Raw genomic sequence first — 127,535 nt, 5'->3', positions numbered from 1 at the left:
AATTTTACTTATTTTGGCTGCATCGAGTCTTCGTTGCTGCGCGCGGGTTTTCTCTAGTTGTGGCGAGCAGGGGCTACTCTCTTCGTTGCGGTGCACAGGCTTCTCATTCAGTGGCTTCTCTTGTTGCGGAGTATGGCCTCTAGGCGCACGGGCTCAGTAGTTACGGCTCGCGGGCTCTCGAGTGCCGGCTCAGTAGTTATGGCGCACGAGCTTAGTGGCTCCACGGCTTGTGGGATCTTCCCGGATCAGGGCTCGAACCCGTGTGCCCTGCATTGGCAGGCGGTTTCTTAACCACTGCACCACCAGGGAAGTCCTTTTCTTCAGGTTTTAACTTGGGCCCTATGGAATTGGAATGGAAGTAAGAGAAAGAAAGCCAAAAGGAAACGGTAAAATAGAAAAAGGTGATGTTAGAAATGTTTGAATTTTCAGGCTTAAATTGCAATAAACTCTAAAATCAATGTAACAGACATATTAAGTGTATTTCGTTGTCACTTCTGGGAATTTCATGAGTGTTTAGAGAATTTGGCAAAGTTTAATTTATTGCAAATCAGAGAACTTCGTGTGTTTTTTTTTCCAAACCAAAAAAAAAAAAAAAAAAAAATAGGAGTCATAATTAGCCCTATGATGTTGCCAAGCTATAATTCAAAACCGACAAGTTGAGAGGTGTTGTCTAATTCATATGTAGTGCTGTACTATAAGGAGCTCACAGTGCTTCACACTTTCCTTTGAGATACATACAAGAAATTCCCTTTTTAATAAAAGCGGTGTCGAGTTCAGGTCATGTGTCAAACCACTTTGCTGATCAGTGGCAGAACAGGGGTTAGAACAAAATGCATCTGACCCCCAATCAGTGGAGTTTCCATTCTTCATTTTCTCACTCTGCTTGGTATTCATTCAAATGAGCTTTACGAACTGATTCAAATTAGCCAAAAAAGAGCAAGTATTGAAACTTACAGAGTAGGTAGCATTGTACCAATTATTATGGCAAATTTATCACAACCCACAATAATACCTGTACCATGTGCAGTGCTCTCTAATATTTTATTCTGCTCTGATCTGTTTCTTTGTATTTTAATTGGCTACTAATGCATCCCAACCTACAGTTTAAGAAACAATGTGTTAAAGAATAATAATCAGTGTTAACATTTACATAGTGTTTACTATTGCTAGGCTCTGTTCTATTATATTTTACATATGATAACTCATTTAATCTTCACAAGCCAGTGAGGTAGTGGCTATTATTATCCCATTTTATAGATGAGGAAACTGGCGCAGTGTTGTGCTCAAGATCACACAGCTAGGTAAATCCTTCCCCTCAGATTATGAAAAAGATTATACTTGAGTATAAGTATAATCTGAGTTCTATGCAGGATCAATCTGGATGTAAAAAAATAGAATTAAAGTTTACATTATATGACCTCAGGTTCACTAAAGTTTTTATCTCCCCCACTGCCTTTCTGACACAGTGTTTGAAATTCCCATAAGATATTTTATTTCCATTAATATCCAGGTTAAACTGAAAATGTATTACTTTGAAGGGAATAGGATTATTATTATTAATATTATTATTATTACACTCTAAACCTCAAAACAATACCTTAAGCTAGACAAAATAATCCTCATTTATCAGATGAGAAAACTGATATTCTAGGTTTATCTGAATCTTTGCTACAGTTTGCTGTCAATATCAGAATAATCGGCCTTCTAGCAGAATCCTATTATAATGGTACACAAGATAAAGAAACTTTGCTTAGAGGAGGATGTAGAAATAGAGTGTATTCATGGTACAGTTCAGGGAGGGAAATAGTTCAGGGAGGGTATAGTTCAGGTAAATGACTAAAGAGGGGAGTCCTGGGCCACCAAATGATACAGTGAGAATTGCCGTGGCCTCCCATGGGGTTGGCTGCCAAGCTCTGTGTCTTTTCCTGGCTGTGTCTTTTCCTGGCTCCTGTCGCACTCTCTAAACCACATGGTAATGGCAGTGAGGCTTCATGCAGCTATGGTTGACCTTGCCCCCAATCACAAGCATTGGACCAGGAATAGTCACCTGAGCTGAGCTAAGCCAATGAACACCTTCCCAGAGATGACTGGAAAGAGCACTGAAAGAGTCTAGCCTCAGCCTAGCTGACATAGTGAATGGAGGTAATATAATCTCGGGAGCTATTGGTGGTCATACTTGCTGTATCATGGAGTAGAAAAGCAGTGTAAGCTGGTCTGCAGAGAGAAACCAAAATGAGGCAGGTGCAGAGAGGAGCAGATAGAGTGCTGATAAGACCTAAGTCTTAGGTTCCAGTTTGGTTCCAGGCTGAGCTGTACTCCTGTCCTTGGATGATCCTGCAGCTTTGAACTGAATCCCCTTTTTTTGCTTTAGCTAGTCAGAGTGCGTTTCTGTTACTTTCAAACAAGAGAGCCTGAAGAAGAAGTGGAAGGATGGAATAGTGGCAGAAAGACCCACACACTTCAATTTTATGTATCACTGGACTTAGTTATAAACTGCCAAATCTCATTAGCAATAGAGTCCTCAACCAAAAAAAAAAACCTAAAATTGTTTTTAATCATTTTTTCTTGCCTTTGGCATATGAGATATTTAAGGATCTTCTCACTTCTTTTAAATGTAGGAGTCTGTGGACCAGTGCTGTTCAATAGAACTTTCTGCAATGATGGGCATGTTCTGTATCTGTGCTGCCCAGTAGGGAACACTACCTACATGTTGAACACTTGCAATGTGTCTGGTACAACTAAGAAACCAAATTTTTTTTGGCCACGCCATGAGACTTGCGGGATCTTTGTTCCCCAACCAGGGATTGAGACTGTGCCCTCGGCAGTGAAAGCACAGAGTCCTAACCACTGGACTGCCAGGGAGTTCCCCAAATTTTGTTTAAAATATATCTAAATAGCCACCATATGTGGCTAGTGGCTACCATATTGAACAGCACAGCTCTCTAATCATTGAAAATAGGTTTTCTTCTGTAACAAGATACAAATAGTAAAGTTGGCTTGCAGTGTCAAGATAAGAATCAAAAGAAAACTGGGAGCAGTGCAGAAACACTAGGGCACAACTATGAAGTGCCTGACCCAGTAATTGTAAACTGCATTTCTACCTCCTACTCCACACAATAACTTGGGGAAAGGATATTAAAAGGGATAAAGGATAATAAGAACTACCTGTAAAATAAACAAAAAGAAAGAAAGGAGGGAAGCAGAGAGAGGCAAAGTCACTTTGAAGAGAAAAGATAGTTCTCTGGTCAGAGTAAAATTTAACTGGTAGCATGAACAAATCTACAAAATAAATGTATCCCTCAGAAGGCTATCTGGTCAGCAAGATTAGCAAGGCTATCTCAGTTGTGGCAATGAATGCATCAGCCTCAAGGTATCAGAAAGCAAATTATGTATTGAACCTCCCTTATTCTGATTTCTTACCCAGGAAGCAAACTTCTGATTGTGATTGGACTTCCCAAAGCACTTGAATGGTGGACATGTTCCAGTTCCTTTCTGACTGTAAACAAATGCGTGGCAGGCTGGTCACGTGCACCAGGTGCTGTGAGTTTGGTTGAAGTGAACCTGCTCACAGACCAGATCCAGTCCTGTTTGTTGACAAAATCAAGTATCTGAACCGTCAAGGTGAAGAGCCAGGTTCTAATTAACCCAGATAACATCAGCCTGGTCCTGTCCTGGCAGACAGCCAAATGACCTCCCCACATACTCCCTGACCTGTCCAAGGGACTAGTCTTCAAAATACTAATTCCTAAAGTAGGATCAGGAGAAACTGTGGAGCTCCTCAATGGATTCTGGCATGGTCCAAAAAGAACAGGAGAACCAGAGGATTTAGGAATGGAAGACTGTGAACACATAAGTCAATTAAACAGGATGGATAGTAGGAAAAAGCAAGAGCCAATAGCATTCTTGTTTGTGAAGTACTGGGGAGACAGATTTCAATATTCTCTTTAAGAGAGTTGTTGAACCCAGAACTGACTTACCAAAACAAAGAGTAGAATAACCAATTTTTTTATAGAACAAACTTTTTTTCAACAGAAAACATTTTTTTATGCATCAGTTATCTTTTTTTTTTAAATTAATTAATTAATTAATTTTTGGCTGCTTTGGGTCTTTGTTGCTGCACGAGGGCTTTCTCTAGTTGAGCGGAGGCTACTCTTCATTACAGTGCCCGGGCTTCTTACTGTTGTGACTTCTGTTGCTGGAGAGGGTGTGGAGGAAAGGGAACACTCTTGCACTGTTGGTGGGAATGTAAATTGATACAGCCACTATGGAGAACAGTATGGAGGTTCCTTAAAAAACTACAAATAGAACTACCATACGACCCAGCAATCCCACTACTGGGCATATACCCTGAGAAAACCATAGGTCAAAAAGTGTCATGTACCACAATGTTCATTGCAGCTCTATTTACAATAGCCAGGACCTGGAAGCAACCTAAATGTCCATCGACAGATAAATGGATAAAGAAGATGTGGCACATATATACAATGGAATATTACTCAGCCATAAAAAGAAATGAAATGGAGGTATTTGTAATGAGGTGGATGGAGTTAGAGTCTGTCATACAGAGTGAAGTAAGTCAGAAAGAGAAAAACAAATACAGTATGCTAACACATATATACGGAACCTAAGGAAAAAAAAAAAAAAAAGGCCATGAAGAACCTAGTGGCAAGACGGGAATAAAGACACAGACCTACTAGAGAATGGACTTGAGGATATGGGGAGGGGGAGGGGTGAGATGTGACAGGGTAAGAGAGTGTCATGGACATATATACACTACCAAATGTAAAATAGATAGCTAGTGGGAAGCAGCCGCATAGCACAGGGAGATCAGCTCGGTGCTTTGTGACCACCTAGAGGGGTGGGATGGGGAGGGTGGGAGGGAGGGAGATGCAAGAGGGAAGAGAAATGGGAACATATTGTATATGTATAACTGATTCACTTTGTTATAAAGAAGCTAATACACTATTGTAAGGCAATTATACTTCAATAAAGATGTTTAAAAAAAAAAAAAAGAAAACTTTTTTTATGCATCAGTTATCTTTTTTTTTAAAATTAATTAATTAATTAATTTTTGGCTGCTTTGGGTCTTTGTTGCTGCGCGAGGGCTTTCTCTAGTTGAGCGGAGGCTACTCTTCATTACAGTGCCCGGGCTTCTTACTGTTGTGACTTCTGTTGTTGCGGAGCACAGGCTCTAAGCTCGCAGGCTTCAGTAGTTGTGGCTCGTGGGCTCTAGAGCACAGACTCAGTAGTTGTGGCGCACGGGCTTAGTTGCTCTGTGGCATGTGGGATCTTCCCAGACCAGGGCTCAAACCCATGTCCCCTGTATTGGCAGGCGGATTCTTAACCACTGTGCCACCAGGGAAGTCCCTAAATAGAAAACTTAATTTTCATTTCCTCTCACCCCAAAAGTACCCATTAAGTCCCTGAAGCAATTTTTCTCAAAGTGCGGTTTATCAAACACCTGTGCCAGTTATCTGAGGAACTTGTTAAACATATAGATTCTTGGGCCCCAGAACTACCAAGTTAGAAAATCTCAGGGGTTGGAGCACAGGAATCTGCAGTTTGCATAAATTCCCAGGTGCTTCTCTGCCCTCTCAATTTGAGAAGCTCTACACCAAAGGAAGTATAAAGAAAAGCACGGGGAAGAATTCTCCTCCCTGAAGTGTCACTAGGAACACCCATGGAAGCAGGATAACTCATACCAGCCACTCGGGCAGGCAGGGCAGAGTGCAAATGCAAACTTTCCTGAGAGAACAGCCAGGCCCGACTTGCCAAACTTTGTCAGCTCTTCCACCACCCTGAGAGCGGTTTGGGGTTTTTGAAATTAATCTTTTACAAAATTTGCAAAATGAAGTGAAAAAAAGAGCACCTGGAATTTTATCTTTTCCTCTTTCTTGGATTGTAGCCTCACTAGCAGCAGTCAAGCCACCCTAACCTTCTCTTGAAGTAAAAAAACATTCTAGAGATAGGAATATTTCCCAAAATAACATTAAAAATCTTTCATAAGCAGTTTCACAGAAAAAAAAAAAAAAAAAAAAGGAAGAGAACAAGGTTGTGAGACTCAACCATGTTTGTGAGCTGATTACAGAAGCGAAACTTTTCTTTCTTACATGTTTACACACATGAAAAGAGGGAGTATTATATTCTTGGTGTTTAGTAAGTGAAATATTAAGAGACCGAGAGAAATATAATGGTAAAAATTTAGCAAGATAGGTAGCAAAATTAAAATTTTTTATACCGTTTGACCCTTGACAGTTACTCTTCTGGAAATTCATCCTGACAAGTTTAGTGGACAAATGCAAAAAGATGTATATCAAGGTCGTGTATCAGTGTTGTTAACGATGCAGAAAGACTGGAAAATTCTAATGTGAAATACATCAATCATGATGCCTGCAACTCCTCCATCCTCTTATGCCAGAACCTACCCTGCTCACAATCCCTTGCTGTGGGCTTAGACTTTTCCTTGAACAAAGGGTGATCACTGAGTGGGTCAGGAGTGGGGATCCGAACCATAGGCTGGCCAACAACCTAGACTTAGCCTGACCCAAAAAGCCCAGCCCAGAGGAGTTCATACTAATTAATTAGGCCAATTAGACTTTCTCCTTGTACAATTTAACAGAAAAATATAGAATTAGCCAATTGGAATTGACATATACATTTTTCTTTATAAATAAATTATAAAGTTATATTTTAAAACCTCAGGCAGTAAAATGATTATTTGCAAATATGCCTAATATAAGTATAAAAGTTATTTTCCTAAGAAAAATATTAACAACTCTATTGTTTTATCCGTTAATATCGCAATCATTTACTAGTTAAATTAGTTACAGTAGGTGGTCAACATGTTACTTCAACTGACAGCATGGGAAACGTGTTGATAATAAAGTCTTATATTCATAAAGTTAAATATCTTGAATGTTAAAGCTCACTAGAATTGGCCTCTGTGGGATATGAATATTGGCTCTGTTACCAAAATCAGGGACTGGATTTCTAATGAATAGGTTTTCTTTACACAGATAATATAGATTTTAAAGAAACCACATGGGCTCATTAAAGCTTAATATAAATGTGAAATTACTACCCCAAAGTTCCATTAGCCACTTTGTTGATTTTTAAATAAATCAGCATGTCAAAAAAGCTCTCTATAATATTTTTCTCATGTGCTTTAGTCACTTTCTCCTGGATGGACAAGTGCCAAGTATTCAGTATGTTTTACACATTTAAAAATAGATAAGACATTGCATTAGCATAATTGTAAGAAAATGGAGAACAACTTGCCAATAAATGTTACCGAATTATTTAGTTGTAAACAATCATCCACACTGATGTAGACTCCTAAGGCCCTCCATAAAGTATACACTGCAGAGATCATGGTCGGCCAAAAAGGAAATGAGTCCAGTCTCCCACAGGCCTCTATGTCCCCACCAGCAGCCCCCACACCTGTTCAGACATTCAATTGAGACTTCTACCTAAACTGGAAGATCTTCTGGTTTCTCCTCTCCAAGTTTGGCCCCTTGCTTCCAGAAAATGATGCCTACTATGACACCTGCGCCGTTGATTGTCCACATATCAAAATGTCAGAAATAGGCATCTGGTGTCATCAGCTGTATCCAATTTCTTCCCTTCAGGATATAACCTCTCTGCCCTTTAATTCTTACCAAAACACAGTTGTGAGGAATGCTGTTCATCAAAGATTACCTAGAGGACTGGAAGGCCATCCACTCTTCTTAGGCATGTTATGTTTTCTCCCCCTTGGATTTTTTTTCCTTGGATCAAATCAACCACCCGAAATGTTCATACTTGAAACAAGGAGCGTTCCCCTCCTTTGTAGGATTTTTCTAAGAGCCACCTGTCATCTGTTGGTTGAGAATGCGTATTCCCTATATGAGGACCCATGAGAGAAACTTCTGTTGAGCCTCAACTGTTTTGCTTCTATCTCGCAAATACTAAAAATGTTGTTATTAACCATGACACCCCCAGGTCCTTAGAAACTCAGAAGCAAATTTCTAGACTGCATCCAGCTACAGTTCTGTGTTCACTCTACACTTGATTTGATTTTATTTCCCCCCTTTAATTTCTCATTGCTCTCATTTCATCCATGAGACAAGAAATGAAGGAGGGTGGGACAGAAGTTGGAGGTAAAACAAAGAGAAACCGGAAGTTCTGGGTAACATGCCATTTGTCAAATCCTCTTGCATACAAATGTAAGGTCAATGTCCACCTTATAATTACTAAGATGACTTTCAGGGTATTTGTACCAAGACAGTCTCATAGCTAAGAGAGAAAAAAAAAACCCTGTTACTATTTCCATTCATCTTGCCCATAGATTTTAATCAGATAATTTGTTTAAGGAACAGTTTTCCATTCCATTTACTTCAAGTCACTTAGAGGTGGAGGATTATAAGGAGACCTGTTATTGGAACCAGAAAGCCCTCGGCTCCAAGGGAGCCTGGTACCACCTTCTTTCCTTCATAACTTTGACTTACACATGGCATCCTTTCACATGAGCTCTTTCATGTTTCTACATTTAAATTATCAAAAAGAAGACTCTCATGGGCTCAGAATGTCCTTCTACGCCAGGCTGTACTAGTCGGGTCACACCTGGGAGTGACAGTCCTGGGTCAGGAAACCACCTCTTGCCTAACCTGCTAGAATAGTGGGCTGTGGGCATTAAAGCACGACTGCCTGCAAGAGCCTTTGGGCAAGGCAGTATCTTTGGAGGGAATGCAGACATTCAGGCCCTGGCAACATCTAGTATACCATGACAGAATTAGATGGGATTAAAGCTCTCTCTCCCTTTAACACCTACTGAAATTCAGGCCACCCTTCAAAGCTTTCAGTCCCCATATATTTTGTGAAGCTTTGCATGTCCATCTCTGCCTTTCCTAATTTCATAGTCATTTACATTTACCACATTATGTCTTATAGTGTAATTTTTTTTTTTTTTTTAGTGTAATTTTATGATCTCAGATTTTCAACTGTAGCGTAAGATCTGGCAGGGCAGGAACTGTGTCTTACTCATGCCTATATCCACCACAGGGTTTGGTATGGTTCCTTTTCATTGTATTCTCAAGAAGTGTTTGTTCTTGACAGTGCAGCAGTTGATACAGTCAGCCTTCCTGCTAACCCACCAAATAAATGAATAATCCTTTCAGCAAGATCCTGAAACACACCAAAAAAATTCCATTTTTTAATAAATAATTTCTACCGCATTCTGATATTTCTCTAGTATCTAGGAAGAATCTCAGAATTATTTTTAAATTGAATAAAAATCAGTCGATCACAGGGAGAAAAGAAGAAGTAGATTTCCTGCCTCTTTCTTAGGGCCCTCAATCCCTTTCCCTATACTCCCTTTCAGTGCCCCAGGAAAGTCTCTGGTGACCTGACCGCAAAGTCTAGATAAGCCCTTTGCCTGTGCGTATAACATGCCCTTTGGAGCCAATCAATGTGGCCACAGCCTGTCAGTCCAACTGGGGCACTTCTGACTCTCCACCAGGATGGATTTCCTGTCTGGCTGACACCCTTGGTGCACAGATTCTTATCATTAAATCAACACAGACAGGTTCCTCAAGGGACTGCCTTTTTCCTGGTAGCACATTTCCTACCAGTTCTTGCTTTGTCAGTTTGATAAGCATAACATTCTCTAATCCACTGTGAGTAGACAGTAGAGTTCTGTACTGACTGTCAACGAGATGGATATGGCCAAGAGGTGTACTTCCAAAAAAGTCTAGATTCAGCTCAAGTATAGGTTTAGGTCTGCTGCAGGGATCACTAATTTGGCTAAAGATTAGAGCCTGGATCCACGTTCTTTGGCCTCCAGTGTTGGTTCATCCTCTCTCTCTCTCTCTCTCCCTCCCTCCTTCTAGCATTGCATTTGAATGTCTTCAGATAGAGAGTGTGCTCTCCAACTTACCACAGCCCTCACCACTCCTTAGCGCTGGTCCCACAACACATTCTCAGCAATTACTGAGCAATTACAATTACTCAGCAATTACTACCACTCACAGTGGCCATCTCCCTTGGCTCTTCTTTGAAGACCTAGGCTGACGCCAAGGGCTCACACAGAGCAAGCTCTGTGACAAGCCAGAGAGGGCCTGGGCATCTACACTAGCCTTTCTGACTGTTGTCAAGAGAACCAACCCGATGGGATAAGAGTTTGTGGGACAAGGAAGGCAGGCAATAGGAGACTCTCTTGACATTGGTGTGTATCTCTAAATGACAAGAAGTTTTAAAAAAATAATCACAATACCAGAGTCATATCTTAAATGATTAACAATGATCCCTTAATATCATCAAATATCCAGTCAGAGTTCACATGTCCCTGGTTGTCTCATAAAGTTTTGCTTGTTTGATTGTTTTTATGGTTGGTATGTTTGAAACAAGAGCCACATACCATGCTTGGTATGGGTTCCTTGAGTCTCTGAATCCACAGGTACTCCTTTTTCCTTGCCATTTATTTGTGGAAGAAACTGTGCCATTTGTCCTATAGGAGTTTCCTATATTCTGATTTTTGATGATTTTGTTGACTTCCTCCTTATAATGTCAATTTATCATCTTCCTGCTCCCTCTGTTTTCTGTTACAGTGGTAGTAAAATCTAGAGACAATCAGATTGTGTGTAATTTGTTGGCAAGAATATATTATTGGCAGTGCTGTGTACTTCCCGTTTACATCGCATGAGGCACATACTGTCTCCTTGTCTCTCTTTTTTGTAATATTAAGATTGATCAGTGTTTCCAGATATTGTCAGCCTGATCCATCTATTACAAAGTTCTCCATCGGGGAATTCCCTGCCGGTCCAGTGGTTAGGACTCTGCGCTTCCACTGCAGGGGGCACGGGTTCGATCCCTGATCAGGGAACTAAGATCCTGCATGACGCACAATGTGGCATAAATAGATCGATCGATCGATAGATAGATAGATAGATAGATAGATAGATAAAGTTCCCCATCAGTTTTCAGCAAATGGTTTCAGTAACCATTGATGATCATTGCCTGGATCCATGATTTCAATAGGGGTTGCACTTATTTACTCCTTCCTCATTTATTAGCTGGAGTTTTTTGTTGTTTTTTTTAAAGAAGAGCTCTCTGTTGTCATCTATTTGTTAACCTGAAGTACAGTTTTTTGGGTTTTTTTTTTTCAGGAAAGGCAGGATGTTTGATTCTTTCCTTTTATTTACCAGTTGTCAGAATAATGAGCATCCTCGAAAGATGACCAAGGAGTCTTTTGGGTTTTAATTTCTTGTGTCCTTATGAACTCATGGATTTTAGCACATTTTAGGTATCTCAATGCATTACACTTTAGTTTTGCTCAAAGTGTCCCACTTTTGGCCATAGGAGCTGTTTTGGTTCTGAGAGATAAATGACCCACAGTCATTGAAGCATTTATTTTCCCATATGACTAAGAGCTACTTTCCAGAACTTACAGAATGATGCTATGAGTTATACAATGTGGTTTTTGGAGCCCCTATTAGTGAGTTACTAGAGTTTAAGAGGGCTCTACACTTGACTCTGCAGTCTGTCATGCAGATGGTTGGAGTCAGCTCCAGCTGGAGAAGGAGCTTCTCTTCACTGTGTCACTGGTGCTGCCCCAATGCATGGACTTGGTTTGCAGGTGCTGCTGTTTCTGTGAGGCTGCTATGACGTTTACGCTACAAGACTGAGACTGGAAAATGTCACATTCCTACTACTACCTGATAAGCAGCACTCCTGAAAAAAAATAACATCTGCAACTTCTTGAACCCTCATAAAAAGTAAAGTAAATGGGGACTTCCCAGGTGGCGCAGTGGTTAAGAATCTGCCTGCTAATGCAGGGGACACGGGTTTGAGCCCTGGTCCGTGGAAGATCCCACATGCCACGGAGCAACTAAGCCTGTGTGCCACAACTACTGAGCCCACGTGCCACAACTACTGAAGCTTGCGCGCCTAGAGCCCATGCTCCGCAACAAGAGAAGCCACCGCAAATGAGAAGCCCACGCAACGCAACGAAGTGTAGCCCCTGCTCGTCACAACTAGAGAAAGCCCGCACACAGCAACGAAGACCCAACGCAGCCAAAAAATTTTTAAAAAAATTTTTTAAGTGAAGTAAATGAATAAAGTAAGCATAAACCCACAAGAACAACAACAACAAAAAAATTCAAGAAATGAGGGCAAAGGGAAATGTGAGACTGATGGTGAAAGGAAGCCCCAGGATGACAAGCATGTTCCAGTCCAGATTAATACAGGAAAGTGAGAAATGACAGAAAAATGACACACTTCCTAATGTTTGAACACATCGAGAGAGCCTTACTGTGTAGTGAGAAAATTCGAGAACGAATGAGTGGTCCATAGGTTCATAAAAAACCAAAAAAATTTTTAAGGTACTTATTAACTGTAGAAAAAACAAAAATTTTTCAAGAAAGGAAATTACAATACATTACCTGGCTCTGCTGTGAATAAAACTGGCATAGTCATAGTAATGTAAATACTCTATTAATAACCAAAATTACAAAATTGTGATATAACTATATTGAGAGGACAGAGGGGAGGCAAAGTGTGTGTGTGTGTGTGTGTGTGTGTGTGTGTGTGTGTGTGTGTATGAACCTTCATCTTCTATAGTGAGAAGTTCTTAGGCAATATATAAAACTCAAAAACTTCAGAAATAGTAAGAATACCTTATTTAGAATTATGGAGGTAAGCGTGAGAAGAAATAGCTCAAAAAGTTGAAGGTGGCTCTTCCCAGGAAGTGGGAATCTGGAGTGTGGAGTTAGGACAAGGGACTTTTCATTTCATTTCTATTTCACATTAAAAAAATTTTTTTTATTGGAGTATAGTTGATTTATAATGTGTTAGTTTCAGGGCTACAGCAAAGTGAATCAGGTATACATATACTCTATTTCACATTTTAAACTATGTAACTATGTACATTTAATAATTATGATATTTTTCATTAAAAATGTGTCACATTTCTATGTATCTCTAATTCAAATAATTCTGCTGCCAGGAAATTAATCTCAGTCATGATTTGGGCTTCTTCCCATCCCTAAGGTCATCCAGGAGTCCCAGATGGTCTCATGTATTGTAGACTATGTGGGGCAGGTCCTCTGGTCTCTAGCACACATAAGGCCTCATGCCTCACCCAAGCCCATAATCTCTTTGGTTCTTGGGCCAAACTTGGGCACAGGAGTCTTTCTCTGCTGCCCTCAAATCTTAGCATCTCCCAACGCTTCTCATCAGAAAGTTCTTGTCACTTTGTGGGGTCCTACATGGAGTGGGATTCCACACCTCCACACCTCTGCTCATGGGACCGGAAAACATAGGCACCGGCTCCTTCTCCACTCCCTTCCTCCCTGGCACTTTCCTTTCCCCCTCTTCCTAGTGAATTTTTAAAACCCAGGATCTGCCCCTCTTTTCCGTATGAGAGTGGTGAGAGAAGAAGCTACCAAGCAACACCTAGGGTATGCCTTAGTCCCTCCTCCATAACTTTGATTCAGACAGTTGACATCTTCCAATCTTCTGTAAAGATCTACATAGAGGGAGCTTCGGCTAGATCTCATGGGCTCTCACTTGGCCACCCCCCCCTCAACAATACTGCAGCCGCAACTGAGGGGAGCCTACTGTTTGCATTTTTTTCTTACTCATGTTGTTACATTTATAATATTTCACTTTGGTTGTACTTGTGCAATCTGTGTATTGTTACAATTTCATTGTAATTTTGTTTCTCTCCAATTATAATCACCCATTTCCCCTACTCCCTGAAGGAGTGTGGGAGTCCTTTGCCTCATCAAGGGCCCTTTCTAAGGTAGCAATTTCCAAAGGGCCTGTGCACACCCTAGGGGTATACTTGTGATCATCAGGGTGTGAGAAGAAGATACCAAGACTTCTATCCATCTGTTTGCTTTCTGCTTTTGTATGTCTCTAATGTTTATAAAGTATACTTATAAATTAAAAATTTATATATTTCGGGATGCATTTTCAAAAATTTTTTTCACTGATGAAGTACGTGATCTAAGATATTTGAGAGTTATGTTCCAAGTCCGAGACAATACTGCCTAATAGAAACGTAATGTGAAGGGACTTCCCTGGCAGTGGAAGCACGAGTTCCATCCCTGTAACTGTCTTCCTCAGCCACAATTTTTAAAAGTGAAAAGAGGTAGAGTTAATTTTCATATATTTTATTTAACCCAATATGTCCAAAATATTCTCATTTCAACATGTAATAAATACTAAAATTATGAATAGAATATTTTACATTCTTTTTCTTTTACTAGGTCTTCGAAATCTGGCTTGTAGTCTACAGTGAGAGCTCATCTCTTGGACTAGCCACATTGCAGGTGCTCGGTAGCACGTGTGGTGCATGTTAAACACGGGCCCTCGGGGGTTCTAGAGGGCATCTGAGATGGGTCCTGACTCTATAACTGCTTCCACTGATGGCAGATCTCCTGAGGTTGAGACAGAACTGTACCTGCCTCATAGCCGCAGTTCACCAAAGACAGTAAGGAGAAGAGAACTACAGTTCATTGAGCATCTACTCTTGCTCTTAAGCACTTTCACGTCCATTTCATTTCATTTTCCAGCACCTCTTTGAGAGAGATTATTAAACCATATAAAGATGAAGAGGAATTCAGTGTTTAAGACTCCCCGCTTCCACTGCAGAGGACGCAGGTTTCATCCCTGGTCCGGGAACTGAGATCCCACATGCCGGTCGGCCAAATAAATAAATAAATAAGAAACAGAGACTCGGGTTACAGCACTAGTTAGGATCCCAGTCTTCTTCATCCAAAGCCCTAAACTGAATGACAGTCCATTCTGTTCTCTAAAAGCTACTGAACTTATTCCACTCACCATTGTGTAATGTTGTTACCTGTTGAGACTGCTTTCATAGAACAGGGGAGGGAAGTCTGCAGTCAGACCCCAGGACAGTCACGATGCCCTCCCACACCTCCTGAAAGAATGAAAAATGCAGATTATACCCTAGGCCATTTTGCTGCCCTCTTAGACTCTCCAACTGTGCACTGTCAGATTTCCTAGCATGATACTTCCCTGGTTGGGTTTCCTTTATGTGAAGTCAATCTGCAGTAGATTAATTAAATACTGTATTGATTTCCTATTCTCTTGGGTACTTCTAAATGGATTATATTCTTGAAGCCCCTTCTCTGAGCTAGTAGAACAATTCCTTTTGCAAATGTGATATTTAGAATTTTATCACAGCCCTCCCACCCAGACATCACCCCACCGCCACCATCACCTGGCATAAAATCTAAAAGACCGTCGTGGCAAGAAAGGGGGAGGGAGTCTTGCTGGTTTCCAGGTCATGTTGATTTAACACTTCATGATTTATGCATCCTGGCTGTCTTTCTTGTAAATTTTCATTTTTGCATCCTGCTAAATACCTTGCAGGGGTGTTGTTCCTCTTATTTAGTCAATGTTTGTAAAGCATGTTACACATGAAAGCGCTGTGTCAGTGCTAAATATGAACACTTGGGTATCCTTGAGCTGTGCTTTGTCTGTACAGAGGTTCTCAGTGTAGCACAAATCGTGAGAGATCTGCCTTTGGGAAAAGACTTGGGTATTCTCCCCTGAACTGTAGATTATTAAAATATACATACTTGGGAATTAAGAGTGGCAATAAACATAGAGCATTTTGCATTCGCACGGTTTTCTGATCCTGATGTAATGGTGTTTTCCCCGCTTAGTCAAAGTGCTATGATGATGGGGAGTGAGAACAGAACCTTTCCTGTGAATTGTGCTGCCTTAGTGGTATACCCTTCACCTTCCTGATATGTAGCAAGTAATGTCTTTTGTTGTTGCTGTTGTTCAGTGAGTTGGTGACCGAAACAATTTAGCAGCATTTCCAATGTGTCTGAGTAGGAAAAAAGAGTCATTTAAAATTACAGCCTATTGGGGCTTCCCTGGTGGTGCAGTGGTTAAGAATCCGCCTGCCAATGCAGGGGACACGGGTTCGGTCCCTGGTCCGGGAAGATCCCACATGCCACGGAGCAACTAAGCCCGTGCGCCACTACTACTGAGCCTGTGCTCTAGAGCCTGCACCATAACTACTGAGCCTGTGTGCCGTAACTACTGAAGCCCGTGTACTCTAGTGCCCGTGTGCCGCAACTACTGAGCCCACGTGCTGCAACTACTGAAGCCCGTGCACCTAGAGCCTGTGCTCTGCAACAAGAGAAGCCCCTGATCGCCACAACTAGAGAAAGCCCGCACACAGCAACAAAGACCCAACACAGCCAAAAATAAATAAATAAATAAATAAAATTACAGCATATTAAATTGTGTTGAGTAATATTTCACTAATAAAAATTTTTAAATACCAGTTTCACTTACTTTTGTTAACATATTCACTAAGCCTGAGTTTATCAAATTTCTAAATGTGTATAGAACAATGTTAAGCATCTTTATTAAGGTATAAGTTTCAATGGCTCATCTATGAACACAAACAAAAATGTTTTGTTTTAGAAGATTGAGTGGCTTACCATTCTTGATTGTTTTCTAATCCTCAGCTTTTTTTTTTTTTTTTTTTTTTTAAATTTATTTATTTATGGCTGTGTTGTGGGTCTTCGTTTCCGTGCAAGGGCTTTCTCTAGTTGCGGCGAGCGGGGGCCACTCTTCATCGCGGTGCGCAGGCCTCTCACTGTCGCGGCCTCTCTTATTGCAGAGCACAGGCTCCAGACGCGCAGGCTCAGTAGTTGTGGCTCACGGGCCTAGTTGCTCCGCGGCATGTGGGATCTTCCCAGACCAGGGCTCGAACGCGTGTCCCCTGCATTAGCAGGCAGATTCTCAACCACTGCGCCACCAGGGAAGCCCTAATCCTCAGCTTTTAAGCTAGGTTTATATTTTAGAATAAGAGAACTGGTTGAAATGGAGCAGAGAAAGTTGCAGTCTTCTCTTTTAATAGCATGGGTTTATGAAAAACATGACTTTTTTTTGGTACCTTTCATTATTTTTCATAAACAAAAAATAAAAATATAAACATGCAGCCTAAAACACACCTTATACTTCCTCTCCAATCCACAAAATGGCTGTTACCAGCAAGTAATTTACAGTAATAAATGATACACATGCAATGATGTGTAATTATATGTAATACAATGAATAAGCAGTAAGAAATAAAAACATGTTAATAAATGTTGTTCCTTTGCTATTCTAAGACTATAGCAAATTATCCTTCATCTTTTAATTGCTTTTCAATGTAAGAAAATCCTAGGTTTGTTTTTATTAATCAAAATTCCTAAAGGCTCCAACAGGATCCTCAGTGATTATAAATTTACATAATTCATCTTCTTCCACTCAACTTGTTTTCTATAATTAGTGCAGCTGTCACCAGGGAATCACGTTCTGGTGGGCAGGTAGCTATGGGTACAGCAGGCAGGCTTCAGTCAAACATTTCCTTTTAAACCATCCATCAGTTTTCTCCCTCATTTCAAATGAGTTGGATTCTATAAAGAAGAATTTGTTTCTGACCTAACAGACCTCCCTTTTCAAATCTGGACTACCATTCCATAACTTACAACTCCTTCTCCAGGTCCGCTGAACCAAACGATGTAAATGAATCTCTAAAGAATTTCTTGGGCAAGCCAACTTTTAGGCTGCATACATGATATTTCTCTTTATAGCTTCCATATTTTTATCAAGACAGGTCCTCATTTCAAAATGTAGTTATAATGCGTTAAAAACACAGCTAGACCACACTATAAGTACAATGACAAAGCACACTTCAGAATGGTATAGTAAATATCTAGCTTTACTTCTTTCTAGTCTTTAAATGACCTTTCTCTTTAGTTTTTTAATATACTCTTCCTCAGTAGAGCTATATGTTCAGCCTTTTCTATGATTCCTTCATTTGTAATACTTATTTTGAGGGCTGAGTAGCAATGTTTTAAATCATCTAACTCTGCACTATAATAAGAATTTCCCTTAAAATAATAAATGGATGAAGGAAAAGCTAGTATTAATAGTATTTAGTGAGTGCTTAGTATATGCTAAGTGCTGTGGAGTAAACAAAGTATATATGTGCCACAATACTTAGGACATAACAAGAAATTCATTAAATATAAACCAAGGGTTTCCAGCTTAGATGGGGAAGGAGGTGGCAGATCACGTACATAAAAACTCCACCATTGCAAAGCTGTTGACATCTGCTAAGTGACAAGTGAAGGATTCTTACTGAGTTTTTTTTTTAATGTCTATACGTCTTCTGAACTGCCTGGGTCACAGATGATTTCCAGCAAGGGAGCTCCAGGCAGGAGAAGGTGCCTAACACAGATGCAGTCTGGAGTCTGGGGGGAGAAAAAGCTGAGTGTCTTCAAGTGTGAAAGGCACAGCTTCTCAAACCAGCAGTCAGCCAGGAGGCGGGTCTGGAGGAGGTGAGGGAAACAAAAGAGGAGACCGAATGTGCCAAAGCCAAGGGGAGGCCATAAAGGGCAGTAGTCTGGGATGGGGCATCAGTACGAGAGCTCAGAGCCCCGGTGCCGTTGTCCACTTTAGGAGGAACAGTAGGGGACTTACAGGACGTTTGAGCTGAAAGCCAGGGAGTCCAGTGAATAAGGGACCAGGAAACTCCTTGGTGGATCCCAGTAGCAAGGAGAGACTGTGAGCCTGAGGCCACACTGACTGGGAGCAGGCCCAGGAGGAGAGCAAAGGAAGGAGGTGGAAGTCCAGCTGCGCCAGGAATTGAAGCAGGAAGTCAAAGTGGGACACAGCAGCTGCAGCCACGAGAAACAGGGCTGTGCTGGTGGCCCTCTGAGTATCAGTGCAGGACTTCCCACCCCTTCCTTCTCAGTCTGAATCATATGCTGATGCCCCTCCAAGGGTCAGTTCAGGGTCTCTCATCTGAGGCAGTTCAGCCTGGAACTCAGCCTCAGCACAGAGAAGACAGCTGGCAGGCCTTCTAAATCTATCCACCTCTTCTTCCTGGGTGCACAGCTGGCTGACATTCCTCAGCCTCCCTTGCTTTAGCAAAGGCCATATGACTGAGTTCTGGCCAAAGCCATGTGAGCCTACGTGAGGCAAGTTGCTTCCAAGCCAGGGCTGTAACACTTCCCACGAATGTGCCTCCTAGCTCTTTCCTTCCCTAAGGCACCTGAGACCGGGTGCCCTGCGTGTCAATGGGAAACAGCCGCATCTTCCCAGCTCCAGACCCAGAGCATCTGCCCCAGACTGTTAGGAGAGGAAGAAATGAACTTCCATTACCTTATGGGTCTATTTGTTAGAGCAGTGTAGCTTACCCTAAGTAATACTCAGTGAGGCCAGGGATTCCCCAAGGTCCCAAAATGACTGTCATAGAGAGAATGCCCCAGGGCACTGCCTTTATGTGTGTTATGTGTATGACCACCCATACATACACGGAGGGACTGTTTCCATGGTAATACTAGGTCCACTAGTTTGTCTGTTCTTTGTTGGGAACATGGAAGGTCTTTTCCCATACAGGTGGTGTTAGAAATGGCACTTAGATCCTCACTCCTACCCCTGCCCAACCTACAATACCAAAAGCAGTAGTTCAGTACAGTCCACCATCATTTATAACATCTCTTTGCCTGATGTCAGAGAGTGAAAGAGATAGGAAATTGGGAAGGGGAAGTCAGACATGGTATCTGTCAGTCAGACATGCTTTCTGTCAAGTCAGCATTCATAGAAGGGAACTTTGTAAGGTTACTCCAGGTTTTAAAAGGAGACAGATACTCTTCTAAGCCCCAAAGGCCCAAGAGTCGTGCTGGCAGGGAGAGTATGAATCTTAAACCTAGACCTGGAGAAGTAGCCATAGGATATTAATCCTCACAATACAAGATGTCTGATTTTTTTAAAGAAATTTAGAAGTGATCAAGTTAAAACCAAATCAACAAACAAACAGAAAACAGAAGCAAGGCAATTGCAGTTCTTCCCTCCTCTCCTCTAACCCCTGTGTTTCCCCTACCCATCTTAGCAGTAGAGATGGGCGTGGGTTACTCTGTGGTAAAGGAGGTGGATGGGGGAGGGTGGGGAGAGGAAAGGGGATTCCAGGTGGGACATTCTCTGCTATCTTTAGAGGACACCCACGTGAGGACTCCCACGGCCTGTGGTTGAGACCCTGTAGTTGTGTGAGCTTCTAGGGATAGGATTCTAAACGAGAGGTGCAGTCTCTCTTTTCATCCTCATCCCCGCCTCATCCCCCAAGAAATCCCATCACAAGGAGCCTGGAGTACAGAACTAATTGAATATTCTTCTGGTTCTGTGAACACTGACTTGGAAGAGCTTCTGAACTAGATCCTCTGCTCCCCTGGCCCAGGGCAAGCACCTGAGATACATCCAGGGAGCTCAACAAAGAGACAGAAGCCACAGCTTTGGGGAATCATTGCGCTGGGAAAAAAAACTTCTCTGGGTCATCATTTCTTCTCTCCTGAGAAGAACTGAAGTTCCTCTGTGGCCAAAGAGAAGAGATAATATGTCCTGTTTACCTCTAGAAATCATCTTCAGAGTATGAAACATGCTGCCATTGAGGAGTTTCAATAGGATTATTCACCTGGTTAAGGCAACGAAGGAAATCTATAAACTGAAATTCTCCTCTCCAAAATTCCTCATACAAAACAGAAAACTTATTACAAACTAAAATTAGTCTACACCTTTCAGTCTCTACTATCTTTCAGGAGTCCCTTTTCCCTTGATTTCCATTTATTACCTGAGTAATTGAGGGCCTTCTCTAAATGCTTCTGTTTACATCAGTGTTGGGGAATCCCACAAAAGCCCAGAATGACTCACCTTCCCGACTATAGCAAGAAGTTCTCTAGCCTAGGTCAGCATTTAGTGTGTGGGTGAAGGCCCTTCCTTGGTTCTGTTTTCCAGACTTTATTAAAGCATAAAAATGATCTGCGTGGTCTATAAAAAATACTGGTTCCTTAGTCCCAACTCTGCTGGATCAATGAAAGTTTCCCTGCCAACCTCTATTCATGGTGAAACCACAAGCCAGTGGGAGCTCTCTCTTTCCAAAGTACAGGGCTAACGTTTGTTCATTCACTCATTTATTTATTCATTTAATAAATGTTTCTGGAGGGTCTATGTGCCAAGCATTGTTCTAGGTGCTGGGACTGCAATAGTAAATGAAATTGACGTGACCCCTGCCCTCATGGAACATACAGATTGGTGGAGGTGACAGATGATGGTAAAACAAATCAGCATCATATAATTACACACTGTGAGGGATGCTGTCAAGAAAACAAAGTGCAATGAGAGAGAATAGTGGAGGGGGTTAAGTAAGGTGGCCCTAGGTTGTCCTCTCGGGGGAAGAGACACATGCCTGAAGGATATAAGGTGCCCACCTGAGAAAGGGCAAAAGGAGAGGAGGCACTGGGACAGCATGTGTTAAGATCCTTAGGTGGAAACACGTGTGGTAGGAAAAAGACTGATAAGAAACAAAGGATGGGTCCTCTCTGGTGGCGCAGTGGTTAAGAATCCGCCTGCCAGTGCAGGGGACACGGGTTCGAGCCCTGGTCTGGGAAGATCCCACATGCCGTGGAGCAGCTAAGCCCGTGCGCCACAACTACTGAGCTTGCGCTCTAGAGCCCGCGCTCTAGAGCCCGCGAGCCACAACTACTGAGCCCGCGAGCCACAACTACTGAGCCCGCGTGCCTAGAGCCCATGCTCCGTAACAAGAGAAGCCACCGCAATGAGAAGCCTGCACACCGCAACGAAGAGTAGCCCCCACTTGGCGCAACTAGAGAAAGCCTGTACGCAGCAACAAAGACCCAACACAGCCAAAAAAAAAAAAAAGTTAGAAAAAAAAAAAAGAAAGAAAGGATGGGATTTGGTGTTTGATTGGATGTTGGATCCCTGGTCCATTGAGACACTGGTTGCTACAGATGGCTGGCCTTAGAGTAGAGCAGTGAGCCAGGTACCACATCTTCCTCAAATGAAATGGAATGAGCAGGAGGATGTTGTATGGTAAAGGGGCTGGGCCACATAGCACAGAGCCTGAAGAAGCAGGGTTTTCACACAAAGGTGGAGGAGTGCTAGTATGCAGTAGCTTTAAGGGAGCAGGAGAAGGCTGAATCCTGGGAACCATTAGAATGAGCAGCCGCCACTTGAGAGGGCGGCAGGAAAAGCAACGTTCTCACTCAGAAGGGGAAGGAGAGTGCAACGAATGGGCTGAGAACCTTGATGTCAATTTATCCAGGAAGGAGGGTCCCAGTGGGCACAGAGAACAGCTAGGAGGGAAAGGAGGAAGGAAGGTTGAGTTTGGGAAGGGCGAGAACAGAGAAGAATTGGGATGAGAGTACAGGGCAGGCTATCTTGCTGGAGTCACATCCTGAAGCATCACCACAAATAACAAGCATATGGGTATAACTAACTCCAAGATGTCCAAAAGAACAAACCTTCGCAGTCACCTAGTGGATTAGAGGTGTGTGTGTGTGTTTCAGGGGGTACCCTGGTTTCCCAGAAATCAGCAGCGTCCTGGACGTCTTGATCTGAGGAAGTCGTGGTTGGGCGAGGCAAGCCACAGGATTATTTCACCGGGCAGGCTCACACCAAATGTTGGATGTAGGAACAGTTTCTGATGGGCTACCACACAGTTCTGAGTGCTTGAAAGAAAGGAGTCCTGGGCCAGTCAAGAAAGTGTCCTTCATGTATCTATGAAGTGGGAGGCTCAGAGCATGGAAAGACGGAGTGCAGCATCGCTGGAAAAGGCTGGCAGGGTTGAACCAGCACGGAGGGCTGCAGAGAAGGGGCCAGACCCACAGAGATGGCCATCAACGAGTTAGCCAGAGAGAGTTTGAAGAACAGGGCGTGAATTAGCTGTGTGTAATTTCTCAGGACACAGAATTTGGAGCAAATGTTATGTAACTGTCTTGAGAGGCAACAGGCACTGGAATCATATGGACCTTGATTGAGCAAGTTACTTAACCTCCCTTAAACTCCATTTTTTCCCCACCAGTTGAATGGTGATAATAGTACCTATTAATAAGGCTAGTGGATTCAATTCTCTGAATTTAACTTGAGACCACCTGAGGTGCTAGTCTCAGGTCCTGCCTACACAGACTTCAGTTTAGTAGCTCTGGGATGGGAGACAGTCACGGGATTGTTAGGATTAAATGAGACGTCCGTGAAACGTTTAGCACATGCCTGGCCCATGTCAGCTATTAAAATCCATAAATCCATACTATTTCTATTTGGGTGGACCCAACAGTGAGGAGCAACTTTCTTTGGGAAACTTAACTTCCTTTGGCATCACTGAAAATCAGATAGAAATAAAAATCGTGAGGCCTCATCATAAGTACAATCTTTCACCTCTATTTTGAAATACAAAAGGGAATTTTCTTTCTCTTTCCTTTATTTCTATCACTATAGAAATTTGTAAAAATATATTTACCTATTCCCCATTTTTTGGTAAAATGTTCTAAAATCTTTATTGAAGTATAGTTGTACAATATAAGTTATAGATGTACAATATAGTGATTCACAATTTTTAAAGGTTATAGTCTACTTATAGTTATTATAAAATATTGGCTATATTCCCCACGTTGTACAATATATCCTTGTAGCTTATTTTGTACCTAATAGTTTGTATCTCTTAATCTCCTACCTTGATATTGCCCCTTCCCCCTTCCCTCTTCCCACCGGTAACCACTAGTTTGTTCACATTATACTGCATGATATCACTTGTATTTGGAATCTAAAAAGTACAACAAACTAGTGAATATAACAAAAAAGAAGCAGGCTCGCAAAAAGGAATTCTTATACTTTTAAGAATACTTTGTAAGTGGACAGATTTCATACTTCCTAGTTGCTCTTACTATCAAGTTACAATGTGCAGATTATAAAATGGTGTCAATAACACAACAAATCAGGCTTCCCTGGTGGCACAGTGGTTAAGAATCCGCCTGCCAATGCAGGGGACAGAGGTTCGAGTGCTGGCCCAGGAAGATCCCACATGCCGCGGAGCAACTAAGCCCGTGCGCCACAACTACTGAGCCTGCGCTCTAGAGCCCACGAGCCACAACTACTGAAGCCCATGCTTCTAGAGCCCATGCTCCACAACAAGAGAAGCCACTGCAACGAGAAGCCCCTGCACCACAACGAAGAGTAGCCCCCGCTCGCTGGAACTAGAGAAAAGCCCACGCGCAGCAACGAAGACCCAATGCAGCCAAAAATTAATTAATTAATTAATTAAAATTAAAAAAGAATAACACAACAAATCTAAAAAAGTTGTTGATGAAAAACCTGTGAAGGAGAAGGTGTGAGGTTGTTTAGTGCAACGCACAGCACACTGTAGAGTTATTTTGGGCAATGAAGTAAATAACTGCCTGGAACTGAAGCACGCTGGAAATTAATGTTCAACGGAATTAGCAGGAAAATGTCTTTCCTTGGCAAACTGATTCTTTCAACTATTTACTTCCAATACAAAAGTGTTTAGTGTTTGTGAAATAGCAACATAGTCAAAACTTTCCTGAAATCATGTTTTTAATGGATACTCTGAGGGTCTACAAACATTCATGGGTTAAACCTGTGATGCCATGCAATAATTGATATAGAAATTTCCACAACTAAAGAATGTGGGCAATTTCTTGCATTTTGTTTTAATTGAATTCTTCTATATTTAAATGACCAAAATCCGCCCTGGTTTTATTTTCAGCTAAAGGTATCCTTCACAGATGGAAAACTGCCCAGACTGCATGAAATATGACATGACTAGACTCTTGCTTGATACATCCCCAGTGCCCGGCACATAGTAGGTCCTAATTTGTGTTGAAAGAATATGGAAGGTCTAACACCCTGAAGAGTTAACGAAGGCAAAGCAGTTCTATGACAATTTGCCAGACTCCCAGATAACTGTAAATTCAAAACACACATGATAAGCACTGATGAGATCCTGGAACCTCTTGGTAACCGGCTTGTAGAGAATATACTGCCTTCTCCGGAGGGCGAAAGTGCTGGTAACTCTGACCTTCATTACAGCAAGAGACTGGCCCCTGGTGGTGAGGAAGTGGATGGAATCACCATTCGGAGACAGAACCATATATGCTGCTATCTCCCATTTTCACATTTTTCAGACCTCACTACTTGGGGGAGAATGTTAATTTTTATTTTAATCATAGGAAATATCCCCTACCTCAAAGGATAACATACACACCGACTTTTTTTCTTTTAAACCTAAGCCAACTTTTCTGGAATGAATTTATTCCTTGTATCATAAAAAAACTCCTTACAATAAAACTTTTCCAAATCCTGTAGGATCAGCATAGTACTAGACACATTACATAGCCTTCAATAAACGTATGAAATAAAAATTTAAACTTAAAGAAGGGAATAATAATGTAGCAAAGTATCCTCATTAACATAGATTCAGATTTCATCATCAAAATATTGTTTCAAATTGAGTAAACTTTCAAATGATGCACAAGTGCACATACTTTCATGATCTTTAAATTTAAAAATCTAACTTTTAAATAAAAATCAAGAGTGCCTAGAAAAAAATTTTACTTAGAAATTTACCTTAGAAAAAAATTTTACTTGAAAAATATTTTTCTGGTAAAAGACCATAAAATGTGAGTTAGAATTAGGTTTCTGTACTTAACTATCTTTACATGATATTTTCCCCTAAATATACTATGAATAACGTAAAAAGTCACGAAGTATAACCACCCACGTTGCAGACAGTTTACATCATGGAAGGTTTAAATCTGGTTACGTGGCACTACTTCTAGAAAATTTTACTTAGAAATTTACCTTAGAAAAAAATTTGCTTGAAAAAAATTTTTCTGGTAAAAGAGCCCCGCCTCTACCCGCAAAGGGTCCTTTCTTACACAATGCGAATTTGCTTCTGACCTGTTGTCAATAAAAACTTGAGCTAAAGCTCTCTCAAGTCTAGTGAACACATCTGGAATGGAGTTTAACTTTCAGATAGCCTGTAAAAGATCACACGAAACAGCCACTTAATCCTTAGAAGAATTGTAATTCCATTTTCTTCAGTAAAAATGTTGAAAATAGAAATTGGAGTAAAAATACAGTGTTAATGCTAGTAAGGCACAAATTGCTACATAAAGGTGAACTGCACTGCCACATTTCAAGCCAAAAATCACTCTCAAATTCTGAGCTGGGTTCCTCTTAATTATAAATTTCAGAGATGAACTGTACAAAATCTAATCTAAGCAGGAGCATCTGATAATTTTCTCTCCCATGTCCATGTAAATTCCAGTTCATATTTCTGAGCAGAAAAGCCAAAAACAATCTTATGTATTAATCTTATATATAGTATATCTAGTATAGTATATGTTGTGTGTGTATGTCTGTGTGTGTATATAGAGAGAAATATCTAAGATTTTATTATGTATATATGAATTCTTAAAGCTTTTTGCAATCTACCATAAATCTAAAAAAAAGTATAGCATGGATCAATTATATATGAATATCAAGTAAAATTCATACAAGTTTCACTGGTAAACCTGTAACCTAACATGGCCACATAACATATATTTTTCTGCATTTATTTGGCTCTTATCACTGGACTATTTCCTGTGGAGACAATCATCTTTCTGAGTATGTCTGTTCTCTATCTTGAAGGGCAGAGATTCTGTCTTTTTATTAGCCTTATTTAGCACCATGAACATTCTGGGACAATAAACTTTGGATACAAACTACTCAGACTATCTGGGTCTTAACTGCTTCCTTAAGTCCTAGTGGAGAGGAGGGTAAATCCATGAAGGGAGACCATCATATATACCAAATGACTTGCTGTTGGGTGTTATCCAGAAACGAACCTGTTGGATTTTAAAGATTGGAGATTGACTTTATCTCTCAGGGAGAAACTGGTTGCCCTATTGAATGCAAAATTTCCCAAAAGCTTCAAACTCCTCTTTGGATTCTGTTTCGGGATTTTATTAACACAAAGAAAACAACCAAATTTATGATTTGGTACAGGGGATATTAGGATAAAATAATAGAGAAGACATAGGAGATCAGTCTTTGGTGGTTTTAATATACAGACTCTAGCTCTCTGACAAGTCAATTAAGAAAAAATAAAAGCACTTAAGATTTCGTTCTCCTTGGAAAGGAAAGGCTTAAGTAATGGTAAAGAGGTTTGTTAAGTGTGGGATACCAGGCTCCTGCTTGTTTATATATGGACACTAGCTACAATTGAGAAAGGAGAAGTTCTGGAACTCTAAAATAGATCACTGTAGAACATACTGTTCTGAATCTGTTTAAATTTGGTTCAGTTTTAAAACTAGTTAAAATGCTCTCTCTTCAGCTGATTTTTTACTAATTTGTTTTCCAACATAAGAGATATAGAGGGGTGAGTTTAAAAATACACTGAACAGGGGCTTCCCTGGTGGCGCAGTGGTTGAGAATCTGCCTGCTAATGCAGGGGACACGGGTTCGAGCTCTGATCTGGGAAGATCCCACATGCCGCGGAGCAACTAGGCCCGTGAGCCACAACTACTGAGCCTGCGCTCTGCAACAAGAGAGGCCGCAATAGTGAGAGGCCCGCGCATCGCGATGAAGAGTGGCCCCCGCTCACCACAACTAGAGAAAGCCCTCGCACAGAAATGAAGACCCAACACAGCCAAAAATAAAGAAATAAATAAATTAAAGAGCTGATGAGTTGTTTAAAAAAAAAAAAAAACACTGAACTATATTTTATGAGTAGATGTCTACAATATGGCATCAGAACTACCAATGCTGCTTTAAGTACAGCAAAATTCCAAACTCTAAAATTTTCATTTCTCTTCTTGAACAAATTTTGATACGCCTTTGTTCTTTCACAAAACTCTGGTATGCTACATATTAAACATGTTCCAATCTTGATGAGTATTAAACATTTTATTTAAAGATTTGAAAGTAAAAAAAAAGGTACACAAATACAGATCACATTATACCAAGGCAGTATTCTACATGACAAAAATCAAAACAAAACAAAATTTAAAAGTAAATGTACAGGTACTAAACAAGCATAATACCTGATATGCATTTCAGGCTGCATACACGTAAAATGATCTGACCACATACATGCTTATACAAAATAAATTTTTTCTTAGAATACCAAAATTCCAACCATTCTGTCAATTGCCTTAGTCCCCTGGTGAGTAATCTGAAACAACTTCTATGTAATATAAAAAGAATTGGCATGGCACATAAGGACTACAAAAACCAGAATACAATTTAAAACATATTTGTAATTCAATTCTGTATAAAATATACACAGTAAATATTAGATTTTTTAAAAAAAATATTAAAAAAAAGGGCCACCCTGAATAATGGTTAAAACCTCATCACAGAAAAATATTTCATCATTTGTAACATTGATAGAAAACTGATGGATTTTTTTTTTAGAAGATATCTAACTTGAAGAAGTCATTTACTCAAAACTCATTTAAAATTGTAGATAAGACAGTAACTGTCCACCCCTTCTCAAAATGTTTTATCATGAATACTCTCTCTAATATGTAACTAAGGACAAACTAAAAGAAAAACTCAAAAAAATGTTTCTCAAAATGAGGTCCAAAGACCCAACAGAACTCTAAGGCAGGCCCAGTAATGTGCATATTAAACACACTGACTGCGTGATTATTCCACATTCTAAAACTTGAGAACGAATGCCCTAAGGGAAACAGTACCACTTAAAAGCAAGATGATAAACATATTTCTGATATGTCAAAAACTTCTATAAATTTATGATTTGAAGTGAATATTGCTTTTTGTTTTAAAACAAGTTTCAGGTCTTAAGAGAAACATACATACCTCTTAAATAAACATGTAAATTATATAAACATTTCCTTGGAGGTTTTCATTGCTTTCAGACATAGCTATTCAAAGAAAAGAGAGTACATGGCCAGAAACTTTGGAAAAATTACATTTCAAATGAAATGCAGCATCCCCGTGCCCCCAAAAAAGAGATAATTTATTAAATGCCTACATATTCTAAATCATTCTAAATTTAAGGCTAGATAGCTTTCCTAAAAGTTACATTTTACTAACATTGGACAATTGTAAGTAATTTAAACGATCATGGTTATTTTTTACGTCCCTTTTCATAAAAAAAAATTTTAAATAAACAACAGAAGGATGCTATCATTGGTATCACTTTAAATAATAAATTGTTAAACACTAATATTAATAAAAAATAATCTGAAGAACTCTGCCCCTGAAATGTATTCTACTCTGATTACATGTGTTACCTACTTAACAAAAACTCACTTAAGGAGCTGGAACTGTGATGAATGTGAGTGTATGTGCATATCCTGAAGATTTATTCATGTTTATTATTGTTTCTTGAGTTTCATTGAAGACTCCACAAACAGGATCTGAAAGTATGGATAATGTGGTTTGGGGAAGAAACAAGCATGGTTCAGACACTATTTGGAAGATAAATTATTTTCCTGTATACTGAATTATAAGGAAAAAATAGTATACATTCTGTGTCCACTGGATAATGGAATGCTTTTACATTTGGTAGCAAGTGAGTGCTTCCTTATTATTTAAGTCAAATCACAAAAAGCGACTGTGAGATTTACTGTCCAATAAGAAATAAATATTACCATTGCACTTTTCTGTATCTATTTTAAGTTTCTATTTTTTCCTCTTTATATACTGAGAAGCGTTCCATTTAACTGCATCCTGGGTTCTTTGAACTACATTTATTAACACTCCAGTTAAAGTTCCCGCTACAGGGACAAGCTCAGACACTAACCCCTTAACATACTAAAGAAATCACTTGAATCAGTTTTTCAAAAACAGCTAACGATTTGGAATCTGATTCTTAATAAAATGTGCCTATTTTCTTCCTCAAGGAGAATCTGTATTCCCTCATTCTAAGCAAGCAACATCTTTTATTACCAATTTATAATTGTTGCCTTAAAAATCAATAATTTAATTTGCTAAGGCAATGATAAAATTTACAGCTGAATTTTTAAACACACAGAACTCAGAAAGTAATAGGTAATATAACAAGTTGTATTTTGCATTACTCTTTTATTCCAAAATTAGACACTTAAATGACTTCATGAGTATGACAAAAATCAGGGGAGGCTTATGATGTAATCCCACCATGTGCCTTAATGCAACAGATACTCTTTTTAGTCAGTACTTCCTTTAAACAAAAAAGACAACTTTATTATTCATCAGTAGGTTGCTGGATTACCAGTGTAACTAAATTTTGACATGATTGTCTGCAAACTAGTTTCATTTTTTTTCCATAGTTAAACTTAGATGTAATAACTGACTCTTACAGCCAACAATAGAATATACTGAGTGCTTTTTTTGCAGGTGAAAAATATAAAATGGTTCTTTGTATCCAGGCTGGTAACAAGTTTATCCATGCACTAAATGGCAACACAAGCAAAATGCATAGTTGAGAAAGGAGGATCAGACACATTCTTCTGCAGACATCAAAAGAGGATTAATGTACTCAAAACCTTCAAATTCAGACTGATCGATCTTCCTCACAATGTCACTGTTGAAAGAAAAATAATTTTCATCATCAAGATTTCTTTGATTTTTTACTTAAATGGAAAAATAAGATTAAAAAATTAAAAATAAGGCTAATTTATATAAGTTACGGGGGGAAAATCTACAAGTTTTTAGATTAACCCTAAAACATTTTCTAGAAGAATCACGAATGTTGAAAATCAAAAAAGACTAATAATCCCACGAGCAAGTTTAGAACCAAAAAGTAGTCCAAAACTGAAGACTGCGAATAAAAAAGGTACAAATTGTCATAATCCTAGGTAATCTTAACTTTTGACCTGAACGACATTCATAATGTAACATCCAGGTCTGTATTAGTGTGCAATTTAGTAGTCACCCCAACAGCCAGATGGAAGATGGTGAAGAGAAGGCCCAGAAGAAGTTAACCAAAATGAAAAGACAACAGGAAGAAGAACACTGAAAGACCTGGAGTGAGGAAGGGTCACCACAGGGAGGCAGTGGGTCACAGGGAGCAGAGAGGTTGGCATTCTGCTACACTGGGCTCCTAGTTTAATTCACAAGAGTATTTCCATCAAATATTTTACTACTTAAATGTTCGTACCATACTGCAGAGCACCACGTTACACAGGACATAGTCTCTTCCTTCAAGAAGAGAAGGAAGGTAGGTACTTCACATAACAGAAAGCAGTACCTGCTAAGTTTCCTACACAACAAGCTAAGTTCTACTCTAACCACAGTTCTAAAGAAAAAGGTGACTTCTACTTGGAGAAATTAAGAAAGGCAGCATCATTCCACAAACACTTACTGAATGGAATTATGAAAGATTATGGTAGGTCTGGGGAATGCCAGTAATTTATTAGAGTTGGAGCACAGGAATAGAAGGGTGTTAAGTGGCAGAGGATGTTGGAAGGTAATGGCTAGCTCAAAGAAGCCAGTGACGTTTACACTAAGTAGGTCCACCTTGATCCATCAAAGGTCTCGTTACATCTGAGGTATCTCTGAAAGATGGGGAAGATTTCAATAGGTGAAAAGGAAGGAGGAATAGAGAGGAAATGTTAACAGCATGCTATCAGGGAATGGTGAGTAACTGAGCCTGATGAGAATGCAGCGTTTGTGTTAGAGTATAGTGAGAGATATGGCTACAAAGTCAGGCTGAAGCAGATGGCGGGAGGCCTTAATTACTAACCAAGGGGATAGACTTTTTCTGCTAGGCAATGTAGGAGTTACTGAAGGTTTCTGATGAAAGGAGTTAAAGAACTGGAGTGGTACTTCCTGAGTGTACCGAATAGGCTGCAAAGTAAAGAAGGAGTCATTTAGGATGGCATGATAGTCTACGTATGATCTGAGAGACCTGAGCTGGGCTTATGGCAGTGGGAATGGAAACGACACAAGTGATGAAGTAAAGCAAAAAGAGACGAGGCCTTGGCTGCTGAAGGTATTATGTAGTTTGGAAAGGAAAAGTTAGAGTCAACAACCACTGACTCAGCTCTTGAATCCGAATGCAGGACTGCATGGTGGTACAACAAGCAGAAAAGGGTAAATAAAAACAAGGACCCGAGTGAGAACAATTTAGACTTCATAGGTTTGAGGTGCGTATCTGACAAACTAGGAGAGATGTTTAAACTAGTAGAGGGAAATGCAGCTCAGGAGAGATATCAGGGCAGGGGCTAGGAGCTTTAGAAACCACCGCTCATTTATTCTTCACAGCACCTTGGGAGGTAGGCAATACGAGAAGACACAGGCTCAGAGAAGTTATGCAATTCACACCCAGGGTACCCAGCTGGTAAGAGGTGGTGTCAGGATTCAAATTCCTATCTTTTGGTTCAATCCAGTGCTCTTTCTAATACACAATGCTGCCAGAAATAATGATTTGGGTACACCTCTCCCTCCTCTAGTAGCCAGTAAGCTTTCTAAGAGATTGGCCTATGCCTTGATCGTCTTTGAATGTGCAGTACTTAGCATAGTGCCTTTTGCTCAAGAATTGTTTGCCAATTTAGCTGGGAGTCATTTAATAGCTGGTATCCATGCTATGGGGTTGGCTGAAATCTCCAAGGTACCAACTGCATATAGCAAAGAGAAGGCAGTCATGAATAGAACCACAGAGCATCCTAGTCTCAAGGGGACAGGGAAAATAAGATGACAAGTGGTTAAAGAGATGACGCAGAATGAGGGTAGGCAGTGCCAACTAAAGCAGGCCATGAGTGCCAGACGCTTTACTGACATCGGAGGAGATGGGGGCAGATCAAAAAATGCTTTAAAATTTAGAAATTAAGAAGTCAATTCAACCTTCAACAGGTGAAAAAGCAGGTTAAATTGTAAGAGGGTAAAGTGTTGGCAGCAAGAAAGTGTAAGATAATCAATGTTGACTACTCTGAAGGAATTTAATAGAGATAGTGCTTATTTATTTTTCTTTTAGCATAAGCATCTATTAACTATTTTTGAAAAAGCTCGAAGATGAAAGGAAAATGAGAAAAAAATGTGGTGGTTCAAAGAAGTGGAAAAAATTAGGATAGTTGAACATGTCTATAAGTAGAGGGAAAGAAGCTGGAAAAGAGAAGTTAAGGAAGGTAGCGTAGTGGAGATAACTGACAAAATGAACCCTGGAGGAAAAGGGGAGAGGACCCCTTGCCTTCCAAGAACTGGGAAGAAGCAAAAGTTTGGGAAGAGTTAGAGAGCAATTCTGAGATGCAAGGTGGTCTGGTGACAGCTGGAAAGGGAGCAAGCTCACAGCAGAGAGGTCGCAATCCTGGCAGTCAACTCAAGGCAAGGTTAATCCATTTAGAGTGATGAAGGCAGGGGTAGGCTTCTAAAATGTAGAGATAGTTTAGAACAGCTGCGGTGAGGAACGTGATAAGAACTAACAAGATGTAAAAGTAAAATGACTGCCAAGCAGAAAGGGCTTTATGAGATGAGAGAATGAATCTGTAATGACAGGTGAAGGATCAAATATCCCCAAGTTATTCTAAACTTTAAAAGATACACCATAAACACAAAGAGTATGTCAGATCACTGCTGCCTGGACTTGATATGTTGATGTAATCTTTTTAAAAAGTAATTTGAAAAAAAAAAAAAAAAAGTAATTTGGCAATACATATCAAGAGCTTTAAAAATTTCGCCCCCTTTGACCTAATTCCCTGTCTAGGAATCTATCTTAAGGTGATACTCAGGAACTCAGACAAAGATGGTCATCATCAGAATGGGAAACAGCGCAGTGGAGTGGAAAGAGCACAGGCCTTAGTCAGACTTGGGTTTGAATCCTGGCTCTGCCACCTGATAGCTGCATAACTTTGCTTAACCTCTCTGAGCCTTGGTTTCCTCATCTGTAAAACGAAGATGATGACAACTAAGTTTACAAGGTTGTTGTGAGAATTAGAGATAATACACGTAAAGCAAAGAAGAAAATGACAATTACCGTTTTTATAATTGTATAATTCAAACATCCCATAACTGAATGATTAGATAAAATACAGCATAATCTGATAATGAAACACTGTGTAGCCATTAAAAATGGGACTTTCAAAGAACTTGAAAAATATTTCAGTCTACAGAATTACTTACTCATCATCTGGAGTGAGCTGGACAGGTTCATTAGTAAACTGAGAATCAAAGTTGTCCAAACCAAATTCCCCAGAAATATTTGGTTTAAAGGGAGGTACCACCTGCTTTTGCTCCATCTAGAAAAGACATAGTGGATGACAGCTCAAGCCTGCATTCTTAGAAATATTCCACCTCTACATTTCTCCTCTGTCCTCAGATATTTCCCAGTCTTATTAAAATGAGTCCCTAGGCATTGGTCTACAATATTCACAATGATGGAAATAATTTACAAATCTGAACATTGATGCAGGCCTCAATAATATTACAACCTGCTCCATTAAATTAATGTTCTAAGCTTTTACTGTTTCAAAAGCTTTTTTAAAAGCACTGAAGAGAGTGGTTTTAAATTATTTAAGCTGTGATATACTAGTTTTTCAATATTCTTTTAAGTTAATAAATTTTGGCCCAAGAAAATAATGAAACCTAATATATAAAACAGTCCAATTTACATACCATATCCCAATCAACATTTCGGAAGAATGGGTGTCCCTGAATATCAGCAAATCCTGTTTGAGGATGACAACCCAATCGTTCCTTTGGGTCCTATGGTGGAAAGAAATGTTTCAAGAACTGGGTGAATATCCTGCTTTAGAATAAATCATCTTTGTGACCTGTGTTTTGTGTCTATTATATGATACCTTTATGTCTGAACTCAGAATGGTCTACCTTTCTTTTCTAGAAAGTGCAACACTAGATACTCAAATGAGTATCTGAAGCTTGCGACAAGTAAGATTTCCTCATGGCTCTCTCTCCAGCTATCCTTGTAATGCGAGTGGAGAGATGTGGCCACACCTTGCCTAAGAAAAATGGGAGGAAAAAGAGCAGCAGAATCAACTGGGCAGCATCCAGCTCTTTCTTTGACATGGGTTAGAGCGATAGTCAAAATATGCAAACCCCCAAACTTTACAAGTTTGTTTTTAGCTCAATTTAAAAGCCCTATGCCCAATTACAACAACCATAATCTTTGTATAGCGCAACGATACAACCATTATCTGAATCACTGGACTGAGAAGGGGCCTGCAACTTATAAAATTATCATGAATGAGAACATGTTCCCATTTTTCTTTGCAGTAAAAGGCATTTTGTTTTGCATATTGACACTTCTCACCTTCACTTTTCACTTAGGTTTCCAGTTTAAATCTTTCCTCACATAAAATACTCATTTAAAACAAGCTTGAATTTCTTATTTTATTAAAATTCATCATTATCTTATCTGTTTATCTTAGAAAATAAATGCAGGGCTTCCCTGGTGGTGCAGTGGTTAAGAATCTGCCTGCCAATGCAGGGGACACAGGTTTGAGCCCTGGTCTGGGAAGATCCCACATGCCGCGGAGCAACTAAGCCCGTGCGCCACAACTACTGAGCCTGCGCTCTAGAGCCCGCGTGCCACAACTACTGAGCCCGCGTGCCACAACTACTGAAGCCCGCACACCTAGAGCCCATGCTCTGCAACAAGAGAAGCCACCACAATGAGAAGCCCACGCACCGCAACAAAGAGTAGCCCCCGTTCGCGGCAACCAGGGAAAAGCCCATGCAGCAATGAAGACCCAACACAGCCAAAAATTAAAAAATAAATAAAATTTATTAAAAAAAAATGAAGAAGTAGTAGATTGGTGTTAGAGAGAGGGCTCTTTAAATAAATAAATAAATAAATGCACATCAACCTACTTTCTAACCTACCATTTATTTAAAATAAGATTTTTAACGTAAGAATTGGAAAATTGGTTGGTGTGGAAGAAACCTACATATTTGGTGTTAGAAGTGTTATGAGTAAAGATAGTTCAGAATCGTAATCTTAGATCCTAAAACTCTTCTAGCCTACCAACTGCAACAAACAACGACAGAATTTTCAGATGTTCAGATTTTTTAAAGCGTCAATGGTAGCATTTCATTTCTTCTGAATATTATCTAATTATAGGGTTGTGATATGAGAATCTGTAGGGAACACTACTGCACTAAGTGCTCAATAAGTTAAGACATTCTATGAATAATAATCTAAAGAAAACTGAAAAACAGAGCTGAAAGTACAATAAGTACTATCCCCAGGATGCAATTTTTCCCTGAGTACATGGTATTTTTCACTTACATTAAAAACACCATATGTAATATAAAGCTGGGGGTAAATTATATTGGCAAAATGGAAAGAACAACTCACCTCAGGATCTAATTCTGTCAACCTACTCTTTGCTGAAGAGACAAGTTCCAGATCTAACTGAAAAATTACATACTCTGATGTTTTGGAATTTTACGTTGCCTGAACCTCTCCTTACCAGCTTCATTTGTATAGAGATAAATCACTAAAGATTTTATACACAATTTATACCTTGTTGAGGAAGCTCTTCAGGACACTTGCAGCTTTTACAGACAAAGAACGTGGTATGCGAATTTGTTTTTCCAAAATAACTAGAAAGATAAAATTTACGGCATTATATTTAACTTTTACAGGGCTTTAATCTTTATATTTTTATTATGAGGTATTTAAGGCATTCTAGCAGAAAAAACCAAAGACATTACATACACTACCTAAGCGTCTTGGGTACTTTCCCAGTCCCATTCCTCTCCTTCCTTCTCAGAGACAGCCTCTATCTACTCTGAACAGTTTTTATCATTATATGCATATGTTTTATTCTTTGACTACCTTACCTTAGTTTCCTCATCTGTAAAATTGGAATAAAAATAATACCTGATTCATCGGGGTGTTATGAGGTTTAAATGAGTTAGTATCTGTAAAATGTATGGCACATATTACTATATTCGATTTTATTAGACGTTGCCAAATTATTTTCCAAAGCTGTTGTGTCCATTTTCACTCCTGCCACCAGAGTTCCAGTTGCTCCATATCCTCACCAGCACTAGTATTATCAGACTTTAAAATTTTTGCCAAATGTGTAGGTATAAAATGGTAGCTCATTAATGTTTTAATGTGCACACCCCTAATTAGTAGTGAGGTTGAACGTCTTTCCATATATTCCACAGCCAGCTGGATTTCCTATTACATGAAATATCCATTCATTTCCTGTGATGGCCTTAATTATGAAATGTAGAATTTTATGGCAGTCTTCACACTTCTTTGGACTGTGTGTTGGTGGGGGAGGGGTCCTTGTGCTTGTCTGCTTGTTTCCGTTCTGTTCAATTCTTTGTATTTCCGATTGTGGGGCTTTTTTCTTCATCTTTTGATCCCTCTTATCTTCTTGGTACTCTACTTTTTCCTCATATTGCTCTTGGACTTATGCATTCAGCCTCATGGTCCAGGTGAAAAGACAGTCCTCTCCAGCTACACAATTCTTTCCTCCAATCTCTGTGATGTACAATCTGAAGGAAACTCTTTGTTACGTTTTTGAGTATGAGAAGGTAGCTGGCAAATGTGAACAGACTAAGAGGTAGGAAGGATAGATCAAAACAACAACCACAACAAAAACGAACTCAAAGCCTCACGTGTTAAGGACTATATTGTCCAGATTATTCTCCTCTTTCTTACTCAGAGTAATAACTTGAGCCATCCTCATTCATGCTCTAGAATAGATTATTCACAGTGAATCTCTGTAAAACACTGCAAATTACCTTGAAAAAGATAATCCTCTGTGTTTTGATCAGGGTTATCGGAGCTCCCAACAATATCAAATGGAGACCTTCCTGCCATCATCTCAAACATTAGTACTCCAAGAGCCCACCAGTCGACGCTGAAACCTTCAAAAAGAAATTTTAAAGCAACAAATTATCCATCCTGAATTCTAAAAAGTCAGTAATTTGAGATTCATTTTATTACATAATAAAAAAAATAAACATAATGAAAAAGTAAACTCGAAATGCATTACAACTATCATGGTAGGCATCGAGGATTATAGGAATATTTCACTTATCAAAAAGGGGAGGTGCCTAAAAGATAACTTTAAAAATAAAATATTGAAAATGGAACATAAGGTTCGCTTCCCAATTATGTCTATAATTTCAGACTCATACACTGTATCTAATATTTTGTTTTGAGGATATAATGAAATTGTATTTGAGAATAACCTTCCTTGATCTGAAACGTGATTTTCTGCTAGCTGATTAAAAATCTTGAAGGACTTTGGAACCATATTATGAGCAGCTATCAGAAATACCCAGCCTCCTTTACAACTGCTGGAATCAAAGGGCCAGAACCCAAAGGGTCAAATGTTTTCTTAAGATAAACATATCCTCTGGTTCGTGACAAGCAGGCAATCTTTCCTCCATCTTTCAGATTCCTGGGGGAAATACCCCAGGAAATCTGAACAATCTTCCAGAGGTTTATGACTCTGGAGTCACATGGCTGATTAAATCCCAACTCTGCCAGTTTCTAGCTACATGACCTTGGGCAAGTTATTTAACCTTTCTGTACATCAGTTTCCTTGTTTGTAAAATGTGAATTAACAGTGCTTACCTCATAGGATTATTAAGAGGATTAACTTAGTTAACATATGCAAACTGCTTAGAATAGTGCCTAGTACTCTTAAGTGCTTGCTACTAATAAAATATTATTCAAATTTGCACCCCCAAATACTGCCAAGGTCCCCACCGTCTCTGATTTCAGGATTTGGGGGTTTTATGTAGGTTTTAAGAAGATCAAGAAAGTTTATGTTAATAAGCTCAGTATTGAAATACTATAGTGTACTATAATGCAATTGGTACCACATTTAACCACCCTTCTAGCACATAGCCAAAATACCACCAATTTATTACCATAATCTTCTCCTCTTAAAATTTCAGGAGCAATGTAATTAGGAGTACCACAGAAAGTGCTGGTTGTATCTCCTGGCCGTAATCCTTCCTTTTATTAAAAAAAAAGAAAAAAAATAATAAGATGCAAAATCTGTTTCAAATTCACCTCTTTTATTTCATCTATCATATAAGGTCAGCATCTATAGGTAATATATTGAGCTTAAATAAAATATCACTAGCACAGTTGCCTTTATTATTAAAATCATTGGTTGCTACTAAATACCTTAAAAAAAACCTGTCCTCATTAGATGTAGGTAAAGAGTCAGTTCAATTAAGATAAAAATGGCACTTAAAATAATTTATACTCAAGTAAAATTAGAAAAACTTAAATTACATGAGTAAAAGGAATCATATTTTATGAAGAAAAGAAGCTCTTTAAATCCCACCTCCTAACACAACCACTGCTGGCATTAAGATGTTTCCCTTCTGGTCATTTCTCCTAAGGCACACGTTTTTTGGTTTTGTATTTTAATAGCTACAGGATGGAGGAAATTAAGGTAAAACACACTAATATGTATAAATAGAGAAACTACGCAATAACAAATGGAACAATCACCAAGAAGTTAAAACAAACTGGTATGTAGCTAACAACACAGCCTCAAAATACAACTAGTAAAAATGGACAAAATTATTAAGAGGACTTCACAATCCCTGCTATTGTCTGAATGTTTACATGCCCCTAATATTCTTATGCTGAAGCCCTAATGTGATAGCATTGGGAGGGGGGGCCTTTGGGGAGGTAATTAGATCATGAGGTTTGAGCCCCATGATGGGATTCATGTTCTTATAAGAAGAGAAAGAGAGCTATCCCTTTTCTCTCTCCCCACTATTTGAGGATACAACGGGAAGACAGCCATCTGCAAACCACGAAGAATGCCTTTACCCTTCTGCAAACCAGGAGGGGTGCCTTCAGACACCAAATCTGCCAGCACCTTCATCTTGGACTTCCCAGTCTCCAGAACCATGAGAAATAAGTGTTTGTTGCTTAAGCCACCTAATCTGTAGTACCTTGTTATAGCAGCCTGGACTGATAGTACAATCCCCAATCATGACAGGTAATTTTAACACATCTATATCAAAAAATGGTAGGTCATACCAACAAAAAAATTAGTAAGCAGAGAAAGATTTGGACAAAAGCTAGAGTTAAAAATATGTATAGTTTACACACATATAGAATATATATATCTACGTGTATGTGTGGAGAAACGGAAAAGGAGGGAGAGACTCCTTGAATGCAAAATAGAGATTACATACCCTTTTTAAAGTACATTTGGGATACTGACCAAATACTAAGGCATAAAAGAAACCTCAATATATTTTAAAGGACTAATATCATTCAGACCATTCTTGGGCCACAGGCAATTAAATAAGAAAGAGCCAAAACAATCTTGAGAAAGAAAAGAGTTGGAGGAATCAAGCTCCCTGACTTCAGACTATACTACAAAGCTACAGTAATGAAAACAGTGTGGTACTGGCACAAAAACAGACACATAGATCAATGGAACAGAAATAGAGAGTCCAGAAATAAATCCATTCACTTGTGGTTAATTAGTCTATGACAAAGGAAGCAAGAGTATACAATGGAGAAAAGACAGTCTCTTCAATTAGTGGTGCTGGAAAAACAGGACAGCTACATGTAAAAGAATGAAATTAGAATATTTTCACACACCATACACAAAAATAAACTCAAAATGGATTGAAGACCTAAATATAAGACCAGAAACCACAAAACTCCTAAAAGAAAACATAGGCAGAATAGTCTTTGATATATATTGTACCAATATATATATTTTTTGATCTATCTTCTAAGGCAAAGGAAACAAAAGCAAAAATAAACAAATGGGACCTAATTAAACTTAAAAGTTTTTGCACATTAAAGGAAACCACTGACAAAATACTACTGGAATACTACTCAGCCACAAAAACGAATGAGATTTTGCCATTAACAACAACATAAATAGACTTGGAGGGTTATTATGCTATTGAAATAAGTCAGACAGAGAAAGACAAATACTGTATGCTATCACTTATATGTGGAATTTAAAAAATAAAACAAACAAGTGAATATAGTAACAACAACAAAAACAGACTCACAGATATAGAGAATAAACTAGTGGCTACCAGTGGGGAGAGGGAGAGGGAGAAGGAAGGGACAAAATAGAGGTAGGAGATTAAGAGGCACAAACTACTATGTATAAAATAAATAAGCCACAAGGGTATATTGTACAGCACAGGGAATATAGTCCAATTTTATAATAACTATAAATGGACTACAATCTTTAAAAACCATAAATCACTATGTTGTACATCTGAAACTTATATAATACTATAAATCAACCATACCTCAATTAAAACTAAAAATAATAAAAAGATAGTCTAAATACAAGCTGAATAATATTAAATATACAATTAAGCATCTGCTTTTTTTACTTTATAGCTATGTAATTTCCCATGTAATTACAGACTTCCTATTATTAATAACTACAAATCCAATTCAACATATGTACCTAGAATCTAACCATTACCCTATTGTTAAATTACATGGTATGAAATTCCAAACAAAAAGGTTGGGGGGGAAGATATACACTAAAAATCAAGCCTTCCTCCCATTCTGGTCCCTGACGCATCCAGTTCCAGCTCCCTAGGGACAACCACTGTCATGAGGTTCTTATGTGTTCCTACAGAGATATTCTGGGCGTGATGCATGTATTTGTCTTCAAATTTTACACTATTATATATAACACTAACACACACATCTAGAAGAATTATTTAGTAATATATGTTGGGACTCCAAGGATTTTTTAAAGATCTCTAACAGGGATATATATGTTATTTTTGTATACAGGCATACATGGAGATACTGTAGTTTGCTTTCAGACCCCCATTTATGACATCACAATAAATTGAGTCACATGAATATTTTTGGTTTCCCAGTGCATATAAAAATTATGTTTACACTACACTGTAATCTATTAAGTGTGCAAAAGCATTATGTCTAAAAAACAAAATGAATACCTTAAATAAAAAATACTTTAAAAACAACATTGTAAATCAACTATATTTCAATAAAAATTAAAAAAAAACTTTATTGCTAAAAAATGCTAACAAGGACTTCCCCTGGTGGTCCAGTGGTTAAGAATCTGCCTTCCAACGCAGGGGATGCGGGTTCGATCCCTGGTCAGGGAACTAAGATCCCATATGCCGCAGGGCAACTAAGCCTGCACACTGCAACTACTGAGCCCGCATGCTCTGGAGCCCATGCGCCACAACTAGAGAGAAGCCTGCGCACTGCAGCAAAAGATTCTGGGACTCAATGCAGCCAAAAATAAAAAAATAATAAATAAATAAATATTTAAAAAAAATGCTAACCATCATCTGACAACACAGGGTTGCCACAAAACATCAACTTGTAGAAAACGCAATATCTGTGAAGCACAGTAAAACGAGATATGCCTGTACAAAGAAATATGAATGTGATTTAAGTTGTTTTGTATTATGGGCAATGGCTTGACATACAGTCTCATGGTGAGTGACATGCACTTTCAGGGTAAGACTCAGAGGCAAGGGATGCAGTCTGTTAACTTGTAAAAGAACTATACTAAATCATTCACCTTTTGACTGGATATCTGAACATATCAGCTAAATTATTTACAGCATAACATAGATATTATTATAACACCCCCTGCTGATAAAAAATAGTTAAAGGCACATCAATTCACAAAATAGCTGGTTTTTCAGTCAATAAAAAAAAACAATGTTCATAAAATACTCCAAACATAACTCTGAAGATGTTAATTGCAGTTTTCATATGCCTCCAGTCATTACTATTCTCTGCATTCTTTTTAAACTTTTTAATACATTTTTAAAAGTCTTTATTGAATTTGTTACAATATTGCTTCTGTTTTATGTTTTGGTATTTTGGCCACAAGGCATGTGGGACCTTAGCTCCCCGATCAGGGATCAAACCTGCACCCCCTGCATTGGAAGGCGAAGTCTTAACCACTGGAACGCCAGGGAAATCCCTCTTTTTTTTTTTTTTTTTTAATATTTATTTATTTAGGCGACACAGGATCTTCATTGCCGAGTACGTGATCTTCAGTTGTGGCATGCGGGACCTAGTTCCCTGACCAGGGATCAAACCCGGACGCCCTCCACTGGGAGAGCAGAGTCTTAACCGCTGGACCACCAGGGAAGTCCCTGCATTCTTTATATAAAAGTATCTAGTGAGAAACTGAAGAAATTAAATTAATTAAACCTAAAGAAAATATTTCTGGAGAAACTATGAAAAAAAATTTGAATGATTTATATTTACCAAAGAATAATTATAAGGAAAAGAAATTTATCCAATATATGCCGAAGGTCAGACATTAGGTAAGTTTAAATACTGATGTTAAGTCATAAGATAAGAACATTCAGATTTCCAGGGGATTTATTTCCCATAAGGTTTAACATCAGGCGTAAATATGTTAGTTGGAAAAGAGACAAAGTACTGTTGGTTAAGTCTCTGAACACAAGTTCCAATCCTGGTGTCATTTCCTACTAATAACACCAAATAGCTCCTGGAGAAGGAGGCAGAAAAGGAGGTAAGCAAGACAACCAATTTAAAGAACTACTGAATAATACCTCTCAGATTTATCAAAGATCATGATTAACTTGATTGAGGATCTCTGGAAAGAATGGGAATATATAACAAACCACTATTATTTTTCATTAAGAGTAACAAAAAGATCAAGTGATTTTTCTCCAATAATATCTTCCAGGCAAAACAGGATGCCCAAATTTCTTTCAATAAAAAGAACCAGGCTCTGGAGGCACTTCCCTCAGGTGAATGGGGAAAGGCAATTAACACATTCACATGCTTGTTGCCGAATTCACTGTGTGAAGATAATTTGGTCCCAGCTATTTTGACAAGGAGAGTAGCCCCCTACATATTTCCTGGAAAAAGATTGGACCCGTAAATGAAACATTGTTACAAAAAGAATAAAACACCAAGAAATAAAGGACATGTCCTGAGAGTAACTAAAATTCTTATTTTGCTTTACTGAATTTTATGTCAGATATTTAAATTTAAATATATATAGAAAATGTTAGATTTCCTAGGAAAATCTTGAGTGCATCATTAAGAGTCACAATTAAATGGCAAAAACTGGAAGGTGATATGCAAGCAGTTGTTTTAAAGTTGTGGGTTTGTAGACAGTTTTTACCTCCAAATTTTCTTCAATAGTGTCACAACTTTCAAGACAAAAAATTACAGACAATAAAAAGAACTTAACTCTTATAGCACATATAATGCTCACAGAAAATATGGAATTTTGTAAATGGCTAGGAAATCAGTACATTTGTCTTTGTTTAGGATACTTTTTGGAATTCTAGCACAAAGTAGCACTTATTTCCCCATCATGAAATGTAATTTGACTGAAACAATTTCCTGAGCTGCTGAGATCTTCTGAATAACTAGAAATTTCCCCTCACCTTACACATGCCATAGTCAGTGAGTTTAATGTGTCCTTCAGAGTCCAGCAACACGTTGTCCAATTTCAAATCTCTATAAATTATCCCCCGTTCATGAAGATAATTTAATGCTAGACTGATTTCTGCAGAGTAAAATCTAAAATAAAATGAAAAATTACTCATTTGATTCAAATTTTTAAACTGTGGTAAGTGCCTACAGAAAGGTATTTAAATCCTACTCCCATCTGCAAACCAGAACATCAAAATCATGTCAAAAGATTTTTTTCTCTCAATGTTTTTAGGAACAAAACCAAAACACAAACTGAAGTGCCACTTTAAGATAGCTGAGCCCTAAACACAATAATAAAGTTCCAGTCTAAATTAAACCCATGCTTTTCATAAGGTTTAATTTGAAAGTCTCAAGCAGGGGTTCTTAACCTGGGCCCTTGGATGGACTTCAGAAAGTCCACACTCCTACAATTGGATGCAAAGTTGTATGTACAGAGACACCTTCTATAGAGTTTCCATAGCTTTCATCACTTCTCTAAGGGATCAGTGACCTCCCAAAATGCTAAGAACCACTGATTGGTCTAAAATAGAAAGAATACTGAAAGTTGACCACCCAAACCATAAAATCCATACCAAAATTCTAGAAAAGGAATTAAAAGAAATTATTCTACAACAGAAAGAACTTTTCAAAACTGCCACCAACTCATTGGTGGTAAGCAGAATTTTTGACCTCAATAATGAAAATGAAACGCCCTAGCTGGTTTTTGGCTGCTTTGGTGAATGTTATCATGATCATGTTTGGAGGTACATAATACACACCTTCCAGATACTTAATTCTAGGAATAGGGAACTTGAGCTCTTATCCTATACTCTGGTTCCTAGAAAAGCAAAGATGATATGAAACCAGAACAGGCACTTTAATACAATAAAAACAAGACTATTTTCCCCAAGTCAAGCTGAACAAACAAGGAACAAATACCAGCTATATTCACAATTCAAAATATCATCTGTGGCTTTGCCATGAAGGGTGACCATTTGCTAAAGCCTAAATAAATAATGAACATACAGTAAATTAAACAACAACAACAACAGCAGTTTGGCCCCGAGACAGATTAATATACTTTATACCTTCTTATAAAATTGAAAGCTATTATCTCTTTTTGACAAGAAATATCAATGAATAGCAAGATTTCCACTAAATAAGTTTTCTTTTAAAATGAATCTCTAATCTTTGTTACATACATATACAAACTCACATGCTTCATTTTGGCATTACTCTTGTGAAGTGCAAAAGGGTAGAATTACTGCTAATTATGTGTAAAAAACAAAACAAAACATGGCACTCATGGATTAAACTTCTTATCCAAGGCCATGATCCTTCCCCACCTAAGTCCTCCAACAATTTACAATCCTGTATAAGAATATCAAATTAAGGGCACTAAACAAATAAATGATGGGATCAGAGGGGGGAAAGCAAAAGGCAGAACAATTAAGAAATTATAATTATGGAAGAACAGTCGATTACATAATAGGTTAAGAGGAATTGTTTTATTACTCTCAAGTATATATGAACAATAATCTTCTAATGAAAAACTGTCAGTGATCACTGCAAACTTGATAAGATTAATAAGTGTTTATAATTTCATTAATTATTTTAGTGGCTGATACTGAATAGATAAAATATTTGAAAATAATTGAGTTTCGTAGACTAAATGTATCCACTTTAACATTGTTTGTACTTCTCAATTGCTTATAATTATATTATTATATATGTAATATATATCACATTATAATATAATTTAACTTTTAGCTTAGCCTTTACATGACTTATAAAGAATTAGCTCGTATCAAAATAAATGATTTATCTACTGTTTTCAACCATTGGCATATAAAAAGTCCCATAGCTCCTCCCGCCAAACTTCAACACAAGCAAACAATAAACAAAAAACTTACCTGGCATGTTCTTCAGGAAGTTTTCTTTGTCGCTGCATATGAAACATTAGATCTCCTCCATTAACATACTCTATGACAAAGAACAATCTAAAAAACAGGAGAGAACACATGAAACCAAGATCCAAAATAAGGTGGTGTAACTTTGCATTTTAAAACTATAGAGACCAGTCACAGCATAGAGAGCATTCTACATGATTCACCCTTAACAAAAATTCCAGGAATTTGGTGGAAACAAAGGGTGATTGGGGTAGAAAGCTGTTTAATCACAGAAGGTACAAGAAAGTAAATCAGAAAGATAATTTGTAACCTGCTACTTCTATTCTAAAGTATTGGGTTGGCCAAAAAGTTCGTTTGGGTTTTTCCATAAGATCTTATAAAAAACCCGAATGAACTTTGTGGCCAAGCCAATAGTACCATTTGCAATCCAGAGCTCTCACTCCCACCCCAATTTTAGAATGTGCAATGTGTAAGTCATTTTCAACTGTCACTTAAGGCAAAAGAAGTTAGAATCTATCCCCCTAATTAAACTCTAGGAACATTTAAGTCCTAAAACTAGAATCTTGGTGATATTTAAAAGGTTGGATTTCTACTGCCATAATTATGACCTGGCTATTTTTTTTTTTTTTTTTTCGCCTAAAGCAGGTAATTTCCTAATGCTGATCCAATGTCAAATTGATATCACTGGTTGGAGTATGAGTAGCAGGAAATTACAAGCATAGTACTGTTGTGTCTGTCTCCATGTGACTTCCACTTTAGGAATTACTGTAGAAAGGGTTCTTATTGTGTAATATACCAAAATGTGTAACACCCAGGTATCATTCCATTATCTTTCAATCTTACCTGCTTTCTGTCTGGAAGCAAGAATGCAGCCCAACAAGAAAAGGGTGATTAGATGCCTGCTCAAAAACATGCTTCTCTGTCTGTACCCAGTCAATATCCTATTTTAAAATACAAAAGAAATCTATGTCAAACTGAAATGATATCATCAAAACTATGATAAATTTGTTCTTAGTAATTCTATTACCATAAATGCAGTTATTAACTAACTAGGTTAAATATCAAAAGCATTGATAATCATGAAATAGTAATTTATATACAAAGAGAAAATACTGCCAGTAAATCTTTCGATATTATGCAACAGTCTAGAAAATTTTACAAAGCTCAAGTACTTGACCTTGATAATAATATGGTTTGATTTTTATTTTTAAAAAATCTAATAATCATCAGATAACTTTATTTATTTATTTATCTGGCTGTGTTGGGTCTTCATTGCTGCACGCAGGCTTTCTAGAGTTGTGGTGGGCAGGGGCTACTCTTCGTTGTGGTGCATGGGCTTCTCATTGTCGTGGCTTCTCTTGTTGCGGAGCACGGGCTCTAGGCACGCAGGCTTCAGGAGTTGTGGCGTGTGGGCTCAGTAGTTGTGGCTCAGTAATAGTCCATTGTATATATGTACCACATCTTCCTTATCCATTCATCTGTTGATGGACAGTTAGGTTGTTTCCATGTCTTGGCTATTGTGAATAGTGCTGCTATGAATATAGAGGTGCATGTATCTTTATGAATTACAGTTTTGTCCAGATATATGGCCAGGAGTGGGATTGCTGGGTCATATGGTAATTCTATTTTTAGTTTTTTTAAGGAACCTCCATACTGTTCTCCATAGTGCCTGTGTCAATTTACATTCCCACCAACAGTGTAAGAGGATTCCCTTTTCTCCACATCCTCTCCAGCATTTGTTGTTTGTAGATTTTCTGATGATGCCCATTCTAACTGGTGTGAGGTGATATCTTATTGTAGTTTTGATTTGCGTTTCTCTAATAATTAGTGATGTTGAGCAGCTTTTCATGTGCCTCTTGGCCATTTGTATGTCTTCTTTGGAGAAATGTCTATTTAGGTTTTCTGCCCATTTTTGGATTAGTTGCTTGTTTTTTTAATATTGAGCTACATGAGCTGTATATATATTTTGGAGATTAATCCTTTGTCAGTTGCTTCGTTTGCAAATATTTTCTCCCATTCTGAGGGTTGACTTTTCGTCTTGTTTATAGTTTCCTTTGCTGTGCAAAAGCTTTTAAGTTTCATTAGGTCCCATTTGTTTATTTTTGTTTTTATTTCCATTACTCTAGGAGGTGGATCAAAAAAGATCTTGCTGTGATTTATGTCAAAGAGTGTTCTTCCTATGTTTTCCTCTCTGAAACAACCATTATTAACACTTCTACAAACTTACAATTAGTTATATTGAAAATAAGTGTGATAAATACTCAAAACTAATTATTTTATTACATGTAACCGTTATCTATGCTCTTGAGGTTATTTACAACTGTTACATCTGTATGTAGTTGTGGCTCACAGGCTCTAGAGTGCAGGCTCAGTAGTTGTGGTGCATGGGCTTAGTTGCTCCGCGGGATATGGGATCTTCTCAGACCAGGGATCGAACCCATGTCCCCTGCACTGGCAGGCGGATTCTTAACCACTGCGCCACCAGGGAAGTCCCCATCAGATAACTTTAAATATACCTTAAATAATCTGTTTGAAGCATGTATTTAGAAAAGTAGGCTGAAATAATAAGGCATAAACATTGAGGTCTTTTTCTGAAATAGTACACTTAAGCCAACTTAACAGTTTAGAGGTAATAAAACATCATTGTGCTTACCTCATCATCATTGACAAGCTCTTTTTTCACAACTTTCATTGCATAAATACGATCTGTTTTTTTTAATCGCACCAATAGTACTTTGGCATAACTTCCTCTTCCTATTACCCGTAGCAAATCAAAATCCTGAAGACCTAAACTGGATGAAGCTTTGCCACTTTCCCTGGTGTTCATTGCCTGTTGAGAACATTTATAGCAAACAGTTATACCTGAAGTATTTTGCATAACACAATATACTTCTAAAACCTAGTTATACCTATAAGATTTTAAAATATTTTCTGATTTAAGTTCTTAATTAGTTTTTTACATCATTCCAAATGATATAATCTAACTACTCAAGAGGTAGGATGAATTCATGAGTTGAGGTCAGAGGGGTGGTGTTAGGAAAGGAGAAGGAGTTGAAATCTGAGAAACATTAAAGGATGTCTTAGAATCTGATAACTTTGGGGTATGGAGGCAGTGGAGACACATGAATAAAAAAATGACACTAACTTTGGTGACTGGGAGACTGGAGGTGCCACTGATAGAAAAATAAAGTGTGAGCACATGGTACGATTGACAGAGTTGATGAGATAATGAGCTCGATTTTTCATACTGAAGTTAGAAGTTACAATGGGACATCAAGATGAAAGAGTCTGCCAGAAGCTAAATGTATGAAATCTGAGTTAAGCTACAGGCAGAAAACAAGCATGAGGCAGTTCAGCTAATGTAAAACATTCTTTTCTACACAATACCAAGACTCCTGTGGAATGACAAAGTCAGCCCTGTAATTCATTCACAAGTAGAAACTTAGGCTTCTGGAAATTTACAGAGAAGACTAAAGATAATCTTTTAGTAGACGCCTGCAAAATTCCCAGCATACAACCAACAGATATACCCATGAGAATTAAGTATGAATTTTCTGAAGTGAAGAGTATCAGCAAAAGCAAGGAGCAAATTTTCAGAAAGATAAACTAGTAAGCACAAAACAGGAAAAAAAAAAAGTATTATGAAAACTGAAGGAGGATGATTATCCAAAAGAAAATTTAGAAATAATAATCTGACTTGGTAACAAGAATAAATAAAAAGGAGTGAAAGAAACCAGATTAGGGCAGGTTAAGAAAGCAGAAAATGGTAAAAAGATAAAGCAATGTATAGACTTTAAATATGGTTAACTGGAAGCTATAAAAGAGAATCAAATGGAATGAAAGCACAGTTCCTTCACATAAACAATAATAAGGCTGAATGAAATGACAGAAGCCAGAAAACAGTGGAATGTCACCTTTTAAATGGCCTACCCCCTCCCCCCCTTGCTGATCTACAATCCTATAGCCTGTAAAAATAGCCTTCAAAATGAAAATGAAATAAATACATTTTCAGACAAACAAAAACTAAGGAAATCCGTCACTAGTTGGTTCTCACTCAAGGAAATATTGAGTTCTTCAAGAAGAAGAAAGATGATCTCATATGGAAGGCAGACACACAGGAACAAAAGCAGAACAAAAAATAAAATGTGGATAAACCTAAATAAGGATTGACTGTTTAAAAACACTAACACACACATACAGAATTTTAAAATATGACAAAAATATCAGTAAAGACAGGAAGGGAGCATGAGTGAATTTAAAGTGTTCTAAGGTCCTTGCATATCCTGGAAAATGGTAAAAAGTATTATTAATAATTTGTATTGAATTTAAATAAGTTAAGGGTATAAGATGCAATCTCTAGAACAACCAGTAATAAAAAAGCAAAAGAATGTGAAACAAGCTAAAAGAGGTGAGAAAAAATAAATAAATAACCCAAAGAAGGCTAGAAAAGTAACATAAATAGATGATACAGAAAACATAGTAAATTGGTAGATTTAAATACAAATAAGTTGTTAGTTTAAATATACTTACATTAAATGTAACAATACATAAATATTAGAACACACTAAATACTACAGCTAAGGACTATCAAACCACAGGGGGAAGTCCAATTCTATGATGTTAATAAGGTATATATGTGTACAGAAAGGTTCAAAGCAAAAGGGTAAGAAACTATATACCATGTAATCACTAACCAAAAGAGAGCTGTAGCTAAAGTAACATGAGACAAAGTAGCTGTAGCCAACTGTGGTAGGCTGACTTCTACGAGGACCCCAGTGATCCCCACCTCCTAGTATTCATGCCTTTGTGTAATCCCCTCGAGTATAGGCTGGACCTAATGATTTGCTTCTGATGAAAAAAATATGGCAAAAATGAAGGGATGGCACTTCTGAGACTAGGTTACAAAAGACTGTGAGGTCTGTTTTGCTGGCATTCAATATCTGGATCTTATTGCTTGCTTGCTCTGATGAAGCAAACTACCTTGCTGTGAGCTGCCCTATGGAGAGGCCACATGGCAAGGAACTGAATCCTGCCAACAATGAGGTGAGTAAGTATGGAAGCAGTTTCTTCCTCAGTTGAGCCTTGAGACGACAGCAGTCTTTGCCAGTACACTGATTGCAGCCTCTAAGGGACTCTGAGACAAGAACCTGGATTCCTGACCCACAGAAATTATGACATAATAAATTTTGTTGTTTTAAGCCACTAAATTTTAAGGTAATTTGTTACACAGCAATTACTTAACATAAGGACTTTAGGCAAGGAAGCATTACTACAAATAGAGAGGGGTATTTCTTTATGAAAAAGCATTAATCCAATGTAAGATATTATGATTCTAAATCTACATGTACTCAATAACATAGCCTCAAAATATGTAAAGCAAAAACTAACAAAACTAAAAGGGACAGGTAAATTCTAAATGAAACCTGTTTGTAGGGAAAGAACATGCAGTCAGTGAGGTAACAGAAGACTGAATAACATTGTTACTACTCTTGACTTAATTGATCTGTATAGAATACTGCACCCAACAACTACAGAATATATTATATTCAAAAATACATATGGAACATTCACCAATGCCTGTGTGCTTGGTCTTCAAGCAAGTTTCAAAAAAGTTCAAAAGACTGAAATCACACAGAATAGAATACATTCTCTGACCTGCAGCAGAATTAATCTATTCAATACAATAAAAAAAAAATTCCCACATATTTGAAAATTAATTAGTATATCAATACTTTAAAATAATACATGGATCAAAGAAGAAATCATAATACAGATTAAGATATATTTAAAAGTGAATGACACAGATGGCCAGTAGGCAAATGAAAAGATGCTCAACATCACTAATTATTAGAGAAATGCAATTCAAAACCACAATGAAATACCACCTCACACCAGTCAGAATGGCCATCATTAAAAAGTCTACAAACAACAAATGCTGGAGAGGGTGTGGAGAAAATGGAACTGTCCTACACTGTTGGTGGGAATGTAAGTTGGTACAGCCACTAGGAAAACTGTATGGAAGTTCCTCAGAAAACTAAAAATAGAATTACCATATAATCCAGCAGTCCCACTCCTAGGAATATACCAAACCTATAATTCAAAAAGACAAAACTGGACAAAACTATAATTCAAAAAGATACATGCACCACTATGTTCATAGCAGCACTGTTCACAATAGCCAAAACATGGAAACAACCTAAATGTCCATCAACAGGTGAATGAATAAAGAAGATGTGGTACATATATACCATAGAATACTACCCAGCCATAAAAAAAAAAGAGAATGAAATAATGCCATTTGCAGCAACATGGATGCAACTAGAGATTATCATACTAAGTAAGTCAGAAAGCGAAAGACAAATTCCATATGATATCACTTATATGTGGAATCTAAAATATGGCATAAATGAACCTATCTACAAAACAGAAACAGACTCATAGACATAGAGAACCGATTTGTGTTTGCTGGGGGTGGAAGGGGGGGTGAGGGAGGGATGGACTGGGAATTTGGGATTAGCAGATGCAAACTATTACACTTAGAATGGATAAACAACAAGGCCCTAATGTATAGCACAGGGAACTATATTCAATATCCTGTGATAAACCATAATGGAAAAAAAATATTAAAAAAAGAATGTATTAAAAACAGTGAATGATGGCTTCCCTGGTGGCGCAGTGGTTGAGAATCTGCCTGCCAACGCAGGGGACGCGGGTTCGAGCCCTGGTCTGGGAAGATCCCACATGCCACGGAGCGGCTAGGCCCGTGAGCCACAATTACTGAGCCTGCGCGTCTGGAGCCTGTGCTCCGCAACAAGAGAGGCCGCGATAATGAGTGGCCCGTGCACCGCGATGAAGAGTGGCCCCCGCTTGCCACAACTAGAGAAAGCCCTTGCACAGAAACGAAGACCCAACACAGCCATAAATAAGTAAATAAACAAAACAAACAAACAAAAAAACAGTGAATGACAAAAAAGCATAAGGAAATAATGAGAAGAGAAATCAATGCAATAGAATAGGATATAAGCATTCAACAAAGAAGAGTCAAAAGTTAGTTCTTCAAAAAGACTAATAAATTGACATCTCCTTGGCAAAACTGATGAAGAAAAAGGGAACGCACAGTAACTTTTTATCAGGAGTAAAAAAGGATATCATTTCATACTCTCAGCAATTAACAACTTTGTGTCAATAAATTTGAAAATTTAGGTTAGACAAATTCCAAGGAATAACACAAGAGGAAACAGAGAAGTTAAATTGCCCTAGATCTATTCAGAAATAGAACCTAGAATGAAATCCTTCCCACGAAACAAACAAACAAAAAAAACAAACCAAAAAAGCCCTCCAGGCCCAGAGTGCTTTTCTGGTGAATTCTTCCAAAAATGTAAGAAAGAAATAATGTCAATCTTATAAGAATTCTCCTTGGGAATAGGAAAAATTCCAAAATCATTTTATGAGCCCAGTATTATTTTGATACTAAAACTTCACAATCCAATACAAAAAGGGAAAATTACAGGTCAATGATTCTTGTTAATAATTTTTTCAAAAATCTAAAATAAATATTGGCGAATCAGATCTACCAATATACAAAGAGAATTATACATCATGACACAGGTAGTTTATTCCAGAAATGAAAAACAGGCTTGACATTTGAAATTTACTGAAATTGGGCTTCCCTGGTGGCGCAAGTGGTTAAGAATCCACCTGCCAATGCAGGAGATACAGGTTCGAGCCCTGGTCGGGGAAGATCCCACATGCCGCGGAGCAACTAAGGCCGTGCACCACAACTACTGAAGCCCACGCACCTAGAGCCCATGCTCCACAATAAGAGAAGCCACTGCAATGAGAAGCTCGCGCACAGCAACGAAGAGTAGCCCCCGCCTGCCGCAACCAGAGAAAGCCCGCGCGCAGCAACAAAGACCCAACACGGCCAAAATAAATAAATAAATAAATTTATTTAAAAAAAAAAAAAAAGAAAGAAATTTACTGAAATTTACACATGATCAACTCCACAAATGCCATAAAATGTTGTTGATAAAATTCAACATCTTTTCAAGATGAAAACAAAAATCTTAGCAAACTAGGAATAGAGACAAACTCCCTCATTCTGATACGGGTATCTACAGAATAAAAACCTATAGCAAGCATCAAACTTAATGATAAGATATTGGAAGATTTCCCTCTGAGATGCAGAACAAGACAATAATATCTGATTGTCACTTCTTTTCAACATCATTTTGGCCATTTATAGAGGTCCTTGCTAACTCAATAAGGTAAGAAAACTGAATAAAATCTATAAGATTGGAAAAGGAAGAAATGAAACTGTTATTCAAGATAAGATGATCATATATGTAGAAAATCTAAGAGTATCTTTAGATAGCTATTAGAATTAATAAGTGAATTTAGCAAGGTCTCAGGATACAAGGCAATTTAGGGAAAAAACCTTGTTTCCATATAACAATATTAAACAGACAATTAAATTTTAAAAGAATACCATTTACCTCCAATACCTCTAGTGCAAGAACTTTGAAAACTATAAAACACTGACAGAAATGAAAGAAGACCTAAGTCAATGGAAGAACAAGTCATGTTCATGGACCGAGGACTTAATATTGTAGATATCACTTTTCCTGAAATTGATCAACAGGTTTGGTTTATTTCCTTGATTCTATGGAAACTAGTGAGCTAATTCTAAAATTTACATGGAAATTCAAAAAGCTAATAAGAGTAGCCAAGATAATTCCCAGAACAAAGTAGAACTTTACTAGATATAAAAGACTTATTATAAACCTATAATAATAATGACAGCATGATATCAGCATAAGAATAAATAAATGATGGAAAATAAAAAAGAATCCAGAAATAGACCATGTAATGGGCATATAATTGATGAAAAGATACCTCTGCAGAATAATGGAGGAAAGTATAGTCTTTTCAATGTCTTCAATAATCTTGGAAAAGACAGAGATTTCTTAAACAGGCCCCAAAATCTCTACCCAAAAAAGAACAGACACATGTAGACAGCCCTCAGAATGGGAGAAAATATTTGCAAACGAAGCAACTGACAAAGGATTAATCTCCAAAATATACAAGCAGCTCATGCAGCTCAATATCAAAAAAACAAACAACCCAATCCAAAAATGGGCAGAAGACTTAAACAGACATTTCTCCAAAGAAAATATACAGATTGCCAACAAACACATGAAAGAATGCTCAACATCACTAATCATTAGAGAAATGCAAATCAAAACTACAATTAGGTATCACCTCACACCAGTCAGAATGGCCATCATCAAAAAATCTACAAACAATAAATGTTGGAGAGGGTGTGGAGAAAGGGAACCCTCTTGCACTGCTGGTGGGAATGTAAACTGATACAGCCACTATGGAGAACAGTGTGGAGGTTCCTTAAAAAACTAAAAATAGAACTACCATATGACCCAGCAATCCCACTACTGGGCATATACCCTGAGAAAACCATAATTCAAAAAAAGTCATGTTCCACAATGTTCATTGCAGCACTATTTACAATAGCCAGGTCATGGATGCAACCTAAGTGTCCATCGACAGATAAATGGATAAAGAAGATGTGGCACATATATACAATGGAATATTACTCAGCCATAAAAAGAAATGAAATTGAGTTATTTGTAGTGAGGTGGATGGACCTAGAGTCTGTCATACAGAGTAAAGTAAGTCAGAAAGAGAAAAACAAATACCATATGCTAACACATATATATGGAATCTAAAAAAAAATGGTTCTGATGAACCTAGGGGCAGGACAGGAATAAAGACGCAGACGTAGAGAATGGACTTGAGGACATGGGGAGGGGGAAGGGTAAGCTGGGACGAAGTGAGAGAGTGGCATTGACATATAGACACTACCAAACGTAAAATAGATAGCTAGTGGGAAGCAGCCGCATAGCACAGGGAGATCAGCTCGGTGCTTTGTGACCACCTAGAGGGGTGGGATAGGGAGGGTGGGAGGGAGGCTCAAGAGGGAGGGGATATGGGGACATATGTATGCATATAGCTGAATCACTTTGTTACACAGCAGAAACTAACACAACACTGTAAAGCAATTTTACTACAATAAAGATGTTAAAAAGAAAAAAATCAAGAACATCTGTTCATCAATGATACCATTAACAGAGTGAAAATACAAGCTATTGAGTGGCAGAATCTATTTGCAATATATAACTGATAAAAGCTTAATGTTGAGAACATACCAAAAACTCCTACAAATCGTTACAACAAAGGCAGACCACTCACTTTTTTTAAAGAGATATAAACAGACACTTAACTAAAAATTATATCCAAATGTTCAATAAATACATGAAAAGGTATGCAGCAGGGAAATGCACATAAAAACTACAACCTTCAACAGGTTGGCTAAAACTTAAAAGACACACTATACAACGTGTTGATAAGGATGTGGAACAAATCAAACTCTCACACATTGTTGGTGAAAGTATAAATTGCTACAAGTACTTTGGGAAACTGCTTGGCATTATTTACTAATGTACACAAGACTCAGGAATTCCACTCCTAGTTATGTACCTAACAGAAATGCTTAAATATGTGCACCAAACTACATTTACAAGAATGTTCATAGCAGCATATCATAATAATCCCAATCCAGGGGGGGAAGTCAACAGAATAGATAAATTGAAACAACAGTGAAAATAAATGATATACTGCTATATAAAACATGGCTGAACCTCACAAACACAATACTGAACAAAAGAAGCCAGACACAAAAGATACTGTGTGACTCCATTTATAAAAAGCTTGGGGAAAAGAGCAGAACTAATCTGTGGTGTTAAGACTGTGGTTACTTGAAGGGAGGAGGGAATGTCAGTGACTGGGAGAAGGCACAAGGTGGGCCCCTGGGATGTGTAGTAGGTCCTACTTATTCATCTGGGTGGTCATTATGTAGTGTCCACTCTGTGAAAATTGACCCAGATATATACTCATGATTTGTGCACTTTGCTGTATATTATTCTTCAATTTTTAAATGTATTAAAAGTCTTGAAAATAAAACCAAATGAGTCTTTGGTAAACAACCAAACCAATAAATAATATTTAAGGCAACGAGAAATTCCAAAAAAGAACAAAGAGCTATAAAATAACATCAAGGATCAAACAAAAGGAAACTTTACCAACTCATGGTGCCAGAAGAACAGAGAATTTGTTCCTTATTATTAAGAATTTCCTCCTTTGGATGACTCATTGTCAACCAATGAACAAAATATGAAAGATGTGGTTACACTTGCAGGACAGATTATGAATGTTAATAACCTTGGCAGCATAAAAGTAAGTATGTAGCTAAAAGAGGAAAGCTGGAAGAAAGAGAAAGGATGGGTAAAGGAGAGTCAAGGTATTGACTAAATCGATGGAATAAGAAACTGAGATAGGAGATTAAATAGGTAACCAACAGATGTGCTTCAAAACAGTACAGGAGTGAGGGAAGCTGGTAGACAAAACATGTACGGACAATTGTTTTAACTGGGTAATGGACACAGGAGCTTGGAATAGTATTCTGCTTACTTTTATTGATGTTTGAAATTTTCCATAATAAAAAGGTTACCCAGAGTAAAATATAATACACCTATCAAACATTGGAAAGAGAAGAGAAAAGGCCGGGGAAGGGGGGGGTAGTATACTAGTTTAAACCTTTCATGGATAGAAATATATAAAGTTGAAAAATTGAAAAAGAGAGGTATAAACATTGTGGACACAACTAGAAATGATTAAAAGGGGTTGCCTCTCAGAAGTCAAAGTGAGAGTGGAAGGTGTGAGGCATGATAAATCTTTTTTACTATAAGCTTTTTTCAAAAAATTGGTTATCGTTTTAATTAAACTGTTTTAAAAGCTGATAAAATGTTTAATAGTCAGAAAAAAATGGGCAGTTAAGATGCTTAATCATTTATATTTTAAATAAACAATTAGCCCATAAAATGGAAGGATCTATATTTTAAACAATACTACCAAGTATTCTAAATGCCATTCTTAAATACATTATAATTTTTAGATTATGCTATCTTAAAATGAATATAAGTTATCCCGCCAGATTATTTCTTAATTTAAATGATTTTAGCAATTTAATTATTGAATTAACTCAGAATAAAACTCTAGAATCACTAAAAATCATCCCTACAAAATTATGATCTAAAATTGAAGCAAGTCAATTTGTCATATTTTTAAACTGTCACATTAAAAAGTTGATGACATAATGTACCATAAGACTAATTAATTATCTTACCTCCTTTTCTTCACCAACTTGGTCCAAACTCTCATGACTTGAAGGATTATATGGAATTACTAAAAAACCAATCCCAAACATTAAAAAAAAAAAAGAGAAAAACATAGTATACATTAACTGAGTTACACTTAAAATTTTCTCTTGATTTGATTTTTCTTAGTTTTTATTTCTGAATAAGTGTTCATCATTTAAAATTGAGTATCTGTCCTACTAATAACAAATTATACATAAATACCAGTTAAATTCTAATCTTTAATGATGGTAAACAGAGGAGGAACCAATCAATAGCCAAGTACTGATTTTAACAAATACTTTTGCTATTTAAAAAAATATTTCTCTTCTTTACAAATTAATCAATTCCTTCCAAAAGGGTGACACTATAAACCCTATTTAATTATATTAGTATGACTGAGGCATAGAGATAGAGGGTCTCTAGTTTGGACTCGATTGGACCCCAGGCTTCTATTCCTTAAAGCTACTTGGGTCAAAAAAAAAAAAAAAAAGGCCTACATTTCATACAACCAGCTTCTTCCATGAACAAGATACTACATTCTCTCCTTCCAGAAAAACTCCCTTGTTTTCTTTTTCTTGATTCATCCCAGATCAGGCTGCTCTGTCCCATTTAACTGCTCTCCAAATTTCCCAGAGACATATTTAAGGTTTTGTATCTACTAGACATTTGGTTTTTTTTTTAGACATTTGAACTCACACGATCTTTTTTGAATTGTCTATACAGCATCTCTGTATCTTTATCATTTCTTCATCTCATAATAGAGTTTTTAATAAAAACAGGTCACTTGAATATAGTCAATACGGTCCACAAAATCAGTATATGTTTTCATTATTGAAAAAAAGTAGGTTTGCTGAATATAAAGGGGTCTCAAAAGAAATTTATCTGAATTAAAGAAAATAGCCATTTGTTGTAGTTTACATAGTTGTCTTTTTAAAATGCCAAACATATGTTAAATACTGCAACTGATGTTAACAAAATATGGTTACCTAGCTTTTATTTGGGAAGAATATAAATGTCTTTAAATTTAGGTATAAGATTCACATAAAGAAGTCTTTAAATGACACTTTGTTAATGAGCAATGGTTTGTGCCAGTGTCATTCTTACCTGTCTGTGCATGGTCTGAGTGCATGGATGACTGGTCCATGGGCATCATTGGTTCCTACAAATCATTTCCAAAGATACAGTAACTTAGTGCAATCTTTTTAAATCCCAATACCTCTATAAATCCAGAAACAACATCGTTTCGATGAGACACAGCATATTAAAATTTAAATTTGAAAGAATATAACTTAATAAGTGAGAATTACATTACTATATATAATTTATTTTAAATTTTATTATATGTGAAACCATACAACATTCCTACGAATGACATAACGTTATCACATTTTACAGATCACAGAAAAAACACAAAACTAATTTCAGACTATCAATTAGAAATCAAATTAAACTCCTATATACTCTGATTTATTTCTCCTCTATACCACCTATTCTTCCTTTGAGCTCCACATACTCACTTTAAGTCTTTGGCAAAAGGAGTCTTAGTATAGAGTTACTTAGCTGATGTCCAGAAATAGACTTCAAGATGTCTATAAACTTCTTGAAATTATATGTAAAATTTTATGGGTTTCCCATTTTTCTGAAGATTCTCAAAGGGGTCAGTGACCCAAAAAAGGAAAAGAAATACCTCCAAGAAACTAACTGCCAATAACCTCAGGAACAATGCTAATTCAAACCAAAATCTTACTTATTCATTAATTTTGGACCAAAGTTTAATGAATACCAGCAAGAAAGAGTAAACCTGAGAAGCAGCATTAGTTATAGAGTTATACTTTTAAGGCTGCCTTAAAAATAAGCTCATGGGTTTTTCAAGGTGTTTAGCACCATCCTAAAATATCAATATAATCACTAACACTGCCCTCTTTCCTTCTACATTTATGAACTCACACAAGTCATTCCATTGCCTAAGAATACTCAAGAATATCAACAGTAACCTGGATAAATTATGTTCACAATTTTTTGCCTTTTGCTGTTCCTTAAAATTGGCTTTTTACCTCCCTAACTATAAACCCATTTGTAAACTTACATGAACTGGCTAAATAATTCTACTACCAACAAGCCACCAGTAATAACCTACTTCCACAATGTCCAAAGAAGTTACTACGAATAAACATGGTATAATCATTCTAAAAGATAACTTAGAAAGACGAACCCAGATCTTTTTAAAAACACATATCCTTTAAACCAGTAATTCTACTTCTGAATCCTTAAGGAAATAAAAAGATTTATTTACCAGGAAATTCATTATAATTTTCCTCATAGGAAAATTTAGAAAACAACTAAAATGTTCAATCATGGGGAACAGATTAAATAAATTATGGTATAGACATATAAAATACTTTGCTAAAAATGATGAAGATATAGATATAGAAAGATGACCAAAATCTATTGTTCAGTGAGAAAAATGGGTTAGAAAATAGTACACATACGACCTCACTTTTGTTAAAAAGTATGTAAAAGAACGAGACATAACCAAACATTGTATGCCTTCTGATAGATAAACACACCACCTTCTATGAAATAGTCTCAAAACAACCCACAAAAAAACAAAAACCAGAATCTAATCAGACCTCTACATTCAACTATAATATACAGAAAATAAAGAGGACAGGGGAACATTTTAAACATAACCATGGAGAAGCAAAGAGAAAAATTCTGAATCACTTTAAATGACAACACAGTTTCTTCTATAATTAAATTGTAAGGGAAAAGAGAGAGAGAGATGAAGAATCAGTAAACTTAAAAATATCTAAGACATATCAATCAACTGTAAATATGATCAATCAATTGCAAATATGAACTTCATTTAGATCCTGATTCATCACAATGAAAATTATGAAAACAAAATTACAACATTTATGTGACAACTGAAATTTTGAACATTGCCTGGATGGATATTTGATATAAGGAATTTATTTTTTAGCTAGTTTTAAAAAAACATTCCTTATCTTTTAGAGGTACATACTGAAATACGTCTGGAACTTGTTTCAAAACAATATAGGATGAGGGCAGGTTAAATGGGTGGGGTATAGATGAAACGAGATTGGTCGTGAGGTGATAACTGTTGGAGCTGGATGACTGGTATATGGAAGTTCATTATACTTTATAGAAAAATTTTAAATGTTTATGCATATAAATTTGCATACTTCTGGAAGAATATACACTAAATGACAATTAGCTTTAGATGGTAGATTTCATGGGGGTTTTTGTTTAATTTTTCTTTATTCATTTTTATTCTCTATTTTTTCTATAATGAACTTGTTTTAATTTCATATTTAAAATAGAAAGTGAAAAATAAAAATTTTAAATGCAAAAACTCACCAGTAATCTCACACTTTACATAGCAAACATGACTGACTCTTCTCACCTGATCTCTGCCTAGTACAGATGCTAGAATAATGGGCGCTATAAACTAAAGAGTTTAGCTTAAAGAAGAGAAAAATATCTTTTAAATGGTTCTCCTTACATTTTCCTAATTTACACCAAATCATTTTGTAGCAGGTCAAACAAAGAAGTTAACCATGTCCTACAAACAAATTTGTAATAACAATTCCAAAATTCACATGTTAACTGGACTCCTAAAGTATTCCTACCCACATTCTGTAACAACACTGTTGAGCTGTGATTCCTTAACACCCCCCTATTTTAGCCTTCTGTTCTAGCAGTGTTATCAAAAATGCTCTATAAAAAAAAATTAGACAACAGTGTCTTACCGGTGGCAAAGAATGCCGCCCACATTCAATTGTTACAAGTTTGTGGCACTTCTTATGAACCAGGAGTTTGCAGTTGATGCACTTATATCCCTGACGTCCAAGCCCCCATATTCGGTCAGTGCAGATGGCACAATGAGCACGCTGGAGAAAGTAATTCAACAATATTTTATTAACAAAAAAAAGGTCATAATCATTTCCCAACAGTTTGCTCATGAAATAGTGAAAGTAAGTGGCTTTCTTCTCCAACTCAATTCCCTTCACCATACATAACTTTTCCAAAGCTATGATGGTCATGGGAAAATAAACAGAAAGGAGAGCTTGTTTTAAAGAGACTGAAATTTGCAACCATGTTGTTTCCTAAGTCCACGAATTTTCAGTCTTCACCTAATTAAGTTCAGAGTAAGGACAATAGGAAAAGTGAATTAAACTTGAAAAACACGTGGCAGAAAAAGCTGTGCAAGGACTCCCAAGCAAACATAAACCTATCAGTCTGTTCAGAGGTCAAACCGAAGCCCTGCTCTTTTTTTTTTTAATTAATTTTTATTGGAGTATAGTTGCTTTACAATGTTGTGTTAGTTTCTACTGTACAGCAAAATGAATCAGCTATGCATATACACATATCCTCTCTTTTTCGGATTTCCTTCCCATGTAGGTCACCACTGCTCTCTTAAAGAGCAACACCTAAAGTGACTTCTCACTTCAAAGCTTTTTAAATATCAGTGCTACTGGGAACAGGAATTTGGGAACCTCGGGCGGTGGCTTCTATTACATTAACGAATTGAGAACATAGCATGAGTTTTAGAATGGAAATGGATGACTGTAGTTATCAAGAGTAGTTAAAAACATGGACTTCTGGAGACAGACTGATCTCAAACGTTGGCTCTGCCACTTACTAGCCGTGTCATCTTGGGCAAGTTATCTAAGCATCCTGCACCTCAGTTTCTCCATCTATAAAATGGAAATATGTAGTACCTCTCTCACAAGGTTGTGGCAGGGATTAAATGAGTCACTATACGGCAAGCATTCAGCAAAGTGCCTGGTACATACTAAAAGCTAGATAAATGTCTGCAATTATCATTTTCTAAAACAGGGAAAACTAAAAAAAATTTACAACAGTAAATGGTTTGCAAAATAAACCTTGCTTATTTTCTGGCTGTCTTGAATTATATTAAAAAACATCCAACTTTCTTACAGCTAGGGTAACCATATAACTAATCATCCAAGCTGGAACATTTTTATGAGTCAAAGGAGATGATATTAAAAATTACCTGAAGATAACAGATGTACTATCCCAGGCAAACTGGGAATTTTAGGTCACCCTACTTACTCCTTTAGAAAGGAATAACAGTAGAGAGGAAAAACCCAGATTTCTCAAATTATCAATATTCAGCAAACTAAGGTTTACCCTGTTGAAACGTTTGGCTTGAAAAGTGTGGCCATTTGCACAATAAAGCTTTCTCCAGCGGCGAGCACCTCGGCGATAGATGGATTCTGAAGAGAGATTAAAAGTTTAAAAAAAAAAAGAAGAAAAAAAAAGGGCAAGTGTGAATATAAAGTCATTTTATAATTGTCTGTGATTTTTTTCATGATATTCATTTCAGGAAAAAAATACATATTGATAAAAATCTGAAAGTGAAAAAATAAAACAGTCATCAAGAGACTGGGCTTTTCTGTTTTTTAATTGACCCCTAACTTTTAATTTTGAAAAAATTTTAAGCCCACAGAAAAGTTGAAAGAATAGAACAATAAACATCTCCATCCTTCACCTACATTTATCTATTACTATAATTTTGCCACATTTGCTTTCTTCTCTATTTACACATACACTTTTTTTTCTGAATCATTTACAAATAAATTGCAGACATCATAACACTTCACCCTTAAATACCTAAGTAACCATTGCCTGAGATTAAGGACACTCCCCCTAATTCTATTTAACCACAATACCATTATTGTGTCTTAGAAAATTAACATTAATTAAATATCACCTAATATACACTTCATCTGCTAATTTCCCTATTTGCTTGAAAAGTGTCTTTCATAGTTTTCTTTTTCTCTCCAGGATCCAATCAAGATTCAGGCACTAAATTTCATTACTATACATTTTTTGTCTCTTTAATGTATGCTAAAACATTCACTCTATCTTATTTGTTGTTGTTTGCTTTTCATGATGTTGAAAGAGTCTAGGAAGATGTCTTATATCATGACCAACATTCTGGATTTGTCTGTTTCCTCATTAGACTCAAATCTATTATGGATTTGTAACACACTTCCCAGATAAAAAAAAGGATTCCCAGATAAAAAGTATTAAATAATTTGGCAAAAATAATACACAGGTGGGCTTCCCTGGTGGCGCAGTGGTTGAGAATCTGCCTGCTAATGCAGGGGACACGGGTTCGAGCCCTGGTCTGGGAAGATCCCACGTGCCGCGGAGCGGCTGGGCCCGTGAGCCACAACTGCTGAGCCTGCGCGTCTGGAGCCTGTGCCCCGCAACGGGAGGGGCCGCGATAGTGAGAGGCCCGCGCGCCGCGATGAAGAGCGGTCCCCGCACCGCGATGAAGAGTGGCCCCCACTTGCCGCAACTAGAGAAAGCCCTCGCACGAACCGAAGACCCAGCACAGCCAAAAATAAATAAATAAATAAAAATAAAAGTAGCTATAAAATTAAAAATAATAATAATAATAATAATACACAGGTGATGTATATTTCTTACTGCATCTCATCAAGAAATATACAAATGTGAGATTGTTGACTCCCACTACGTGTTCAATCACTCTGTTAAAGGCAGTGATGGCTAGTTTTCTTCTTTGTAAAGGTACATTTTTGTAAATACCGTATAAGGGACATTTTGTAACCACAAGAATATTCTCTTTGCAACAACCTTTTATGCAATGGTTTTTATATTGTTTTATATCTTTAACTATTCTAAATACACTCCCTAAACAAAGAGGTTTCATGAGATCAAATCAAGTCCACCGGTGTAATTTTGGGTAAGTCAATCACTATTATATAGATTGTCTATTAGTCATCCCACAGTAATAGTAATCACTGTGGAAATTCCATTAGGTTTCTAAACTCATTTTATTTTTTTGGCTGTGCCGCGTGGCTTGCGGGATCTTAGCTCCCTGACCAGGGATCGAACCCATGCCCCCTGCAGTGGAAGCACAGAGTCCTAACCACTGGACCACCAGGGAATTCCCTCTAAACTCATTCTAAAGCAAACGTAGCACTGGGTCTACTATTTAAAATTAAGATAGAAAGAAACAGGTGAAATACTCTGAATTAGAAATCCTGAGATAGCATAATACAGAACCTGAAATATATATGCTTTTATTTTTAATTATTTATTCTGCTAGGAGCAACCAAAGCAGAAAGTTTGTTAATATCTTAACCTAAAAGAACATCTTATTTCAGAAACTTTCATGAACTACAACTTGATATATCTTAAATTTAAACATGTTAATGTTGCCTAGGAATTAAAAGAGCCAAGAGATCACTTTAATGGTTATCAATTTTCCTCCATGCTCTAGTTTAGTAATATTAATTATTACTAAACTAGAGGAGAGGAGAGGAGTGTGTAAAACTCCCCACCAGCAAATTTTAAAGTGGGAAAGTGGGCATGAAATACAGTGAAAAGGTAGGAAAAGACATTTTATCTGGGAAGTGTGCTACAGACCCATAATAGATTTGCAGATAGGACTCTGCAACCAAGATTCGCTATAATGGCAAGTCTTTGAAAACTCTGGCCTGGACAAAGGAGAGCTGCTTCTCCAACACCTCTGTGAAGGCAGCCCGCACTGGCTGTAATCCATCTGCCACTGGAAACCCAATGAAATACTCCTAGCTGAATCGAAACCTAAATTTTTCACTATTGCTTCAGAGGCCTACCCACTCCTTATGTTTCCCCACCTTCCTCTAAAGCACATAGCCCTCACTCAACTCTATATACAAACACCCAGTTCTTTAATTTTTCCTTTTCACCAAGTTGCATGAAGAGTTACAGAATTAAAAGTTTAGAGCTATTTCACTTAATACAAAGCAAAACATTTACTACTATTTCTTCTAAAGTCATGGATATGTGCAGAAACCACAAATAAAAATGAGTTGCCTAATATCTACAACCTATAAATTATACCATACATCAAATTCAAATTTGGTATATATATGGTATATATCAAATATATATACATATACACATATGTATTTATATATATGAATATATACATATAAACTTTTTCAAATTCCATCAGACCAAATAGTTGCCTCTTTCAATTCATCTCATTAATGTTAACCACTAGCTTAGACATTCAAAAGAAAGTTTCATAACAATTCTTAAGGATGCGTGCTAAAGTATTCAGAGGTGAAGTGTCATGTCAGCTTACTCTCAAAGGGTACACAAAAAAATAAATAAAAATAAAACAAGTGTTTGTTATGTATATACATGTATGCATGTGTGTGCACAGATACAGAGATAAAGCAAACATAGAAAATGTTAATAATTGGTGAATCTTGGTAAAGATATATGGGTATCTTTGTTTTCAATGTTTCTATGTTTTTTCAACTTCTCCATAGGTTTGAAAATTTCCAAAATTAAAAAACAGGAAATGGGGACTTCTCTGGTGGCACAGTGGTTAAGAATCCGTCTGCCAATGCAGGGGACACGGGTTTGATCCCTGGTCCGGGAAGATCCCACATACCGCGGAGCAACTAAGCCCGTGCGCCACAACTACTGAAACTGTGCTCTAGAGCCCGTGAGCCACAAATACTGAGCCCACGTGCCACAACTACTGAAGCCCATGCGCCTAGAGCCCATGCTCTGCAACAAGAGAAGCCACCGCAATGAGAAGCCCACGCACCACAATGAAGAGTAGCCCCCGCTCGCTGCAACTAGAGAAAAGCCTGAGCACAGCAACAAAGACCCAACGCAGCCAAAAATAAATAAAATTAATTAAAAAAAACAAACAAACAGGAAAGGACTTAAAATCAACTTAATTTTCCTTTCAAATGCACAATAGACAATTATGTCAGTAAGTTGTAATTAAAAACTGCCTCATTTTGGGACTTCCCTGGTGGCACAGTGGTTAAGACTCTGCATTCCCGATGCAGGGGGCTCGGGTTCAATCCCTGGTCAGGGAACCAGATCCCACATGCATGCCGCAACTAAGAGTCTGCATGCCACAACTAAGTAGCCGGTGAGACGCAACTAAGGAGCCTGCCTGCCGCAACTAAGACCCAGCACAACCAACCAAATAAATAAATAAATATATGTTTTTTAAAAATTAAAAACAATTAAAACTGCCTCATCTCGATTTGGGAAAAGTAGAGACTTTAGGCAGTTTACTAATATACTCTAAATTAGACTGAAGAATGGAAAAGAAGTCAAATGAATTAAAAGTTCTATTTCTGATTTCTCTTGTGCCACTGTATCATAAATAACTCTATTCAAAGGTATGAAGTATATAAACACTCACTATCTTCTCCTGGACAGGGCATTCCAGGACGTTCTGGTACACAAGGGAATACTGAAAAACAACAAACTAAAATTAATACAGCATATTTAAAACATACAAATTACACAGAATTTTAAATTCAAATATCACATAAATTGATCTAAATTTAAACCTGACCCTCTCTTGACACAAGATACTTAACATATGGTCAGTACTATTTTTGGAAGGGACCCATTTTACCAACAAGGCTATAATAAAAGAAATTCTTATGAAAGCAAACATCCATAAACAATGCATTAGAAGCTCAAATTACTCATTCCAATCCTTATTACATCACTAATTGATTTTTTTTTTGGTCATTAGAGAAATCATTAACTATTTCCTTAAATCCTCATTGTAGTGACAAATTTGCTACGATGAAGAATTAAAATTACAAAGTGTATACAAATATAAACATAAGCCACTATAGTTTTTTAAAGATGTATACTAAACTTAGGACTAAATTAACATTAAAAACAGTACCCAAATCCAAAAATGTAAGTTTTGTCTTAGGACCTATAGATTTATAAAAATGCTAATTCAAAACATTTTTATAAAGAGATAGAATATAATGAAATCGTACATTTATGAACATCTAGTCAACTCTTTGTAGTCTGTGATGTACAAAAAAGGACATGGTTTTGAGCACAGAGTATGGGAAACACAGTTCCTGGAATATTTTTAAAAGTTGAAATATAAGCTAACTTCTGAAAACAGATCTCTGATATAGCATAAAAAGCAATAAAGCTTAAAACAAATAATTTCTTTAAACATTCACTGTAGTTTTATTCTAGACAGAGATGACCAAAGGAAGACTTCTAACATTCTTCCAGGATCTCAACAAATTAGAGTATGAATCCCATGGGAGTCACTATGTCAAATTCTGCAGGGAGACAAAAATCAAACTATTTTTTAAAAAAAATCACACTGTAAAGGAAAGTACAAAGGAATAATAACAAGGTATTGAAATAAGTCATTATATTGAGGGGAGATTTATGTTTGTTCCAAGTTGTAAAGAGTTCCCTAGGTCTAGTCTCCTAAGGCTCCCAAAAATGTTATGTGAAATACTGCCAATGTATTGCAATTATATTAAGCATATTAAGTGGATTCTACATGACTTAAAAAATTTGAGGGGTAGCATGGCAGAATGAGAAGAACACAGATTTGGAAAGAGAATACCTAGATTTACAACCCAGGTTTACAATGTACCAGTGACATGATGGCTGAGTTTAGGTCTCTCCTTCTATACAACTACCCACCTCTCAGGCTTGCTGACCTTTAACACACTAATGTCTATGATTACTACATAAATAGTTTCACAGTTAACCCTTAAACAAAAGAAAGGACATTTAAGATATCTTACCTTTGGAAATCATCATTTGCGTACATTACAAAACTGCAAGGGGATGATTTAGGTTCTACTGGGCTCTCAATTCTTAAATTCTATGCTAAAACTTTGCTGTAAAACACTGAGATGATCACAGTTTAATACCCAAGAAGGCATACACAAATAAGAAATTTCCTAAGATTATAAGAAGCTGATCGATTTTGTCTTCTCTAGCATTTGAGATACTACTGAACAAGGACAATTACATAGAAATGAGGGATACAGATTAAGAAAATGACATCAGGACCATGTTTTTAAATGGTTAAGGATACAGGGTTATGTTTTTAAAGAAGTGTAGTTCTAGAAGAGTAGGAAATGACTACTCCTTTACCATGAATCAAGAGTTCAGAATCCTTGTTTAGCTCATAAAGCCTAAAGGCTTCTTCTAACTCCAACTGAGACGATACTGTACATGGGTCTCCTAAAAAACATAAAAAGGAAAAGTAAAGCTCACTTTTAAAATCCTCTACATGTGACCAGTAAACAATTTCTACTACATAAAATCGTGAGGAAAAACAATTTCATACTTACAGAGAAATATTTGACAAGGACTAAACTTGAGATATTTATTTAGACAATTCTATTCTCTGAAGTAGGTAACATAACTTCCACTCCTATTTCTACAAAATATTACATGAGGTTCACAGATACCAAACTTTAAATGTATAAAAGCATTTAATTCTTGATGATGTTTACATTCAAAATATAGCAAACAGAATCTACCCTGACCACATTTTAGATTGTCAATGCAAAAAAAAGTTATAACAAAGTTATCCACTGACTATTTATAGAAACTCTGTGTCTGGGTTTCTTTTTCTTTCTTTCTTTTTTTTGATTGTCACTGCAACATGATTAACGGCCAGGGATAAGTTTTCTGTTACCTGTTTCTTCAAAAGAGGAAGTGAAAGTGGTTTAATCGCCACAATATGATCAGAGTAGGTCTCTATTTAATCATTTTGTCAAATTTTTCCTTCACCAGAGAGCCTGCTCAAGAGGCTCACAGAAAACAAGCATAGCTACTAAAGTACTCTGGACTAAAGAGCAGTCCTACTTGATTGCTTTTAAATGTAAATGCCTAATTTAGTAAACTCACACACAGAGGGCTTCCCTGGTGGCGCAGTGGTTAAGAATCTGCCTGCCAATGCAGGGGACACGGGTTCGAGCCCTGGTCCGGGAAGATCCCACATGCCTCGGAGCAACTAAGCCCGTGCGCCACAACTACTGAGACTGCGCTCTAGAGCCCGCGAGCCACAACTACTGAGCCCGCGTGCCACAACTACTGAAGCCTGTGTGCCTAGAGCCTGTGCTCTGCATGCAACAAGAGAAGCCACTGCAATGAGAAGCCCGCGCAACACAACGAAGAGTAGCCCCCGCTTGCCACAACTAGAGAAAGTTCCACGCACAGCAACGAAGACCCAGTGCAGCCAAAATAAATAAATTAATTAATTAAAAAAAAAAAAACCTTACACACAGAGAGGACAAGGAAGAAACATCTTCCTTAGTCAACCAGCCAGTGAACTGAGTCATCCTTGGAAATCAATGAGATGGCACGTCCCCCTGTACGATGGCATTCCTCAATGAAAAAGTCATTTCGGACACGGTTGGGCCTGAGCTGGGTCCTCAACGCTGACATTCTTTTGCTCATTCTTGTGGTTACTGGTTACACCAAGAGATGCCATCAACCCTATCCAAACTTCAATCACTCTCAGCAGGGAACTCGGTCTACTACTTCAGAGAGAAAAGTGAAGTCATTTCCTTTCCTGTTGACTCAAAGAAATTAGTGCCTCTGTTCTTTTCTCCAACTTGGCCACTGAGTCCCTCCTTCCCTTTATCTTCTCTGGGCTTTATTCCACTAGTCCTCCCCAGTTCCATCTTCATTTTTTCTTTCCTTCCACTAGCTCTTCTCAGGCAAAGGCATGTTTGAGTCTCCCTCTCACTAACCTCTCTCCTGCCCAGGGTGCCATTCATTCTGTAGCCACAAGTCTCAAGAGTAAACTACAGACTGAAACGAGGGGGTGAGTGAGAAGAAACGGAAGAAAAAGGGACAGGGCCTTTGAAATTTGACTTCATACTTTTCTTTTGTATTTTTTAAATCATAGATTTATAATCTTTTAGATTTATTAGAAATAGCTTTTCTTCCTATCAACAGTGAACACACCCTGCTTTCTCCATGTTCCTATCTTCCAAGCATTTCTCAAAATTTTGCTATCAGGTTTTAGTCCAAACACTATTAAAACTGCTGTATCTAACGTCAAGGAAGTAGCTGCTGAAATCAATGGCATGTTTTGTCTTTACTCTGGTTACCTCGCTATACCATCGAACAAAGTTATCCACTGGCTATTTACAGAAACTTTGTGTCTGGGTTTCTAAACACCATTCTCCTGGTCTACCAACTCTTTTTTTTAAAGATCTACCAACTCTTTTTTTTTTTTTTTTAATTTTATTTATTTTTGGCTGCGTTGGGTCTTCAGTTGCTGAGCGGGTTTTCTCTAGTTGCGGTGAGCAGGGGCTACTCTTCGTTGTGGTGCATGGGCTTCTCCTTGCGGTGGCTTCTCTCGTTGTGGAGCATGGGCTCTAGGCACACAGGCTTCAGCAGTCGTGGAGCGCGGGCTCGGTAGTTATGGCACATGGGCTCTAGAGTGCAGGCTCAGTAGTTGTGGAGCACAGGCTTAGTTGCTCTGTGGCATGTGGGATCTCCTGGACCAGGGATCGAACTTGTGTCCCCTGCATTGGCAGGTGGAAGCTTATCCACTGTGCCGCCAGGGAAGTCCCCAACTCTTCTTTTAACTTTTTATTTTGGAAATTTTGAAACATATTACAAAATCCTGTTTCACCTGTGGACTCACTCACTTATCCTCCTCCACCATGTCATTCTGAGCAAATCCCTATAATGCTAGATAAAAATTCCTTAATATAATCATAATACCATTATAAACCTATATAAACTAACAAAAATTCACTATAAAATATCCAAACATAACCATATACAAAAGAATAAAGTTGAACCTTTATCTTATATAATAAATAAAAATTAAATCAAAATGGATCAAAGACCTAAATGCAAGAGCTAAAACTACAAAACTATTCGGGGAAAACACAGGGAGAAAGCTTCATGACATTGGGTTTGGCAACAATTTCTTGGATGTGACACCAAAAGCACAAGTAAGAAAAAAAATAATACATTGGTCTACATCGAAATTAAAAACTTTTGTGTGTAAAAGGACACTATCAGCACAGTGAAAAGACAACCTATTGGAGGAAATATTTGCAAATTATACATCTGATAAGGGATTAATACTCAAAATATATAAAGAACTCCTACAACTCTACAATGACGAAAATAAATACATGAGCAAAGGATATTTCTCCAAAGAAGATATACAAATAGCCAATAAGCACATGAAAAGAGGTTCAACACCACTAATCATTAGGAAAATGCAAATCAATGAGATACCACTTCAAACCCATAAGGTTTTGTAAAACACACACAAACACTCACAGACAATAACAAGTGTTGGCAAGGATGTGGAGAAACTGGAACCCTTGTGCATTGATGGTGGGAATGTACAATGATGTAGCAACCTCAAAAAATAAAACATATAATTACCATATTATCCAGCAATTCCACTTCTGTGTATACTTCCAAAGAACTAAAAGCAAAGACTCCAAAAGATATTTGTACCCCCATGTTCATAGCAGCACTATTCACAACAGCCAAAAGGTAGAAGCAACCCAAGTGTCCAACAACAGATGAATGGATAAACAAAATGTGGTATATACAGTTGGCCTTCCATATCTATAGGTTCTGAATCTGTGGATTCAATCAACCTTGGATCAAAAATATTTGAAAAAAAAATTCCAGAAAGTTCAAAAAAAACTAAAACTAGAATTTGCCATGCACTGGCAACTATTTGCATAGCATTTACAATGCATTAGGTATTATAGGTAATCTATAGATGATTTAAAGGATATGGAAGAATGTGCGTAGGTTACATGCAAATACTACACCATTTTATTTAAGGGATTTGAGCATAACCAGATTTTGGTATCCCTGGGAGGCTCTAGAACCAATCTCCTGTGGACACCAAGGGATGACTGTATACAAAAGAAGTATTATTTAGTCTTAAAAAGGAAGTTGTATATAAACAGCTCATACAACTCAATATCAAAAAAACAAATAACCCAATCAAAAAATGGGCAGAAGGGACTTCCTTGGTGGCGCAGTGTTAAGAATCCATCTGCCAATGCAGGGGACACGGGTGCAAGCCCTGGTCTGGGAAGATCTCACATGCTGCACAGCAACTAAGCCCGTGTGCCACAACTACTGAGTCTGCACTCTAGACCCCATGGGCCACAACTACTGAGCCTGCGTGCCACACCTACTGAAGCCCACATGCCTAGAGCCCACGCTCAGCAATAAGAGAAGCCACCCCAATGAGATGCCTGCGCACCACAAAGAGTAGGCTCCACTTGCTGCAACTAGAGAAAGCCCGCACGCAGCAACGAAGACCCAACACAGCCAAAAATAAATAAATAAATAAATAAATAAATAAATAAATAAATAAATAAATAAATTTATGTATTAAAAAAAAGTGGGCAGAAGACCTAAACAGATGTTTCTCCAAAGAAGACATACTGCTGGCCAACAGGCGCATGAAAAGATGCTCAGCATTGCTAATTATCAGAGAATTGCAAATCAAAACTACAATGAGGTATCACCTCACACCAGTCAAAATGGCCATCATGAAAAAGTCTACAAACAATAAATGCTGGAGAGGGTGTGGAGAAAGGGGAACCCTCCTACACTGTTGGTAGGAATGTAAATTGGTGCAGCCACTATGGAAAACAGTATGGAGGTTCCTCAAAAAACTAAAAATAGAGTCATCATATGATCTAGCAATCCCACTCTTGGGCATATATCTAGAAAAGATGAAAACTCTAATTCAAAAAGATGTATGCACCCCAGTGCTCACTGCAGCACTATTTACAACACCCAAGATATGGAAGCAACCTATGTGTCCATCGACAGAAGAATGGATAAAGAAGATGTGGTATATGTATATACAAAGGAATATTACTCAGCCATAAAAAAGAATGAAATAATCTCATTTGCAGCAACATAGATGGACCTAGAGGTTATCACACTAAGTGAAGTCAGACAGAGAAAGACAAATATCATATGATATCACTTATTTATGGAATCTAAAAAAATGATACAAATGAACTTATTTACAAAACAGAGATAGACTCACAGACATAGAAAACAATCTTACGGGGCTTTCCTGGTGGCGCAGTGGTTAAGAATCCACCTGCCAATGCAGAGGACATGGGTTCGACCCCTGGTCCGGAGGATGCCACATGCCGCAAAGCAACCAAGCCCATGCGCCACAACTACTGAAGCCTGCACGCCTGGAGCCCATGTTCTGCAACAAGAGAAGCCACCAAAATGAGAAGCCCCCGCATGGCAACGATGAGCAGCCCCCCCTCGCCGCAACTAAGGAAAGCGTGCGTGGCAATGAAGACCCAACGCAGCCAAAAAAAAAAAAAAAGAAAACAATCTTATGGTTACCAAAGGGGAAGGGATGGGTGAGGGATACATTAGGAGTTTGAGATTAACAGATACACACTAGTATATATAAAATAGAAAAAAAAAAGAGGAAGCAAATTTTGACACATGCTACAACATGAAGGAACCTTGAAGACATTATGGTAAGTGAAACAAGCCAGTTACTAAAGGACAAATATTGTATGACTCTACTTCAATAAGGTACCTAGAGTAGTAAAATTCACAGAAACAAGGTAGAATGGTGGTTGCCATTTGCTGGGGGAGAGAGGAGAATGAGGATTTATTGGGTAAAGAGTAACTTTATAGGGTAAAATTAATGGGTGAAGAGTTTCAGTTTCGGAAGATGAGAAAGTTCTGGAGATGGATGATGGTGATGGTTGGACTGGCTCTATCACTATATTAACTAAGAAAAAGCCACAAAGTGGTACTGTGCCAGTTCTAGGCTTCCACCTTATAAACATCTGGCATCTTTTGCTTTTTGTGCTTTTGGGAGCCCTAAGTCACCATGTAAGAAGTTCAGCTGCCTCTGAGAGCAAAAGCCCCGAGACTACACAGAGAGAGAAAGAGAACCTACTATGCTAGCATCCCAGGTGAGCCTCCACGTGACTTCAGACCCAGCTGCCATCCAATGACTACTGCATGAGAGACCTCAAGTGAGACCAGCAGAGCCAATCAACTCACAGAAGTGTAAAAAGACTATAAAATAGAAGGGTGGGTTTTTTTTAAAGCCACTAGGCTTTGAGGTGATTTGTTATGTTACAAACACCTTCCTGCCACCTTTCAAGTTGAATCTTGAAATCCTGTGTATCTTACAAGACCCAGGACAAATGCCACCTCTTCTGAAAAGCTTTACCTGAGGGGGTAATGTTTCACATTTTTAAAAAAATGCTAGATATAATCTACTAATTTTTAATAACAGCTTTATTGAGATACAATTCACACAGCATTCAATTTACCCATTTGAAGTGTACAGTTCAGTGGTTGTTAGTATATTCACAGAGCTGTGCAACTACCACCATAATCAATTTTAGAACATTTCCATAACCCCTCCTCAAAAAAAACCCTTCCAATTAGCAGTCACTCCCCATTTCCCCCCAACCTCTCCTTCCACTGTCAGACCTAGGCAACCACTGATTATTTTCAGTCTCTACAGATTTGCCTTTTCTGGACATTTCATATAAATGGAATCACACAATACGTGGTCTTTTATGTCTAGATTTTTTTTGCTTAGAATGTTTTCAAGGTTCATCTAAGTTGTAGCATGTATCAGTACTTCAGCCCTTATTTATTAGTGAATAATATAGTAAATATTCTTGAACTGAAATATTTGTGCTTGAATAATTTCTCATGATAATTTCATAGAAATAGAAATGACTGGCTCAAAGTGTGCCCATTTAAAATTTTTACAATTATTTCAAAATTTGGAATGATAGTAACGCCAAAAAGGTTATGACATATACACTCAACCAACAGTGTGTTTTTCCTAACCCCTACAGGTACTGATTAAATTTTAACTATTTTCTAATCTGATAGGTGAAAACCGATGTCTTATTTTAAAATCTTTGTTTCTTTAATTATTAGTGATCCTTGAGCTTTTTTTGTCATTTATGAATTAGCTATTTGCACCTTTTTAAGTAGATTCTTCATCTATTTCTTTTTGACTTAATTATCTTATATTAGAGATAAGCAATCCTTTGTAAATGTTGCGAATATTTTCTCTCAGTTATTACTTCTATATCTGTGATTATGATGTTTCTCAATATAAAGAATTAGGAAAAGTCTTCCGTCTTTACATTTCCTTTTTCAGAATTTTCCCATTTATTCTTTTTTTTAAATTAATTAATTAATTAATTAATTTTTGGCTGCATTGGGTCTTCGTTGCTATGCAGGCTTTCTCTAGTTGCGGCGAGCGGGGGCTACTCTTCGTTGTGGTGTGCGGGCTTCTCATTGCTGTGGCTTCTCTTGTTGCGGATCACGGGCTCTAGGCATGCGGGCTTCAGTAGTTGTGGCACACAGGCTCAGTAGTTGTGGGTCGCAGGCTATACAGCGCAGGCTCAGTAGTTGTGGCAGATGGCTTAGTTGCTCCGCGACATGTGGGATCTTCCAGGACCAGGGATTGACCCCGTGTCCCCTGCATTGGTAGGCGGACTCTTTAACCACTGCACCACCAGGGAAGTCCCCCCATTTATTCTTGAGCATTTATTTTTCCAGATGAAATTGCCAGTTTTTAAAAAACCCTATTAGAATTTTTGGGGGGAACTGTGCTCTTTACAGATTGATCTATAGGGAGTTTACTTTTTATATGTTCCTTCTCCCTAACCCATTATTCAGGTTTTATTTATGGCACCCAATTGTTTTTGGGTTTTTTTAACATCTTTATTGGATTATAATTGCTTTACAACAGTGTGTTAGTTTCTGCTGTACAACAAAGTGAATCAGCTATATGTATACTTATGTGGGTTTTTTTTTAAGTTTTCTTTACATGGTTTCTATGCATTTCTTTAAAGTTTATTCCTAGATTTGAAAAAAAAAATTTATGTTATTACATGGATGAAATCTTTTCTTCCAATATACTTTCTGACTGAGTATCACCTTTATAAAGGAAAGCTATTCGTTCTCTCATACACTAACTTTATATTTGTCTTAGTGTTGTTGATATCTTAAGAGACTAGTTGAAAAATAGGTCAATATGATTCAACCAGATTGCATAGATATAGCATTTTTATTTATTTATTTATTTAATATTTATTTGGTTGCACCGGGTCTTAGTTGCGGCAGGCAGGCTCCTTAGTTGTGGCTCCAGGGCTCCTTAGTTGTGGCATATGGGCTCCTTAGTTGCAGCACGCGAACTCTTAGTTGCGGCATGTGAACTCTTAGTTGAGGCATGCATGTGGGATCTAGTTCCCTGACCAGGGATTGAACCCAGGCCCCCTGCATTGGGAACGCAGAGTCTTATCCACTGCGCCACTGGGGAAGTCCCAGATATACCATTTTTAGATCAACACTCAGTACACTGATAATAACAGGTGTTGGTGAAGATGCAGAGAAACTGGAATCCTCAAACACTGTTAGTGGGAATGTAAAATGGTGTTGCTGCTTTGAAAAACAGTCTGGTAGCTCCTCAAAAAGTTGAACATTTGTTACCATATGACCCAGCAATTCCAGTCCTAGATATATATCCAAGAGATATGAAAACATATGTCCACACAAAAAGTTGTAACCAAATGTTCATAGAAACATTACTCATAATAGCCACAAAGTGGAAAACAACCCAAATGTCTATCAATTGATGAATGGATAAATAAAATATGGTATCCATACAATGGACTATTAACCATTAAAAAAGGATTAAGTATTAATACTTTATATATCATGTCTAGATTAGGCAAATCTATAGAAACAAGAACTAGATAAGTGGTTACCTAGGTCTGGGGACAGTGGGGGAAGGAGCTTGGGGGAAATAGAGAGTAACTGCTAATGAGCATGGGGTTTCTTTTTTGAGCGATGAAAATGTTGTAAAATTGATTGTGGTGATGGCTGCACACTCTCTGCACAAATATACTAAAAACCACTGAATTGTACACTTTAAATGATAAATTATATCTCAATAAAGCTATTTAAGAATATTTAGTGCAGCATTTTTATAAAAGTGAGTTCGATAACAAAGTAATATTCCAGCCCAAAAGCAAAGCCTGTTTTAACTTGCCTCAAAGAAATAAAGCAATTATTTTATACAGACTCACTTTCTCAGTTATGCAAATTTCTCCCAATTTGCCACACACATGAAAGTGTAAGTCACATAATTACACTCTATTTTTTGACATAGGTTTTAAAGAATAACTTTCGCTTTTATAGAAGTATATTTGGGGCTTCCCTGGTGGCGCAGTGGTTGAGAATCTGCCTGCCAATGCAGGGGACACGGGTTCGAGCTCTGGTCTGGGAAGATCCCACATGCTGCGGAGCAACTGGGCCCGTGAGCCACAACTACTGAGCCTGTGCGTCTGGAGCCTGTGCTCCGCAACAAGAGAGGCCGCGACAGTGAGAGGCCCACGCACTGCGATGAAGAGTGGCCCCCGCTTGCCGCAACTGGAGAAAGCCCTCGCACAGAAACGAAGACCCAACACAGCCAAAAATAATTAAATAAATTAATTTAAAATAATAATAATAAATTTTTAAAAAAAAGAAGTATATTTAAGTGCAGGCCAAAGTTTAAAAATAGAAAAGCAACATAAAAAATAATGAAAATTTCACATTTCAATAAGTGTGCAAATTACTCTTCCAGTTAGAAAAATAAGCCAGCTTAAAAAAAAAGAAAAACAAGCCAGTTGACTAAATTAATTCCAAAGAATGAAACAGTCAAAGAATTCTAGGAACAGAATGAATCTGAAATATAATGAATGTTTCATTTCTAATTTTCCAGATGAGGGACCTGAGTCCATGCTGGCAAATACATTTAAGCTCACCTCAGATTGTTTTCTAAACAATGAGAAATATTATATCATTCTCTCTCTCTCTCTGTCTCTTTCTCTCTCTCTCTCTCTCTATATATATGTATCTCACACATGAATGATATCAATGAATGCCTTATAAGCATCTTGATTTTTAAAAAATTTAAACACTAAATCCAATTTTCTCTAGACTCACTAGCTGCTTTCAATGTCCTAATGGCCTATTTCTATAAAAATTTCCAAAAAAACTTATAAGATAGAACCAAATTCAACACCCAGCAAATTATGACTTCCACAGTTCAAGTGGCTTCTGCAGTTAGGATGATTTTACTGCAGTAGTATGAATTAAAAAAACCCAAACCTTAACGACCTCACTTTCTGAGCAACCTCAGGTAAACCACTTCTTTAAGATGGCCCCTGATTTCCTTATTTGCAGAAAAAAGAAGAGATGAGACAAAAATTCAGTAAATGCTATCTGTAATGGACTGGGAGTATCTTAACAAAAAGGAACTTCAGGGACTTCCCTGTGGTCCAGTGGTAAGACTCAGCACTCCCAATTCAGCGGGTCCTGGTTCAATTCCTGGTCAGGGAACTAGATCCTGCATGCATGCCGCAACTAAGAAGCCCACATGCCACAACTAAGAAGTCCGCATGGGACTTCCCTGGTGGTCCACTGGTAAAGAATCTGCCTTACAATGCAGGGGACACGGGTTCGATCCCTGGTCAGGGAACTAAGATCCCACATGCCGCGGGGCAACTAAGCCTGCATGCCACAACTACTGAGCTCGCACGCCTCAACTAGAGCCCATGTGCCACAAACTACAGAGCCCATGCATCCTGGAGCTCATGCGCCACAACTAGAGAGAGAAAACCTGCATGCCACAACTAGAGAGAAGCCCACGCACCACAATGAAGAGCCTGTGCACCGCAACGGAAGATCCCGCATGCCACAACTAAGACCTGATGCAGCCAAAAATAAATAATAAATAAATCTTTAAGAAAAAAAAAAGAAGTCTGCATGCCACAACTAAAGATCCCTCATGCCACAACTAAGACCTGGCACAGCCTAAATAAATAAAACAGAAAAACAAAAAAGGAACTTCAGAAATAAACACAAAACGACACAAAGGAAACATTCAAAATACATATAAAATGAACAACTAAATTAAGAAAAGATCATTGAAAAGATTACAAGTCTCTATGAAAAATAAACACAATTCTGCATCAGGATGATAGGATTATCGATGCAGTTTTTGAAGTTTTCTTTATAACTTTAAAAATTAACTTAATATTAAATTCTTAACTGGCATATACAAGATATCAAAGGTCTAGAAAAGCCTTTAAGGAGTTGAGTGTTGGAGAAAAATGTTGTATTCTCAACTCATATCAACCTAATTAGATGGTTACATGCTCCTGGAGCAAAGGAAAAATCAGCCAGACATTACAAGCTGTATATCATCTACATAAATGTCATATAAAATAAATTATGTTCTTAGGAAATGCCTGAGTCAGGACTTTAAAAAGGAGCATCAAAAATCTCCCAAAGAGGTGTCCTGCAGTACTTTACATACAGGTTCTCTCCCAGGCTCCAGATCCCATCACAATTTTCTCCTATGTTAAAACAAGGGCTATATTACCTACATTGAAAAGATAATGGCAAAACTAAAGATCATATATTTAAAGTGACTCATAGTATGCTTGGTTCATTATAGGTGTGTGGCTTTTAATATTGCACTTTGATTAAAAGCCATGAGTGGAATTAACCAGTGTTAAAGGTATCGTAATAACCATATTTTAAAAAATGAATTTTTCTCTTTTGCTAGATATTGTCTTTTTGCCAGGCCAGCATCTGCTTGCTGTTGGTTGAAACCTAAGCTAGGTCAAGTATCTGCTTTCAGTATGTACCTAGAGATTGATGCTTTTGAAAAACCACAAGGAAGTGTGGAAGTAAAGTTAATCACTGACATTGCGTATACTCAAATCTGTTTTGTTTTTATTGGACTGAATGTCTTTGGTTCAGGTATTACCTTTTCAGGCCAACTGCTTAATGCCTGATAAAGCAGGACACATAACTCAGAAGCAGAACATTCCATGTAGAGTCATCATGAAACAAAAATGAGACAGAAAGCTATGTTTCAAAGCCCACTCAATTACTAAAGTCCAAATTCATATCCTAAAAAAGGCATACACCCAGAATGAGATCTGCTCAGTTCAACGAATTTAACGGTAATGAAATCTGTATATTAACCAGCAGGCCTGCTCTTTTTTCAATGCTTTTACATTTTCTTTTCACCTATAAAAACAAAGAAATTAGAGCGGTGGACCTCAAAGCATTTGGTAAATATGCAAGATCCAATTATTTATGAGATAACTTCACAAGGTGCTGAACATGACACACATATATAACACTAGTTATATTAGGTAATTTAGCATATGGCTGAATTCAGTGCCCCACATTTGAAAGAATCAACACAGCCTGAAACCAAAGTTGGCAACGTTTAATATTTGCCTGAGACAGCACCTTCCTGATAGATGATAGATAGATGATAGATCTTCCTGATCTTTGAGCCTGCCACAGATTTATAGATTCACTCTCTGCTCCCACCAAGACCTTCCTACTGCCATCCTGCCTCTGAATACTGGGTTCAAGACACTGTATGCCACTTCTGAAAGTCACAGCACTCCCTAAAGGGTTGCATTGCTTAAAATGTAGATTTGCAAAAATTTTCCAAGAATAATATGGTATTTAGGTGGTCATCCTTTCAATATTAGGCCCCATAACAGATAGTAATAGACTTCCGGCTTCTTGCTTCCTTTTTCTGGGAGGTGGAAATCAGTGGTTACAGAAGCATGTGCTATCCTATCAAGCTGCCCATCCTCAACTTCCACTTCTGGAGAAGATAAGCTAACAGGAACTGGATTTAACCCTCCTCCTAAAACAACAGAAAAGCTAGACAAAATAAATGAAAAAAAAATGGTTCAAGATATTGGAAATCAAGCAATGAAGGATCAACTGTTTCCAAGTAACTTAAATGGTTATTTAAGTTACTATTTTTGAGCATCCCAGAACAAAGCTCAAAAATATCTATACAAATACAAATATATTCAACATCCAATAAGGCAAAAGTCAAAATGTCCAGAATCCAATAAACTATAAGCAGGCATGTGAAGAAGCAGGAAAATATGACCCATAACAGGAGAACGATCAATCAATGGAAACTGACCCCAAACTGACACCAATATAAGAACTTGTAAACATGGACATTAAAAGAGTTATAATTATATCCAATATGTTCAGAAGCTATGGGTATTGAGCATGTTAAGTAAACATGGAAGATATTTTTAAAGACCCAAATTTAATGTCTAGAAATAATGCTACAATTTCTGAAGTGAAAAATGCTCTAGAGGGAATTCATGGCGGATTAGACATTGCAGGAGAAAAGATTAGTGAACTTGAAAACACAGCTATAAAACTATACAAAATGAAATGCAGAGGAAAAGACTGAAAAAGGAAAAAAATAAAAGAACAGAGAGTTAGTGAGCTTTATGACAAGTTTGAGAAGCCTAATATACATGTAACTGGAGTCCCTGAAAGAGGAATCTGGTGACAGAAAACAGTATTTGAAGAGATAATGGCCAAAATTTTTCCAAATTTGATGAAAACTATAAACCCATGGATCCAAGTAGATCAACAAATCTCAAGACAAGAAACATGAAGAAAACTGAACTAAGGTCCATGATTATCAAATTGCTTTATCCAGTGACAAAGAGAAAAATCTTAAAAGCAGCCAAAGAGACACATTACGTAAGAGAAACAAAGGTAAAGATGACAGCAGATTCTGCATCAGAAACAATGCAGTACAAAACAGTGTACTGAATGAAAAAAAATTATCAACCTATAATTATTTACCCAGCAAAATTATCTTTCAAAAACAAAGATGACCTCAGGAATTCCCTGGCAGTCCAGTGGTTAGGACTCCACGCTCTCATTGCCCTGGGCCTGGGTTCAATCCCTGGTTGAGGAACTAAGATCCCACAAGCTGTGTGGTGTGGCCAAAGAAAACCAAAACCAAAACCAAAAAACAAACCCCCCCCAAAAAACAAAAAGTAAAAAAACAAAGGTGACCTAGAGGCAAATTCATAGACAAATTCATAGAGACAGAAAGGCAAATTCATAGAGAGAGAAAGTGTAAGTGAGGTTACCAGGAGCTGGAGGAGTGGGAATGGAGCTGGAGGAGCTGGAGGAGGGGAGTTATTGTTTGATGGGTACAGAGTTTTTGTTTGAGATGATAAAAAGTTCTGGAAATGGGTAGTGAGGATGGTTGCATGACATTCTGAATGTGCTTACATGTCACTGAATTGTACACTTTAAAAAGGTTAAAATGGGGACTTCCCTGGGTGCGTAGTGGATAAGATTCCGCGCTCCCAGTGCAGGGGGCCTGGGTTCGATCCCTTGTTGGGGAACTAGATCCCGCATGCATGCCGCAACTAAGAGCTCGCATGCTGCAACTAAGAAGCCCACGTGCCACAACTAAGGAGCCCGCGAGCCCTAACTAAGGAGCCCATGAGCCGCAACTGTGGAGCCTGTCTGCCGCAACTAAGACCGCACACAGCAAATAAATATTTTTTTTAAAAAAAGGTTAAAATGGTAAAATTTTGTGTTATGTAAAGTTTATGACAATTTTTTTAAAAAGAATTTTAAAAAAGGAATATACTAGTTCTCCATCTACATGAATAAACCTCAAGACATAAGGCCCAGTTTAAAAAAAAAAAAAAAGGGAAGTTTCAAAATATGTGCTGAATAATGCCACTGATATAAATTTAAAAGCACATAAAAGGAATTCCCTAGCGGTCCAGTGGTTAGGACTCAGCGCTTTCACTGCAGTGGGCCCGGGGTTCAATCCCTGGTCAGGGAACTAAAATCCCTCAACCCGCAGAGCATGGCCAAAAAACTAAAATAAAATAAATAAAGGCACATAAAAACACTATACTTTGTCATGTATACATACAAAAAGGTGACAGATTAGTGGTTGCTTGGGGGTGGAGGGATAGGAGTGCGAAGACAGCTTAGACTATAAACTTATTCTATGGTAGTAGTTGGCTCTTACAGAGGGAAGGAACAATGCAGCTGGAGATGGGGTTGCCAGCAAGAAGGACAGAACTTCGCAGAGACCAGAGCATGCTTGAGAGCATGTCTGAGAGCCCTGGTGCCCTGCTGGACTCCTATGGTCTCTCTTGCTTCACCTCTCAACACATCCCCACCCCACCACTGCAAGGGGTTTCTCCCAGGTGGGCCCCAGTCTGATCCTTTTGCCTTTCAGGCATCACCACAGCCTGGTATATAAATGATAGCAGCCAGAATTTACTAGGCAGAATGTCTGGGGCATGGAGCTGGGGCAGAGGCCAGAGCTAAGAGAAGTGCTTGGGGACTTCTCAAAGTCAGCTATCTTCTCGTGGGGTCCTCTACCCGCTGGGAGTACAGAAAGACTTTCCAGGGACTACCAGGCATAGACAGTTTTTTAAAGGTATCCATCTCCTCAACTTCCATATAAACTCCTTTCTAAAAACCATCTGCCTGAGAACATGCCTGGACTGCAGTACCCCATATCTCATCTCCTCAAATTTTTCTTTTCCTGTTTCACTAAAAAAAAAAAGCATATATACCTACCATATGATCTAGCCATTCCACCTCTAAGTATTTACCCAAGAGAAAAGGAAATATATATTCATACAAAGACTTGTATGTGATTGCCATAGCACCTTTATTTATAATAGCCCAAAACTAGAAACAAACTCAATGTCCATCAACAGATGAACAGATAAACAAATTGTGGTACATCCACATGATGGAATACCACTCAGCAAAAAAAAAAAAAAAAAAAAAAAAAAGAACTACTGATACACACAAAACATGTATCAATAATTATGCTGAGTGAGAGAAGCCAGACCAAAAATGCAAACTAATCTATAGGGACAGAAAGCAGATCAGTAGTTGCCCAGAATGGAGGAGCAGGAGTGAGGAATTGCAAAGCAGAAGGAAACATTCAGGGGTCATAGGTATGTTCTCTACCTTGCTTGTGGTGATGGCTTCCTGGGTGTCAAACTTCATCAAATAGTGTACGTACAATATGTACAGTTTATTGTACATTAATTATACCTCAATAAAGCTATTTTCAGAGGAGAAGTAAAGATACGGAAAAGCGAAAAGAATTCATTACCAGCAAACCTACACTGCAGAAATGGTAAAGGAAGTTCTCCAAGCAGAAGGAAAATACCAGTTACAAAACAAGATCTGCTCAGAGGTGCTCGGATTTTCTTTCTTATTGATGTTGATTTTCATTTTTGAATTTTCAGGTTTGGAGCCACAATACTGCTATCTAAATAACTGAAGTTACACTGAATATACATTCAGTCAAAAAGTTTTCCCTCACTGTTTCTTTCTGACATGATTACCGCTATCAGTGCATAGTGCTGGGGATTAAAAAAAAGTATGAAGAATGATTTACTATTTTAGTTCTTAACATACCAGCTAAAATTACACCAGACTGAAGATGTTTGGAAAACATCACATCAGAGAAGTATGTTTCTTGCCATCCTAAGTATGGTTTTTTTGCATCTTGGCACTCTATTTTTCCCCCCATGATCAAATCAGATTTTATAATGCAAGTCAGGAAGAAGCTTAACCTCCCAGAATCCAGAAACACTCCATGCTCTTTATGGCAAAGAAAGTTTATACTCATTTGAAATTTCCATGAAACTCACCTACTAGAGTCAACAGGACATGAATTAAAGAACTATATCCAAATAATACCCTCTCCCACTCTGCAAGTCACCTATATTTTCAACTGTTTCCCTCACATAGTCCTTTACAGGGTGTAAAAAAAAAAAAGGAATTCACAAATGCTATTGGTAAAAGTATAACAAGGGGTACAATATTTTTGGAGGTCAATTAGGTACCACCTATCATCAAGGACACATTCCATTTCAGGGAATTTACAAATAATATAGTACAAGTGTCCCCAAAATACATGCACAAAGATATTCCCTGCACCAGTATTTTTGACAAACTGCAAACTATCCAAATATCCATCAAAAGGGGATTAGTTAAATAAGTTATGGTACAACATTGTTATATAATACTACATAGCCTTTAAGAGGAACGAGATAAATCTACATGCACTGATATGGGGAATATCCTGGTGGTCCAGTGGTTAGGACTCCACGCTCTCACTGCTGAGGGCCTGGGTTCAATCCCTGGTCAGGGAACTAAGATCCCACAAGCCGCGTGGTGTGGCCAAAAAAAAAAAAAAAAAAAACCACGGATATAACAAGCTATCTACAAGATGGTAAGGGAAAAAGCAGGTTAAATAACAGCTTGTATAATATTAGTCTATTTGTAAGACAGAAAAAAATTGTTACCCTATCCCTTCTAGTTGTATATTCACAGAAAGAGATACCATAAATTCGTTCATAGCAGCTATTTCTGGGGGTCTGAAGATCTCCAGAGACACTTTTTCCTTCAAATAAATCAATATTTTTGTTAAAAAGCATGCATTATTCTCAATAAAAACTTTAACAAGAAACAAAATACCCAAAGGCTAGTGACAGAAATTACTAGTGTCTAGTAAAAGAGAAGTGACACAGTTAAGTTTAACCCGGGTATTCAGACCCTGAATAAATTAGAAATTATAGAATTAGAAATTTAGAAAATACTCAATATTAGATGTAATATTTTTAAAGCACATCCTTAAGGAAAAACATTCACACTTATATAGGGAACTAAAAACTCACATTTATCATGCCCTGCCCCACACTCTCACTGCATATGAGAACGAGGATATGATTGTTACAAAATACTATTCATTCTAAAATGTTTAGTTAGATTAAGCAAACCAGTTTTTCCACATGCACATCAAAACAAATCAGTAAAACTAGTTTTGAACACAAAGAAAAAGAATGGTTGTCATAAATCTGTGTAAAGAAATGAAGTATGATCTTTATTTGCTCTGATATAAAATCCCACAATTAAATGTTTAGCTTCTAGAACAATGTTTCTCATAAACCAGAGAAATCAAATTATAGTCCTGTCTTCCACTGATCCTAGAGGAAATTTCTTCTCCATATAAGCATGCCCCAATGCCTACATGGCTAAAAATAAAGATGAAAAATTACAACTGAAAAATAATTGCAAGGAGCTGAAAAATAATTACTACTGGCTCTGTAAGCCTAAAATTAAGAAAAGACTGGTATCAGAATTCACCAGTGTAAAAAGGATCACACGGGAATCAACAGACCTTAATGAAAAGTTTAACCTTTACTTGAATGAGGCAAAGGCTACAGTTTTATAGTTTCCCCAGAAAATCAGGACACTTAATAGCTATTTAGAGAGAAAGAACTATGAGTTACACTATAAAAGGATAAGGCTGTTTCATCAGAGAATTAATTTAATTTACTATGTGAATCTGTTAATTAAAATACACTCTTAGGTTAAGAAAAAACAGAATAAACTGCAACTCCTAATGCTTAAATCTCCAATAACTGACATAAAAGTAACTGTGGAAAGGCTTGCTACCAATTCACAAATATTTTTTGAGCATGCTACTATTGAGTACTGCTCTAGGCACTGGAACTCCATGGAAAAGACAGGATCTCTGCTGTCCTGGAGCTTACATTCTACCATACAAATAAGATACAAAGTGAATAGGGGTTAAGAGGCTTCTTGGAGGACATGACATTTGAATTAAGACCTGAATGACAAGAAAGAGACAGCCATGAGGCAGTCTGGGAACAGAACTCTCCAGGCAAAGACAATACAAAGTATAAATGTACTATAAAAATTTTAAATGGACTGTCTCTAAACCAATTTCTTTTAATAAAACACATTATCTAGGGAATTCCCCAGTGGTCCAGTGGTTAGGACTCCGCGCTTTCACTGCTGAGGGACCGGGTTCAATCCCTGGTCAGGGAACTAAGATCCCACAAGCCGTGCAGTGCGGCCAAAATAAATAAATAAAATAAATAAACTTCTGAAAAAAAAAAGCATTATCTAGTGATTCCTATGTGTACTACAGTTTGAAAACCACTGAATGAAAAGACCCTAAGTGGAAAATAAATGACATGAAATGATCAGGACAGGATTAAAATAACACTGGCTAGGGTAAGAACCAGTTTATTGAGGTTAACTATATTCTTTCTTCTTTCTCTTTTTTTTTTTTTTTTTTTGGTGGGGGGGCTCGCTGTGTGGCTTGCAGGATCCCAGTTCCCCTACCAGGGACTGCACCCGGGCCACCGCAGTGAAAGTTCCGAGTCCTAACCACTAGACCACCGGGCAACTCCCTATGCTAACTATATTCTATGCACTGTGCTAAATTATATAGTCTCATTTTCAGGCTGAAGACATACTGTGAAATATCCACACCATTTATAATTAACAATATTTAAACAAACCTTTAGATAGAGAAGGTCAAAAAGTAGATGAGAAAACTCAGCTTACTCTTAAGTAGTACAAAATTTAAAATACAAATCTAACTAGCTAGATTTTCAAAAAATCTGAAGCTGGTGAAGGCAAGAGTGAAGGGATGCTCTCATTCAATGTAGTTGTGCCATAAATTGTTTTAACTTTCTTAGAGAGCAAACTGTCACTATCTACCAAAATCTACAATGTGCATATTCTGCACATTTGCTACAGAGAGAGTCCCATACAACAGCACAAAATTACATATAAAAATGTTCATTATATACTACTTATAATAGCCAAAAACTGGAAACAGTCCAAATGTCTGTCAATAAAAGAGTAAATAAATCATGAAATATCTACAATATGGAATATTATGCAGTGTTTAAAAAAAAGGTAATGATGCAAATTGATGTACACTGAAATGAAAAAACATCCAATACATAATATAAAAGGGAAGTACTGCTTAATGGTTCGTATACATTTTTTTTGTGTGTGAAATAAAGTGTGCTTATAAGTGATGTATAGAAACAAGAAATATTTTTATATGCATAGAATGTATCTAGAAGGATATATACTAAGCTGTGGTTTCCTCCCTTAGGACTAGGATTGGTGAGGGAAGAGAGAAGATAAAGGGCAAACAGAAGACTTCTTTTTAAATTTCATGATCATCTCTTTTTTTCCCCAAACAGTAAACATGGATTACTTTAGAGAAACTTTTAAAAATGGCCTTAAAAAATGAAAATGGGCTTCAGTTTACCCATAGCTTGAAGCTGGAATAATATCTTTTCAGGGCTCTTCATATCACGGAACACAGAAATGGCCAGCCCCAAATATTGAGCTAAATATTAAAATGACATTGCTTAAAATGAAATTCCATTGGTATTACAATTAATAGAAAACCATTATACAAAACTAATATATTTAGGCATCTTTCAACTACACTTCAATGACATTCCATCATGTAAAATAAAGTCTAATGTGGTCTGCAAAGCCTTCTGGAATCTAGTCCTATGCTTCTCAAACTTTAATACTCATGCAACTCACCTGTAGATCCTGTTAAAATGTAGATTCTGATTCAGTAGTCTGTGATGGGGCCAGAGAGCCCCCTTTTCTATTAAGTACTACAGACTACACTTTGAGTAGCAAGGATCTAGCCCAAGTTCCTTACCACTCCCCATCCTTAACTTTTAAAATTAATTAACTAAAAAAAAAATTAGAAACTAGTTTTATTTTAAGCACCTGTCCCTCAAAAGTCATTTTTAAAAAAAGTGAATTAACATCAAATCTCAATTTTTAACAAGCCCTTTTGGGGCAGCAATAATAGCCCTTATGAATAATCAGCATCCCATCCGAATAGTAACTGATTAATATTTTAATTACTTTTTGGGAAAAGTTGTCTCTTAAAAAGCAGCATTAGCGTAACTAGGCTCCCACGGCTTCTGGTTAACAGGTTAAATACAAAAACCCTACACCACCTCCAAAGTTCCCACCACAACCCACAAAGCTGCCAGATCCACCTCCACGACCTCTTCGCCATCTGCAGACTGCATTTCTTGTTTAAAAAGGGCCTTTCACTTCACAATTATGCCCGTTAATAGTGTGGTATTTCTGAACAACAATTTTATCAACTGTATCATGATCATCAAAAGCTACAAAAGCAAATCCTCTCTTTTCTCCACTCTGCCTGTCTTCCATGGTTGAAAGACCAATTTCTATGGTTTCAATCTTGCCATACTTTTCAAAGTAGACTCTCATATTCTTCTGTATCTTCTTTAATACCACCAACAAAAAGTTTCTTCACTTTCGGAAGGGCAGCAGGCTTTACAGAATCCTCTCTAGAAACAGCTCTCTTTGGTTCCACTAAACACCCATCAACCTCGGGGCGGTCCTGCACTCACTGCTGCATCCACCTCTTCAACGCTAGAGTAAGTCACAAAACTAGAGGTCCTGGGACGTTTTGTTTGGGGGTCTCTCATCACTGCACAAACTGTAAGTGTGCCCCATTTCTCAAAATGTTCTCTTAAACTATCATCTGTAGTTTCAAAGCTCAGACCTCCAATAAACAGTTTTCTCAACAGCGCTGGTTCCTTTGGATCATGGCCCTCCTCCTGGTGGCAGCAGGCTGGGAGTGACCTGGTGGTGGTTTTACCTCCATTCTGAGACCAGACTCACCTCTTCCAACTCCGGTTCAATATGGGACCGCCAGAAGGAGGCCCCCCCATACTTTCAATTTAGTGAATTACTGCTCTTCCCACACACACCATGTTCTTCATACCTCTGTGCCTTCTTATATATTATTCTTTCTTTCTGGTTCTCCCCTCACCTACTCCACTTCGAAAACTTTTACTCTGTTATACGTTTAGTTCAAACTTTGCAAATATTTCAGGCATATGCGGATGCTGTTTCTTTTGTATTCTGAGGCCCCTATGCATTTAGGTTCAACTGTCACTTTTGTTTTTCACATGTCCATCTCCCTGTGGAGTTTGAGGACAGAAAGTATCTATCCTCAACACACACATATTCAATAAATGTTTTCTGAATCAAGTTTTTGCCACCACCTTTGAAATAATGGTTGTCCCAATCACTTTTACACTTTTTTAAAAACATTTTCTTTAAAGAATATTTTCTGTAAAGTACTGTCAAATTATTGAAAGTACTGTCTTAAAATATAAGGCAACATATATTCAAAATTAAACTAAAATGTAACACTATTTAATGAGATGTTTACCTTATTGCTGGAAAAAAGTCACATTAATTTCACTATATTTAAGGGTAAAAAGGGCAAAACAAAGTTGTACTCTTTGATACCCAAATACTTGAAGGAAAATAAGAATGGCATCAGGGCTTCCCTGGTGGCGCAGTGGTTGAGAATCTGCCTGCTAATGCAGGGGGACACGGGTTCGAGCCTTGGTCTGGGAAGATCCCACATGCTGTGGAGCAACTAGGCCCGTGAGCCACAACTACTGAGCCTGTGCGTCTGGAGCCTGGGCTCCGCAACAGGAGAGGCCACGATAGTGAGAGGCCCGCACACCGCGATGAAGAGTGGCCCCCGCTTGCCGCAACTAGAGAAAGCCCTAGCACAGAAACAAAGACCCAACATAGCAATCAATCAATCAATAAATCTTTAAAAAAAAATAAAATAAAAAAGAATGGCATCAAATTTCTAACATACCTTTCCCTCTTTAAGTTAATTAGGACTTTTATTACGTTTTAAAAACAGGGCTTCCCTGGTGGCACAGTGGTTGAGAATCCGCCTGCCAATGCAGGGGGCACGGGTTCGAGCCCTAGTCTGGGAAGATCCCACATGCCATGGAGCAACCGAGCCCGTGCGCCACAACTACTGAGCCTGCGCTCTAAAGCCCGCGAGCCACAACTACTGAGCCCACGTACCACACCTACTGAAGCCCGTGTGCCTACAGCCTGTGCTCCGCAACAAGAGAAGTCACTGCAATGAGAAGCCTGCACACCACAACAAAGTGTAGCCTCCGCTCACCACAACTAGAGAAAGCCCACGTGCAGCAACGAAGACCCAATGCAGCCAAAAATAAATAAATTAATTAATTTTAAAAAGACAAAATGGTACCTTAAATCAAAAGCTTTTGACAAAATTCAACACCCATTTATGATAAAAGCCCTCTAGAAAGTGGGCACAGAGGGAACCTACCTCAACATAATAAAGGCCATATATGACAAACCCACAGCAAAATCATTCTCAATGGTGAAAAACTGAAAGCATTTCCTCTAAGATCAGAAACAAGACAAGGATATCCACTCTTGCCACTATTATTCAACATAGTTTTGGAAGTCCTAGCCACGGCAATCAGAGAAGAAAAAGAAATAAAAGGAATCCAAACTGGAAAAGAAGTAAAACTGTCACTGTTTGCAGAAGACATGATACTATACATAGATAATCCTAAAGATGCCACCAGAAAACTACTAGAGCTAATCAATGAATTTGGTAAAGTTGCATGATATAAAATTAACGCACAGAAATCTCTTGCATTCCTATACACCAACAATGAAAGATCAGAAAGAGAAATTAAGGAAATAATCCCATTCACCATTGCAACAAAAAGAATAAAATACCTAGGAATAAACCTACCTAAGGAGGTAAAAGACTTGTACTCAGAAAACTATAAGACACTGATGAAAGAAATCAAAGATGACACAAACAGATGGAGAGATATACCATGTTCTTGGATTGGAAGAATCAACATTGTGAAAATGACTATACTACCCAAAGCAATCTACAGATTCAATGCAATCCCTATCAAATTACCAGTGGCATTTTTTACAGAACTAGAACAAAAAATCTTAAAATTTGTATGGAGACACAAAAGACCCTGAATACCCAACATAATCTTGAGGGAAAAAAACAGAGCTGGAGGAATCAGACTCCCTGACTTCAGACTATACTACAAAGCTACAGTAATCAACACAATATGGTACTGGCACAAAAACAGAAATATAGATCAATGGAACAGGATAGAAAACCCAGAAATAAACCCATGCATTTATGGTCAACTAATCTACAACAAAGAAGGCAAGGATATACAATGGAGAAAAGACAGTCTCTTCAATAAGTGGTGCTGGGAACACTGGGCAGCTACATGTAAAACAATGAAATTAGAACACTCCCTAACAGCATACACTAAAATGAACTCAAATAGATTAAAGACCTAAATGTAAGACTGGACACTATAAAACTCTTAGAGGAAAACATAGGAAGAACACTCTTTGACATAAATCACAGCAAGATCTTTTTTGACCCACCTCCTAGAGTAATGGAAATAAAAACGAAAATAAACAAATGGGACCTAATGAAATTTGAAAGCTTTGCACAGCAAAGGAAACTATAAACAAGATGAAAAGACAACCCTCAGAATGGGAGAAAATATTTGCAAATGAATCAGTGGACAATGGATTCATCTCCAAAATATATATACAGCTCATGCAGCTCAATATTAAAAAAACAAGCAACCCAATCCAAAAATGGGCAGAAGACTTAACCAGACATTTCTCCAAAGAAGACATACAGATGGCCAAGAGGCACATGAAAAGTTGCTCAACATCACTAAATATTAGAGAAATGCAAATCAAAACTACAATAAGGTATCACCTCACACCAGTTAGAATGGGCATCATCAGAAAATCTACAAACAACAAATGCTGGAGAGGATGTGGAGAAAAGGGAATCCACTTGCACTGTTGGTGGGAATGTAAATTGATACAGCCGCTATGGAGAACAGTATGGAGGTTCCTTAAAAAACTAAAAATAGAATTACCATATGACCCAGCAATCCCACTACTGGGTATATACCCAGAGAAAACCATAATTCAAGAAGATACATGTACCGCAATGTTCATTGCAGCACTATTTACAATAGCCAGGTCATGGAAGCAACCTAAACGCCCATCGACAGACGAATGGATAAAGAAGATGTGGTACATACATACAATGGAATATTACTCAGCCATAAAAAGGAATGAAATTGGGTCATTTGTAGAGACGTGGATGGACCTAGAGACTGTCATACAGAGTGAAGTAAGTCAGAAAGAGAAAAATAAATACCGTATATTAACGCATATATGTGGAATCTAGAAAAATGGTACAGATGAACTGGTTTGCAGGGCAGAAATAGAGACACAGATGTAGAGAACAAACGTATGGACACCAAGGGGGGAAAGCGGGTGCGGGGGGGATGAAATGGGAGATTGGGATTGACATATATACACTAATATGTATAAAATAGATAACTAATAAAAAAATATCAAATAGAAGGAGAGCAAAAAAAAAAAAAGTACACAGTCTGCTTCCCTTAAGCGCTACCAATATAATTTGCATTTAAGTTGCTTACGTGCAATCTTGAGCAATAGATTCTAAAAGCTACAACATTTTGATTGATTGAAATTAAATATAGCTTTATTGTTTAAAAAAATTACAAAATGTTATCTTAAATCAAATGCTCACACAGGCAGCCGTCTCTTTATTCACTCACCTTCTTCATCTATCCATTTCATGGTGAAAAGCTGTTCGGTGTCGAAAGAACACATGTCTCGAACCTCATTACAAAGGCCCTCAAACGAGATTGAAGGTTCAAAATGTGTTATCATGATATCCCTGAAAAAGAAAAGGAGTTTTAAGTTAGACAATGACTAAGACTAATAATGCTCTACATTTTACTGAATGCCTGACAATTTGATGGACTTCAGTTATTCTGCATGTGTACCAGCCTGTGTCGCTTCCAGTAAACTATCTCTGTAAAAAATAAAATACCAATATTGAATAATGCTTAAAGGTAAAAATAGTGATTTTGTGAGAAACCTTAATTCAATCTCCCCTCCTCATTCAGGAAGCCCACCCTAACTGCTCTAACAGATAGTCGTTCCACTTTTGCTTTAATGTTAGTTATCAGAAGCTCACTCTTCTGTGAGGCATTCCACGCCACAGACAAACAGCTCTATTACTGACAAACTCTGCATTATACTTAACTGAAATCTTTCAATCTCTAGTCCCAGATCTCCCCTCCACCAAAAGTCTACCTTCATCCAAGAGATGGCCCTTCAAAAATTTGACAAAGGTCTGTCATGTCCTCTTTCTCAGCCCTGACTTCCACGGATTAATCACCCAGATTAACAACTCATTTGCCAAAATTGGTTTTAAAATAGGATTCATATTTTAAGGTAGACACCAAAAAAAATGAAGGAATTGACATAAATGTGTGTTTATTTTTATATTACTGTTGGATAAGTCATAGTACTTAAATAAATCCACGTAGCAGCTACTCACAATGAGACTTAAAAACATAACAAAATGTTTTAGAACAGAAGCCTGGGTTTTGCTCCAGGGAGCCATAAGAAGGTTACCTGTGATCTAATCTCCATGTTGTAGCCAGCCAGTCATCCTTTCAAAGGTAAGTCAAACAGACTGAATGACTCTTAATTTAACACACATATAGTGACCTCTGTCATAAGGGTTTTACAAAATTAATGTAGTTCATGTCTTTCCTTTGTTTTAAACTCTCCAAATGCCTTTCCCCAAAGTAAAGGGAAATCCAAAGTCTCTAGCAGGGTCTACAAGGCCCTGTGTGAATGGCCCTAGTTGCCCCTCTGACCTACCTCTTCTATCACTGGACAGATACACCAATGTTTATAGTCTACCATCTACCCCAGCTAGAATGTAAGCTTGACTAAAGTAGGAATTTTGTTCATTATATTCCTAGTGGTCAACGCGGTGTCTAGCACAGAATGGGTATTTGATAAATATTTGTTGAAGAAAGGAAGGAAATGACACTGTGTTAGGGACTGTGCAAGCACACATGTGTAGTTGGAACGTAGAACACAGAGTAAGAAATAAGGTATTAAAAATTTTAGACATCTGCAAAAAAGTTAAAACTGCAGTCTTTAGGGGCTTTATAGAAGGTAAGCAGAAAGCCACACATAGAAACTGAACGGCGTTTTCTTGATGATCATTCTCTTTCTAAGCATTGCATGGTTTTCTGCCCCTGCCTCTTGGAACCCTCTTGCCTTAGCTTTCATAACAGTCTGCTTCCCTGGCTCCCTTTCTACTATTCTGAACACTTATTAAGTCTCCTCTGTCTCCAATCACAAGACATTCTTCACAACCTCTCTCATATTCATTGTCTCTCTCTTTCTGAAACCTAATTCACATTCAATGTTTTAACTATTATCTCTACGTAAGGGTCTCCTAAATCTGTAATTCCAACTCTCTCTGTGGTATTTAAGACTCTTGATAAGCTTGTTCCAATTTCTATTCTCAATGTGATCACACCATTCCTGACACAAACTCTCTATTACGGACATCTGTTTACTCAAACCACCACACATAAGACCTTGATGATCCAAGTATTAATCCTGACCTGTCCTCAGTTTAAGGAGGGAGGTGGGGATCTTTCTTTAATATCAACCTTCTTTCTTCAACATCAACTTTTTTCTTCAATATCAACTTCCATTAAAACTTTTTCAAAAAAAAAAAAAAAAAAAACTTTTTCAACCACATAAGCCTGATGGTCTATACTTCTAAACCTGTCCAACATGTATCTTATGTTCCAATTTTTGTTATTCAACTAGTTATATACACACATCCTTAGCTAGATTATAAACAGCTGGAAGATAAATATTCTTGACTTTTTAATATATTCACATAACTATTTACATAATAGGGCCTCAAATATTTCTTAACTGAATGTAGAAGTAGTATTTTCCAGGAGAAACCCAACTTCTAAAAAGTGCACTCTTGACAAGGAAATATCACTGTTTATGTTTCCTTAGCCTATAAACATGTATAGAATATTTAGCATGTTTCAGGTGTTTGAATAAACATCTTATATGATTTTCATAATAACTCTCAAACTAGACCTACTAATCCTGTTTTACAGATTTAAAAAGCATAGCACAGGGGAATATTTGCCAGAGTCTCACAGTTAGGAAACAGAATGCGAATTCAAATCCGCATCTCCTAATGACACTCGTGGTGCATGCTGTGATCTGACCTTCCCGCTCTCCACCCCACCTCCAGAATCCCCCATTAGCAATGGAGCATTTGTCATCCCAGCTACCAGGAGTGCTACCAGTAGACATCCCCAGTCTTCAGCCTCCTTCAGAGATGTGACTGCTCGCCTATAGTCAAATCCCCTTCCTGGTCAGCCCACAACCAACAGCCAATTCAATATGGGGGTATAAAGGTCCCAGACGTGACTCAGGAAAGCTCTTAAGTGTCAACTCATCTTCAGGACTCCCTGGAGGGTCAACTAAGATTTCTGTAGAGACTTCAGGGCATCTTGATTTTTTCCTACCTAAGCTTGCTTCTCCCCTTCTCTTCCATAGCTGTCAACCCCAAAAGCACTCCTGAAAAACCACCTGCATGCTAATCTGCAACACCACCTCCCACAGCAGCATCCACCCAACGCACAGCTATCATTAGATGTTATTTTGTGACAAAAGCACAATGGATACAGTCAGTCAATTTCACTTTTAAGAGTTTGGCTAGGGATTTCCCTGGTGGTGCAGTGGATAAGAATCCGCCTACCAATGCAGGGGACATGGGTTCGATCCTTGGTCTGGGAAGATCCTACGTGCCACGGAGCAACTGAGCCCGTGCACCACAACTACTGAGCCCGTGAGCCACAACTACTGAAGCCCACGTGCCTAGAACGCAGGCTCCGCAACAAGAGAAGCCACCACAACAAAGGGTAGCCCCTGCTCACCACAACTACAGAAAGCCCGTGCACAGCAACGAAGGCCCAACGCAGCCAAAAAATAATAATAAATTAATTAATTAAAAAAGAGTTTGGCTAATAAAAACTGTAACCCTTGTTTCTGAGATTAAATGAGTCTACTTTAGTGTATGAAGTTAGTTATTTTTTTTTATTCTTCAGAGAAAATACGTTGCCAGCATATATAAATTATATGTATTTTACAGTCTGTCTCCCCCAACTAAACAAAATCCATGAGAGCAGGCATTTTGTTTTGCTCATTGCTGTATCACCAATATCTGAAGAAGCATCTGGCTCAGAGTGGATGTTCAATTAATATATGTTGAGTGAATGGAGGTGTCATATGTTGGTCTCTAAAAAAAGCATGAGGAAATGTAAAATAAAAAGCATTCCACAATGGAGGAATGACATATACGAGGCAGCCATAGTATAATGGTTAAGACCATGAGAGCTAAAGCCAGTATGCTTGGGTTTGAATCCAGGTTCTATCACTTACCAGCTGTATAACCTTAGGTGTTATTTAACTTCTCTGTTGGTTCAATTTCCTCATCTATAAAATGAGAATAATATCATCTCCTATGATATTATAAGGATTTAATGGATTAAGTGAATTCATGTTTATAATACTTATAATAGTACCTAGCATATAGCATACTCTAAATGTGTTCAATAAATTTTAAAACATTATGTATTCATATAACAGTTTAAATAGAAGTGAACCCTTATTAGATAAAATTAACCCAACCTTCTAAAAACAACACACAGAAAAACAAAACAAAACAAAAACAGATGCTTCTGGTTTAATATGGTGGAGGGAACAAACATCTATAACCTTTCATCTTAAGGGCCCAATGAAATGACAGAAAACTGAAATGACAAGTTTATCAAAGTCTTAGAACACGAAAAAGGCACCAGCAGCAGACCAAAAAGTATGAGAAAATCCTAGATGATTGAAAACAGATGGGATAAAATTTATGGAGAAAACATACCAGCCCCCAAAACTAAAGTTAACAGGAACCCTTAAAAGAAGTTTTATTGACACAAGATTACTTTTCCTTCTCTAAGCATCTAAGTACACTTCTTGGCTTTTCAGGTGCATCACACTTACATAAGAATTCATTATAAATGCTTTTGAAAATTACTTTAAAAAAATATGAGTTAAAGAACAGAATAATGTTATAAACCTTTACAATATAAAAATTACCAAGAAAAATCAAGATGTAGAGAAAGCAAAAGGAAGTGTAAATTCAAAAATGTCTCTTTCTTAGTGGAGAGTCAATATATCTAAAACTAATAATTAAATGTAAAAGCAGGGAACAAGAAAAAAACAAATAACCTGAACTTAAAAATAGTCAAAGGACTTGAATAGACACTTCTCCAAAGAGGATATACAAATGGCCAACAAGCTTAGGAAAAAGATGTTCAGGGAGACGCAAGAGGGAAGAGATATGGGGATATATGTATATGTATAACGGATTCACTTTGTTATAAAGCAGAAACTAACACACCATTGTAAAGCAATTATACTCCAATAAAGATGTTAAAAAAAAAAGATGTTCATTATCACTAATTATTAGAGAAATGTAAATCAAAACTATAATGAGGGCTTCCCTGGTGGCGCAGTGGTTGAGAATCTGCCTGCCAATGCAGGGGACACGGGTTCGCGCCCTGGTCTGGGAAGATCCCACATGCTGCGGAGCGACTAGGCCCGTGAGCCACAATTGCTGAGCCTGCGCGTCTGGAGCCTGTGCTCCGCAACAAGAGAGGCCGTGACAGTGAGAGGCCCGCGCACCGTGATGAAGAGTGGCCCCCACTCGCCGCAACTAGAGAAAGCCCTCGCACAGAAACGAAGACCCAACACAGCCATAAATAAATAAATAAATAAATAAATAAAAAAAACAAACTATAATGATACAGCAGAAATTAACACAACATTGTAAATCAACTATACGCCAATAAAAAAAAACATAATAAAATGTCACCTTACATCCATTAGGATGGCAACTATGAAAAAAAACAGAACAACAAGTATAATCAAAGATGTGGAGAAATTAGCACCTTGTGCTCTGTTGGTGGGAATGTAAAATGGTGCAGCAGCTGTAGAAAACAGTATGGATGCTCCTCAAAAAATTAAAAATAGAATTTCCATATGATCCAGCAATTCCACTTCTGGGTACATATATCCAAAAGAACTGAAAGCAGGGAATCCAAAAGATATTGGTACACCCACATTCATAGCAGCATTATTCACAATAGCCAAAAGGTGGAGGCAACCCAAGGGTCCACTGACAGATGAATACATAAACTAAATGTGATATAAATACAAAGAAATATTACTCAGCATTAAAAAGAAAGGAAATTCTGACACATGCTACAATATGAATGAAGCTTGAAGATGTTATGTTAAATGAAATAAGCCAGCCACAAAAACACAAACACTGTATGACTCCATTTATATGAAGTATCTAGAGTAGTCAAATTCATAGAAACAGAAAATAGAATAGTAGTTGCCAGGGGTTGGGGTTTGGAGGAGAATGGGAGAGTTGTTAGTATGTAGTTTCAGTTTTGCAAAATGAAAAAGTTCTGGAGGTTGGTCACATAACAATGTGAATATAGTTAACACTGCTCAACTGTACACTTAAAAATGGTTAAGATGGTAAATTAATTTTTTTTACCACAATTATAAATAAAAAAGAAAAGAGGGAGGGGGTATATTATTTAAGTTATAAATGTAACCACAAGAAAAACTAAAAATAGTCAGGAGAGGAGGCAATGAAGAAGTGCTAAATTCCTCATCTTCCATACTGATCAACAGATATGATAAAAGAAAGCAAAATTTTAATAGTAGTTAACTCTGGGTGGTGGAACAGGGCATTAAGGAGAGACTAGAGATGGAAAGAAGATGTACTTTGTACTGGGTTGGCCAAAAAGTTCATTTGGGTTTTTAAGATGTTACGGAAAAACCTGAACGAACTTTTTGGCCAAACCAATACTTAGACCTTTCTGAATGGCATAGAATATTATTAATTTTTCTACCATGTAAAGGTATGATTTTATGATAATTATAAATAAGATATAAAACAAATTTTAAATGACTGTTATAAATAAATAAAATTGTTTTAATTTTTTTTTTTAAGGTTTTTTTTGATGTGGATCATTTTTTTTTTTTAATTTTTTTACAGAATTATTTCACACTACTGGGCAGTTTTTTGTTTTTTGTTTTTTTTTATTTTATTTTTGGCTGTGTTGGGTCTTCGCTTCTGTGCGAGGGCTTTCTCCAGTTGCGGCAAGCGGGGGCCACTCTTCATCGCTGTGCACGGGCCTCTCACTGTCGTGGCCTCTCCCGTTGCAGAGCACGGGCTCCAGACGCGCAGGCTCAGTAGTTGTGGCTCACGGGCCCTGCCGCTGCGCGGCATGTGGGATCTTCCCGGACCAGGGCGCGAACCCGTGCCCCCTGCATTGGCAAGCGGACTCCCAACCACTGCGCCACCAGGGAAGCCCCGATGTGGATCATTTTTAAAGTCTATTGAATTTGTTAAAATATTGCTTCTGGTTTCTTTTTTTTTTTTTTTTTTTTTTTTTTTTCTGTGTTGGGTCTTCAATGCTGGGGGCAGGCTATCTCTAGTTGCAGCAAGCGGGGGCTACTCTTCGTTGCAGTGTGTGGGCTTCTCATTGCAGTGGTTTCTCTTGTTGCAGAGCACAGGCTCTAGGCGCGCGGGTTTCAGTAGTTGTGGCTTGCGGGCTCTAGAGCGCAGGCTCAGTAGTTGTGGCACACAGGCTTAGTTGCTCCGTGACATGTGGGATCTTTCTGGACCAGGGCTCGAACCCGTGTCCCCTGCATTGGCAGGCGGATTCTTAACCACTGCGCCACCAGGGAAGTCCTTGCTTCTGTTTTGTGTTTTGGTTTTTTGGCCGCGAGGCATGTGGGATCTTAGCTCCCTGACCAGGGATCGAACCCACACCCCCTGCAATGGAAGGCAAAGTCTTAACCACTGGACCACCAGGGAAGTCCCTGTTTTAATTATTTTTAAAATTTATATTTTAAAATAATAAGAAAATAGTTCCTTCTTCTAGTGACATTAAAAGGGAACCTGCTTACCTTAAAGCAATTTTTCTTTCAAAATATCCTCAAGGTTACTAGTATGAGGGGGTGAGGATTGGGAGAGTATATTTTAGAATTAAATCAGAAGAGAAGAAAAGGCTCCCACTGAATTTCCCTGGCAAAGAACAAGCGTGACATTATCTTTTTTGAATGCAAGGAGAAAAAATTAGTATGATCAGATGTCATCAAAATATGACTTCCTTATTAAGGTCCACACGTAGTTAAAATTAACACATACCTAAGCATATCTGCAAACAATAGGGAATCTTCAGAAACCTTATTTTTCAAGAGCTGTAAAATATTTATCAGAAAATACAAATATTTTTAAAACATCTGTGTAATCCTTTAAAAATCGTAAGTACATACATCCTAAAGAGACTCAATGAAGGAGTCATGATTTATCAACTGCCACTCCTTAAGTTCCAGGAACTAAAACACTTAAGGGAGTATTTTATAAATAACTCTCCAAGTAATTGGAAAGCACCATGTTCATATATCCCACAATCACCAAATCCTTATTATAGTACCAAAGCTAAAAATAAGCTGCAAAATAAAAATATTACTTCTAAAGGTACAAAACAAATCATGCATGGAAGATTCTTTTTTTTCCTGGTTTTAACTTCAGTGTTGGCATAAATTAGCTTACCACTGGTCTTCAACAGAATACAGTCTGCTTCACCACAAAGATGCCCAAAATGGCAAATTTAGATATAGTTTTAGCTGAATTTAAAAAAAAAAAGTATTCTTAACTTTGCTTCAGCAAACAGTTTTAAGCATTCATTATGTTCCTATGTTCTAAAATATAGAATCTAAAGTTTTTCCTTAGGACTAATTGCTTTTAAAAATAAACCTGAAAAAGAACCATATTCAGTCCTTCTGCTATCTCAACATAAGCTTCTCTCCTAAATTAAATATAGTACAATCAGAAAAAAAAAAAGTTTTGTAGGCAGGATTATCCATGGATGGTAAAACCCACTGGGTCAAAGATTTTGAGGAAATATTCATACAATCTCAAAGTATCCCCCCTCAAATGAATTGTTAATTATAAGAAAACCATAATGAAACTTGCATTTTTTAAAAATCAAGGAGATAGAAAATTGACTTGAAAAGAATAAGTGTGAAATATGAATTTGACAATAAAGAAAAAAAGTAATCTTAAAAAGCCCCATCAATACAGTAAAAGGGTAAAGGGAAATTTCTCTGAAGGGTAAGACTCAGCTTTGTATTATGCTTTACTCAGCCTCGAAGTTATCATCCGTAAAATGGAGATAATGATACCTACCTCTCAATATTGTTAAAAAAAAAAAAGTTAGCATTTTTTGCCAATTGTATTTGCAAAAATTTAAAAGACCAATAACATGCAATAGGAGCATAAGGAAAGTGCTTCATTTGTACACTGTTGCGGGGAATGTCAACTGACACATTTTTGGAGGATAATATCAAGTTTTAAAGCAGGCATATCTTTGACCATGTTTGCGAGAATACATATTAACTATAAGGATGCGCCTTCGACATGATTTGACAAAGCGATTTAATGAAAGTTCATCAATCAGAAAAAAAGATTAAATGAATTATGGTATAACAATACTATGGAACACTATGTACCAATTATAAAGAAAGAGGTGGATTGCTCTATCTGTATTGTATCTACCTATTCATCTGTCTATCCTGACATGGAAAAATGACCATGAATGAAAAAACTCAAGTTAAAGAAACATGTATAGAAATATGAACCCATTTATTGGAAAAATAAAGGGGTGTGTCTGTGTGTATACACACACCTACACTTACAGATATATTGATATGATGTAGAATATCCCCAACTGTTAACGATGGCTACCCCTACGAAGAGGGGGTGAGAGGCTACTTGATATATCTCTGTATTTTTAAAATGTAGCTTTAGTGCCTTGTCTTTGTGATCTGAATGTGGCCACTGGTGGCATTTTTGTTCCTGTCGTCGTTCTCAGCCATGCTCCTACATAGGTTAGCTGTCACGCAGAGGGCTGGGTACACAGAGCAGGCACACAAAAAACAGTTGTTCAGTTAATTCTGGACATTTCCACCTGGATGCTCCCAAAGCACCCTGAGTTCAAAATTTGATTACTTGTTCCAGGTAATTAATTACCCTCTCTAATAAATCTCTTTCTTTTCTATTCCCTAGTCTCTCCAAATGAGAAATCCATGTCTGACTCAGACCCTCTCTCTTCTCCACAGGCAATCATTCTCTAATTCATATTGACTCTACCCCCTAAAATCGCCATTGAATCCATGTCCTCTTTTCCAACTCCTCAGAATCTCTCACTTGGACTACTTCCAAAGCCTCCAGATTAGTCTCATCCATTGCTAATTCGTCTACTATACTGGTTCCAAGAATGATCTTTCTAAAATAAAAATCTAAATCGTGCATTCCTCTTACTTAAAACCTTCACCAACGAGAAAAAGTCTGAAGCCCAAAGTATGATATTCGAGAGTCTTCATGATCTAGTGCTTGTGAACCTTCTTATTAGCTCACTTCTCATCAGTGCCCACTTCACACTTTATGTCCTAATGAGGAATGACTATGGGACCAACGACTAAACTGATCTTAATTCTCCAAACATATCATGCAGCTGTGCAATGCCTGGAATGACCTCCCACCCAACATCATAATCCACCAGGCAAACCTACTTATCCTTTAAAAGCATCAAACAACATTTCATCCTCTTGGAGGGTTTCCCTCACCCCAAACTTCTCCCCAATAGCCATCCTAGCACATACCTTACACACACACACACACACACACACACACACACACAGACACACACACACACAGACACACACACACACACATTCCTTTATTAACTTTTTAAAGTCTTTCCTCCCACAAGTCTCTTGGTTCCTCAAGGGCAGAGCCTTGTATTATCGACTCTACATCCTCTGTGCCCACCCCAGTACCATGTGCCTGGCTTATAGTAGTTGTTCAACAATATTTATTAAACTGAGTTTAAACACACTTCGGTAAAATGTGAAATCCTAAACAAGACTGGAACGTTTAAAATCGTGTTTTAATTCGGCTCATTTCAACCATAAAAAAAACAAACACTCAAGTTACTTTAATAAGAGGTTTGGGAGCTGTATTAGAAAGCTATCCAGGAAATTTTTTTCTGTAGAGAGCTGCTCTTTTCTCCTCTGTTTCCTCAGCCCTTCAGTTTGCACATGGGTGATCCTGGCCTCACCAGCCTCTCCCGAAACTCTTCAGCTTCAGTCCTCACTGCTAACAAGCAATTTATCTCCACATTATCTAATCCAAATTTCTGAGAGGGTTGTTTTGGTTTTGGCACCAGGCCACCATGTCCCTTCTTTCTCTCTGGTGAAGCTACGAATCTGCTGCCCTATGGTTAGGTGACATGCCAGAAGCTCCATGACCAATGACTCACATTCCCCCAACTTTCAACTTAATATATCGTTTTTATTTCCTTAGAACCATTGCTAAAGTATATCAGTAAAATTATTTTGCAATACTTTTAAAAACAAGTCTTGCCAAGACTTGTTCACAGTGAGAAAAATCCTGCATACTTCATCACTGAACCAGCTATACTTTCCAAATACGCAAGTTCATCCCTTTTTATTTGTAGATGTTCACAGAAAGAATCCTCTGGATTCATAACTGCTCAACAGCACTGGTTTAAAAAGCTTTTTTACAAGCTTTTTGCAAAATTTCTCTTACATTTATAACGTAAAGAAATGAGTAATCCAGACATTTCCTTGTTAAATTTTACCCTGTAATATCAAGTAACTTTATAGAACGATAGCACACACAATGGCAGTCTACCACTAACCCACAAAACCTGTTTCTCCTCCTCCAAACTAACACCACAAGGTAATGATTGAAGGAAGGCAGGCCACTCATTGACAAGCTCCTGTGGTGAGGAAAGAGGAGTACAGGCCAGGAGACAGGCACTCTTAGGTGGTCTCCAATAAAATCAGATTCTCAGTGCTATTAATCTCCTGAATAAAAATTAGAAAAAGGCTAATTAAATATCTGTTATATCTAGGGAGATATCACAGTTGCACTAAGAACAAATTTAACAGCATGAGAACACTAAACACATCATTGAAAGGAGACAGCAATTCATTCACTAAAATATTCTGGCTATTCTGAGATTTCAAGATTCACTGGAAAGAAATATTGTAATTAGAAGGAGACAGGGGAAAATTGATAACGGCCGTTCAGATGATCTGAAGGAAAAGAAACTTTTTCAAACGCAGATTGTCCTTACATTTCTTGATAGTAAGGGAAGAATTTTCTACTTTAAAATCAAGCAGGTGTTCTACTTAGCCAACCTGTTTATTAACTATCCTCATTGGTGACTCATTTTAGTTTCATTTGTAGTAATGAGCAGCTGACTATGTAATACCATAACCATCAGCTTAGACTATTGTTAATAAACATAAAATCTTAACAGATCTAATTTCAGAGGACAGAAATTGGTACAATTTAGAGTGCTGATGTTGTCTTTAAATAAGGCTTGGAATGAAGGCACTATTAGAAAGTTTTCATTGAATAAAAGCACTAAAGGGCAAGGGGTTGATTCATTACTTAGCAAAATTCATAGGTTTTTAAAAACAAGCAAAGAAAATGTTAACTTGAATGTCTTGGAGACGTTTTAGTCAAGCAGTAAAAAGGTTATAAGTTCTTATGCTCTTTTATTTATTTTTTTAAATGTTTTTTTTTTTAGTTAATTAATTAATTAATTAATTTATTTTTGGCTGTGTTGGGTCTTCGTTTCTGTGCGAGGGCTTTCTCTAGTTTCAGCGAGCGGGGGCCACTCTTCATCGCGGTGCACAGGCCTCTCACCGTCGCGGCCTCTCTCGTTGCAGAGCACAGGCTCCAGACGCGCAGGCTCAGTAGTCGTGGCTCACGGGCCTAGTTGCTCCGCGGCATGTGGGATCTTCCCAGACCAGGGCTCAAACCCGTGTCCCCTGCATTGGCAGGCAGATTCTCAACCACTGCGCTACCAGGGAAGCCCAAAATGTATTTATTTTTTAAAGGGAACTTTTTATTTTATTTATTTATGTTTGGCTGCATTGGGTCTTCGTTGCTGCGTGCGGGCTTTCTCTAGTTGTCGCGAGCGGGGGCTACTCGTCGTTGCGGTGCGCGGGCTTCTCATTGCAGTGGTTTCTCTTGCTGCGGAGCACAGGCTCTAGGCGTGCGGGCTTCAGTAGTTGTGGCATGCGGGCTCAGTAGTTGTGGCACGCACGCTCAGTAGTTGTGGCTCGCAGGCTCTAGAGCGCAGACTCAGTAGTTGTGGCGCATGGGCTTAGTTGCTCCACGGCATGTGGGATCTTCCTGGACCAGGGCTGGAACCCGTGTCCCCTGCACTGGCAGGCAGATTCTTAACCACTGCGCCACCAGGGAAGCTGTCCTTATCCTCTTTTAAAAAAAAAATAATAATAATTGGAGCAATAAACCCAGAAAATATTATATGATACCTACATTCTAAAGACTTTGATTTCTTTCCAAAGGAGAAGCTTACAATGACTTTAATTTACTAACTAGGCCTATTTACAGTTGTCAAACTAATAAAAATAGGAAAAAAGGAAGAAGCACTAGTTTCTTCGTGTTTCATAGTTGGAATCATTGGAAACTACCTAAATTTAATAAGTCAAAAATTTATATTATTTAAAGTCAGAAAGGTAAACCAGAGAACTAAAAATTATACTGTAACAATCAAAACTTGGCAGGCATCAAGGAGCGAGGAAGCAAAATGTAGTGTGCATCCAATTTCGCATCTTTCAGAGGAAAGAATCAATAGATACCATGTAAAGTTGCTAAATCACGAAACGGAAGAATAACTTTTAAAGTAATAAAGGCAACCTCCAGAAGAACAAGAAATAAACTATCAATAGTAATTGCCTCTGAAGGTTGGGAGGACTGAATGGAGAACACTTTTTATTTTATACTTCTGAACAACTGTACTTTCCTACCATGTGCATATATTTACTTTTTAATCTAGTTTTTTAAACTGTCAATAATCAGACACTATTAAAAAAAAAGAAAATGTACTATATTTCATTCTCTGTACCTAACAACTCACAGACCATCAACTATAAAATGGAACACATTCTAAAGTGAAATATCTCATCTGTCAAATTAAAGGTAAGGTAAAGGAAGCAAAGCTTTTTTTTCCCACAGTGCAAAGTGTGTAGCTATTGTTTGAAAATCAAGACTTCCCTGATCAATTTAAGCAAAAACACTGTTACTGTCCAAAATAACTCCTCTAAACTACTCCTGAATACAGTCAAGCTAATGAAAAGAGAGAGGTCAGAGGCTTCACGGCAGCAAACAAACTAGGAAGTCCTTACATCAAATCAGTAAGACATTTAGGGGCTTATATTTTCTTTGAAATCAAAACAAGAGAGGCATTTTGAAAGTTTGCTATCTTCACTGATCCTCTAAGGAATGTAAAAGTATGTACTGCAGTTTCAAACCTCCTAGTGCTTGAGTTTTTTAAAGCAATTTACTTCTGCTTGAACAAGCAGTAAGACAGGCCACAGCGGTTGGGTGTTCTGTTAACCCTTAGTTTCAAACCTTTATGCTCACACTAACAGTTCAACTTTCTAATGCTCCCAAATATAGTTACCTCAAAGAAATTTCAATCCACAGTCATACTATGGAATATGATTTAATACACTGATTTTAGGGCTGGATTATTTCTGGTAACCACAATAGTTACAACTTAGGTAATAATATGAGTAAAGATCACAGATTTTAAAACTGTGCCTATGCTCATCCTCTTCTCTTCTTGCAATATCTCACCCTATCGGACAGTCCTTGAAGCAACACTGACAAAGAAGCGTTCACAAATTTTAATTTACACATATACAACCTAAACTTGGCGAGACATAAGTACCTAATGCATATCCCTGAAAACGCATCAACTTAACTCAAATAATAACTCCTATGTCTAATATACTGGCAGCCTGACCACAGTCCAGATACACGTCGCGAACTCTTCTATGTGATAAAGACAAAACTGACTTAGAGAACCAGAGGCTTTAGGCCTGCCGGTAATCAAAAGGGTCAACAAACTGAAGCAATCCTGTCTTTTAAACCCATGGTAAACTTAGTTAACTAAGGCATCACTCAGAATCAACTCTCAACCCCCAATACATCCAGACTTAAAGACGTAAAGCTCTTGTAAATCTCTTGGTAGGCGAGTCTCTCTGACCCACCAGGTGGACCTACTTACTCCAAGGATCCTCCCTCGGACCCTGCTCAGGACCCTCAGCCGCGCGATTCCAGGGCGCCCTGCGCCACACCTTGGGGGTGCCGCAATCCAGTGCCCCGTGCTCCTCCCCCGACCACTCGGTCACCCATCCCGAGTCCCCCGACTTTGCCCGCCCAGCCCATCCCTTCCACATCTCCAGCCCCACACCCGCCCCCGCTCCAGGCCAAGTCCAGCTGGCCTCTCGCCCTTCCCTCTCACCACCACCCCCACCCCACACACTCACCCGCGGTAGTAGGCTTTCACCCGGACCTGGTGAGAATGGTCCCCGCTGCCGCCGCCGCCTGCGATCGGGTGAGACATGGTACTGCTGTCTCTCTGGGTCGGCATCTCCTTCCTCCCCCGCCTCAACGCTGGAGGCCGAGGGTGCGAGCGGCGCACCGGGCGCCGTAGGGGACTCCGCAGCCCGAGTTTCTCCCGGAGCCGCGGCTGCCCACTCGCCTACCTGTCCTCCACGCCCGCGGCGCGGGCCCAGAGGTCGCCTCGCCGGGGCAGCCGGAACCGCACGGCTCCCTCCACCGCCAGCGGCCGACACTGCCTCTGCTGCCGCCGGGGCCCAGCACGCCTCCCGCCTCCGCCCCTCCCACCTCACTCGCTCCAAAGGCCCACATTCCGGGGGAGGGCGGGTGCAACCATCGATCCAACTCAAGATGCCCGGCTGAACCATTCTTACGGGGGCAAGGAAAAGGGGAGAGAGGAGAGGGGATGTTGAACATCACAACAAACTTGCCGGCACGGGGCCTTTTGTGAGCTGTAACTGAGAGAATGTGAAGACTGAGATAACTACAGTTCTGTAAAGAGCCCTCCCTACAAAGAAAATGGTGGGGGACAAATTCTGCGGCATCTCACCCCAGTTTCCTATCTTGGTCGCGTCCGCGGTCAGACGGCTAGGGACTCGGAGTAGATTTGCCGGGCGGGTTTCTGGGACTTGGAGTCCCCATGGGATTCTGGGACTTGAGGTTCTTTACGTGTAGAGCGTCCCGCCTTCTCGCTGACCGTCTGTCTCCAGCTTGTGCCCCGGGAGCCGTCGACGTGGAAGTCCTGAATCCACCGTGGGCACCTGAGGACACTGGAAATGATTGGGGTTCGTCACAATCTAGACTTTGTTCTCTGGTGAATTCTTCCAATTGCATAAATCATCTCAATCATACAGTACCTTTTCTGGAAAGAAGAATTTGGTTACCTGCCCAGAATTTAGTATAATATATGTAACAAATGTAATAATGAATGTAATAAACGAAGAAACTCAACTAGAAGGTATGACGGAAGATTGACGTTTCTTCCTTCGCCGCCCCCCATATCTTGGCCCTTGTATATTGCCATTGCATGGAACAGGTGCACAATGAATATTTTAGCCAATCAGTCAACCCATCCAACTATCCATGCATTGGCATTTTTTAACATCGTTAAAATATTGTTAACATCGACTGTTTTCCATAGTGGCTGTGCCGATTTACATTCCCATCCTAATTTCATTTTTTATTACTCATTGCTAGTGTATAGTAATACAACTGATTTTGTATATATCTTGAATCCTACAAGCTTGCTGAACTCATTAGTTCTAATAGTGCCTCGGTGGATTCCTTAGACTTTCCTATGTGCAAGATGATGCCATTTTAGGATACAGATCGATTTACATCTTCCTTTCCAATTTGGATGTCTTTTATTTTTCTTGCCTGATTGCATTAGATAGAACTTCTAGTATTATGTTGAATAAAGAGGACTATGTTAACATTCTTGTATTGTTCTCAGTCTTATGTGGATAGTTTTCAGTCTTTCACCATTAAATGTGATTATTGCTTTAGTTTTTTTGTAGATGCCCTTTATCAGGTTGAGGAAGTTCCATTCTATTCCTAGTTTGTTGCCTATTTTTATTATGAAGGGTGTTGGGTTTTGTTTAGTGCCTTTTCTGTGTCTATCGAGATTATCATGTGGTTTTGTGCTTTATTCTATTGGTGTGATATGTTACATTAACTTTTAGATGTAAGCCAGTCTTGCATTCCTGGGAAAAATCCCTCTTGGTTATGACATATAATCCTTTTTATATGTTGCTAGATTCGGTTTGTTAATATTTTGTTGAGGAATTTTGAATCTACACTCATAAGCATGGTTTCCTTTAGTTCTTTAGACATGTTTATAACAGCTGCTTTGAAGTCTTTGTGTGCTAAGTCCAACATATGGGTCCTCTCAAAGACAGTTTCTGTGTGTATGGGTCCCATTACCTGTTTCTTTGTATGTCTCGTAAGTTTTTTTGTTGCAAACTGTACATTTCCATGGTAGCAACTCTGAAGACCTATCCAAACTGGCTCTAGGTCTGGTTGTCGTTGTTGTTGTTTGCTTGTTTATTTGTGAGTTGGCCAGACTTGGTCAATAGACTCTTGTTTCCTCCACAGTGTGCAGCCTCTAATGTCTCTCCTCAGAAGGTGCAGCTTTGGCATGCACACCGTCACCCTGACTCCTTGTCCCTCCCCTGGGGGATGACAGTGGTTTTAGTCAGGTTCTCTTTGACTGTCTCTTTTCCTCATCTCCTTATCAAGCTTTTGGCTGGTTTGCCTTTATGGATATAGCTCCCCGCTGTTAGCCTCCACTAATTGGCAACTGATTGCTCCAGTGTTTCTGACAGTGCCCTGGGGCATAAAATTGTTCCACAGTCTGATCCAATGGTCTTTTTTATTTATAATTTTCACCAGTTATGGCGGTTTCATTGGGGAGACTATACAGGGAGCTCCTCATGTTTCCATTCTGGAAGTGCTCTGACATTAATTTTTAAAGTCAGTGTGATGCAATTAAAATAGATACAGGGGCTTCCCTGGTGGCGCAGTGGTTAAGAATCCGCCTGCCAATGCAGGGAACACGGGTTCGAGCCCTGGTTGGGGAAGATCCCACATGCTGCAGAGCAAATAAGCCCGTGCGCCACAACTACTGAGCGTGCACTCTAGAGCCCGCGAGCCACAACTACTGAGCCCACGTGCCACAACTACTGAAGCCCACGTGCCTAGAGCCCGTGCTCTGCAACAAGAGAAACCACTGCAATGAGAAGCCTGCACACCGCAATGAAGAGTAGTCCCCACTCGCCGCAACTAGAGAAAAGCGTGCGTGCAGCAACAAAGACCCAACACAGCAAAAAATAAAATAAATAAAATTAAAAAATAAAAAATATAAATAAATAAAATAGATACAAGGCACAGACAGTTAAGCATATAGGATAATCAGGGCACAGAAATTATGTCATTTTTAGTAACAAAATATGAGAAACTATTGAGCCATCTCTTTAAAGAAAACAGGACTCTGTAAAAGGGTTTAAAAGGAACCTGGCATTGCATTAATCATATCTTTAGGAAAATCTGGCTTCCTTTCTACAGATTGAGCTGCTCTAACAAGAAAATGTCTAATCAGAATAGGTAGGCCTTTATATTCAATCTTAACTAGCCTCACCAGTGTGTCCTACAGCCAAGATCAAATATGAAAATTTGTTTTTCATGTTCTTTATGCCATCTAATAAATCCTGCTGCTGGATCTTTGATGCCTGTTTCTCAACTGAGAATCACATGATACAAAATGGGAAGTCAATGGTAAACACTGTGAAAAAGCCTCCCACAGCCCATTTTCTTTGTGTTGTACTTAAAATGGTGCTTACTAGTACCTTCAACTTTGGGTAAGCCTGCCTCCCTTCACCTAGCATTCTTCTGTGGTTTCATTAAGCATTTGATCATGTCACTAAAAAGAGAGAAAAGTGTTTCAACTGCAAGTCCTGATCATTTGGAGGGACTCTGTGACCTGTAGAGATAAATATTGGGCTCTGAGCTAAATTATACTTACTTTTGGCTCACTGTGATGACTTGAATAGAAAAAAAATTAATTAAGGCTCAAATCCACCAGCTTAAGGGATTTAAAATATTTTTGGCCAACATTCTCTCATTTTGTCATTATCAGAGTGCTTGTCCCAATGTGGAGCAAAGAAATAAACTGCTTGGTGAATGGAATGAGATAATAAATAGTAGACACATGTCCTGTGTAATCATGTCCTAATAGTATTACATTAATTGTTTTACTTAACCTTCAAGAGCAAAAGTTGTGACCCAAATTCCTGATTGGAGTCCTGACAGCTGTTAGTAAGAGTTTAGTTTTTATTCTGTTAATTAACCTTACTGAGCTAGCATAGATAGCAAACAATACCCCCATGACTCCCTTTCTCCCTTCTTTCTCCTGTGCCCTCTCACTGCCCCATTGACATCGCCAGCTTTCTCTGGGTACTCCCTTCACTCCAGCCACATACACTCATTTCCATTGCGGTTCCCCAGTCTCACTCCCACAGTACAGATAATGACATACAGCAGTTTGAGCCTTAACTTATTTTGCCTTTGATATAAAATGTCTCTGTTTTAATGAACTATCAGTGGAGAGTTCCATTAAGCCGAAGAGTCAGCAAAATAAATAAATAAAATAAAATAATATAAGACATTTACTTAATGAAAGTCACTGAATAGCCAAAGATGTCTGAGAAACCTCAACATAACTAACTCCTATGGGGTTAGTTGGTGCAGGCATTATGCTCTCCCCTTCTTTTCAGGAAAGTTACAATCCAGAGAGGATGTCAGGACATGTACCAATAAAGAGAAAAAATGCAAAATGGGAAACTATGCGCCAGTAAGTGACAAAGAATAATTGCAACAGCTCCCAAGTGCTACCTCATCTTCTTTAGGGACCAGAAGAACCCACTTGTGTCTGGCTTAACTGAAAGGCACAAAGGTGACTAGTACAATGTCAGGTTGAAAAAGCCTCCCTCAAAACACACAAACTTCTTTTAGAAGTATCATTTGTTTAATGATGTTGGCGCACCAAGCATGCTGTCCCTAACAGCAGTCAACCATTAAATGTAAGCTACCCTCCAATTTGAAAAGGCAAACCTGTTCTTGAGGATGGCATATCCAATTGAAAATGTAAACCTTACCTAATAAATTCTCCCCACTCCAGCAGCTCGCCTACCCCAGCACTGGCCTCCTTCAATAACCTAGTTCTCGGGGACTTCCCTGGTGTCCAGTGTGTAAGACTCCACGCTCCCGATGCAGGGGGCGCGGTTTCGATCCCTTGTGGGGGAAATAGATCCCGCATGCATGCCGCAACTTAGAGTCCACGTGCTGCAACTCAGAAACCCGCATGCCGTGCTTCTTAGCCCGCAGCTAAGACCCAGCGCAGCCAAGATAAATAAATAAATATTTAAAAAAATAATAATAACCTAGTTCTCTCTCACAGCCTCTGGAGTACACTCCTCTCCCACACAAGGTTGCCAACCCGTCTTCACCCCTCTCACAGAGGACTAGCTCATTTTCTACCACCTCCACCTACTTCCTACTGGACTCAAATCTTTTCAGATTGAATTTCTGCTGACCTTGAATTAAACCACATCCTGTTTTGGGCCACAGAGAAATCAAGGGGGAAAAGCAGAGCTTAGAGTCCGTAATGATTTTTGGCTGCTTAATCACATGTACAATGTCAAGGGGAACAGCACTCCAGAGATACAGCTGCCTGTTAGTTCACCTGTATACCGTGCTTATCACCCTGCGACTTAGGCATGAGATATTCTACTGAATTGGTATGGCTTCCCATTCTGGAAAATAACAAATTATGAATCAGCCTATGCTTAAATTAATAAGGACTCCAGACACTGAGACTTTTAAAGCAAAGTGACCATTATTAGGTGCCTCAAGAGCAGGAATCTTACCTTCTAAGTTCTTTTTGGCACTTAGAAAATTGTTGGTATTCGACAAATATTAAATTATTTAATTTAATATTGAAATAATTTTCTGTTGGTTTATGTCCACTTAAATACTAAAATTAATCTTATTGTCATGGGAAGGAAGCTGACAACACCAGATAAGCAGAACAAGTCTTCATTTTCTGTTTGCTTTGTTAAAGCTATGACCTGAAAAATTAGTTCAACTTGCTGAGCAATCTGTTTACTCAAGTCAAACACAACTCCTAAGAAAGTGACTCTCCTTTTACCTAGGGTGGACTCATCCAACTAGAATCACAGAATGGTTGAATTTACTAGCTGGACGTTACTTTGTATCATCCAGGTCAGTCTTCCCAAACTTTGATAAGCATACACATTAGGCAGGGATTTTGTTAAAATGCATAATCTGATTTAAAAGGTCTGATGCTGCTGGTCCCCCAATGACAGTTTGAAGAACAAAAAACCTACGCCTCATTTTACAAATGAAGTCCAAAGAACTGAAATGACAGTGACTTTATCATTGTTCCAATGTTTTCCATTATTTAGCATAATTTAAAAATACCATGAATTTGAAACAAGGACTGAGTGATTTCTGGCAGATGAGGAAAAAAAAATTAACTTCACAAAATTCTTAGTTTTGATTTGTTTTTTGTTTGTTTTCCATGATCTAACCACATGCTAAAATGCTGTGGGGATTCATTGCTATTAGAGAATCACTTTAATCCACACATAATCTGTTCTTATCATAATCCATTAACAGGTTCACTGTGTTCCCATAGGTGCATGACAGTGTACTGAGTATCATGTCACGATATACTCACTCTTCCATTCAGCCACCTTTTCTATTTTACCTTAGTTAAACAGTTTCAAAGATTCTGGTTATGTTCTGCAGGACACTTTTCAATATGAAGCTAGATTATTCCATCTCCTTCTTCCACCTCATAACTAGAAAGCAAGCTTGAGATAAGAAGAGAAACAGGATGTCTTTTCTCTACTTTTTTTTTTTTTTTGCCACGCCACAAGCCATGCGGGACCTTAGTTCCACCGACCAAGGATCGAAACTGTGCCCCCTGCAGTGGAAGCATGGAGTCTTAACCACTGGACCACCAGGGAAGTCCCTGTTTCTCTACTTTCTGACTCAGTAATTTAAAAACTACAACTCAGAGTTTCCTTGAGAGTTAGTTTAATTTACTGGGTTCTGGGGGGAATTCTGCCAATCTCTTTTATCCTTTTCATAGAATTTTAAAACCTTTAATAGTAATATTAAGAAATATTTAAATATGTACATGTACTAATTATTAGTTCTCTGGTGTCTCCATTCCTCTAGGAAAGCAAGTAGAGGGTCACTAGCAATTGTCCAAAGGAGAGAAGGTACTTCTCCCTTTGAGCCTCTCACCCTGAGCCTCTAGGGAAAAACAAAATGAAACTTAAGCCTAATAGCTTCTTATTTTAAAAATGAATTCTATAAAAACACAAATAATGTCAAGAAATATCTGTTGCATGTCCACTAGGCACAAAGCCCTATATTTCATACAGTAAATGTAAAATGCAACTTTTGCCCCTGAGTCTAGTTGGGGCAGTCTACTTAGGAAGTTCACACATAAACCCGTGATAAATAATTCAAGATTACATAAAAATCCAAAGCACTAGGGCAGTACAAAACAAATTGCTAATTTTGTGGAAGAGCAAGTAAGAGCTATAGAAGTTCAGAGAAAGGAGTCATTATGTCCAGCTAGGGTGGAGAAAAAAATTTTTTTAATCTCTGATAGCAGTTATCTCAGAAGATAAGAGTGATATGAAACAGAAGCAGCTGTCTTTCATCTGGAGAGGACTTTCTCAAGGCCTGCCTAACTGAAAAAATGCTTTATGGAGGCCTAACTGAAAAAAAATCCTTTGTTAAGTTGTAAAGTCATAATGTAATTTCAAAGAGACCTGGGATCTCTGGCAAATTAACCTGAGATAGGCCACAGGCTGCTATTTAGCCTTGTCAGGTCTGCTTTTCCTTACTGGAATCGCGACCTCCAAGACCCATTCCAGTGTAGGATTGTAAGATTCTAGGACCCCTTGGAAACTTTTGGTTTGAAAACTTTACTAGACTGTGAGTTCATGTATAAAACTTCCCCAGCATCTAGCAAAGTCTATGGCACTTGGTACACGTAGGTTGACACTAGGATTCTCAAATCAGCTTTTCATTTATTGAACACGTTTTTTGAGGGTTTACTACATCATAGTCCCATGCTAGACATGCAGGTAGGAATATAAAAAACCTTGCCCTCTGGGGCTTCCCTGGTGGCGCAGTGGTTGAGAATCTGCCTGCTAATGCAGGGGACACGGGTTCGAGCCCTGGTCTGGGAAGATCCCACATGCCACGGAGCGGCTGGGCCCGTGAGCCACAACTACTGAGCCTGCGCGTCTGGAGCCTGTGCCCCGCAATGGGAGGGGCCGCGATAGTGAAAAGGCCCGCGCACCGCGATGAAGAGCGGTCCCCGCACCGCGATGAAGAGTGGCCCCCACTTGCCGCAACTAGAGAAAGCCCTCGCACGAACCGAAGACCCAGCACAGCCAAAAATAAATAAATAAATAAAAATTAAAAAAAAAAAAAGTAGCTATAAAAAAAAAATAAATAAAAAATAAAAAAAAAAAAAAAACAAAAAAAAAAACCTTGCCCTCAAGGAGCTTACACTAGCAGACATGTGTCAATGTAAAGGGCCAAGACAATTCAGTGGGGGAAATAATAGGTCTTTTTTGGGGGGGGAGTTAATTTGTTTTAACAAATGATGCTGGAACAATTGAGTATCCATATACAGAAGAATGAAGTTGGACTTCTCCCTAAACCATTTACAAAAATTAGCTCAAGATGGATCAAAGATTTAAGTGTAAGAGCTAAAATTATAACACTCTTAGAAAAAACACAGCAGGAAATCTTTGTGACCTTAGATTAGACAATGGATTCTTAGATTGCCACCAAAAGCACAAATAACAAAAGAAAAAGATAAATTGAAATTCATCAAAATTTAAAATGTTGGTATTTCGTATTTCAAAGGACACAATCAAGAAACAAAAGTCTTCCCACAGAATGGGAGAAAACATTTGCAAATCATATGTCTGATAAGGGACTAGTATTCAGATATATAAGTAACTCTTACAACTACGAAAGACAAATAATTTCTCTTTGTGGGCAAAGAATTTGAACAGACATTTCTCCAAAGAAGACATACAAATGGCCATAAAAGCATGAAAAATATTCATTATTAGTCATAAGGGAAATGCAGCTCAGTCACTTTATACCTACTAGGTTGACTATAATCAAAAGACAGATGATAACAAGTGTTGGCAAGGATGTGCAGAAATTGGAACCCTCATACATTGCAGGTGGGCATGTGAAGAAGTGCAGCTACTTTGGAAAACAGTTTGACAGTTTCTCAAGATGTTAAACACTGAGTTACCATATGACTCAGCAATTCCTTTCCTAGTTATATAACCAAGAGAATTAAAAACATATGTCTGTACAAAAACCAGTACACAAATGTTCATGTAAGCATTATTCACAGTAACTACAAAGTGAAATCAAACCAAATGTCCATTAATTGAAGAATGGATAAACAAAATGTGGTATATCCCTAAAATGAAATAGTATTCATCCGTAAAAAGGAATGAAGTCCCGAAACACATGACAATGTGGATAAACCTTGAAAACATTAAGCTAAGCAAAAGAAGCCAGACACAAAAGGCTACATATTGTATAATTCCATTCATATTAAATGTCCATAATAGACAAATCTATAGAGACAGAAAGCAGATTAGTGGTTGCCAGAGGTTTCAGGAAAGAGGGAATGGGGAGTGATTGCTTAAAGGTCTTGGAGTTTCTTCTGGGGTGATGAAAATATTCTGGAATTAGATAATAGTGATGGTTACACGACATTGTGAATATACACTGAGTTATATGCTTTAAACAGATGAATTTTATGTGAATTATATCTCAATTAAAAGTAAATACCCGGTAAGTATTATTAGAGGAGTATAAACAGAGTACTATGAGAGCACTAACTCCATCTGGGTGAGGCTGTGAAGCCCAAAGAATGAAAAGGTTGAGCAGAAACTGAAGAATAATGCCAGATGACAATAGTGGGTGGAGAGGGTCAGCATATGGAAGAGGCCAGAGCATGTATTTTGCAGGTGGACTTCAGTTCCAAAGCTAATCCTGCCACTTACTAGCAGTATGACCTTGGACAGATTACTTAATCTCACTAAAGTGAGTATCCTCATCAGCAAAATGGAGGATAATGATACCTGCTTCATGGGTTTGCTGTGCAAATTAGATAGGATACTGTATGTAGAGCACTCAGTAAGGACAGTTGGCCCTCCATATCCTCGGGTTCCGCATCCACAGATTCAACCAACTGTAGATCGAAAATATTTTTTAAAAAAATTTCAGAAAGTTTCAAAAAGCAAAATTTGAATTTGCCATGCTCTGGCAACTATTTCATAGCATTTACACTGTATTTACAAACATTTACATAGCATTTACATTGCATTAGGTATTATAAGTAATCTGGAGATGATTTAAAGTATACAGAAGAATGCACATAGGTTATATGGAAATACTACGCCGTTTTATAGAAAAGAAGTGAGAACCCATGGATTTTAGTATCCTAGGGGGTCCTGGAACCAATTCGCGGTGGATACCGAGCGACAACTGTATTTAACAAGTGTAGCCTTCTCTTTCTCCTCTCAGCCTCCCCTTAGTGCTATTTTAGGTGAATTAAAGTTGGGTGTAAAGGCAGGGCAGTGAAAAGGCCTAGCTTTCGTCTGACTGATGAGAAATTTAATGAGGCTTAAGTATAAAGGCAGTTGGAAGCAGAGGAAGGTGTTTTAGAGTCAGAAAATAAAGACTCTGTAAGCCACAGAAGGAGCTTTGGATTTAGTCCTAAATCACCTGAAATTTTAGGGAGAAGAGAAATGTGAAAACATTGGTTCTTTAGATGAGAGCAGAGGGAAGAATGGCCCAGAAGAGACAAAAATTCTAGGACCTCAGGAGAGGACACAGATTCTTCACTTCATTAAGTAAAGCCAATGCCTACATCTTAGAGGCACTTGATGAGGCTTATTTGCTGGTAATGAATTGCTAATGATTATTTGATGACAGATTTTCTAATTTTTTTTAAATTGCTTGATCCAGCAAACATTTTGATAAAACCAAACCTTAGATGATTCCAGCAAAAGAAGGTGCTTGCTTATTGTGGGGAGCAGTGCAGCTCCAGTCTGAGCACTATGTGGCAAAATTGAAAGCCTTGGTTCTAATTTTGACTCAAGCAGGTTATGTAACTTGCTGTGTATTTATTTCCCTTTCAGAGAGTAAATGACGACAACTTTAACCTAACTGACTTCAAAATATTATGAAAATAAATAAACGTTTCAAAGCTCTTTGAAGTCCATTGATGGAAAGTACCCTTTAATCCAAAATTGCACTATGTAACTAGACAGTGAATTATTATTCTTTTCCTGAATCAATTTTTAGTGTTCCCCCTCCAGTCTTGCCCTTGAACATTTCTACAATTACAACAACAACAAAAAAACCTTCTAAATTCTTATTCTGAGAAAAAGTCCCTGCAGTATATTGCAGTAAAACTTTAAACATGTACATGGTGCATTGTAGTTACAAAACATTTTGACAAATACAATCACATTTCTGGTAAATATTACTGTTATCCCTGCTTTAGTTATGATGAACTTGGTGTTCAGAGAGGTTAAGTGGATTGGCTAAGAGCACCCAGCTGGAAATGGGAAGGATCAGTGCTTAAACTCAGGTTCTTAACTCCAAATTTCAGGCCCTGCCCATCTGCCTGCATTAAACGAGACAAAGATTTATATACACAGATGTGGTTTATATCTTTCATCTGAAAAATTTAACTGGGGAATGAGCATTCATAATACCTAAATTAGGTTGGAAATGTATTAATCATGCTTTTTATTTTGTATATTTTGTGATGCTTTGATATCTTGGTGGCCTTACCGACAGAGGAGAGGCTGCCGCTCGCAGGGCTTTTATCTCTAAAAATTATCCTAGAGGTAGCAAATGACTTCCTCTGTGAATGTGCCTTTCATATGCAAACCAACCAATCTAAAGCCCATATCCCCAGCTTCCTCCTTTATTTAATTCTCATACACCAAGCCAGTATTTCCCCTGTTCTAAATCACCCCTCCCCACCCAGGGCCAGGTACTGGACAACTAGAGACCACCCCTATAGACCAGAGCCTGCTAAAAATATTCAAACTATCCAATCCCAAATTTACTTAAACCTTCGTATGCTGCCTCATCCATTCCTTTCTGCAGAAACTACAATAAAGGCTCTGGGCCATGCTTTCTCTTTCACTCCTTCTGCCTCCAGACTGACCCTGGTGCTTCCCCATGTGGCCCTTCATGGTGTGGCATGCTCCCTTTTTTTGGGAACTGTAAATAATAAACTCTTATTTCAAAAGCAGTTGTCCTTGTGTCTGTCACCTTACCATACCTGATTAAAACAAATCCCAGGTGTGAATCAAGGTAAGTACAGTTGAACAATGTAGGAAGTTAGGGGCACTAACCTCTGTGCTGTCAAAAATCTGTGTATAACTTTACAGTTGACCTTCTGTATCCACAGTTCCACAACCACAGATTCAACCAATCACGTATCATGTAAGTACTGTAGTATGCATTTATTGAAAAAAAATCCATGTAAAAGTGGACCTGCACAGTTCAAACTCATGATGTTCAAAGGTCAACTGTACAGTATTGTTTCTTAACTGAGAATAAGTAAAGAACTGAAGAAAAAAAGAAAGCAGTGCTCTATCCATCATGGACAGGAAGTGAAAGAAAAAATACCCTTTTTTCAGTGTGTTACTTACACACTTATTTATTTCAACACATTTATTTAGAGCTTACTATGGTGTCTGGCACTGTGCAAGGCACTGAATATACAGTAATGAAGAAAACAGGTTTATTCCCTGTCCTTGTGAGATTCACAGTTTAGAGAGAAAAAATAGGCAAGAAAATAAGTGAACAAACTCACAATTACAAACTGTGGTACCTGCTCCAAGGGAAATAAATATTGTGCAGTGATAGAGAATAATGGTGGGGAGAACTCTATAAATTGACCTGGAAAAACCTATCTAAAGAAATGACATTTATGCAGAGAATTAAAGGGAAACAAGGAACTAGATTTGCAAAGTATGGGAAAGAATATTCCAGGATTGTATGGAAGGCCATGAGGTAAGCAAAGTGGTAAGCAATTATTTCTCACAGTTCTAGAGAGTGGGAAGTCCAGGATCAAGGTGCTGGCAAATGTGGTGAGAAACTTCTTCCCAGTTTGCAGACAATGGCCACCTTGTTGCTGTATCCTCACATGGTGGAGAGAGATCATCTCTCTCATCTTTCTTCTTCTAAGAGCACTAATCCCATTTATAAAGGTTCAACTCTGATGACCTAATTACCTCCCAAAGTTTCCAAATACCATCACATTGGGGATTAGGGCTTCAACATTTGAAGGCTGGGGGGACACAAATACTCACTCCATAGCAGTTTGTGAGGGGAGCTCCAGCATCCATGAAGGGCTCTGTGATCGCTCTTCTCTGTAGGCCAGACCTTAACAGTGGGAAATACAGTAGCCACTGAATTGGGGAACCTAAATGCAATAGGAGTAATTGGATCCTAGGGTTGCAGGGACCAAGTGGCAGCACTGGTGGACAGCAGAGTCAAAGGAGCAATCAGAATAGTCTGACTTGTGCAGACCTATGTCATTGGCTAGTTGATCATGGTACTCCTAGAAGTGAAACAGATAGGAAACCTACTAAATTCTTACTTGAACAGTATCAGTAGAAAAGTTCTAGGTCAAGTAAACAAAAGTCTAACCTGAATCATAAAAAGAGAGTCATATCCCTTCAATCAATTCCCAGACTTGAGCTGGTTTACAGACCTCAGTACCCCTTAAATAAAGAAGAAGCTACATCCCCGACAGAAATGACACTGGTACACCAGCCAAAGTTTATACAGTGAATCTTTCTCCAGACTTCACCAAAGGGACCTACAACCTTTTAGCAGGGTAACTGTGCACTGGGGAAAAAGAAATAATCAGACCATCTGGGGACTACTGGATGCTGGCTGTGAACTGACATTAATTCCAGGAGATCAAACATCACTGTGGTCTACCAGTTACAGAAGGGGCTTATGGAAGTCAGGTGATTGAAGGAGTTTTATCCCAAGTTTGTCTCACAGTGGGCCCAGTGGGTCCCCCAAACCCATCCTATGGTTATTTCCCTAGTCCTGGAATGAGGAATTAGAATAGATACACTGAGGGATTTCCCTGGTGGTCCAGTGGTAAAGAATCCGCCTTCCAATGCAGGGGACACAGGTTAGATCCTTGGTGGGGGAACTAAGATCCCACATGCTGCAGGGCAACTAAGCCCGCGTGCCGCAAACACAGAGCCCGTGCGTCCTGGAGCCCACGCGCCACAACTAGAGAGAAACCTGCACACCGCAACGAAAGGTCCCGCATGCCGCAACTAAGACCTGACACAGCCCCCCCCCCAAAAAAAGAATAGATACACTGAGCACCTGGCAGAATCCCCACATTGGTTCCCTGATCTGTGGAGTGAGGACTAGTATGGTGGTAAAGGTCAAGTGGAAGCCAGTAGAACTGCCTCTACCTAGGAAAATAGTAAACCAAAAGCAATACCGCATTCCTGGAGGGATTGCAGAGATTAGTGCCACCACATCCCCATTCAACTTGCCTGTTGGCCTGTGCAGAAGGCAGACAGATTTTGGAGAATGACAGTGGATTACTCTAAGCTTGACCAGTTGGTGACTTCAATTGCAGCTGCTGTACCAGATGTGGTTTTTATAGGTTGGGCAAATTAATATATCCCCTGGTACCTAGTATGCAACTATAGATCTGACAAATGCTTTTTTCTTGATACCTGTTAGTAAAGACCACCAGAAGCAGTTTGTTTTCAGCTGGCAAGGCCAGCAATACACCTTCACAATCCTACATCAGGGCTAAATCAACCCTGCAGCCCTATGTCATAATTAGTTTGCAAGAATTTTGATCACCTTTTTCTTTCACATCATATCACACTGGTTCACTGGTCCATTACATTGATGACATTATGCTGATCGGACGTAGTGCGCAAAAAGTAGCAACTACTCAACTTATTGGTAAGATATTTGTGTGTCAGAAGGTGGGAAATAAATCTGACAAAAATTCAGCGACATTTTTCTTCCATGTCAGTGAAATTTCTAGGAGGTCCAGAGGTGCGGGGCATGTTGAAATATCCCTTCTAAGGTGAAGGATAAATTGTTGCATCTGGCCCCTCCTACAAACAAAAAAAGAAGTCTAACACCTAGAGGGCCTCTTTGGATTTTGGAGGCAACCTATTCCTCATTTGGGTGTGTTACTCCATCCCAAGTGGTAGCGGCAGATAGGAATGCTGTTTGGAGCCTTTGGCAGGGCCCTATAGGGAAATCACAGCACAGGTCCTCAGGATTTTGGAACAAAGCCCTATCACCCTCTGCAGATAACTACTCTCCTTTTGAGAAACAGCTCTTGGCCTGCTACTGGACCTTAGTAGAGACTGAATGCTTAACTACGGGTCACCAAGTTACCAGGCAAGCTGCTCATTGTGAACTGAGTGTCATCTGGTCTACCAGACCGTAAAGTTGGGAGGGCATAGCAGCATTCCACCATCAAATGGAAGTGGACTATACATGATAGGGCTGAGCAGGCCTTGAAGGCACAAGTGAGTTACATGAAGGAGTGGCCCAAATACCCATGGTCCCCATTCCTGCTATACTGTCTTCTCTCTCCACCATGTGAGGATACAGTGAGAAGGTGGCTGTCTGCAAATCAGGAAGAGAGCCCTCACTGGACACTGAATCTGCCTGCACCGTGACCCTGGACTTCCCAGCCTCCAGAACTGTGAGAAATAAATGTTTGCTTAAGCTGCCCAGTCCATGGCCTCTGTCATAGCCGCCCAAACTGACTAAGACAGAAATAGTAGTTTGCCAATCCCTGATCTAGCGTTCAGATGAGCACTGTCCAATAGAACTTTCTGTAATGATAGAAATGTTCTATATCTACACTGTACAATATAGTTGCCACTAGCCACATACGGCTATTGAGCACTTGAAGTGTGACTAGTGCAACAAAGGAACAAAAATTTTAATCTATCCCTCTTTTTCATTCCTGGAGCCTTTTACCATTTCTCTAAGGATTAATACAGTTTCCCATCTAGTTTCCCTGTCTCCAGTTTCACTTCCCTCCAATCCATCCTTGCTAGAGGGACTTTTCTAAAATCATATACGATGCTGGCACTTCTCCAAAGCAACGTTTCCTGGAAACTTCAGAAAGAAGTTCAGCCTGTTAGCATGACACATAAATCTCTTCATTAGGAAATCACAAAGAGGTAAAACACCTTCCTCTGTTTCATCAGATAAGTGATGATAAATTTCTTGAGGGTAGTCCTTTATCATACTTTGTCTCCACCAACACTTCACACAGTGGCTTGCTGAATGATGCAGGGACGAAAACTTGATTTTGGCCATGGAAAGCTTAAGTTAGAACCCCATTTCTGGTACAGTCTAGCAGAGTCACCACAGGCATTTAATCACCTTGAGCCTCATTATATTTCTTTTTTTTAAAAGAAATTTATTTTATTTATTTATTTATTTTTGGCTGTGTTGGGTCTTCGTTGCTGCGCATGGGCTTTCTCTAATTGCAGCGAGTGGGGGTTACTCTTCATTGCGGTGCGCGGGCTTATCATTGTGGTGGCTTCTCTTGCTGCGGAGCACAGGCTCTAGGCACATGGGCTTCAGTAGTTGCAGCACGTGGGCTCAGTAGTTGTGGCTTGCGGGCTCTAGAGCACAGGCTCTGTAGTTGTGGCTCATGGGCTTAGTTGCTCTGAGGCATGTGGGATCTTCCCAGACCAGGGCTCGAACCCATGTCCCCTGCATTGGCAGGTGGATTCTCAACCACTGCGCCACCAGGGAAGCCCGAGCCTCATTATATTTCTGTGCTAAATGAAAATGATAACTAGGATTGTTGTGATGATCAAATGAGTTTGTGGAAATCCTCTGCTTTTAGTAAAAGGCTATACAAATGCTAGTTGTTGTTATAATAAATATTGGGTTTTGAAATGTTTCTAAAAAGCAGTACTGGGGATTCTCTGGAGGTCCAGTGGTTAGGACTTCGCACTCTCACTGCTGGGGCTGGGTTCCATCCCTGGTCCGGGAACTAAGCTCCTGCAAGCCGCTGCCAAAAAAAATAAAAAATAAAAAATAAAATAAAATAAAATAAATAAAAAGCAGTACTGGCCTGATTTTACCTAATATATGTTCTGACTTTTAAAGCCAATCTGCAAGAGATGACAATATAGATATAGGCCTTAGATGTTCAAAGGAAAGAGGAATGAAAAGGCACAATTTTGGCCCATGTATTCCAAACATTCCTTTGGATTATGCATTTTTCATGTTTAGGTGTAAAACTGCTTTCTTCAGTTTTGTTTTACTAAACAAAAATGTCAGCAATACCAATAGACAGTTGATTGTTTTTTTTTTGGCCACGCAGCATGCAGGATCTTAGTTCCCCCACCAGGGATCGAACCCACACCCCTTGCATTGGAAGAGTGGACTCTTAACCACTGGACCAGCAAGGAAGTCCCAACAGTTGATTCTTGAGAGTTAAATGACAATGGCATCATATGAGCAAGTCAGAAAAGAAAGAAAAAGTAGTAATATCTTATTTTTAAGCATCTACAGGGACTTTTCAAAGGGGACTTTCTCAGTGAGTTCTCCTAGGAGTAGGAGGAAGGGCACTGCTTTAGATAAGAAAATAAGGTAAAGAAACAATGTTATCATACAGGGAGAAGTAGTAAAGGACAATTTCCCTTACGTAGGAAGTGGTCTCTTCCCTTCCCTAGGGACATCCTGATCACAGGATTTATAAGATTAAGTATACTTTTCATTAGACCATATTACACTTTGCGATGAATTTATATCACTAATTCATTTCTCAGTTCTTGAAATGCGACTCCACCATCTTAAAAAGTGGAAAAAGAAGGCACTGTTTGTGATCAGTATGCTGTTTTTGGTGAAGGACAGAAGATTTATTATTCCTTGAACTTAAAGTTGCCAAAGCACTTGATGGATCTGTGTCAGATCACTTAGAATGTGTGGCTATCTCTGTAAAACCCACTTCACTCTCCAGATAAAGATTTGTTGGAAGACAGGGACTTGTTCCACTCAAATTTGCATGTTTGTCTCATCCTGCTTCAGATTAGTTGCCATATGCGTAGAATATAGTAAATTACATTAGCAAACTGGTGGCCATTCCTGCTTCTTCCCTGCGGTATGCAAGTTTGCAATCTCCACTAACCACTCAGTAAATTCATGTCAAACACATGAATGATATTCATAGGGTAATCATGATGATTCCTTAACCGTCCACCTTATGGGGATCCAAAACACTATCTTTGAGCCCAAGAGAGGAATTGCTGATTCCATCCCCAAACTGCCATGCGCCCCAGGTAACAAACCCTTCAGCTACCATGGCATTTCCTTTCACCCTGACACCTCAGCATCCAATCCTCGTGGTATTCTCTTCCACCTCACTCTTTGCAGTTCACATAGGCTTTGATATATTTTAGATG

At 38.3% G+C, this 127,535-nt stretch overlaps 1 protein-coding gene across 1 annotated transcript; it reads right to left on the bottom strand.

Annotated features, from left to right (window-relative positions):
* Nucleotides 1-27,759: 27,759 nt before the first annotated feature.
* Nucleotides 27,760-109,590, bottom strand: PRKCI (protein kinase C iota). Its single transcript, XM_036851252.1, has 18 exons — nt 109,350-109,590; nt 94,517-94,638; nt 69,378-69,467; nt 67,642-67,692; nt 63,576-63,661; nt 62,171-62,311; nt 59,502-59,556; nt 58,385-58,443; nt 48,779-48,955; nt 46,969-47,066; nt 46,129-46,215; nt 44,188-44,323; nt 38,677-38,764; nt 37,537-37,662; nt 36,299-36,378; nt 34,429-34,518; nt 33,937-34,052; nt 27,760-30,403 (listed from the first exon to the last, which is right to left on the bottom strand). Exons 1-18 carry the CDS (start codon nt 109,451-109,453, stop codon nt 30,316-30,318), a joined length of 1,794 nt encoding a protein of 597 aa, XP_036707147.1. The 5' UTR covers nt 109,454-109,590; the 3' UTR covers nt 27,760-30,315.
* Nucleotides 109,591-127,535: the final 17,945 nt, after the last annotated feature.

The sequence above is a fragment of the Balaenoptera musculus genome, chromosome 4, assembly GCF_009873245.2.
Source record: "Balaenoptera musculus isolate JJ_BM4_2016_0621 chromosome 4, mBalMus1.pri.v3, whole genome shotgun sequence".
Classification (NCBI taxonomy): Eukaryota; Metazoa; Chordata; class Mammalia; order Artiodactyla; family Balaenopteridae; genus Balaenoptera; species Balaenoptera musculus.
Note: the sequence above shows the minus strand (reverse complement) of the source record. Positions and strands in the feature narration are given on the sequence as shown.

Coding starts and splice junctions, on each gene's coding strand:
- PRKCI (XM_036851252.1), bottom strand. CDS start 109,453: ATGCCGACCCAGAGAGACAGCAGTACCATGTCTCACCCGATCGCAGGC. Junction 67,693..69,377: donor TTCTGAACTCTTGATTCATG/GTAAAGGAGTAG, acceptor GTTGTTTTTCAG/TATTCCCTTGTGTACCAGAA. Junction 37,663..38,676: donor TTTAAGAGGAGAAGATTATG/GTAATAAATTGG, acceptor TTCTTTTTGAAG/GTTTCAGCGTCGACTGGTGG.